The 144179-nt window shown below is 35.1% G+C and overlaps 1 protein-coding gene across 2 annotated transcripts; it reads right to left on the bottom strand.

The window, feature by feature from the left end:
• Window positions 1–34485: 34485 nt before the first annotated feature.
• On the bottom strand, window positions 34486–132837 carry LOC111154469 (progesterone receptor). 2 transcript variants are annotated; one of them, XM_022514080.1, is made up of 8 exons: window positions 131204–132837; window positions 129557–129708; window positions 89848–89964; window positions 62591–62896; window positions 47194–47338; window positions 45604–45734; window positions 37865–38022; window positions 34486–35031 (listed from the first exon to the last, which is right to left on the bottom strand). In XM_022514080.1, exons 1-8 carry the CDS (start codon window positions 132835–132837, stop codon window positions 34876–34878), a joined length of 2799 nt encoding a protein of 932 aa, XP_022369788.1. In that variant the 3' UTR covers window positions 34486–34875. The 2 variants fall into 2 exon arrangements, with proteins under 2 accessions (XP_022369788.1, XP_022369789.1); XM_022514081.1 differs by lacking the exon at window positions 62591–62896 and having other exon boundaries at window positions 34876–35031.
• Between the last annotated feature and the right edge of the window lie 11342 nt (window positions 132838–144179).

Raw genomic sequence — 144179 nt, 5'->3', positions numbered from 1 at the left:
ATGAATGGGAGGCTGGAAGTAGAACAATCATTTTGTGCCCATAAAAATAAAAGCAAGACAGAGCTTAGGACATCATGGAAGATGGATTAACTCCAAATTGCTATTTTATGAGATCCATTATTTGGCTAAGTGTTGTAGTAGAGTTTCTTCCACAGTCAGTCAAATGAAATATCCTGCCTCCTCATCATTTCATTAAATCAAACCATTTGCAGAACTAAACAATAGCAATCATGTAGAAAGGACACCCTTAACATACATAGTGGCTAAGTACTGCTAATTTCATATGTGTTTTTCAAGGAACCAGAAGCTCTAATGTTTGTGAGATATGACTTAACATTTATATGTATGCTATATAAATATACGCATTTAAACCTTTACTGAGTCTGTGTTTCTTCCCATTCATATGTTTAGTGGCTGACATCACCAATTCAATTATGTATTATAGAGTTGCAAACTTTAACCTTAAAAATGAATGTTTTGTTCATAATAAATTTTGTTTATAATTCCATGAGATACAATGAATTTGCTTAAAAAGTTAATCATTGCAGCAAATAGGTCATAGCAACACAGTTCAACTAGAAATAGTGCATTCTGTACAATATATGCTTCCTTTGCACTCTCCTCCTCTCACTTTTTTTTTTTTTTTTAAAGATTTTATTTATTTATTTGACAGAGAGATATCACAAGTAGGCAGGCAGAGAGAGAGAGAGAGAGGGAAGCAGGCTCCCCGCTGAGCAGAGAGCCCGATGTGGGACTCGATCCCAGGACCCTGAGATCATGACCTGAGCCGAAGGCAGCGGCTTAACCCACTGAGCCACCCAGGCGCCCCCTCCTCTCACTTTCTAGAGGGCTGCTCAACTTCAAATGGACAAGGCAGAATTGTAGACAGAGAGGCCAAGGAGAAAATAGAAGGAAAGTGGACTGACAGAGATGAGGGGCTCTGTAGAAGGCCTCTGACCATGGAATGTCATCACCTATGGCCAGATAGAAATGAGCCTTTTTTGAGACCTTTTTTTTTTTTTTTTAAATTTTATTTTTCATAAACATATAATATCTTTTTATCCCCAGGGGTACAGGTCTGTGAATCGCCAGGTTTACACACTTCACAGCACTCATCATAGCACATACCCTCCCCAATGTCCATAATCCCCCCCCCCCCCCCCCCCCCCCCCCCCCAACCCCCAGTTTGTTTTATGAGATTAAGAGTCACTTATGGTTTGTCTCCCTCCCAATCCCATCTTGTTTCATTTACTCTTTTGAGACCTTTTTTGGGTGACAACATGAATGAGTGTTATGGATGGGTCTGAAACCCTACATCCTAGGCTCCAATCCAATATTGCTGTCTGCAGTTGTGCAGAACATCAATATTGCTGTCTGCAGTTGTGCAGAACATCAATTCCCTCATTAACAAGGAAGAAATATCTCATTATCTTTACATAACATTTTTACTTGCTAATTGTAAGTGCAAATTGTATTTCAATATGTGTGCTTATACTTGTGGACATTTTGTTCTTACAGATTCACTGGCTCACAAAAATTGTAGTTTAATGGAAATAGGGCTGGGCTTGGAATCAGAAAACTTGGTTGGAATCCTGGTTAAGCCATAGACCTAGTTGTATAATTTTGTGCATTTTTTTAAAGATTTTATTTATTTATTTGAGAGAGAGAGAGACACAGCGAGAGAAGGAACAGAAGCAGTGGGGGTGGGAGATGGAGAAGCAGGCTTCCTGCCCAGCAGGGAGCCAATTGCAGGGCTGATCCCAGGACCCTGGGATCATAACCTGAGCTGAAGGCAGACCCTTAATGACTGAGCCACCCAGGTGCCCCAATTTTGTGCAATTCTTATCTGTAAACCTCAGTTTCCCCATCAGAAAAATCGAGATAATAGTCATCTTACAGTGTGTTATGAAGATTTTTAAAATAGTGTAGTTGTCCTATAGGACTCCCCAAGAAAATTGAAGAGATGAAGGATAGAAGCATCAGACAGTGGTGTGGCCAAAACAATATGGGTTAGCAGGGGTCTCAGGCTAGGATACCTACTAGTTCATCAATGTAATATAAAGATGTGAAGTAGGCAAGTAGAGCTGTGATGATTTACACAGTACTGGCCCTGAAGGGCACAGACTTTTGAAGCTCCAAATGATTGTTATTATGTAAAAAATGTAGGCTTAGGTTTTCTGGTTTTTAAAGAGATGCCAGGAATGTGAGTGTTCATGTGTATAACTTATTTTCAAAATGATGGCAAATATTTCAGAAAGTTAAAAGGTTGTTGGACCAAACAACATAACCATAGATGTAGCTCATGGGTACTGGTTTGTGATCTTGGAGTTTCAGTGAATTTTAGGGGAGGTCTTCAATTTTTCTTTTCTTCTAGATGAAGAATAGGTCCTGTTGGCTGAGGAAACTCTTAACAAATATCTGAGGTTCTTGTCTCCAGCACAACTTCCTCATTTACCTTACAAGTAAACAGGTTCCACTTTAAAAAAAAAAAATATGGCAGAGTTTTGAGTGTGGGCAGTTACTAACAAACAGGAGAGCTCAGCCAAATCTAAAGGTGTGGAAAGGAAGTTGCATTATTTCATCTGGAACAATGAGTGGGCAAAGGAAATATTGGCTCTGTGTGTGAAGTAAGGATGATTGAATATGACCAGGAAGTGTTCAAGAACATGAACATTTTTTTTAAAGATTTTATTTATTCATTTGACAGAGGGAGAGAGATCACAAGCAGGCAGAGAGAGAGAGGAGGAAGCAGGCTCCCTGCTGAGCAGAGAGCCCGATGTGGGGCTCTATCCCAGGACCCTGAGATCATGACCTGAGCCGAAGGCAGAGGCTTAACCCACTGAGCCACCATGGTGCCCCAAGAACAAGAACATTTAAAAGAAGTCATCTAAAATTGACTCACAGGGGCATCAGAAAAAAAAAAAATTTATTTATTTATTTATTTTTCCTCCCACTGTCCAGATTCTTTTAGTTTGAAGTCCTCTGGTATAGCACCAATTGTAGTCAGTATTGTCAGGTCTTTGTGAATACAAAACATTTCATTGAAATCCTGTTGTCTGAACATTTTGGTCCTGATCTCTATTTTTGTTTTCGTTTTTGGAGCATCATCTTGAGGGAGCAGTTTTCTCTGCTGCTTCATCCTAGCGAGAGAAGCCACTAGTTCTCAGCCTCAGTTCTATGCTGAGGTAGAATTTGACAAACACTTCTTGAAATATAGGTTAAATCTATTAGAATAAACTATTGGAAATTTCAAATTCCTCATAGTATGGTGTTCTTTATTACAGAGTAGATTGGAAAAATTATATGGTGGGGAGTAGCAATTGAAAGGAAAAAAAAAGGAGACATCAGACCTGTTGGGTTCTGACTCTGCTCTAAGCCTAATGCAAGTTGATCTCTTGGTAATTTCATTCAGATACATAGATTTCTGGGCCACTTCCAATTCAACAGAAGAAACTGTGTGTAAGCTGCTTATTTCTTTCCTTATAAATGATAGGTGAAGAGCTTAATAAAAAAAATAAAGATTAAAAAAAGAAACTTTCTGTTTCTGGATAAGTATTTTATACTATATATCACTATATTTTATATATCACATTGTATACCCACATATATTATGCATCTACATATCTGTCATATCTATATATTATCTACATATTACTATATGTTATCTATATATTACTATATATTATCTATCTATATATCTATTATAATTTATATTATACCTTTATATATTATGTATTAATGTATACCTATTATAATTTACATTATCACATATATTTATATATGTATTTTTACATTATATATTTATATATTATACTTATTATATATTATGTATCCATTATACATTTATATATTATATACTATGTGATATCTAATATCTAGATATTACATTTCTATCTATATCTTTATATTTTCATAGAATTCTCCTGCTTGGGTTTTTTTCCTCTTCTAAAGGCCCCTCTATATTGATGGTTTTGCTTTAAATTAGAGTTCAGATAGAATAATGGTTAAATTCTGAAGTTGCACTTTCTGGATTTAAATCCTGATTTTCTAAACCTCAATATCCTGACATGTAAAATGGGGATACTAATAAGTTTCCTCATATATTATTAGTGTTACATTAAATAGTATGTAATAGTATCATTATTATTATTAGTTCTTTATATCAACTGTGGAAAATAGGTATCACCTAAATTTTACAGATGTGAAAATAAGGTACTGCAATAACAAGAAAGTACAACACTCTTTGTTTTTTAAGATTTTATTTATTTATTTGACAGAGAGAGAGAGATCACAAGTAGGCAGAGCAGCAGGCAGAGAGAGAGGGAGAAGCAGGCTTCCTGCTAAGCAGAGAGCCCGATGCAATACCAGGCTCCATCCCAGGACCCTGAGAGCATGACCTGAGCCAAAAGCAAAAGCTTAACCACTGAGCCACCCAGGTTCCCTAAAAGTACAACACTCTTAAAAGACTTTTAATTTTTTCTTCAGAAGCAGTAACTCTCATGGAAAGTTATAGATTCTTATTGATTCTTTAAGTCCTAGTGAAGGAATAGAGTTTCCACCAAGACTGATAATTTTCCTGTTTATCATATGCCAGAAGTAGGCAAAAGGAGCACTGGGCTTCTTGGTTGTATCATGTGATTTGACTAAAAAATGCATTATAAAATATAAATATAATAGGTGTGCATTCTCAGGTGCAGAATCAAAATGACAAATGAGAATCTTCCATGTTGCTAGGACTGCTGGGAAATACAGCAAGGACGAAAAAACATAGTTTCAAATACCAGGCTTTCAAAACTTTTATTTAATGCTGGAGGAAAACAACACTACTACATATACCTGTCTTAAGCTTTTTGCATTTTTTTAAGAAAATTCTGGGTAACAGTTTCACAGGGGTTAAATCTTTGTAGTAGACAGCCTGACTGGCAGCAAGTGTCTCCCCAACACTTCAGAATAGAGAATTCTTATTTTCCAAATTGACCCACTTTAGAAAGGAAGAGGCCATAACTTTTAAGCAAACATGGAGCTAAAGGAGGAGGGGGAACTGGACCAGGAGAGAGGTCAAGATCACAATTCTTTCTTCAGCTCATCTAGTTTCCCTTTGATGAGGCATAATATCTCTCTGAGCTTCATTTTTCTGTGCTTCTTTTGAATGTGGTCATAATAAAATGCTTGCTTTCCATCTGAGCTGCTTTTCCAGATGAGATAATGCACAATGAGACAGTGATTGTAGAAGCTTTGCAAATTAGAATTAATAAAAATATAAGGAATTTTAAAAAGAGTTTATTTATTTATTTGACAGAGAGAGAGATAGCAAGAGAAGGAACACAAGCAGGGGGAGTGAGGGAGGAAGAAGGAGGCTTCCCAACTAGCAGGGAGCCTGATAAGGGACTTGATCCCAGAACCTTGGGATCACGACCTGAACCAAAGGCGGTTAATCACTGAGCCCCCAAAACATAAGGATTTTTAAAGAGTTCAGCTGCAGCTGAACTCTTTTTTAAAGAGTTTTAAAAACTTTTAAAAAGTTTTTAAAGAGTCTAGCTGCAGCATTGGAAAAAATGGAAAAAAAAAAGGTATGCTAAATTAAGTTGTTATTCTAATGTCATAAGATTCCATAGACATTATTTAGGGACATAGGTTGAATTACTATTTCTATTTCATTAAAAAGTTTAATACCTATTTTATTTTTATTTATGATGCCTTAAACATCAAAGGTATTTGAGCCTTGTTATGAGTGAAACAGTAATCCTATAGGAAATATAATGTTAATAGATAATTAGAGGAAATAGTATGAAATAGAAAGGAATATCTTCAAACATTTGGACTTTAAATTTCCTTAAATTTTAAAAATTCTTACGAAGCTAAGAATCTTATTTTCTAAAAATTCTCCATAGACCTTAAAAGATATTTCATATGATATTTTAATAAAGAATTGGTGTTGTTTAGGAGAGGTAGAACTAAGGATTGTTTTCACCTATTGTTTTCAACAAAGCTCTCCAGGATTCCCTAGTCTTTCGTGTAGACTTTCTGTGGCTGCCATATTTTAAAAGGTCTTCTTAAGAAGGTGAAATTATTTCTAACTAAGAAGATTAGGAAAATGATCATGAGAAAGGAGATTTGATTCAGTCCTTAAAAGATGAAAAAATTCCGAAAGATGAATAGCAAATCAAAGGAGGACACACTAAGTGCCAACCGGAAAGTATAGATAGCATAAGTATTCTGACACTCTTAGGAGATTTCTATAATTGATTAGGTTGTTGTTATCTCTCTTTATCTGTCTTGAATATAAGAATTATACCTAATTCGGTATGTCTCATTTGTACAATTTGCCTGGTCATATGGACAATTGGTATGTACTAAAATTTTCTTCTCTGTAACAGAATGCAAGTATTACCTGGATTAAGGTATTAAAAAAAAAAAAAACTTATTTCTAATTGAAACACCCCTTTTTTATCTTTAAGAAAAATGAAAAAAAAATCAGAGTTCACCAAAAGCTCTAGGGATAAGTAAAGAAAATGACAGAACCTAGGTGCTGTTTGCTGAATACTAATTCATGCTGAGCTATATTAGTCCTTCCAACACCCAACTCATTACACCCACCATCCTCTCAAGGGTAAAAGTCAAGGTTTGATTTTGGGTCCTTGGAAACTTCCTGAAGTTTTAAATTCTTTATTCAAAGTGCCAAGCAGAATGGTCCCAATCCTTTCCTGCCCTAAAGCCTGTTATTTGTAAGATGTTTGGACATTTCCAACAATAAACATGAATTGTAGAATCTCAAATATATTTACTGCCTCATTTGTCTTGCCAGAACTCAAACAGATCCTAAAAGAATAAATACAAATTTATGTAAAAGTGTCATCAGGGGCCACTTATGGATCCAGGTGCACTGATACATACAATACTTTGAGTTTCACTGGAAAACATTTGTATCTTCCTTCATAGCTATATCTTCTTTCATAGCTGTAATTGGAGAAGCATTAAACTTCATTTGTTCTCAAACTATTTCAGTCATAGATACCATCATATACAGAATAAATGACTCTTTCAAAAATACCTTTTTATCCACCTAAATTCTAAGATCTTACTCTCCAAAAATTTGTTCCCAAAAGGCCTGTAGCTGATAAGAGAAATCTCACCATTTCCTATGGATGAAGCATGCTTCCCTTTAACAAACAGATGCCATAGGAAGGTATATTCTGACTGATCAGCAACTTCCTAATGAGGCAATTCCCAGAGAAAGGATTCATGGGGAGAGAGCATAGACAGGTATACCTATGTATACCTATGTATGCAGCAAACGGCTGGAGTGGGGGAGGCCAGGGCAACCTGAGGCTAACTGACTTCAGAAATAGCTGCTAGACATGTGGAAGATGCCCTAAGAAAGAATGAGAGAAAACTAAGAGCAGTTTTCAGTGTGCAAAAGATAAATCTCTACTTTCAAAACTCTCCGGGGTCCCTTCTGAGTTTTCGATGCCATTTATAAATATGTTCTTTAATTCCTGAACAATAGTGTGGAATTAGCTAGCTTTTTGTTGTGTTTACAGTAACAATCTAAAAAGCCCAGCTAACACAGAGCCACCTCCTTTGCCAAAGTTCACCTTGTACTTTTGATATAAGTATGCAGATTCATGGGAATGCTTATTGACCTTCAGAGCTAGAACATAGAGCAGTTACAAAAGTACTGTACATAGGAAGCTGAAGCCTTTGTTATCTTAATTGAGAAGCTGATTTGTTACATTTTCTTTTAATTGCTGTTCCTGGCAGTGAATCCAGTATGACCTTACAAGGAACCACAGACTTCTATGGGACTACCTCCCCCACCAAATGCGTACTCTCTGAGGCTTTCAAGAATTCTGGTGTTCTGGTTCTCTCTTTCTCTCTGTCTCTGTCTCTCTGTCTCTTTCTCTCTCTCTGTAGGCTGCCCTCATAAAGTGGATTGTGCTATGTTGATGTACGTTGCTGCTATGTTTGAGTTCCTTGGATGTTGACATTTTTATTTGAAAAAGAAACACAAGTCATAATAGCAACAGAGTTTGGAGAAAAAGATACCTATTAATTCCTAAATGAAATGTCTTTTCAGATGACTGCAGGGACAAGATTTATTTACTGTGATATTTTTAATGTGATATTACACATTTAATTTTTTTCAAATTCTAGATTTTCTTTTCTCATTCAATAATCTTTCTTATTTTTCTTATTTAACATCTTTTAATGATGTGGTCAAATAATGGTAGTTTTCCTATTTAAGGGAAATGTCTTAAGCCTTTCCTTCTAGGTAAATTAACTTCATTGCAGTTTTTAAAATATGAAGTTCTCAAATAGGTATGTAAGTACTTTTTCTATTTTTATTGATGTTTACATTGTCTTTGCTCCCCCAAAGACTTTGAGGAAAGTTTGCAACTATGAGTCATGCAGTAACTTTGACTATTTTCTTTTCAGCCAACCTGTCCAACTACAACAGACTGCTCCAGACTATGTTCCTTTGGTCTACACTATCCTGTCTCCATTCTGAACTCTTAACACTGGAATTAAAACCTATGATTTAAGACTTATTTTCATTATGGCTTAAATTTCCTTGAATTTTTCTCATGTGTGCAATATCTTTCATCTCTAATAAAACCATAATGTAATTGTGAGTAGATATTACCTTCTATTTAGATAACATTTTAAATTCTTAAATGACACATAATAGGAGCTCAATACATATTTGTTAATGCCTTAGGAAACAGGGAGGGACATTCCTTCCTGTCATTTTTGGGTCCTTATGTTCTGAAGAAGTGTTTTTTATTTCATTCCCTCCCCAATTATTTTAAGTCAATTAGTTCTTCATTCATTAAAATAGAACTCTATTTTAATGATAACTGACTGAAGCAAGCATTTAGATGATAACCTAAATCTATTTTTTTCCCCATCATGGTGACTTTTGGAAGACAATATAGTTTCATTCTGCTTCCAGGCTTACTAAATCATGCTTTGAAATATTTCAAAACAAAATGTATATTATAAAGATCTTTCCTCTATTAATTTATATTGGAATCATCCCACTGAGCTTTGTACAAATCAGTGATGATAGATATAGAAAAGATGCAAGGTTCCAAAACTGATAAACCATTGATTAAACTTTGTTCTGACTTTTGTTTCTATTTCTCTCCCCTTTACCTCAAAGTATAAGAAAGTAAAAGATTTTACACCTTTACTGGTGAGTAAGTTAACTTTATCAATGGACCAGAAATGCCTACTTCTATCATTATTAATTAAGTTTTTCTTTTAGTCCCAGTATAGTTAACATACAATGCTACAAGTGTGCAATATAGTGTACACTTCCATACAGCATGCAGTCCTCATCACAACAAATGCCCTCCTTAATCCCCATCACCTATTTCACCCATCACTCTCTTCCCTTCTGGTAACTCTCAGTTTGTTCTGAATAGTTAAGAGTCTATTTCTTGTTTTGTCTCTCTCTTTTTTTCCCCTTTGCACATTTGTTTTTTTCTTAAATTCCACATATGAATGAAATCACATGGTGTTTGTCTTTCTATGACTGACTTATTTTGCTTAGCATTATACTCTCTAGCTCCACCCCTATTGTTGCAAATGGTAAGATTTCATTCTTTTTTTATGGCTGAATAATATTCTTTCATATATGTCTTCTTTCTCCATTCACTTATTGATGGATACTTATGCTCCTTTCATAATTTGGCTATTAATAGGGTGCATGTAGCCCTTTGAATTTGTATTTGGGGGGGGTGAAGTTATTTGCAAATGACATATCTGATAGAGGGTTAATATCCAAAGTATGTAAAGAACTTATACAACTTTACACCCAAAAAACAAATAATATAATTTAAAAATGTGCGGAAGACAAGAACAGATATTTCTCCAAAGAAGACATCCAGATGGCCAACAAACCCATTGAAAGTTCCTCAGTGTCACTTATCATCAGGCAAATGTAAATCAAAACTACAATGAGATATCACTTCACACCTGTAGAATGGAAAAACAACAACAGGAACAACAAACACACACAAGAAGCAGAAAATGTTGACAAGTATGTGGAGAAAAAGCAACCCTCATGCAGTGTTGGTGGGTATGCAAACTGGTTCAACCACTGTGAAAAATAGTATGGTGTTTCCTCAAAAAATTAAAAATAGAACTATCATTTATTTTGATTGAGAAAAAAGAAGGATCAGAAGTTAATTGTGTCCCTAAACAACTCTATTCATCTTCAGAAATATGAGAAATTCATTTCAATTTTTTTATAAATCCATATTTTAAGGCATAAAATGGCTAATAAATTATAATTACATTATAGTTGTAGCATAATAACATCAGAGTGCTAACTGCAATGGAAGGTTAAATTCGCTACTTCAATTCTATGTGAACAACTTATTATTTCATGGTAGTATTTTTTAAAATTTTATTTTTTCAGTGTTCCAAGATTCATTGTTTATGCACCACACCCAGTGCTCCATGTAATACATGCCGTCCTTAATACCCACCAATAGGCTTACCGAACCTTCCATCCCCCCCCTCCAAAACCTTCAGTTTGTTTCTCAGAGTCCACAGTCTCTTATGGTTTGTCTCCCTCTCCAATTTCACCTTATTCACTTTTCCTTTCCTTCTCCTAATGTCCTCCATGTTATTCCTTATGCTCCACAAGTAAGTGAAACAATATGACAATTGACTTTCTTTGCTTAACTTATTTCACTCAGCATAATCTCCTCCAGTCCTGTCCATGTTGGTACAAAAGTTGGGTATTCATCCTTTCTGATGGAGGCATAATATTCCACTATATATATGGACCATATCTCCTTTATCCATTTGTCTGATGAAGGGCATCTTGGCTCTTTCCACAGTTTGGTGATTGTGGTCATTGCTGCTTTGAGCATTGGGGTACATATGGCCCTTCTTTTCACTACATCTGTATCTTTGGGGTAAATACCCAGTAGTGCAATTGCAGGGTCATAGAGTAGCTCTATTTTTAATTTCTTAAGGAATCTCCACACTGTTTCTCAAAGTGGCTGCACCAACTTGCATTCCCACCAACAGTATAAGAGGGTTCCCCTTTCTCCACATACTCTCCAACACTTGTTGTTTACTGTCTTGTAAATTTTGGCCATTCTAACTGTCCATGTGAACAAAATTAAGAGGAACCCTCAATTTACCAACCTTTTTGTCAACTGAAAACCCACATCTGTTGGGGGCTCTACCAAATCAGTAACATTTTTTGGTTGACCTGCAAATCAGTGCCTGGCTCCAATTCCTACATGCAACTCCTTTATGACTTTTGATACGTCACAAACTCTCTTAAATCTCAGATTATCTATTTGCAAAATGAGATGGTAGAATTAATTTCTTTGTTAATATGGTTTTCATTGCTGACCCGAGAAGTTAATGAAAGCAATTAAAAAAACCATGTATGTGCAGACTCTAAAGCATACACAGACTGTTGAGACTTAAGCTCCCTCAAATCTTGTCTGTGGACAATTGTTAAAGAGGCCATGGACCAAATGATCCTTAGAGACCTATGTAACTCTAATGTCCTATAACTCTATGGCTTTATTTTTATTTTAAATGATCTTAAACAGTATAATGAGAGAGAGGAAAAAAGGAATACATGTATAACATAAGCAACACATATCTGGGTATTTACTAGGAACTTCAATACTAGATTCTGGTGCTTGGAAATGGTGATTTTAATTAATTTGAAATGCAGGAATAAATAAAAATAAATAAAATAAAATAAATAAATTAAAATAAATAAAAAATATAAAATAATATATCAGCACTGACACTGCATTTTAAGAGTAATGTTTTAAATGATAAATTACTATTTATTACAAGATGAACTGATTCATACATCTTCTAAAGGTGCATATTCTCATTTCATTAAAAAATTCCATATAGAAAAATATACTGATTCAAAGAACAGATTAAAACATGACTTCCAAATTAATAAAGAAGATGCTATTATTTTAACATACATATTCTGAAGATTTTTGATTTTTAAGTGGGTAATTTTTACATTTCACATGTGTTCTGTTAAAATATTCAGTTGAAATTATTTTGCAATTGTTTGATTTAATTGATAAAATAAGCTTCCATATTTTTGTTTGAACAGTAAATCCTTGAAATATGATTTGAAGTGGCTTACTTATTATTTTGAGCAGTTAAAACAAAGGAATTGTCTGAATATAGCTAAGAAGAATTAAAATGCACATTAACATTTTGAATTGTAATGTCAAAGTCAGTCTTAAGAAAGTATAATGGAAAAATGATTTGTTTTTCAGAAGCAAAGTTTTATTAAAAGGAATAGGTAGAGAGGAGATGGAAAGAAAAATGAAAAATTGGTTTTGCATATCAAACAAAAATGCTTTTTAAAATATAATTAAAACTTACTGAAAGTAGAGTACAGAAAAATATGATAAGGTTTTTTACAGGAAATATACATTAGATTTTTAAAGTATCACAAATCAAAGTATTACTATTATAAGATTCATTCATGTTAAATACTATAGCTATCCAATTTTAAATTTAAATGAGTAAAATTGGGGTTGTTATGTTGTGAAATTTTTGTAAGTACCATAAATTACTTTAGACTATTAACAAATGTGTAGAAAATAAAAAGAGACTAAATTTTTCAGAAATTGGGTGGAAATACTAAGTTAAACAGAGGTTAAACAGAGACAATAATTACTAAGAATTTATTGACTGAATTAAATAAAAATCTATTAAAACTTAGATTAAACCACTGTTGTCCAGATTTCCAAAATTTTTGAGATATGTATATATATATATATATACATATATATATATATATAATGTTCCTTCATCTTTCAGGTAGGAAAAATGAAGTTCAGAGAGGTTAGGTAACTCACTCTAGCTAAGCAAGCAGTATCAGGGTACAGTTTTAACTGAAATTTTTTCCTTCAGTCTTCCAGTCTCTTTCCTCTCTCTATATTTTAGGCTGAATTGATAATTTTTGTTGTCTTTTGTAAAAGGTATTTAGCTGCATTTTTCCTAGATAATTTACGCACATGGGTTTGCTGTTATGTATCCATGCATGCACAGAGTTAAGAGTAGACCTTTCCTAATCCCAGAAGAATTTCAGTGTAAACCCTTCTTATGTAGAGATAACTTAGGATAGCAATAAGTTAAAGAAAACTCCACATGATATATGTAATTTTACTCTATGCAAAAAGGCTTTAAAAAATATAAAAATGTTGTGAATAGTTTCTGAATATAAGTTCAGTATTTTCTTAGTTCTTGGAAGAAACACATTTTGAGGCTTCAAAGAAAAAATGAAATAAATCACCAGATAAGAATCCAATGATTTTAGCCCAGATTTGATAGCTAAATTCGATGATTTTTAACCTCTTCCTTCTTCCTGGATTACCTCTACTTGGGCCAGTTGCCTAATTGCAAATACAAATTTGTTGTTCAGAAAACACTCAATTAACTAAGCAACTTGTAGAGATTTTTGTAAATATACATGAATTTTATAAAATTTTAATTTTTAAATATAATTTTGTATTTGCTTTAAAAATGAAGGCCTCTTAAATAATATGGACATGATTCTCTATTTAAAAAGAGGAAACTAAAAATTATTGGGAATGTGCAAACAATCATTTGTTGAGTTAACTTTTTCCAAAAAGCATCTCTCCAATGACCATCTCCCATTGCAGAGTATGGGTCTACATGGACAGCAACCTCACAAGCTACACAATAAAGTGAGCAAGCTGAAGGTCCACAGAGGACTAGAGGCTCCCATTCTCCAGATGGGATTCCATATGAACTGCCTTAGTGTCTTTTGGTTACAAAAAATCATATTTTTTGGTGACCAAAATTAATTTATTAATGTTATTTACCTACCTTAGAATATATGTTCTAACTATTAATGATTTTTAGCGTGTACTTACCATTACATAGAAGAATTATAATTGTATAATGTTTTATAGTGTGCAAAAGAATATTTTAGGCACTATCTATATAAACATGACACCTTTTTTTGAAATATTCTCTGCTTAATAGGTGAAGACACAAGTTCAGGGAGTTGAAAATAGATTACTAAGATCACAAAGCATTATTTTAGAGATGTGACACACATATTCTTTAAAACTGTAGAATATCTATATGTAAAAACAGGTTTTTTTGTAAATCAATTAGATTCTACTATTAGTATTATTTTTGTCAAATAAATATTAGGATGCGATAAAAAAAACTGTGTGGAATAATGCTATGTTTTATTGCATGTATTTGGGTCTTATTAACAACCATTTCAAATTGATGCTTAAGCTATCTCTGTTTAAGTAATTCACAGGTATGCATGTTTTGGTTCACCACCTGTGTATTCCTACCTGTATACCTTAACCTTTTATCAAACAGGTTATAATTTTTTTTTAATTTTTTAGAAACTTAGTGATGGGAACCCGAGTGGCTCAGTCATTTAAGTGTTTGCCTTCAGCCCAGGTCGTGATCTCAGGGTCATGGCATCAGATCTGGCCCAGTGTTGTTTTGGTGTGTGGGAGGTGGAGGGGGGGGGGTCCCTGCTCAGTAGGGAGTCTGCTTCTCCCTCTCCATTTGCCCCTCCTCCCTGCTCATACTCACTATCTCAAATAAATAAATAAAATCTTAAAAAGAAAAAGAAATTCTTAGTGATAATTATCCTTTAGTAAATCAATACTACAAACACTTCCACCAAAATCAGAAGTTTGACCAAGTTAAATGTACTCTTTAGCTAAATTGATATGAATATGAATATTCATATATATATGAAAATATAGTAGTTTCTCCCCTTAGTTTGAATTTCATTGCATAATTTATACATTTTAACCTTAGATATTTTATATTTTCTCAAGTTTTATAGGAATTTAGTTGATATGTTTCTTAATATCCATGCCTTCAATAACTGAAATGTCATTTAGGAACTTAAATAACTTTATAATACTATTTGGTTTATAAGCCATAAAATTTTTACAAAAACTCTATATGTTGACATTGATCCAAGTTCTTAAAATTTTTTCTTTGATAAATTCTTTATGACTCTCTAATGCTTCAGTAAAAACACTGCATCTTTGAATCGTTGTCATCATCAGGAAACATGTAAGATTTGTGAAGATCTAAAAAAATCTGACAAGTAAAAACATCTCCTCTGTTCTGTATCATGCAGGCTGGTCTAATTTAATCTTATTCAGAAGAAACATTTCTATTGTGCAATAAGAATTAAAAAAAATAAGATGCCCTTCAATGGACGAATGGATAAGGAAGATGTGGTCCATATACACTATGGAGTATTATGCCTCTATCAGAAAGGATGAATACCCAACTTTTGTAGCAACATGGACGGGACTGGAAGAGATTATGCTGAGTGAAATAAGTCAAGCAGAGAGAGTCAATTATCATATGGTTTCACTTATTTGTGGAGCATAACAAATAACATGGAGGACATGGGGAGATGGAGAGGAGAAGGGAGCTGAGGGAAATTGGAAGGGGAGGTGAACCATGAGAGACTATGGACCCTGAAAAACAACCTGAGGATTTTTAAGGGGCGGGAGGTGGGAGGTTGGGGGAACCAGGTGGTGGGTATCGGGGAGGGCACGTATTGCATGGAGCACTGGGTGTGGTGCAAAAACAATGAATACTGTTATGCTGAAAAGAAATTTAAAAAAAATAAAAAGATAAAAAAATATGAAGATAAAGTATAGAAACTTTAAAGGCATTAAGATACCATTTTTATCAAGACTATTTAGTAAATATATAATGGAAATATTGAGAATATGAGTTTATCCTCAAAATCCCAACCATGAAAAAAACATGCCTTGCTAAGCCATTTAGAGCTACACTGAAGCCAGAGGTAAAATCAGAGAATCTTTGACTTTTAAGGATAATATAGTCATCATACTTTATAAAACTCCATATTTTCAATTGAGTATGACTTTAAGGTTATTTTCTTTAAGTAGTGTATATATTTCAAAAAGCGCTGTTATGGTAATTTTTATAAATGTAGGAGCTATCAGTCAACCTTTTATTCCAAACTGATATCTCTGTCAATTAAGAGATCATTTCTCCAACTGTATGCAACAGACAATGTCAATTAATTACTTGCATGAAAATATTCTCTCAAAATATGCATATATTTGCAGTAATTGTATGAGATTCAAATCTTTAATCAGAAATTTAGGAGGTGAGAAATTTTCTTTTGATCTTTGATTAATTCTTTAGCAGAGGCTCTGATGCTGGAAAATTAGTGATATTTATATTTTGGCTTTCCCATAAAATTGGCTTTCCTCCCCAAAGTTTTCTATGGTTTTATTAAGAATTCCAAAGATGAGGGACTTCCAAGGGACAGGGAGAATCCTAAACTCACCTCATCCAATTAGATAACAATCATATTAGTGCAAATAACCCAGAAAATGACCTGAAGACAGAGAATAAACTCCACAACTACATGTAGAGAAGAGGCCACATTGAGGAGGGTAGAAAGGGTAGAGAAGTAAAGTGGTGAGGACCACATGGATATTGCCACTGGAGGAAGAGAGCGTGGGTCTGGAGAGAGGTCAGAAACAGACCAGGAAGTCTGCACTGAGATGAATCCCCGTAGCATTTGGCTTTGAAAATCAGGGGGAGTTTTGTGAGTTCTTAAAATCAGCAGGACTTAAAGCCTGGAATTTAATAAATCAGCAGGTGAGGCACTGGGAGAACCCAGAAGTGTGAGAGAGCTGAGTCCCTGCTGTTAAAGACACAGCACAATGAACAGCCCTCAGAGATACAACTTAGAAGCAGCTATTTGAAAAATGTCTGGGCCAGATGGTGGGGAGAGTTACTTACTAATGTCAGAGTTCGTTGAAGGACTTCTCCAGGAATAAAGGAGCTGGAATGTGTCATTTCCTCCCGCTGTCCCCCAGCATAATCACAGCCATCTAGTGGAGCCTGCATGGGCCTAGCATTCACTACTAACTTGCTTACAGTGCACCCTGCTGCCTCTAGCTAGGCTGGCCTCAGTACTGGCACTGCAAGTCTCCTTCCCCTGAAGACAGGTGTAAACCTCCCCAACACTGCATCTCCAGATCTTCTGCACAGAAAATGTGCACTTCTGTTAGAATTGCACCCCAGCCACAAATATGCTTTGTGGACTGGCCTGGCATGCCTTGGTCTCTGCAGCAGCTGTGTGTCCACAATAGCAAAAGAATGTTGCATACACCTTGTGGCACTGTGCACATGCCTTCATGCATTTTGCAGAGTTGCCCAGGCCCACTAGTTCTGGGTGGCTGCTGTGCATCCCCTATGGAAGAGGACCAGCAAAACCTTGTTAAAATTGCATGCCCTACCCATGAGTTTCAAGAGCAAGAGACAGCTGACTTTCCTAACGTAGAGAAACAGACACAAAAGGCAAAGTAAGGAGACAGAAAAATATGTCCCAAATGAAAGAACAGGACAAAGTCCCAGTGCTCTAGAGAGCTAAGGGACACAGAGATAAGTAATATGTTTGAAAGAGAATTCAGAGTAATGATCCCAAAGATACTGACTGGACTTGAGAAAAGAGTGGAGGACATCACTAAGATCCTTAACAGAATGTAAAAGAACAAATCAGAGATTAAGAACATAATAATGGAATTTAAAAATACACTAGATGGAGTAAGTAGAAGGCTAGATGAAGCAGAGAAATGAATTAGTGATCTGGAAGACAGAGTAATGGAAAGTAATCAAGCTAAGCAAGTAAGAGAAGAAAAGAATTATGCAAAACAAGAATAGATTTAGGGAACTCAGTGATTCCATCACGTGTAATAACATTCACATTATAGGGGTACTAGAAGGAGAGAAGAGGGAAAAGGGGGACAAAAGTCTATGTAGCTGAAATAGTAGCTGAAAACTTCCCTAATCTGGGGAAGGAAACAGACATCAAGATCCAAGAGGCACAGAGATTCTCCAACAACATTAACCCAAAGAGGTCCACACCAAGACACATAGTAATTAAACCAAAAAAAGTAGTGATAAAGAAAAAAAAAATTAAAAGCAGCAAAACAAGACAGTTACATACAAGGGAAAGTCCCTAAGACTATCAGTGGATTTTTCAACTTTTTTTTTTTTTTTTTTTTTTTGCAGGCCAGAATGGACTGGCATAATATATTCAAAGTGCTAAAAGGGAAAACTCTGCAGCCAAGTATACTATATCCAGCTAAGCTCTCATTTGGAATAAAAGGAGAGATAAAGAGCTCCTCAGACAAAACAAAAGAAAACAAACAAACAACAACAACAACAAAAAAAACCCCCACTGAAACCCAAAAAACAAAATCCTAAAGAAGTTCATGAGCACTACACCCAGCCAACAAGAAATATTAAAGGGGATTCTTTGAGTGGAAAGGATAGACTGTAAGTAGGAGTATGGAAAGTAGGAAACACAAAAGCAGTGAAAATAAGTATATCTGTAAAAATTAGTCAAGGGATTCGTAAAATAAAAGGATGTAAAATATGATACCACATACCTAAAATGTAGAGGGTAGGGAGTAAAGAATGGGTTCAAACTTAAGTAACCATTGACTTCATTCATATATACTGCATTTGCAGAAGATGTTATATACAAACCTATTACAAACATATGGTAACCACAATTCAATAAAGAGTAATAGATATGCAAAGAATAAAGGGAAAAAAATCCAAGTATAACACTAAAGAAAGCCAACAAACCTTGAAAGAGAAGAGAAAGATCAAGAGAAAACTACAAAAACTACCACAAAACAAGTAACAATATGTCAATAAATAAATATCTATTAATAATTACTTGGAATGTGAATGAACTAAGTGCTACAATCAAAAGACATGGGGTGTGGGAATGAATTAAAAAACAAAAGTCAACTATATGCTCTCTGGAAGAGAGTCATTTCAGACCTAAATAAATCTGCAGACTGAAAGTGAGGGATAGAAAAACAACTATCACAAAAATGGATGTCAAAGAAAGCTAGGGTAGCAATAGTTAAAATGGACTTTAAACAATGTAACAAGAGATAAAGAAAGGGACAATCCATCAGAAAGGTATAACAATTGTAAATATTTATATGCCCAACATGGGAGGACTCAAATACGTAAAATATTTACTAGTGAACATAAAGGAACTAATTGATAATACAATTACAGTAGGGGGACATTAACACCCCACTTACATCAATGGACAGATCATCCAAATAGAAAATAAACAAGGAAACAGTGGCTTTGAATGACACACTGGACCAGATGGATTTAACAGATATATTCAGAACATTCCATCCTAAAAGAGCAGAATACACATCCTTTTCAAGTGCATATGAAACATTCTCCAGAATAGATCACATAATAGGCCACAAATAAGTCTCAACAAATTCAAAAATATCAAAGTCATACCATGCATTTTTTCTTTTTTCTTTTTTTTTGATTTATTTATTTATTTATTTATTTATTTTTAAATTTCTTTTCAGCGTGACAGAATTCATTGTTTTGCACCACACCCAGTGCTCCATGCAATACGTGCCCTCCTTAATAACCACCACCTGGCTCCCCCAACTTCCGCCCCCCGCCCCTTCAAAACCCTCAGGTAGTTTTTCAGAGTCCATAGTCTCTCATGGTTCACCTCCTCTTCCAATTTCCCTCAACTCCCTTCTCCTCTCCATCTCCCTATGTCCTCCATGTTATTTGTTATGCTCCACAAATAAGTGCATTTTTTCTGACCACAACACTATGAAACTAGAAACCTATCACAAGAAAAAATCTGGAAAGAGCACAAATACATGGAGGTTAAATAACGTGTCACTAAACAACAAATGGATCACCCAAGAAATCAAAAAAGAAATTAAAAATTACATAGAAACAAATGAAAACACTGTTGTCCCAAATCTTTGGGATGCAGCAAAAGTGATTCTAGAAGGGAAGTTTATGGCAACACAGGCCTATCTCAAGAAGCAAGAAACATTTAAAATAAACCAACAATCTTACAACTAAAGGATCTGCAAAAAGAACAAATAAAACCCCAAACCAGCAGAAGGAGGTAAATAATAAAGAAAAACAAAATGGATCAAGAAAATAATTCCATTTACAATTTCACCAAAAATAATGATACTTAGTAATAAACTTAACCAAAGAGGTGAAAAACCTCTAATCTGAACACTCTAAAACATTGGTGAAAGGAATTCAAGATACATAGAAATGGAAAGACATACCATGGCCTAGGATTGGAAGGACAAATTTTGTTAAGATGCCTCCATTACCCAAAGCAATCTATATATTTAAAGCATTCTCTATCAAACTACCAAAAATATTTTCACAGAAGTAGAACAATCATAAAATTTGTATGGAACCACAAAAGATTCCATATAGCCAAAACAGTGTTGAAAAGGGGAAAAAGGAAAAAGAAAAAAAAAAAAAAAGGAAAACAAGATTTCAGCTTATATTACAAAGCTATAGTAATCAAAAAAATATGGTCCTGGCACAACAATAGCCACATGGATCAATGGTACAGAATAGAAAATCCAGAAATAAATACACAATTATATAGTCAATTATAATCTTCAACAAAGCAGGAAAGAGTATTTAATGGGGAAAAAGAGACAAATGGTGTTGGGAAAACTGGACAGCATCATGCAAAAGAAAGAAACCGGACCACTTTCTTACACTGTCACAAAAATAAATTCAAAATGGATTAAAGACCTAAATGTGAGACCTGAAACCACAAAAATCCTAGGAGAGAGCATAGGCAGTAATTTCTCTGATACCAACTGTATGTAATATCTTTCTAGATATGTCTCCTGAGGTATGGAAACCAAAAGCAAATATAAACTATTGGGACTACCTCAAAATAAAAAGCTTCACTACAGCAAAGGAAACAACTAACAAAGCTAAAAGACAACCTATGGAATGGAAGAAGGTATTTGTAAATGCTCAATATCACTCATAAGGGAAATGCATATCAAAACTACAATTAATTTGTGTTTTTGTATTCTTTGGGTAAATACCTAGTAGTCTGATTACTAAATCATAGGGTAGTTCTATTTTTAACTATTTTGAGGAATGTCCATACTGTTTTCCAGAGTGGATGCACCAGTTTGCATTCTCAACAACAGTGCAGGAGGGTTCCCCTTTCTCCACATCCTCCCAAACACCTGTTGTTTCTTGTATTATTGATTTTAGCCATTCTGACAGGTGTGAGGTGTTTATAGCAGCATTATCTACAATATCCAAACTGTGGAAAAAGACCAAGTATCCATCGACTGATGCATGGATAAAGAAGAGATGGTATACAATGAAATATTATTCAGACATAAAAGAGAATGAATTCTTGCCATTTGCAGCAACGTGAGTTGAGCTAGAGAGTATCATGCTAAGAGAAATTGGTCAATCATAGAAAGAAAATACAATATGATTTCGCTCATATGTGGAATTTAAGAAATAAAACAAAGGAGCATAGGGGAAAAAAAGAAAGAGAGGCAAACCAAGAAACAGGCTTTTAACTACGGAGAACAAACTGACATTAGAAGGGAGGTTGTGGGGGAATGGGTTTAAATAAATGATGGGATTAAGGAGAACATTTATCATGATGATCAGAGAGTGATAGTGTTAAATCACTATATTGTGCACCTGAAACTAATATAACACTCTCTGTTAACTATACTGGCATTAAAACAAAATCTTTTAAAAAAATGTAAAATGATTCATCTTGAGGAGGTTTAAACAGGCAGCACATTTATTAAGTTTCCTCATTTTTCAAATAAAAACCATTACAGAAAATTTAATATGTATGCCAGGAAAAATAATATAATTTTTAAAATATGACAGAAACTTCTTTTTGCAAGGGCAATGGTGTAAGAAATAGTTTTTGAACCTCGATTTCCTCTTCTGTAAAATGGAACTCATAATATTTAGCTTACAAAGAGTATAGTAAGAGCTAGAGATAATATATGTAAGGATCCTTCCTATTACAAGGCCTGGTGTATTGTAGCTACTCAAATAAATGACAACTAGAATAAATGGTAGTATTTACTGAATGCATGTTAATCACTGGTCATCTGCTTACGTAAAATTAACATCCTGCCATTTAAATAAGTTATCATTTTTAAAAGTAGGTAGAGTGATATATGTACTCTTTAGTTTTTTTATAGTAACTCTGACACTGGGGAATAGAGTCTCCCATTGCATTGACACCCATGGCCATTTACTATGTTTTTTCTTCATTCATTAAATAGTTAAATGTAAAATTAGAAAACACCAGTTATCAAAATCAGATATTTACAAAAGCCAGCAAATTTTTATATACAAATATGAAGCTTCCCATTTAAGTTTATAAATCTGAATATGGAAACACATTTAATTTAAAAACTGAAAATAGCATGTAAACAAAAATAAAAATGATATATTTAGTGTTAAAGGAACATTTTCCTGGCCAAGTAATCTAATCAAACTTTCTAGTTTCAGCTACATTTCAAATGTAGCTAATTGAATCAAGAGAAGTATGTTTAGGTTTCAAATAATATCTGGCTTCTATAACCTGGAACTTAAAAGCAAGAAATCTTTTCAGCTTTTATCTTTGTGTCTCCAAAGGCCTATCACAATTCCTTATACCCACCAGGCACTTATTTTATTCACTAAATAAGTATATTTGCATATTTCCAATATATTAAATTATATTCCTAGTAGTGAAACCAGTGCACCATACTAATCTGAAATACTTTGTTACTAACAGTTAGGTTACATGCTTTTTCAGTTTAATGTTAAGTGCATCAAATTTCAAATGAACATTGTTAATGTTTGTATAAAAATAACAAACTTTTTACTTTATCAATGTGAATAACCAATATAGTGCGTTACCAGTCCTATTAGACAACAGCTGAGTGTATATTTTGTCTTAATGAACAACTGGCTGATTTATTTTAATTGCGTGACAATCACTCCTTGCTTCATTAAAATGTACACACAGTCATGGATCTATATATGCCAAACCATCCATATTAATATCTCCCCTTATGCCATATGCACTGTTGAACAAACTGAAATGATTATAAATTTAAGGTGATCCAGTAGAGAAGAATGTTCCCTGTGCAGAGCTTTATATAATTGATTGAGGTTTTGGGAGTTCTAATTCATTGGTAAAGAGATATATGGGAAAAAAGAGATATATGGACATGAGTTATTCGTTATCACAGAGCATAGAATAATAAAAATTAGTTGTAAGTTGGTTTTAAGAAAACATTTGAAGATGATTCATTTCAAACCACTAGCCAATTTAATGTAAACACTTGAGAAGTGTTCCTCATGTGAATCATAAAATATTTTCTTCAAAATCCACATTTATTTCAAAAACGGAAATTAGATTGAAAACAAATATATGATGATGATGTTAGGTGCCCACTATCACATAATTTTTATAGCCATGCATTTGTCACCTCTAGCACTGTGGAACCAGTGCTAGACACACATAGATGAGAGTCTCATTTTCTCAGCAAACACTTCAGATGAATTTCCAATGTACTTTGAAATAGTTGCTTCCCCGCTCAGAAATGAGGAGCTAAGTCTGTGAAACTGGACACAAGAAGTACACAGAAGCTAAATATCCTTAAAAGTATAAGTCTGGTGTATGTACATAGTACTCTACTATTTATTCAAAATAGGGGAGAACCAAAAGTTGTGTGAGCCATGAGAGAGGGAAATGATGATTTCCTGCACCTCTTGCCAAATATTACACTAGTTTTACTAACAAGGAACAGAGTGGATAACTGAATATTTCATCGATTTCAGCATAACAAAATATAAAAATCTATTTGCAAAGAAGTCTACTAAATTTTTCAGGTGGATTCTAAAGTATTAGATTGAAAATAAGTGTGTGATGATGTTTTTATAAGTCCAACATCATATAAATTTATAGTTATGCATTTGTCTCCAGCCAGTGCCAGAACTCTTAGACATACCTAGATGGAGGAAGAGTCTCACCCTCTTGACAGAAATCTCATATGAATTTCCAAAGCATATCCAAAGTTATATTTACTGAAGTATATTCATCTTTTTTTGTTTTGTTTTTCTTTTTGTCATCTGACCTGTTTCCTGGTCAGTTGGAAGCAGCCAATTTGCTCCAACAATTAGGATCATTACAGCAGATTACATCATGGCATTATGTGCTTTAAGAAAAAGCCAGTGTTGAGCTTCTGATTTCCACTATTGTTCTTTGAAATCAAGAGCAAGTCTGGAGAATTGGGTTTTCCTACCTGAGAGAAAGGGGTCTTCTAATCTCAAAAGTATCTTTAAGAGGTAGACTCAGGGAAATACTAGAAATAGATGAAGAGAACTCAATTGAAGACCCATGGGAAGCCTCTGGCAGATAGCAAGAGGAAGTGAGAAGCCTCTGTTATTCAGAAAAATGAAGAAATCAAAGAGGTCAGATGATAGTGTGTTAGTTTTGAAGGAGTTGGGATAAGCAACATCCATACAAGTAAGGGGAAAGTCCAAGAAAATCATGAGTTTTGTGCATGGATATAGTCTACAAGCATCTCAGAGAAGCCTGGAGTCAGCATAGTTCCAGTTGGGTGATAACTGAGCAGATAGCAGTGGGCCATGACTCTTCTGAAGGTGCAAGGTAATTGCATACAGAGGCCACTGGGAAAGCAGCTGAGCCTAAAAAGGATATGTGGAACCAGCAAGAAACGGAAGATAGCAAGTCAGATAAGTCCCAGTATCTGCAGTACTGGGAAGAGAGAACAGATGAATCTATGAGCCATAGACTTGAATATGAGGTAACAGCAATGGGATTTATGACCAGACATGGCAAGGGACTAGTGATGCCAGTTAAGACCAAGAGAAAAAAAAAATCTTTTCCCACCACCATTGTTTTAATATAAAAAGCTTCTTATTTCTTGCTGCTGTTGGTTAGTGACAGTCAAAAGAAAGAACAGCCCTTGATGGAAATTGAATGAGGTAATCCAAATCAAGCTCTTTGAAACTAAGAGATGGATATATTCTTCACCGCCCAATTTGCTACACATTGTATCACTCACCAGCCTCCCTTCTTTAATTCCCCACACTTGGTGAAGAAGTCAGGAAGAAGTCTTCATAAAGAAGACATCAAGACCCTTTACAGAGAATAAAGCACTTTTTTGTGGGTGCCATTTTGTAATTATACTAGATAATGGCATCTGAAGAAAGATCCATACAAATGATGTGTTTATTTTTTATTAGTTTAACATAGCTCAGTTTCCCTTTCCTATTTGCTGATTTTTGAGCTGTTTTAGTGTTACCTTTGTGCATAGACCAGGTGATCTTGAGGTTCAGTAGACATGCAAAGGTAGGGGTACTTGTAGAGTGACAGAGATGTTTGGATAGATAGGATTCTGGAACTTGGTATGCAACGTTTCTAATTTTTGTCTTTTGATAAAAAATTGGAAATTTCAACACAGCAGAATAAATAGACATTTGACTTTGTGTTTGACAATTTATATGGTATATTTCATTTACTTTCCCAAGTTCTGTCAATGATAATTGATAATTCTAAATTATGTTTCTATGAAACTGGAAAATTAAAGAGGTCATGATCATCTTCAACTCTTCATGTTTATGACCAAACATTTTTCACCAAAATATCATTAACTTCCTGAAAAATGTTCTCTCTGCCTCCAGGATTAGCCATCTCCAACTCTTCTCCATATTTCAGTAAGAGTGAGTTTTCTTACCAATCTGAATTATGCTGCTCTCCTGCTTACAACATCATGAAGACTACACAATTTAATACCATGTACAAGGCCACTGGTGTTCTGGACCTTGTTTTCTTCTTTAGCCTCATCATCAACCCAACCTCACACTCTCTGTCTCCATCAGGTCTATACATATGCTGTTATATCCTGTTTGAAATATTCTTCTCTTCCTGTCTGTGGCATCTTCTGACTACATGCTCTGCTACTTCTTGAACCACTTTTAGATCATGGCTCAGATCTTTTTTACAAGATAACTTCTCCCACTCTTAAATCAAACGAGGTGCCTCCCATAGATGCTCCAATATCTCCCTGTACCTCGTCCATCATTGCACTTATCATACAGTGTAACAACTATTTACCTTTTTCTAGTCTCCATCCAACAGTGAGCTCAGAGAAGGTATGAACTCTGTTTAATGTATTCACTGGTTATCTCCACCATCTGACAGAGTGACTAGCACACACACAGTGAATGCTTTATAACTAGTTGTTGAAGAATAAAATGATGCCTAAAGCAAGACTCTTCAACTTTGAAAAAAAAAAAAAAACAACAACTGGTTTTTGTTGCTGTTGTTGTTGTGTTTCAGGGTCTATTTTACTTCTATTAACATAAATAACTTAGAGTTGGATACTTTATGTTGATGTAAATTATTAAGAGGAAATCTGTAGTTTCAGAGTTGAAAGGGATAATTTCGTCCTAGCCTTTTCCCTTTCTTTCTCTCTTCCCTCCATTTCTCCCCTACCCCAACTCTCCACTGCTTTCTTTTAAGTGTCAAAACATCCAATTGAGAGCTAAACTGAGTTAGAGATCAGTATTTTTTTCCCTAAACCATGTAGCCTCATTAGAAAATGAAGAATTATAAAAGCAAAAAGCAAGCTTATGAGCATATTTCTGTTTTATATGCCTGAATAGTGAGTGATAATTTCTCTAACATTTAGCATTGTTATCTCTGTAACATAATCACCCATGTTTTGTACCATTAGCATGATTACTTGCTAAATAAAATATTTAAGATATGGTTTAGAGGAGCTCTCCATTTCTCTTTTATATGTCATATTTACTCCTTTCAAAGAAACCTTATATTTTTTCTTCTATTTTTTCCAAGTTACAATGAAAAGCTTCTTAAAAAACTCTTTGCTTTGATTTTTCTTGTGATTATGCACATACCAGAAAAGTTAAAATGCACAGAATACTCAGGTGATAAGATACTTCATTGGTTAAAGTGATGAGTTCTAAAGACTGCCATGTGAAAATCTCCTTCTACTCTTAGTTATATCAATACAGAGCTTACCACTTTAAATAAATCTGGTTAGTATTTTTACCCTATGGAGAAGATACTTCTGTTTTGTTTTCTTCATGTTGCAAAGCTGCATATCTCTGCTTTGATAAGAATATGGTATGCTTGTAATAATTTTCTATAAACTTTTTGGTCTTGCTCGTGAATTTTGAAGCCCTAAGAAGAAGACTTACTTTTGTATAATGTATTATGACTTCAAATCTCTAGGTTTTTTTTTTAGATTTTATTTATTTATTTGACAGAGATCACAAGTAGGCAGAGAGAGAGGGGGAAACAGGCTCCCTGCCGAGCAGAGAGCCCGATGCGGGGCTCGATCCCAGGACCCCGAGATCATGACCCGAGCTGAAGGCAGAGGCTTTAAACCACTGAGCCACCCAGGTGCCCCCAAATCTCTAGTTCTTAACCTGGTTTAGGAAAGCTATGATAGATATCCATTGATTATTTTACCATTACAATTATTTTGTATCTACCAAGTTAAAACTGTATCAGATCAATGTGGACATAATTGTTATACTGGTCAGCAGCTCAAACTGATATGTCTTTGAAAAATTAAACATGAAGAAATCGAAATAATTATTTCTTAATTGGAATGCAGTTTGGTAGAGAGGCCTTTAGTAGGTAAGGGGAATAAAAGGTATCTTCCGTGGCAATTTTAAAACTACTGCTTTCTGCAAATTATATAAAAAACCTTCATAAGTAAGTAAATATAATATAAAAATAGATGTTAAATTTTATATATAATTGACAAAAAAATTAAAGTGAGCTTCATTTAGAATAATTTCTGTTTGTTGAATTGGATACATCAGCATTTGATGTATTAAGAGAAATTTCAAAAGATTACAAAAATAGGTTTCAAGAACTATTTATAATACCAATTAAAGGTTTTGCTCATATGTATCTGAATATGCACTGTGATGCTGATGTCACATCTCAGATGTCATAGCATACATTTTCTTTAAAGCAATGCACAGGGTATGCTTTTTTAAAAGAGAATAATAAAATGGAATGGGTATGCTTTCTTAGCTTCTTAATTCAGAATTCTCTGAAAGTGCTTTGTCAGTTAAAGCTTTCAAGGAGCTTAAACTAAGTAATGGTTTCCCTATTTTTCCATGAGTGGAAAGAGAGCAAACAAACGCGTGTTTCACAGTAAGGTCAGCATGACATAAAGCAACAAAAGCCAGTAAATTGAACATGAGGTTGACATTCTGGGACTAATCCAGCAGTTCTGCAACAGACTTCCAAACTGCACAGCTGCATAAAGCTGTAGACAAGTCTGGGCGCAGCCTCCAGGCATGTGCTCAGAGCTCTGCCTTGAAATGTGATCAATTTCAAGGAGAACAGATTGCTTTGTGTTTTTCTTTGGCTACAGGATTTTTTAGATACTGTACATATTAAATCACTGCTATTATGAACTTCTTTTTTACTTATCACTAAAATCCCCCAATTCTTAAATCTTCTTTGATGAGGACAAATTATTAAAGGAAACTACTCTTGACTTCTTATTTTCAATTTTTTAAGTCCACATTGTTTCAGTCCCAACCCTGGAAGTACAGATTCTATTAGGCCCAAGTAAATGACAGTCTGTAGGGACTTTTACCTGAGTTTAAAAAGGGATGTGATCCAACTTGAATGTAATTATCTAGGCCCAGTTGCTATTATGGATTCATATTATGGATGTAGACCCATCCAGGCTGGATTAATTTCTCTAATACAGGGTAAGTAATTTATTTTACTGCTATTCAATTTTTTGATTTGATAAAGAGCAAGGAGTGTGGAATAATAGTACATTAAATAGATGGCAAATGCTAGGTAGAGATAGTGAATTCCCTTTTCACCAAAACTTGAGTATGGAAAATACAATATTACAGAGATACAGAAAATACAAACTGTGAAACTACGGAGGTGGAATGATATTCTTTTCACTAAAATCATTACATGACTTAGTCTAGTGAGAATAAGCAGCTTAGAAGTTGGCAAACTTTTGCTAGATTATCTGGCTATGTATTTCCTATAAAATTTAAGAGTTAAAGAAAGTCTCTACATCTAATGGTTATCTAAAAGGAATACTTAAGGAAAAAGAAAGTTATGCCCTTCCTTGGGTTGTATGCTTGTTCATTTTACTATAACAGTGGAGACCTGATTGTTGAATTCTTTAATACAAAAGTGAATTACCTTTAAACTTGAAATTTTTTTCAAGTTTTAAGTACTTATACATGATGCCCTCGAGATTATAAAGATATTGAAAAGAATTCATACTCTTCCTGAAATCTGCTTTGTAAAGGATAAGTATAGATTAGAGAAACTGCTTAGGTATTCAGATCAAAACCTCTAGAAATTTAATAGCAATCTCACCAAAGGAATGCAAGATAACAGATCAAGGCAGATGTGAAGATCTCTTCTGGGCATTTTGTATCTAACCTTCTTAAGGATAGGAATGTTATTTTTTGGGTTGATAATTTCATCATGATTTCTAGATCCATTCTTCCCTTTTGTTAAATTATTATAATAAAAATAGTCTGAAGATGTAGTGTATTGCATAGATTTTTGGAGTGTCTGTGTTCTAGTCAAGCTCTCTGTTTTAGAGATAACTTTAAAAATGTCAAAACTAGTACCATTATTCTTAATATTATAATGACATATAGGCTCTTTAGGTTTCTGATAAAATAGGCCTCAAACTCAAAAGAGTATATCTTTAATGATGAAGAAAGTGAATATTTCTAGTAATTTCAGATGAAATCCATCAAATGTTTGTGTGAGCACAGAGATATCAACAAAGCAACTATATTTTTTTGATTCCTTCTTTTCACTATAGAATATGCCAGATTAATTTGATAAAATCATAGCCAGAACTATTGCTTAATGAAAACATTATAATAGCTATTACTATTTCTGAACACTTGTATACTTTTTGTTTTCATTTCCATTAATTGCAAACAATTGGGTAAAGTCACACTTAATCAAAAAGGTTAAATGACTTCTTGAGCTTGTCAATGCTTGCTTGAGCATTCAATTAGTAAACGACAGAGAAGGGCCATAAGCCCGAGTGAGTTCTTCTACAGTACACATCAGGAAATATATCACCGTAATGGATAATTAAGTAGTTATACTTTGACATGCCATGGATATTTGAAAGGCACTGTTTTGGTAGAAAACATGTTACCTATCATATTTGCATATGATCTGTGTAATATTTTAATGTTAAATATGAAAAGTAATAGTACTGACTAATTAAGAAGTGCCATGTTTTTAATAAAAGCAAAAAAAATGCTACATAACAACTGATATTGGAGGTGTAATTGATTCAGATCCAAATGGCTATTCAAGCCTTGTTAAGGGAAATATTTTTAACTCAATAATCTAGTTCAGTAATCTTCAAGTATTTTCTGATGTATAACCTGTCTTCTTATGATTAATTTCATTTTAGAGCTACCAGAAAGAACATGACCTATAAAATGAAGATAAAGGTTATGATGACTGCATAGGAATGGAGACATTAGCATGCAGGAATTTGTAAAGGAAGATTCAGAAACAAGATATCTTCCATTTGATGAGGTTATGTTCTTTTTCAAAAGCTTGTTTTCTCTTTTTGTAAAGTTTAGCCTGAAATTTTAAATCCTTGTATTTAGATACTTAGACATCCACATTGTGAATCAAGGTCAACATCAAGAATATGAAATATTATTATTAGGAGATTGCAAAACAACAATAACCACAACAGCAAAACCCAAACCTTTTGGCCACCACATTCTGTTCCCCCACAGTTGAATGAAATAAAAAAAAAAAATGTTGGAAATTAAATATGTACAGGTAAAAAAGGATTTGTGTCACCAAAATATTGTTTTAAAGTAAGAAAAAACAGATAAAATGATCACATCATCAACTGTTCTCTATCACTCAAATGTGAAAGTTTTCCTTTTTTGGATACACCTACATTCATTTACTTATGTTACATAATCCCCACAGTGGTAGACTGCCTTTATTGTATACTGGAGAAATTTAAAATATATTTACTGGGATGACTTTTTTGGGAAAAAAGATTGTGAAATACATGCAGATTTAATGCAAGTGAGTTACTGACACAAATTAAGGGATTATTTGATATTTATTGTAAAGTTAGTATCTTTTTTTTTTTTAAAGATTTTATTTTTTATTTATTTATTTGACAGAGAGAGATCACAAGTAAGCAGAGAGGCAGGCAGAGAGAGAGAGGAGGAAGCAGGCTTCCCACTGAGCAGAGAACCCGATGCAGGGCTTGATCCCAGGAACCTGAGATCATGACCTGAGCTGAAGGCAGAGGCTTTAACCCACTGAGCCACCCAGGTGCCCCGTAAAGTTAGTATCTTACTTTTTGCTGCATTATTTGTCTCTGTGAAGTTATACATAAATAATGCTTTGCACCTGTGAAATCCAAACTCTATTTTCATTTGTAGGCTCAACAAGTATATGAGTGCCTACTCTTTACCAGGAATTTTGTCTTATACCTACTACTGGACTGTCACTTTCTTGAGTTACAATCTTCCTTCAGCTCTAAATTCTCCTAATGTCTATTAGCACATTCACTTGTGTTCATAACAGGTATTCAAGTTGTTGAATGAAATCAGAAAGGAGAAGAAAGTTGTATATTGAGGTTAGGGCTCCTTAACTATAAGAAACAATTGTATTTGTGGAATTTTTATTTTTTTTTAAGATTTTATTTATTTATTTGACAGGGAGAGACACAGCAAGAGAGGAAACAGAAGCAGGGGGAGTGGGAAAGGAAGCAGGCTCCCCACTAAGCAGGGAGAGACGAAGGAGGTGGGGCTCAGTCCCAGGGACCCTGGGATCATGACCTGAGCTGAAGGCAGACACTTAACAACTGAGCCACCCAAGCAACCCCTATGCAAGTTTTCTTAGGAAGGGAAATAATACTCCATTCAGTTTTGAAATTTAGAATAGAGAGTATAATGTGTTCTTAATAAATATAAAACATACTTATATTTTCCTATGGTATAGTCAGTATAAGAAGAGATCTCACAAAGTAATAAGAGATAGAAAATTTAAAAGAGATGAAGAGAATTTAAGAGATGAAGATAAGGAGCATGGGAAAAGAACATCATAAAGTCAGGCATACAGACATGAATGATGTAAAAAAAAAAGAATGATACAGATCATGGTGACAGCAAAAATGAGAACATGCCATGCAACTCCCAGTCAAGATAAACTTGTGTACTACTGTCCAATCTCAAACTGGCTCCCAGTCTCCTAGTACAATCAGAAATGTAGAACAAGACAGTATTATAATTCAGAGGTGCACAAAATAGCCGGTGAACCTTAGGAGGAAGTTAGTCACTATTTGGAAGGTGCAGGAAAGAGCACTACAAAAATAATGGCTTGGCTGGATTTTCAAGATTGAGATATGATGTGACTGGTATCAAAGAGGGAAAATTCAGGCAGAAATCTGATGGTAAAAAGACTTGTGTGGGCTGGAACATAAGATAAAGGTAAGATAGTGGAGGATAAAGAGAGTAAAGTTATAGAAATTGATGCTTTAACATCATTGCAGAGTTACTACTCTGTCCCTGCAAGAGTAAGAGTGACAATTAAAATAAAATCACTGAGGATGAAACAATATATTTAAAAAGCTCACTTGGAGATGCTAATGTGCAGATATAGCTGAGAACCACCATAATAGGTGTTTGGAAGTCAATGAATATTTTAAAGTGCGGAAATGGTAAGACTAGATCCTTTTTAGGAAGTTAACTTCGGACTGGAGAGTGGCAAGAGAATGAAATCTGTGTGTATAAAGACTTTGAAGAACTGAATAGCAGTAGTCTATGGTTTTGTATTCACAGAAAAAGACATGTAGTTAGACTTACCAAAGAAGAGACTATTTTTATATTAATGTTAAAACTATTTGGAATACTTGGTTTAAACTCTTACTGAATGTTATAACCAAAAGTTATAAAATTTGGATATTGTTTATTATATTTGCCACATAGATCTAATGGACCTAAGCCAAGAGCATTGGATGGAGTTTATTTTAATCCCTATTTCAAATGCCTTATATGAATTCACTATTTATAGATATACCATAGCTCATTCCTTTTGTAAATGGAGAATTTACTGGTAAGAAACAGTTATGGTTAACACTGTCATGCCAATTTTTTTATCAGATAAAATCACTCTATCTTGTTTTGGGGGTTACATTAGTATTCATTAAGTGATGTTATGTTATTGTTCTTTGGTAAACTGCAAAGATTTATCAGTTGAAGGGAATGGATACTCCAAAAAAGGTATTAAGAAATTGGAGAAGTCAGTAAATGTTTTCTATAATATTTTTGAAGTTATTTTGGTTTTCTTATTAATAACCACTAATTTGCATAAGGCAATATGTCTTATTTGTAAGATAATGTGCAATTTTTTTAAAAATTTGGGAAAAAAATTTGGTCTACTAGTTATTCTGAGCTATTAAAAATATTATATATATTTATTTATATATAACAGGTAAGGCATAAATATATGATATATGCCTAAAATGATATAAATTATATAGAAAAAAACAATGATTATTTTTATTGAAAATTTTCAGTGGTAAGAACTTAGTTTTTCTTGTTTTTTTAATATATCTATCTGTATTAATATATACAGATATATAGATAGATCTTTAAAAAAATAAATGGATTTCCAGTGACTCATCTCAGAAAAGAACTCTTGTCCATCTTCTAATGCAATATTTTCAGTTCATATAACAGTGTGAATTGTTTTCTAGTTATTGTAATTGGTTGTATTATTTTAAGACTGTACCTAGTATTTCTTGAAATATCTCTCTTAGAATTGGATCTAAGACACTCAAAAACTTTCAACCTGTGATTTGTCATTATCTCCCATTGAGTAAAGAAAGAGAATAATATTTCTTATTTTCTCTACCCTTCCTCTCTCCCCTAACTTCCTTCCCCGTCTTCCTCCCTCCTCTTCTTTCTTTTTTTTTTATTAAGAAGTGAATAAGAAGCTCTGACTAAAATGAACATTTTGCAGGAAATATAACAGTGGTAAAGGTGAGGAAATTGAAAATTAGTAAGGTTACATGATTTTCTACCTGCCCCCAATAGTAAGGAGTGGCATTAGACTACAGACTCCTGTGGATTCCTATTTTGATACACAATACCTTATTAAAGGACGAGTCCCAAAAAAGGTTAGTAAAAAACTATAAAATCCCTAATAATGTTATCATAATGATATGGCTCTCCTTAATAACTTCCTTAGAGATTTGTATTTCCAGTTTGGGAAATAGTCAATACATGAGCTGTTTTTTCCCCTAATATCACCCTCAATCCATTTCAGGGATTTTAAACTCTCATTCTCTATATTTTTTTGCATTAAAAACCCTTTGGAAAATCTAATGAAGGTTATGATTTTTTTTTACTCACAAAAATGTGTAAAAGCTCATTTAGACAAAATTTTGCATACCATTCCAAAGATTCATTTTTGTAAATATAATCAAGGAGACAAAAGGAGCTACCTAGAAGGAACATACATAATTACTTTTTATTTTTACATGTAAGATTTTTTTCCTCTAAAGTAGATTAATTAGATTCAAAAGTTAAAAATCTTCATCTAAATGGTAGGAAATAGTATGGACAAGATTAAGTTTACTTTGGCAATCAATTTTAGTACTTTTTCAATCCTGTAAACTGTTAATGAATATATAAGTACATAAAACATCTTAAAATTCTAATTATGCTTCATAAAGGAAAACAAAACTTCACAATTTTCTCTGAAATTTACACAATATATGTTATAAATGTAAGGCTTTAAGAAGACATTGTAAAAACGTAAGACCCCATAATCCTGACCAAAAGATAAACAGACATACCACAAAATTTAATTTTTAAAGATAAAAATGGCATTCACTTTTTATGAAAGAGCAGAGGCTTCACCATCCCTGCCAAGATCTTGGGTAACTGTGCAGCAATAACTTCAGACATCATTTCTGGAAATTCAACACTCAGTGCCCGGGACTGGATAAATGTATTCAAGCAGTACAGATGAAGCTGTTTGACAAGCTGTTGATTTCACAAATGGATAAGAAACATGAAAAAAATAATACATTCATATGATAAAATAAGACAGGTTATTTTTTCTTACCAAAATAACTCTCTTCACTCTCTAGAATAATATATAAAACATTACATACAATGAAACATTCTGATAGTACAGATTTAAAGAAATGAAAGTTACTCATAATCCCACAGGATCATCAATATGAACATTTTGGTGACTTTCTTTTAAGTTTTTTTTTTCTTTTAATAAATGTATACAAACATACCCAGGTATATATATAATATACACAAGGCATATATAATTCCAAAAATGCAATTATTTAATAAGCCTTATTTGTTAATAGACTGACTTTTTCACATAACAAAATACTGACTCTCCCTCTGTCAACACAAAGAACCCAACATAATTCATTTTAATCTAGTTTTAATCTTTGTCAAGTAATTAACATAAATAATTTTAAAAGTGTAATAGGACCCAGCAGCAATAACAAAATCCAGCAGTTTTCTAATAGAATTCTTCCCATCCTTATTCTAGTTCTCCAGATGCAAAGATTTTTCAACTTCTTTAGCCCATATCTTTATTTATCTCTGTATTTCTAATAAACTTTGTTTTTCATATTTGATATTATTGATTTAGTTTCTATTACAAAAATTGAGTTTTTAGCTCTCTTATACTAGACACCCCTCCCAACTATGCACACTTTCTCGTCTCATTCTCTATATAGCTATATCTCAATTTTTGACTAAATCAATACCCAGCAATTATATTTCAAAGATTTTTATTGTTTCCTGCTGGATTATATTTCCTTTCATATATGACTTAATTTTTACTTTGCTAGAGCTAATCACCTTGTTTTTCTTTCCTTTTTTTTTTAAGATTTATTTATTTATTTGACAGAGAGAGAGAGAGAGAGAGATCACAAGTAGGCATAGAGGCAGGCAGAGAGAGAGAGGGGGAAGCAGGCTCCCTGCTGAGCAGAGAGCCTGATGCGGGGCTCTATCCCAGGACCCCGATATCATTACCTGAGCCGAAGGCAGAGGCTTAACCCACTGAGCCACCCAGGCGCCCTCCCCTTGTTTTTCTGTTTTGCTTTCTTTCCTTTATCACAAAGCCATAGTCAAATTCTCTGACACAATTGTAAAAACGCACCTCAGTATGTTCATACATATTGGTAATCCCTCAGTTCCATCATTTTTTCCTGGTCCTGGTATTCTGAAAACCTGCGCATACTGCTCCAACTTAAACTAATGATTGTCCAGCACAGTTAATGTGCTAGAACATCCCTCTGCGTCTCTCCTGTGTTGGATCTTCTACTTCATTGGCTTAGTCCAGTGTTTTATGGTTAAAACATCCTGTAGATGTCCTTGAGAATGGTTGTACTTGAGATAAGCACTCTGACACCTTGCACATCGGAAAATACTTTTTAAATTGCCATCATATTCATTTGATGGCTTGGCTGGGTATAAAATTCTTTGAAGATGGGGCGCCTGGGTGGCTCAGTGGGTTAAAGCCTCTGCGTTCGGCTCAGGTCATGATCCCTGGGTCCTGGGATTGAGCCCCGCATTGGGCTCTCTGCTCAGTGGGGAGCCTGTTTCCCCCTCTTTCTGCCTGCCTCTCTGCCTATTTATGATGTCTGTCAAATAAATAAATAAAATCTAAAAATAAAATAAAATAAAATAAAATAAAATTCTTTGAAGATTTTCCTTTCCTCCCAAATTTTGAAGCCATTGTTCCATTGTTTTCTGCGTTCCAGTATTGTTGTTAAGAAGTCCAACATCATTTTGAATCCTGATCATTTTTACGTGACTTCTTTTCTCACTGCTATATTTTAGGATAGTCTCTTTATTTCCGGTATTCTAAAATTCTACAATAATGTGTCTTTGTTCAATTGTGCTGTGCTTGTATACTGGGCCATTATCATCAGAAAATTAAAATACTTCTGGTCAAAAACTTTTATTTTATTTTTTGTATATAATTTCCTCCTCTCTTTTGAAGAAAAAACCTTCAAAAATTTCTTTTAGAAATTCCTTTTAATTGGGAAATGAACCTCCTTGAATTAATACTCTAAATTTATTATCTCTTCTGATTTTTCATTTATCATTTTTGTTATTTCTTCTGAGTTTATCTGAGATTTATATTTCAGTCCTATTAAATTTTAAATTTCTGTTTTTCTATATTTAGTTATCCAAAAATACGTTCTTTCTAAATGTTCCCTTACAAATGTTTTCTATTTTTGTTTCACAGATGCAATATCATTCTTATTTCTCTGAATATCTTAATTTTCTTAAATCTTTTTTCTATTCTCTGTTCTGGTGCTTCTTCTTTCATTACTTTTTTTCTGTGTATTTGATTTCTTCCTTTCATTATAAAGGCTTTACCTATATGGCTAACAATCCTTGGCTATCTGTTCATATTCAGAAATAAGGTCTCAAATTTGACCTAGTGAGTAGATTGTCAAATTGTCCATTAGCACTGTTATTAACTTATAATGCCATCCAAAATGATATGAGAGTCTTATTTTCCACACCCATATCTTTGCTTTTCCTGTTTATATAAAATCTTCTCTAACTTAAGACAAAAATATTTTAGAACATACTCAGGAAAATGTTATCAAAATTCCTATAAACCATTAAATTAATCTATATTTATACAAATACTAGTAAAAGGATATTTGGGTGATCTACATTGAAAATGAAAAAAGTACAATGCAAGTTCTGAGGTGTGTGATGCAAATACTGTTTTAAAATAAAAGTATAAATATGAGTTTGAAGAAACCATACAAAGTAAAATGTAGATTTAATATTTAAAAGGTTACCTAGAAAACAAAATACTTACATCATGTAAATTATCAAGAAGTTTTGTAAGTTGGTAGAAACGCTGTGAGCTAGAGACAACGCCCTTTTGCCTCAACCCAATTGCCTTGATGAGCTCTCTAATGTAGCTTGATCTCATCTCTTCAAACTGATTTTGACTTCTTAGTCCTTCCAAAGGAACTGTAAGAATATAACTACAAGTGGCAGTTATGTTTAAAAAAGATGACAGTAGCAGTTTACAATAAAAAAATTTCTGAGCTGTGTAAAAGTTTCTTTTGAATGGAACTCTAGACATCTTAAATAGGGAAGAGTGTTATTGATAATTTTAGGACACACAAACTTACAGTTCTCTTGAAGCATATAAGAATAACTAGATAAACTAAAGATTATTTTAGCTTACCTATTTTAGAGCTGTATCAATAGATTACTCATTTAACTTAGCATTTGTTCAAAAGAGCATCTATCATTCTATATTCCTGTCTCAGGAATGGATTTAGTTTGAAATTATATGTATGCTGGATATTTTTAAAATGGGTATTAAGGAGGGCATGGAATGTATGGAGCACTGGGTGTTATATGCAAATCATGGAACCCTACATCAAAAACTAATGATGTACTGTATGGTGACTAACATAACATAATAAAATAAATAAATAAATAAATAAATGGTCAGTTTGTACTTAAAAACAAAAACAAAAACAAAATGCCTGGATTTCTCTGTCAAGTTTGTTTTCATATAAATCTGAAGTATTTGTCATTCAGATTATTCATGGATAATTTATCTTTTGCTGTAATTTTAACATTGCTTCATTAAATTCCTTAATTCTTTCCTGCTCATATGAGAGATAGCTATTGATATTTCAATACCTCTCATATCCAACCACTTCATTATACTCTATTTTTACTAATTTCTTTTAATTTCCATTTTCAATTCAAATAGTTTTGGTTGATTATCTTTTGTTTTTTTTGGTATACAATACTGTACTTGAAATATCCTCATTTCTCCCTTCCCAATAGGTGTAGCTCTTGTTTCTGCTTCATGATTCAGTGCACGGTTTAGGATTTCCAGAACAATATTAAATAATAACAATGGCAAATACTCCTTTTTTGTTGCTTATTTTAATGGAAATACATCTTATCCCCATTTGATGTTGACTGGTAATTCAGATATTTACCACTGTAATCTTTAATTCTTATAGCCAAAATGTAGGCACAACTTCTTATTCTTACTGCTAGTTCTCTTATTTCCACTATGTTGTCAATTTTACCTACAATTTTATCCTTAATATTTTAGGTCCTTCTGTTGTCACTTGTTTAAGATGTTCTGCTTGATTTCTTCAGCAAATTATCACCAGAACTCCCAATTTTCTTGTTTCCTTTTGCTTTGGTTGCATTTATCTTACAAACAAACCTTCAAACTTAAATGAAACAGCTCCCTTTTCCTGCAGCTATATCTAGATTGCTGAAAGAAAAAAAAATCACTTAATCTCTTAGATTTATATAACTCTACATTTATGATCTTGACCCTTAGTAATATTTCTAAAAGAGGTGCACTTAATTTAAGCAAAGTCAACTGTATATGCCTAGCAAAGGGAAAGAAAAAAATCTTTTTTTAAAAAACTCGTATTTATTCCTTATTCCCCAATCAGAACTTGGTTTCCACTCCCTTTGGAAAAAAATAAGTCTACAGATAATGAATCGAGGAAACCAAAAAGTAAATTCTTTGGTTCTGAGTTTTCAATGGCTCATATAATAAATACAAAAAAGACTTTCAAGGGCAATTATGGCAATATGAGATTTTTACTCATTTTAAACTTTACTGTTGTATATACGTTGTATGTATATGCTTTATGTATGTATGGTCTCTTCTCTCTAATTACTTCACATAGCAGCTATTTTAAACCTCTGTTATTCTTTTTCACAATTCCCAACCAATCCTCACATCTCTCCCACTCTTAAACATGAATATAAAATTATTTTGGGGGAGGGGGAAGAAACAGGCAAACCCAAGAAACAGACTCAACTATAGAGAACAAACTAATGGTTACCAGGGATGGGGGGATGTTTATGGGAAGATAGGTAAAATAGGTGATGGGGGTTAAGGAGTCTACTTGCGATGAACACTGGGTGCTATATGGAAGTGTTGAGTCACTATACTGTTCACCTGAAACTAATGTTATGCTGTATGTTAGCTGGAATTAGAAAAAACAAAACAAAACAAAAACCCTTAAAAAATAAAATTATTCTTCCTTCTGGTTACTGAAGTACCATTTCCCATTAGGCTTTCAAGAACTAGGTATTTAGAAGCAGTACTTGAACCAATTATCCTCTTTAAGAGAAAATCAGGCCTAATCCCAGACTGCCTCACATCCTTTTAGTATCAACCACTAACGGAGAAGTTCGGGGTGGGGGGGCGGATATTATAATCTAATCATTGGGCTCACACCCTATGCTCCTGGAACATTTTGAAGTTTTTCCTCCTCTCCTACTCTCTTTCCTATATTTCAGATCAATAATGAACTAACTCTCCTAAATATTTCTATTTGCTTTAAGCTCCTTACCCTAATTCATTTTTTCCTTGATTATTATATCCCGTATTATATGATTGGAGAATTTTCACTCAGATTTTTGTTGATTCCACAAGTGAGTTTTAGGATTTCTTGCAAATATCTTAGTAGCAAATTGGGAGATGGTGAGTCATGGGCAGTTAGCCAGGTGCTATTTTACATAAAAATACTTTTTTAAAAAAACACAAGGATTATTTTTTTGATTTAGCTAACTTTAAAATAATATATATTCATTGGAAAATTTTTAGAAAATATAGAAAGTACATAAAGTATTACAAGTCACCAGGTTCTACAATCTTATATCTTGGGACATTCTCTAACATTATATTGAGAACATTTACTTATATCTTTCCAAATTCTTTAAAAATAAATGTTTTAATTCTCACATTTAATTTCACTTAACAAAATTGTAGGAGTACAATTTATTTAATTGTCTTATCATTTGGTATTTGAAATATTTTTCTAGTCTAGTATTAGTTATTTTTAATTTTTTTTTTCTGTTTTGTACTCATTTATAGGGGCCTATGTTATATTTCAAATATTTTTCTAAGTTTATTGTTTAATTTTTAATATTGTCAGTTTTGCAACCTTATTAGGGCAAAAAGCAGTGCCCAGGAAACCCAAATTTTCTCATGCTTCAGAGGCAAACACTTTCAATTTTTTCATCTATTTTATTTTTTTCTTCCACAGAATTAAATAGCAACATTGTAGTGTTGATTCTTGATTTTTTTTTATTTTTCACTTTTGATTTTCCAGTGTGGAAATGGAGGCTGTAGCTCTATTTCCATCTTTCAGATCTACCATCACCTCCATACCATTAGCTCACACACACATACATGCATACACATACAACTTCCTATTTTTCATTTTCCTAATAAAATTTTCATAATATTGGCTAGATCAATATTCAGTATTTATTATTTAGTTATGTAAAATGTTACCACAGTAGAGTCACTTTTTGTTTTACTGAGAGTAAATTAATCATCTAAATGGGTGTATGAAGTGGTATCTCACTGTGATTTTGATTTGTATTTCCCCAATGATTAGTGATGTTGAGCATCTTTTTATGTACTTAATGGCTACTTGTATACGTTCTTTGGAGAAATGTTTATTCAGGCTCTTATCCATTTAAAAATGTTTTAATTGTCAAACTGTAGTTCTTTATATATTCTAGATATTAATACTTTTTTCCTTATCAGATACATGATTTTCAATTCTTTTCTCCCATACAGTGGGTTGACTTTTTATTCTTATTTATTATTATTTTTATTCATGACCTTTAATGCCCTAAAGTTTTAAATTTGATGAAATCCATTTATCTTTTTTACTTTTATTGCCTGCATTTTTTGTGTCAAATCCAAGAAATCATTGCCAAATTCAACATCATGAAGCCTTCCCTCTGTTTTAATAGTTTTGTAGTTTAAGCTCTTAAATTTAAGCCTTTGATCTATTTTAAGTTAGTAAGAGTCCAACTTCATTCTTTTAAATGAAATTTTCTAAACACCTTTAAGACTAATTATCTCCTTGATGATTTCTTCTCCTATGTATTTTCCTGTTATCTCTTTCTAGTGCTCCAACTGTTTGCATGTTGGGCTTCCTTGCTTCTGATTTTCTGTATTTTTTGGTTTTTGCTCTACTTTTGAGAGGTTTCCTAACTTTGTCTACCAGTGCCTGTACTGACATTTAAATTCTGCTTTCATTTTATATATATATATATATATATATATATATATATATATATATATATAGTCTGCTTTTCAATTTTCAATTTCCAAAAGTTCTTTGCTTTTTCTTTCAGTGTTCCAAAATTCATTGTGCACCACACCCAATGCTCCATGCAATACGTGCCCTCCTTAATACCCACCACCAGTCTCTCTCAATCCCCCCACCCCCCTCACCTCCAAAACTCTCAGTTTGTTTCTCAGAGTCCACAGTCTCTCATGGTTTGTCTCCCCCTCCAATTTGCCCCAACTCACTTCTCCTTGTTTTTAATGTGTTATTTCTTTCTCACAGTATCCAGTACTTGTTTCTTAGGTGCAATATGTTCTATTATCTTTCTAAAGAGGGATAGCTTTTTAATGTTTTCGAGGTTTTTATCTCCCTACACCATCTGTGTCTTCCTGGTTGTTTTTTGTTTTTTGTTTTTTTCTTTCTGATTTGTCTTTCATGTTAAAGGACTCTCTCAGGTGCCTTAGTTATTTATATTCAGGAGTGGAAAACTACAAGGCCAAATCACAGTTCTGTTACAATAGGTAGTGCTTATTGATTGTGAGCTTTACTACAGGGCAACCTGGCTGAGATGTTTCAAAGAGAAACACCTGCTATGAACATACTAGTTCTTTTTATTTCTGGCGAAAGAGATTCTGCACAGAACAATCTTTCATTCTCCTGTCTAGAGGATGTAAACCTGGATAACAATGTTCTCGGAGTGAAGGGAGTATTCTGGAAGATGGTGTCTCAACATTTGATATATAATTAATCTATTGTCATTATAGGACCGCTCGCCCTTAACAGTGCCTGCCTACAGTTCACCAATGCAGCCACCCTCTGCTGTATCCTCTTCAGAAACTAAATGTAAGTTCTCTGCCTGAGTTGGAGAGGGACAATTTCATGGTTGGTTGATTTCTGGTTATGGACCTTAATAAGAATTTTGTGTTTTTAACTCTACCTTCACTGCCATCTCAAAAAATCATTGCTGTTGCCAACTGAGAAACATGCCAGAGATTTGGTGTTGCAAATCAAAGTATTTATTGTTTGTTTGTTTCTTTCCTCTGCCTTAAAATCCAAACTTCTCAGATATGCTAACTTAGCTCTGCTTGCTGGCTTGCAGAATTTTGTTATTGATTCCTCTCATTCTCTTATTTCTTAAAAAAATCCCTTTAGTAATATTTTACTGTAGTTTTAGAGGGAACAATCTTGTGTTCAACTTGCTATATTTTCATGAAGACCTTTATTTTAATTTTTAATAGCAAATTAGAGGTTTAAATACTTATTTATCAAATCATTGAACTTTTCCTTTGTCAACTTTCCAACTGCATTTATTTCTAAACTCTTATTTGAAATCTCAAAATCAATTAGATTCCTTTTAGTGTGTTTTTAACAGTTTAAGTTTGTACACTTAAATGAATTATCTGATATGTAAGATATAATTTGAGTTAAATATCCAAACCAAATTTTCCCCAAATATAAAACATTTTTCCTAACAATATTAATTTGCTCCATACTCATTGATTCATGATGCTTCCACTACACCATATTAAGTTCTAATATATACTAGTCTGACTTGATTCACACTAGTGTATTTTTTCTTCTCTCACGCTGTATTAATTAGGTAGAATTCTAATTTCCATCTTCACCTCAAAATTTTTGTAATACTTATCTACTTATTTTTTAAGGTTAAAGATGAATTCCCAAAAGCTTTGCCAAGTCTCTCCTCAAAAGCTCATTAGGATTTTTATTAGAATGTAGAAATCATAAGTACTATTCACCAAATATTGCTGTTTTTCCCTTTTATTGAAGCTGCAAGTGGCCAAGAATCTTGTTTTCTATGGTATGTGACTGAAAGTTATACATATGTCACTTCCTTCCCTTACTATTTCCTTCCTTGCCAATGGCCTAGTGATTAGAGAAGGATATGCCAAGATATAGCCTCCTTGTGCCTGGAAACCTGAGTGATAGCAATGAGCAAAGCCTCCCTGTTGATCTGCATTGAACATATAGTGGGAAAGATACATACTTAATTTTTTGTTGTTGTTAAGCTACTGAGATTTTGGGGGAGGGGTTGGCCCTTCAGCATAATGTAGCCTATCTATAAATATAGAGTTATGTTAATAATAACAACTAATTTGGGAAATCTAAGATTATCTCTAACCCAACTGCTATAGGATTCATTACTACCAAGAAAAGGACAGGAGTTAACTGCTGTAATATTGAATTTATTCTAGTTGACTCTCTTGGCTAGTTCCATATCAGTACTTTAGCCCAATTTATGCTCTTTTATCAAATTAAGCCTGAAGGTCTCTGCTCCAAATAGTGTTCCCAAAGTATGGGGATAGGGCTATGGATACTTAGATCCTGTACTGGTCCCTGTCTTTACATAGATTTCATGAGGAAAACTTCCTTTTTAAGGATTTAGCTTTTTTGTCTTTTTTTTCCTGATGTGTATTCCCACCCTTCAACTATTTGAGATTTGTGCTACTGGAAAGAAGTCCCTGAAAAGATACTACTGAGAAAAACCCTTGGCTCACCTTAGCTCCCTTAGGTTCTCTTTCAAATCACTGAATGAAAGGATCAATTCAGATATTCAAAGGCTGAGCCTACCTATGCATGGAAAGGGCACAGAAAAAGGTGAAAAGCAAAAGCAGTTTTTAAAAATTTTCCCACTCAGACACTTGGGGATCCACTGAGGCAGAGATGTTTGTGTTCTTTGTATATGAGAAAAAGTGAAATGTATATTTGCCCATCCTTCTGGTGACCAATGCTATGTTTCATAATATTTCTTCTGTATATAGAACTACAGTAAATTTCCCAGCCCTCCTACTGTTAAATATAGGTCATGAAATGTGGGTAGAAGTGACATGATACTTCTAGGCCCCACTTCCAGGTCTTTTCTCACTCGCCGCTTGTCTTTCTAGTTAGATCCACTGGAGGACTTCAAGCTGCTATGAAAGGGTGGAGCCCCTATATGGAAGGAACATGAGTTTTCTTGCTATCCCACTGCATTGTGAATATGAGTGACAAATAAACTGCTATTGTGTTATACTACTGATCTTTGTAGGTTATGTGTTATAACTGCCTATTTTGACATAAAATAAAATAGTTCCAAACAAAATTGTGTATTTTATATAGTCAGTCTTTTGTGGAATGGGGGTGGAAGCAAGATAGTTTGTGTTTATGGAGTATTAATTAGTTCATAATACCTCATTAGGTGAATATGAAAAGTCATTTAAGCACATTTTATCTGAAAAAAAAAATGCCTAATTGGTGAGCTATTTTACAATTATGTAAAACCTAAGAAATATGAAGTAATTTTATTAATGTCTATGACAGTATATTAGGTATTTCTCCTTTGCAGCCACAATCTGAGAATCATACCTCATGTATAACCATATGATCATATTGTCATTTGCCACTTTCCCAATGAATTAAAAATTAAGAAAGTAAACATCTTGTAAAAATTGCTGTACTCACTCACTTGTATTAAGAAGTAGCAATACTTTCATACACAGGAACTCTTCTTGGCTAACTTGAAGTTTGACAAACTCCTGTGGGATTTGCCACATGGTGAGGCATAATGAATAAAATGATGATTCCTTCATCCTCTGTCTTGTATCACACACAACACAAAAGAAAAAGGAACAGGAAAAAAGAAACACATATACAGTGTCTTAGCCAGTCTGTGTAGTTTATCAGAGAAAATGAGATTTGGTAATTTACATGTTACATAAAATGTCTTTTTGTAAACAAACAATATTTTGAATTTTAAACAAAATACACTAATAAACTATTTACAATAGTAAAAAAAGGTTAAGAAAATTTAAAGTTAGGAAATCATATTTAATACATATTGACAAAGATTAATGTTGTTTCTCACTTTTATTATTACATTTAAAAACTTAAGGAATTGATATGTGGAGTTGAGGAACACTCAGGAAATCATATATTTACTGATTTTTCTTTTCTGTTAAAAAATAAAGTTTTGTGTGTAATCCAATCAGAGAATGGATTCAGTTCACAGAAACTGAAGAATGTAGAATAGTTCTGTGTATTCAGTACAGTGTAGAAGAGTTATATCATGAACTATTCTAGGGGAAATGTATGGTAACAAAGAGAACATTACAAAAAATTAAATAACTGACAAGGCCAAACACTAATTCTGAAGGTTGCAGAAAATTTTTAAAAGGTATTTTCTCTACCATGGGCTGTTCTGCAATAGCCGCATTAGTCACATGCTGCTAACACAAATGGTGAAAAGAAAACTAGATTTTGACTCAGAAGAGCTAAAATTAATCCTGTCACTCAGATTCTTTGGTAGGATATGCAATTCTTCTGAGCCTGTTTCCTGAACTGTAAAATGAAGGACACCGATTCCTTACCTATTTCAAGGGATTATAGGGCAAAATGGAATAAAATATATGAAACTTATCTGTTAACTATAAAACAAAAGTAACAATATGTCATATAATTCTGAGTCAGCATTCATCATTAGAATGGTATAAATATTTCCATGAAAAGATTCTTGTCAGTTTAAGGTTATACATAGAAAATTAATTATAGTAATTTAAATGTAGCTAAGAAAATTGAAATATTTATCTTTCAGTTTTTAAAATAACTTACCAGTCTGATTTTTCCTCCAGGAGGAGAGAGAATATCTTTACTTTTTGAAGGTAGGTCAATAATTTCAAGCAAAAATACTTCTAATTTATATCATTATCTTCATTAGTACCAAGGTATAAAATTTTAATTTAGTAAACTAAAAATTTCATTTTATCTTTAAGTATATTTCTTGATACACTTTTGAAGTTTAAAAAAATGGATTTCAGATGACTGCTATATATTGAAACAAAAGGGGAAATCTCCAAATATCAAATTATTGTTATAATAATATAATTTTATTAATTTTGTTATGTCAAGTTATATCCTGAGATAATTCTGATAAACATTTTAGGAAAATTCTATTATTTGGGATACTAAATGTGTAATCATCTACTGATATGTAATTTTCAAGATTATCCTACATATACACTTATGTGATAATACAAACAAAATTCAAGTTACTACTTACTCATTTAGTATTAAATCAGGTGCAAAATATAGCATCTGTCCACTGACATGTTTATAAGATCTCCATCCTAGTCCAAACACCATTAAGCTCATCCAAGAGTATTGGATGAGAGTTATCTGGTCATCAATATGTAAATTTCTAAATCCTACAAAACAAATTAAAAATAATAAAATGATCCCACAAATCACTTTTGTTGAAAAGTTGAAAATAGAAATTTGAAAACAGATGTAAGTAGGGTAATATATTGTTTTCAATTTCAATTTATCTTATACTATAAAGGAGTAAATATTAATACATAATAGAGTCTGAGAAATTAAAAAGGAACAACTCTGAACTCATTAAAATTGGTCACTGTGATTTAGTATTTCTGGTAATTCACTAATTGACAGTCGTCCATCAGTCACACACACAACATTCATTTACTGAGAATCCCTTGTGTGCTAAATCACTGTGTTAAAATGGTTAAGGGATGAAAGTCTCAACCCTTGCCCTTAAAAGAAACTTACAAGTCAACAGGAAAGACAACCACATAAGTATAGTGATACAGAAAGTTAACAGGGAATACACCAGGAATCGGGAGGTAGGTCAGGAAAAACTCCCAAGGACTAAACCATCCCCTTACTCCCTTCCCCTCTAAAACCCTCAGTTTGTTTCCCAGAGTCCCAGTCTCATGGTTCACCTCCCCCTCTGATTTCCCCCCCTTCATTTTTCCCTTCCTTCTCCTAATGTCCTCCATGCTATTCCTTATACTCCACATATAAATGAAACCTTATGATAATTGACTTTCTTTGCTTGTTTTGTTTCATTTAGCATAATCTCCTCCTGTTCATGTTGATACAAAAGTTGGATTCATCTTTTCTGGTGGTTGAGTAATATTCCGTTTTATATATGGACCACATCTTTATCCATTCGTCTGCTGAAGGGCATCTCAGCGCTTTCCACATTTTAGCTATTGTGGACATTGCTGCTATGAACATTGAGGTGCATGTGGCCCTTCTTTTCACTACATAAGTATCTTTGGGGTAAACATCCAGTAGTGCAATTGCTGGGTCATAGAGTAGCTCTATTTTTAACTTTTTGAGGAATCGCCACACTGTTTTCCAAAGTGGCTGTGCCAACTTGCATTCCTACCAACAGTGCAAGAGGGTCCCCCTTTCTCCACATCCTCTTCAACATTTTTTATTTCCTGTCCTGTTAATTTTGGTCATTCTAACTGGTGTAAGGTGGTATCTCAATGTGGTTTTGATTTGAATTTCCCTATGGCTAATGATGATGAACATTTTTTCATGTGTGTTAGCCATTTGTATGTCTTCTTTGGAGAAGCGTCTGTTCATGTCTTCTGCCCATTTTTTCACTTGATTGTTTTTTGGGTGTTGAGTTTGAGACGTTCTTTATAGATCTTGGATATCAGCCTTTTATATTTAGTGTCATTTGCAAATATCTTCTCCCATTCTGTGGGTTCCCTCTTTTGTTTACTGTTTCCTTTGCTGTGCAAAAGATTTTTATCTTGATTAAGTCCCAAAAGTTCTTTTTTTTGCTTTTGTTTCCCTTGCCTTTAGAAACTTTCCTTGAAGGAAGTTGCTGTGGCTAAAAAATGTACTGCCTATGCTCTCCTCTAGGATTTTGGTGGATTCCTGTCTTACAATGAGGTCTTTCACCCATTTAGAGTTTATCTTTATGTATGGTGTAAGAGAAAGATCTAGTTTCATTCTTCTGTATATAGCTGTCCAATTTTCCCAGCATCATTTATTGAAGAGAATTTTTTCCATTGGATATTTTTTCCTGCTTTCTCAAATATTAGTTTACCATAGAATTGAGGGTCCATATCTGGGTTCTCCATTCTGTGATAGGTCCTACTTAATCTCTGAGAGGTTTCTGTTTATTTTTAAACTCTGAGCAGATAACCACATAATGACATTTTTATAGAATAGATTATTAGAATGAACTCCTTTCCTGAAGAAAATAAAAACATGAATTGACCTTAATTAATTTTAATGTCAGACTGTCTGGCAGCAGTAAAAGAAAAAAAAAAAAGGTTTGAATTGTCCCATCTTCCCATTCTATTCCACTGCAGGGACCTGATAACTATAGAAATATCTATTTATAATCTAGAACTCCAAAATGAGTAACTGTGAACCTTTTATTTAATGTCTTGGATCCTCAACCTCTACACCTGTAAAATGATGATCTCTCCCTTTTATTTAGCACTGTCACTTTAAGAAATAGATAATATGACATAAGCTATGAATCACTTAAAAAAAAAAAAAAAACCTGCCTAGGAGATCATGCCCAACCAGAGAGTATAATCAGATTGTTGAGGAATCTTAAATTTTTGGGATGTAAAAATAATCTGATTTTATTTTATAAAACCACTGCTTTCAATTGTGCTTTATTTTTTTAAAAGACTTTATTTATTTATTTGATAGACGAGATCACAAGTAGTCAGGCAGAGAGACAGAGGAGGAAGCAGGTTCCCCGCTGAGCAGAGAGCCCAATGTGGAGCTCAATCCCAGGACCCTGGGATCATGACCTGAGCCGGAGGCAGAGGCTTTAACCCATTGAGCCACCCAGGTGCCCCTCAATTGTGCTTTATTTTTATTTAACATCTTTAATTATGTCTTAGGTAGATTCCATAGTTTAATGGTCACTTTCGTTTTTTGAAACTTAAGCCAGTCTCATTTTATTTTATCGACAGTCACTACTCTTTATTTCTTTTCATCCAATCTGCTTTCCAGGACTTCTTTTATTTAGTTAGTTAGTTAGCTATTTTTATTATGTTCAATTAGCCAACATATAGTACCTCACTAGTTTTTGATGTAGTGTTCAATGATACATTAGTTGCATAAACACCCATCTGGTTTAAGAAGTTTAGAGAAAGAGAGAGAGAGGGAGAGAGAGAGGGTGTGTGTGTGTGTGTGTGTGTGTGTGAATCCTCTGGCCTTTCACACCTTCACAACCTCTTTTCAGCCCTTCTTGGTGTTAGTGGCAGAGGAATAATGGTAGGGAAAGGGCAAATGCACTGACTCAAATGGTCAAAATCTTCTTTCCACCTCTTTTCAATTCTTATTTTGCCTCTTTTGCAGATCACAGCCCAGCACTGATGTACTTAAAGGAGAGAGAAGCAAAGAGATAAATCTGGATATGGAGGCTCTAGTCAGTTATGTCTATTAAGGAGCAATAATATGACATAACCTTATTTGTGTTTTGGAGGAATTCTTGGTAGCCAGGTAGAGGATGGATTCAAGGGAGTTAAGTCTGGAGTTACAGAAAAAGTTGGGAGCTACTGCCAAATACCAAGTGAGGGATGATAAAAGTCAGAAGAAAGTCAACAGGTAGGCATACAGAGGAGGGAGTACATTAGAAAAATATTTAAAGGGTAAAATCAAAGAGATTTGGCAACTGATTGCATGCAGGTAGGAGGAAGAAGGAGCCTAATAGATGTTTCAATATTTTTGCAGGAATGGTGGGTGATAACAGCAGAACTGAGACAAAATAGAGGAGGAGAAATAGGCTAGGAACAAAATTGTAAATTTTGATATGTTGTAGGGACTTTCGGAATGTATAGACAGCAGCTGGACAAATGAATTAAAAATATGGAGAGATATATGAACTACAAGTATAAATTTGGAAATTATTTGTATTTGAATATAGCTAAAACAATGATCAGAGATGAAATCTTTTATTAAAGGAACATAAAAATTAAGTGCTTTGGTGGAAACATCAACTATTTTCCACAAAGCTATTTTAATAACATCTGTTTCACCTAAGAATTCATATACATATTTTATTTTCCCAAATATATATTTGATATATACCCTGGTGTATATACCAAAAATATATATATGTATTTCCAAAAACAAATATGTATAAAATGACAGGCCCATAGAAAGTTAGGTTAAATTAGTCAGATATATTAAAACATTAATAAATTATCCACTACCATCTTCAGGAAAATATTTTCATTCTTTAATCTTTTCTTAGTCAATTAATAACTTTCTAAAGAAAGCATTTCACGGTACTTAAATATTTGACCTACTGTATTTTTTTTCACTTTAGGCCTTTGTTTCATGTTAATCTCTAATTTGAAAATTTTTACTTTTTTTAAAAACAGATTCCACTTACATTTACATGTTTACATCTATTTTATGCTACTCTTTATTGGGGGGCTTGCTTGTTACTCATTTTGCATTCTGGGATTACTAGAAATAAAAATGAACATTTTTAGTAGATTATAATATAAAAGGCAAATCTTTGCCAAAATAACTTAAAACTTCTGAAATTACCAATATTTATAGCAGAAAGCATATTTTCCATTTAACAGAATGAAAAGTAACTCAGAAAATAGCTTTTTAAAATAGCCACCTTTTAGAGGGCTTATCTGTGATAAATGTACACTGTTAAATTGACTTGAACATGCCTGGTACAAAAGTGTTATTTTTTTCCCCATTAACTGTAACATCATTCATTTCTTTATACTGAAACAAAGACAGGAACACTCAGATCAAATTCCCACTTATGATAACAATCAGTTAAAGTCAGTACATTTGCAATGATGATCAAAATGAAAAACTTCAACGAAGAAAGTGATGGATGATCCTTAATTATGTTTAACAAGTAGTAAAGAAAAATACCCTTTCCTTTTAAGTGATTTGACCTGATAATTTCTGACAAAAGCCCTGTTGCAAGCTGTTCAATCCTTAATGCTTAAAAAAAAGTGTATGGTAACATATGGCATATATAACCTAAGTTCCTCTGTGTTACTTCCAGAGTTTTGATCAAATATATAGGTTGTGCTGTTGTAAAAACTGTCATGTACTGAAATGTTTAATTTACAGCCAAATGTCAGCACCTTCTGACACAAAGTATGAATGAAGTTTGAGGAGCACAAAAAAGCTACAGCACAATCAGTGACATACAATCACCAACATATATATGATTTTTTTAAATGAATAAGGACTTGATGGCTAATGATTTAAGATAGCACAGTTCCTTTTTTATCAATTCTGTAATTTAAATTTCTATAAATACTCTTTAAGCAACCCTACCGGATGAAGCATTCTGGTTGCAATTAGGCATAAAGACTAGAAAGATGTTTCTGCCTTTAACACTTGCAGTCTGGTGAAACAGAAAATGAGAACATAATTTTAACTCACAGTGATAGTGTGGTTGACAAAGGCAAAAGTGATATGGTAGAGCAAGGGGCATTTAACTCAGTCTGGGAAGGCCAGGGAACTAGTCCTCAGGGCAAGTGACAGGTAATTAGAACTCTGAAGGCTAGTTAGGGACCAGCCAGGGGGAAAATGTGGAAGAAAGGAAGGATATTCAGGTAGGGAAACAATATGGGCAAAAGAAGGCAGATACTGAGCAAAGAGTATTGGGAGAATTGAAACTTAGAGTTGTTTGAAGAGGAAGAATAAGAGATAACATTGTAAATTCAGGAGTCAAATCATAAAAGAATCTTGGATGTTAAAGTTAAGAAGTTTGGACTTTGGGGGCGCCTGGGTAGCTCAGTGGGTTAAGCCTCTGCCTTCGGCTCGGGTCATGGTCCCAGGGTCCTGGGATCGAGCCCCACATCGGGCTCTCTGCTCGGCAGGGAGCCTGCTTCTTCCTCCCTCTCTGCCTGCCTCTCTGCCTAGTTGTAATCTCTCTCCCTCTGTCAAATAAATAAATAAAATCTTTAAAAAAAAAAAGAAGTTTGGACTTTGTTATGAAAAGGAAAGGAAATAATATACTTGGTTATAATTGTTTTTAGAAAGATGATACTGGTGGCAGAAGAGGATTGTTTGGTGGTAGGGTGAAAGTGGTAATAAGGTTAGTCCAAAAGCTAAAACTGAAATCTAGGCAAAGGGATAAGAACCTCAACTAAGGGCAATAGCAGTGGAAGTAGCATATACAATGAATCATATATTTAATAAGTAGAGTTGCCGGAATTTGATAACTAATTGGACAGGAGGTGAAGGAGAAAAGTGAGCCCAGTATGATACCCAAGATTCTATCTGAGGCACCAATTCAAGATAAAGAAAAAGGTTTTAGGTTTATGGAGTAGACGGTCATGTTGACCTGGAAATTCACCCAGTGGAAATACGTAATAAATAATTGAAATACATGGTTCAATAGTTCATTAGAGGGTCTGGGTTGATACTGTGTATTTAGGAGTCACCAGAATATACTGGTAGTTGAAGACAAGGCTATGAATGGGCTCATCTAGTCTGTGTAGAATTAGAAACTACTGGAGTAGAAGATGGAATGCAGGAAGTGCCAAAGTTCTTATGTGAATTGAAAAACAAATCCACAAAGGAAACAAAATGTGTAAATTGAGTGAAACATATCTATCTGAAGGGAAATGCCAAATGCCAAATAAAGAGTATCAGCCAGAAATGGTACTTTGTCAGTGGCCTCAAAGGCATGCAGAACATGTTAAGGGTTAAAAGTATTCATTAGATTTGATAAAAGAAAATATGTTGATATAAGCAATAGTAATTTCAGTGGACTAGGATGCTAGAACAATCATTTTAAAAAGGCTTCATAACAGTATTATCAAAACTTGACTTTACTCATAGGCTAGTTTCATTTCTTTCCCATGACTTTTCTGGGGGAAGCAATTTGATTTATTCATTTTATTTAATGAAAGAAGAAATCCTTTGTCACATATGCAATGGCTGTCCCTGACACAAAAGGTATTTTGGCATGCTTCAAAGGCAGAAAACAAGGCAACGGACTGTTCTAGTCTTCTGATACTGTTGACTGCAAGTAGTCTGGCTAACTGAGATGAAAAAGTAAGATATTTCAAAAATGTAATGTTTAAAAATGTTAAAGCATTGACCCTCATAGACTTTTTTTCACAAAATAAACAGAAGAGTTGGGAGAAATTTTAAATTATTTCCCTCAAACCTCTCAGTCATGTAAATTCTGCTGTAACATACTGGTATAAAGGATTAATAATATTTATTATTGAATTGGCTTGGAAATAAGTTCAATTATTGAATTGAATTGGAAATAAGTAACTTATTAATTTAATTTCCAAAGCCTACCCTGACTTTCAGGATCCTCCTTGATCAACCCATAACTTATGCCTCTAAGTTTCCTTCAATTACTCTCTCCAACATTAATTTATTATCAGTGACTTCTTAATACTTGGGTGATGAAAGCCCCAGGATGCCAATACTCACTGTAATAGTGTTTGAGAAACATTGTATGCACATGCACGCACGCATGCACGCACACACCATATATTCTTTATCCATTCATATATCAATGGACACTTGGACTGCTTCCATAATTTAGCTATTGTAAATAATGCTGCAATTAACACAGAAGTGTATATATCCTTTTGAAATTGTATTTTGTATTCTTTGGGTAAATATCCAGAAGTGTTATTACTGGATCATATGATAGTTATATTTTTTACTTTTTGAGGAGACTCAACATGATTTTCCAAAGTGATAGCACCAAAGTACATTCCCACCAATAATGTGTGAGGGTTCCTTTTTCTCCATATCTTTGCCAACACTTGGTATTTATTGTCTTTTTGATTCTAGCCATTATCACACATGTGAAGTGATATCTCTGTGGTTTTGGTTTGTATTTCCCTGGTGATGACTGATGTTGAGCATCTTTTCTTGGGTCTGTTAGCATCCGGATATATTCTTTGAAAAATGTCTGTTCACGTCTTCTGCCCATTTTTAAATTGGGCTATTTGGTTTTCTTGTTTGTATTTGGTGTTGAGTTGCATAAATTCTTTATATATTTTGGATACTTATACTTTATCAGATATGCCATTTGGAAATAGCTTCTGCCATTCAGTAGTTGTCTTTTAATTTTGTTGGTTGTTTCCTCTGTTGTGCAGAAACTTTTTATTTTGATGTACTCCCAATAGTTTATTTGTGCTTTTGTTTCCCATGCCTCAGGACACATATCAAGAAAGATGTCTTTATGGTTGATGTCAGAGAAATTACTAAGCTCTCTTCTAAGATTTTTATGGTTTCAGGTCTCACATTTAGGTCCTAATCCATTTTGAGTTTACTTTTGTGTATGATGTTAGAAAGTGGTCCAATTTCATTCTTTTGCATGTTGCTGTCCAGTTTTCTAACACTATTTGTTGAAGAGACCGTCTTTTTCCAATTACATATTCTTTTCTCCTTTGTTGAAGGTTAATTGACCATATAGTTGTGGGTTTACTTTTGCAGTTTCTATTCTGTTCCTTTGATTTATATGTATGATTCCATGGCAATACCATACTGCTTAGATTGTTTAGATTGTTCCAACTTTGTATTATTTCTTGAAGCATGGGACTGTGAAACCTTCAGCTTTGTTCTTCTTTCTCAAGATAGCTTTGGCTCTTTGGGTTTGTCTGTGGTTCCATACAAATTTTAGGACTGTTTGTTCTAGTTCTGTAGGAAATGCTGTTGGTATTTTAATAGGGATGGCATTAAATCTGTAGGTTGCTTTGGGTGATTTGGACATTTTAACAATATTAATTTATCCAATCCATGAGCATGGAATATCTTTTCATTTGTTTGTGTCACCTTCAATTTCCTTCACTGATTTTTTTTAAATTTGCAGAGTACAGATATTTCACCTTTCTTGGTTATGTTTCTTCACAGATATTTTATTCTTTTTGGCACCATTGTAAATGGGGATGTTTTCTTAATTTCTCTTTCTGCTAATTCATTATTGATGTATAGAAATGTAACACATTTCTCTATATCAAGGTTTTCAATTAGCAATAATCACGCCTCGGATAAACCTCATTGGCTACGAAACTGCCACTGTGCAAAGCTTCTCTATATCAAGGTAATGCCAGTCTTGTAGAATGAATTTGGAAATTTTTCTTTCCTTTTAAATTTTGGCACAATTTGAAAACAAAAATGTATTAACGCTTTTTAAAATGCTAGGTAGAATTTACCTGTGAAGCCAACTTGTCCTGAACTTTTGTTTGTTGAGAGTTTTTCTGATTACTGATTCAATTTCCTTACTAGTAATTGGTCTGTTCAAATTTCCTAGTTCTTTCTGATTCAGTTTTGTAGTTATATGTTTCTTGGAGTTTATTTATTTCTTCTAGGTTGTCCAATATGCTGATATGTAAGTTTTCATAATATTTTTTTACAGTCCTTTCATTTCTGTGGTGTTGTTATTTGTCCTCTTTCACTTCTGATTTTATTTATTTTAGTCCTCTTTTTTCTTGGTAAGTATGGCTTAAGATTATCAGCTTTGCTTATTTTCAAAAGAACAAGCTCCTGCTATCATTGATTTTTTTTGTATTACTTTTTAGTCTCTATTTCATTTATTTCTGCCATAATGTTTATTATTTTCTTCCTTTTAATAGCTTTTAGCTGTTCTTTTGTTATCTCTTTTAGGTGCAAGGTGTGAGAGTTTTCTTGTTTCTTTAGGCAGGTCTGTATTGCTATAAACTTCCCTCTTAGAAATGTTTTGGCTGTGTCCAAAAGAGTTTGCACAGTTGTTATCAATTTCTTTTATCCTGTGTTTAGAGAGATATATTGAGAGAGAGCACAAGCAGGGGGAATGGCAGGTAGAGGGAGTGGGAGAAGCAGGCTCCCCAATGAGTAGGGAGCCTGACACTGGACCCTGGGATCATGACCTGAGCTAAAGGCAGACACTCAATTGACTGAGCCACCAAGGCACTCCTTCTCCATGTGTTTTTTTTTTTTTTCCCTCTTTGATTTCTTGGTTGATCCATTTATTTTTTAGTATCATGTTGTTTAGCCTCCATGTATTTGTGTTCTTTCCAGATAATTTCTAGTAGTTGATTTCTAGTTTCATACTGTTCTGGTGGGAAGATGCATGATATTATATTTCAGCCTTCTTAAATACTGAGAATTGTATTGGGGCCTAATGTGATTTATCACAGAAAATGTCAAATGTGTGCTTGAAAGAATGAGTATTCTGCTGTTTTGGGATGAAATATTATGTATATATTTGTTAGGTCCATCTGGACTAATGGGTTACTCAAAGCCATTGCTTCTTGATCATCTGTCTGGATGACTGATCCATTGATGTAAATAGGGTGTTAAAGTCATTATTATTGTATTACTGTCAATCTTGCCCTTTATGTCCATTAAAATTTATTTACTACTTTAGTTTTTTGGTTGTTTCCATTTTCATGGTAAATGTTCTTTAATCCCTTAACTTTCAGTCTGCATGTATCTTTATGTCTGAAGTACCTCTTGTAGACAGCATACAGGTGAGTCTTTTTTTATCCATTCTATGTCTTTTGATTAAAGTATTTAGTCCATTTGCATTTAAAGTAATTATTGATAAGTTGCTTTTTTTCTCTGTTCCTTTCTTCTCCTCTTGCCCCCTTCCTTATGCTTTAATGACTTTCTTTAATATTATGCTTGAGCTCCTGTCTCTTTTTTTGTATGTGTGTCTATTACAGGTTTTTAATTTGTGGTTACCATTGGTTTCACATATAACATCTTATGTGTATTGCAGTGTCTGTTAACTTGATGGTGACTTAAGTTTGAACACATTCATGTCCTACATTTTTACTCCCTTCCTCATTTTCTGTATACCATGTCATATTTTACATCCTTTTATTCTGTGAATCCCCAGACTAATTCCTGTAGATATAATTGATTTCATTGCTTTTGTGCTTTAATCTACAAACTGGTCAATTTACTATTATTTCTTCAAATAAGTCTTCTTTCCCCTTCTTTCTGTTTTCTTCTTCTGGATTCCCCATAATAGGAATATCACTACAATTAATGATGTCACTGAATTCCCTTAACCAATTTTTATTATTTTTTTTCATTTTTTATTTTTTCATTAGTCATTTTCCTTTTTGTAGTTCAGCTTGTTTACCATCTATCTTCCAGATGCTGATTTGTTCTTCTACATTGCCTAATATGCTATTAACTCTCTCTAGTGTATTTTTTTTGTTGTTGTTTCATTTATTAAATTCTTCATCTCTGACTGGTTCTTTTTTTTTTTAAAAGATTTTTATTTATTTATTTGACAGAGAGAAATCACAAGTAGGCAGAGAGGCATGCAGAGAGAGAGGAGGAAGCAGGCTCCCCGCTGAGCAGAAAGCCCGATGTGGGGCTCGAACCCAGGACCTGGGATCATGACCTGAGCCGAAGGCAGCGGCTTAACCCACTGAGCCACCCAGGCACCCCCTCTGACTGGTTCTTTTTATATGTTCTATCTCTTTATTGTAGGCCTTACTGAGATCCTCCACTCTTATTTCAGGTCCACTGAAAACCTTTATGATATTACTGAATTCTTTATTAGGCATAATACTTATTTCCATTTCATTTAGTTCTTTTGTTGTTATTTTGTCTTCTTTCATTTGGGATATATTCCTCTGCCTCATTTTGTCTAACTCTGTTTATAGGTATTAGGATGGTCAGCTATATCTCTTAGTATGAAAAGTAGTGGTCTTGTGATGAAGAGGTCTTGTAGTACCTGTTTGTCAGTGTCCCCTGTTCACCAGAACAATGTAGTCCAGGGACATCTCCTGAATATGGGCTGTGTAAACACTACTGTTGTGGCTGAGCCACTAGCTGACTGGGCTTTCAGTCCAGCAAGCTGCATTGACTACCTTTACCTTCTGTGGTTTCATAGTACAGGGTTTGGTGCCTGTGCTTTTATGGGGTATGTCTGAGATAACCATGGGCTTGTTGGTGGGCAATGTCAGCAATCAGGCTAGCTGTCTGCACTCTGTGTGTTGCAATTATGTGCACACCAATTGTCAGAGTACTCTCTGGTTGGAGCTGTCAGTCAAACCACCTATTTCCATCCAGTGTGTTTGTCACAGTGGAAGGCTGTGTGGCTAGCTAAAATGTTCAGCTGCTGGAACTTCCCATGTGCTGGTGTGTGGGGTTATTTCCCACTGTCTGCAGGTGAGGAAACACTTTGGAGTGGCATCAGTCCCTACTGGAGATGCTTGCACACTGTGTCAGGGCAGGAGCTCCTTTTAACAAATGCTTGCTGAAGTGGGCAAGACGGATGGGGTGAGTCTGCAGTGGAACATGATTTAGGGCACATGATGCTAACAAGATAGATGGTGTTCCTGCTGATATCCACAGTGCCTAGTAAATTAGGCTGGAGGGAGGGAGGAGAGATGGTATCTGCCAGCTATTTTGTTCCTGAAGAAATCTCCTGTAGATCTATGTCCCTCTAGCCCATGCTCTAAGATTAGTAAATTACTCTTCACATATACCCCAGGCACTATTCAAACTGCTATTAAAGGCTGTGTTGGGTTGGTTGGGTTATTTATTGTGCTAGCTCTTTAAGGAGAGAAGTTCAGTTTCCTATGGCCTTTTGACCCTCTCAGAGCTAAGCCCACTAATTTTTAATGTACCCAGAGTTAGGCACAGCTGATTTTCAAAGCTTGCCAAATTAAGGCAGACTAGATGTTACTCATCTTCTCAATGCATGTCCCTTGTGCTGAGGTGCCTGGTGGGTCTGATCTTGTAGTTTCTCCATGCTTGTGATGTCTCTCCCTTTTGTGGTTAGTCTTGCTGGGGTTTTGGCTCCCAACCATATCTCTGCCCCTCTTCTCCTTTTCTATGTGGCCTCCTCTCTGTGATTAATTAAGGAAGCTATGTTCTTCCATACTTCACATCATTTTCAGAGTGAGTTACACAGACGTAGTTGTTACTTTGGTGTGCCCCTAGGATGAGGTGAGCTTAAGATCCTCCTCCTCCATTCTCCTAATCTTTGTCTTGTTCATTTTTTAAAAATTTTGCAAATACTGTGTCACTTCAAGCTCCAAATAAGAAAATATTACTCACTGAACTTATAGCTAAAAGTCAATGTAAAATCATTCACATAATAGATACAATATGTCAGACGCAGTGTATCTTAAGACAATATTTTAAATGTGCTGTCATGAGGCTAAAGCATCCTGCAAGTCTCCATTATACTGGAGCAACGATATCTCTAAAATATCATGAGAGAGATGTCAGATAAGCTGCAATTACCATAGTGGGTCCAAGATAATAGAAGAGCATAAACAAAGAAAAAAAGAGGAGGCCCTGATCAGGCAACAAGCATCCTTTCAGGGACCTGCAGATACATGCCTTGGAGCCCTCAGGCATACCATCACCTTTGTTATGATGATTATTTTGTATCTGATCTCAATCTGACTTCCAAAATACACTTTCTTATTATATTGACCCATCAACATGTTTTACTAGCAGCATCTTTTTTTGTACTACAAGTAAGTAAACTGACATCCTGATTTATTAATAGACCTCATATAATGAAAGTTTATCTTTTACAGACCAAGTTACATGTGAATGAATGGATAAAGTAAATTTGTCTCATGTGCAAAGCTGAAGATCAAAAGCTAGGATATGTTGTACCAAAATGTGTCCATACCATGAGCCTACATTTCTGGCTTTTTAACACTACTGTTTAGGTCATGCAAACAGAAGGTATGCAATAGCCACTTACTGAGTGAATCAGGTGAGTAAAAACTGTATTCTGGTTTAAAGTCAACTGGAAGGTTTGACTTTACATGCATGAGTCCTTTCAAAGAGTTCAATATAGTCACTCTGGTTCATTGACTATTCTCATCATTCATGCAGTATTTTTAAAAGATCATGGGTCACACAATTATTTGCTAATCTAAATTATCAAACTAAACTATCAAATAAGCTTCCCTTATTGTTACATTACAGTTAATGGAAATGGTACCTATAATACTGGTGGATGTCATCATTCTTTTTTCCTTACATACAGATAACATTTTGCAACACTAAAAGAGTTGCTGGTAAATTCAGTATAAAAATTTCCTCTCACTCTTTTTGAGAATGTGAAGATAAAAAAATCTTCACAGGTAAATCTTTCAACTTAAAGTGTTCACTTAGCTTTTACCCAAAGTGAATAAATTATCTTTTAAGCTATAATTGGGTATTTTCCAACTTTGCCAACTGATAGTAGAATTTTTTAAACAGTAAAGAAGCTCCAAAATGTTAAAAATATAAACTATAACAATTAAAATCAAAGAAACCACCTTTTCTAAATAATATAAAAACTGAGAAAAGTTAAACACATAAATACTCCTATTTTTAAACAAAGTTCATCCTTATTGTAATATCTCAATTTAATAAAGATCTATTAAAGGTGATAACAGTACATCAAAAACAATGAAGTACTGCATGGCAACAAACATAACATAATAAATAAATAAGGAACTAAGTAAGTAAGTAAATAAAGGTGATAACAACTTTACAGTTAAGTTTTAAAATCTCAGAAATTTTCTAATGGAAAAAAAATTACCTGCCCAAGGCTTTCAGCAACAATGAAGCTAATAAGAACCTGGGTATTTGGATTTTTCTATGAAATTACCTTATCTCCATTAGAATAGTGAGTTTTATTAATTTTTTCTCAACACATATTTTTTAGAAGATTCAACAGGAATCTATTTTCTTTCTGTTTCAAATAACCTTGATTTTTGAATAACAAGTCATCTGTTGAATTTCAAACCTTTGAGGTAAAATGATAACAGAAATATATTAAGTGAAATTGACAAAAAAATTCTTTTAAAAAGAATATTGAATTTACCTGGAGACTAAAATGGCATATGTTTAATTCTTGATCAGATACTGGAAAAATCAACTGATTTAAAAAAATGTAAGGGTATTTTTGGTGTGAGGAGAATATAATTTTTAAAAATGCTATATTTTTAATTATGGGATTAATGCTTCTACAAAAATGGATATCCATGTATTCTCCTGGCTCTGTAGACTCAGATTTAGCCAAGTAAAAACTTCATCATTGTATGGAGTTGTGCTGAGGAAGCAAAACTAGTTTTTAAATAAAGTGACTTAAATCCTTTCATGATGGTACAAGCCAGATTCTTACTCTTTTACACCTTGTCTGAGTATAGAGAAAATAGTGACTAGAAGGAAGTTCATTTCCCTATGTCCAATTTATTTATATATGTTTATAAATTATACTTCTTAACTAACTTTAAATATCCCACTGTACTCTGAATACTATTTTTGATATGTTATGTGAATAGATACATTCAGTTTTATTTTTAACTATTTGAGGTTGGTTAAAGTAGCACTTAAAATGAACTCGACATTTTTAAGAAGATGGAGAATTTCTTTTTCTCTGAACTACTATTACACCTGTGCTTGAACACATAAACTTATGCTGTTCCTTAACTGCTTCATGCATGTAATTTTGGAATCATCAAGACTCAAAGTATCATCTATGACTTCTGTATTTCCATAGTACACAGTAGGGTTCTAGATAAGAAACACATTATTTAAGATCCTAGGTAAGTATTTTGAACTGCTGAAATGCATTATATAACATGCTGTTTACACAATGTTTAATTTATTATACAGACTTTAACAATCGACTTGTATAAGAAATATAAAATTTTCATTCTATGCTACTATATACAAATTATTATTACCTGGCAATGATTTAGACCACTTGACTACTGAGAGAAGTTGCCGCTCGCCTAGTTGGTTAAGACTCGTCAGCAAAGAACTGGAGGTATCAGGTTTGGTGTTGTCATGTCCTGCATAGATCACCTCTGGTTCAATGCTCATTAGCAGGTTAATCAATGGAGGGATCAACTGTATATCTTGAGTTGGTGAAAAAGAGATTCTTTGGCTTAGGGCTTGGCTTTCATTTGGAATGCCCACAGACTGTGGGAGAGCAACAGCATCCAGTGCTCTCATAACTCTGACTTTATTGAACTTCTTAAATTTTCGACCTATAAAAAAAAAAGAAAAGAAAGAAAAGATCATGTAAATACATATCAACCAAATCTTTCAGCAGATTGTTATTTTTCTTAAGTCTTAGAATATAGCATTGTAGGTTTTAGCATCAATCTAATAAAATGAAATGGAATAAGTAAAATGTTAGGTCTCAGACTTGAATTAAAGAATTAATTACACCAGCATTCCCTGGGTTTGTGTGGTGTGAATATTTACACCAATATCTAATGGAGGAGTATGGAGCTTTGCAGCAATATATATGAGAAGACAAATGGCTTTCAGTAGAGACTAAGCTCAGAACTGGAAAATATTTTGATAGGACTGCCTCCCAAAAGCTAATGCTACAGACTACATTACTTAAAACATAGTTTTCAGTAAATATGGAATCTTCTTTTGGGTTTTAGTCTTTTAGGAATCTGTTGAGGGCTAGCCCAGAGTAGCATAAGATGATGGGGTATGAGGATCTTGAGCTCACTTTGTCCCATAGACGTACTGTGATAATAGCTACATCTATTCAACTAACTCTGAAAATGACCTGAAGACTGGCAGAACAGACCTTCCACAGTTATTCATGGAGAGGAGGGCATATTGAAAAGTGTAAAGTTCCCAGTTCAGCTGGGAACTGAACCTTTGGTGGGACTGACCACAAAAGGGAGGGACATCACAAGTATGAAAAGAAAGAGGATCAGACCCCACACTATACACTCCCAGCACTGGGCACCTGCACTGGGAAGATGAGTCCATATAACATTGGGCTTTCAGTACTAGTATGGTTTAACTTCAAGAGCTATAAATATCAGTGGGTTAATGCCCATTCTTGTGGGAACTAGTATAAACACTCTATTTACCTTGCTAAAATTGTATGCCTAACAATGACATTCTCCTGTGGACCTACCCCATTTAATCCCACCCACCTCAGCAGATATCCCTCCAAAGTATCTCTGGCCCTGGGAAGGGGTCGAGTGTTGAGGGGAAAGAACTTCATATATTAGCATGTTCACAGTTCTGGCAGCCAGTCTCTTAGCTGCCCTTGCAGGGAGTAAGACTTAACCTTCATGCACCTGAAATTATGGCAGAGTGGCTAATTGCAGACATTTGATTGACTGCTGGCGCCACCCAGCAGTGAGCCCACAGTGACCTCAGATAAGACCCTCAAAAGTGTTGGGACCAAACCCTGTCCAGTGCACCCAGCAGGCAAACTGGTTCATTGCAGTTGGCCCGGCTAGAAGAATTGCAGACCAGTCACAATAGTAGGTACACACAGCACACACAGGGACAGCCCTGGAGCACCTTGTTTTGGTGACCAGGGAAGATTGTGCTACAGAGTATCACAGGACATCTTCTTCATAAGGTCGCTACTTTCAATATCAGGAAATGTACTTGACCTACCAAATATATACAAACAAATACAGGGAGTTAGGCAAAATGAAGAGACAGAAAAATCTCTCCCAAATGAAGGAACAAGACAAAATTACAGGAGGAGGAAGCAAGATGGCGGAGGAATAGAAGACTGAAATATCATCAAGTCCCAGGAGTTCAGCTAGATAGTTATCAAACCATTCTGAACACTTACAAATTCAACAGGAGATAGAAGAGAAGAGCAGCAATTCTAGGAACAGAAAATCAACCACTTTCCAGAAGGTAGGACTTATGGAGAAGTGAATCTAAAGCCACAGGAAGAGAGACCATGGTAGGGAGGGGCCAGCTCCCAGCAAGTGAAGAGAACAGTGGAGCACAAAATTGAAACTTTTAGAAGTCTGCTCCACTGAGGGATGTTGCTTCATAGGCTAAGAGGGGGTGGAGCCCTCATGGGGACAGTGTGGTCTCAGGAACCATGTGGTCTCAGGACCCGTGGGCTCAGAGAAAGACTGGGGGTGTCTGAGTGTGGCAGAGCTCCCAGGTATTGAAGCAGGAAAGCCAGTTACAGAAACAGGCTGAGGAGTGTACTCTCAGCTCGGGATTACCTTAAACTGTGATCCAAGGCACAGTCCAACCACTGCCTTTCAAGCAGGGACCTCATAAGTAGCAGATCCAGAAAGATCTCCTACTTCCTCCTTCAGGAGGAGCTGCATGGGAGTACTCTGCAGGAATTTGCTGGGTTCTGAGACTCCAAACGGGGCCATGTGCCAGACATAGAAATGCTCAGTCACAGGCTGGGTGAGCTCAGAGTGCACTGGAGACCAGGGAGATGGGAGGGATTGACTTCTTTTCTCAGATGGCACACTTAGGAGTGGAGCTCCAAGCTCTAGGCTCCTTTGGGTCAGAGATTTGAAGGTTGCCAAAAAAAAGCATTCAGGGAACAAAAGGAAAAGGGAAAGCATTCAGGGAACAAAAGCTACCAAGAGTGAAGCCAAGCAGATTACATAGCCTGGCTAAGTGGCAGTGCAATTCCACCTCAGGCAAAGACATTTGAGAATCACTGCAAGAGGCCTCATCCTCAGAAGATCAGCAAGAACATCCAGTCAAGACTAAGTTCTCTAATCAATGAGAACTGTGAAACTCCAGAGCTAGGGGAAAGCAACACATAGAATTCATGGTTTTCTTTCCATGATCCTTTTAGTCTTTCAAAGTTAAATTTTTTAAATGTTATTTATTTCTTATTCTATTTTTTTAACTTATCCTCTTTTCTTTTTTAAGTTTTTTTTAATTATTTTATCTTATCAATGCCTTTTAAAAAATCCTTTAAAATTTTCATTGTTATAGTCATATTTTATCCCTTCATTTACTTGACCTTATTTTTTGTATACATATAGGTTTCTTTAAAATTTTGGGATACAATTTCTCCTAGTAAATCAAAATATACCTTAAATCTAGCACATGGCTTTATTCTAGTCTCCAGCCTGATTACATTCTCTCCTCCTTTTTTTCTTTCTTTTGCTTTCCAAAAAACTTATCAATTCCTTTTTTTGAATCTTTTAAAATTTTCATCTTTACAGTCATATTCCATCCCTTCCCCATGTTTACCCTTATTGTGTGTGTGTGTGTGTGTGTGTGTGTGTGTGTGTGTAGATAGATATCTATATATATTTTTTTCCCTATAAAATTTTGGCAGGTAGTTTCTCCAAAGAAACCAGAATATACCCAAAATCTAGTGGGTGGCTCTTTTCTATTCACCAGTGTAATGTAATATATATATATGTATATATATATATAATTTTTCCATCTTTTTAAAAGATTTTATTGATGTATCTGACAGACAGAGATCACAAGCAGGCAAAGAGGCAGGCAGAGAGAGAGGAGGAAGCAGGCTCCCTGCCGAGCAGAGAGCCCAACGCGGGACTCAATCCCAGGATGCTGGGATCATGACCTGAGCCGAAGGCAGAGGCTAAACCCACTGAGCCACCCAGGCGCCCCTAATTTTTCCATTTTTAAAATATTTTTTCCCCTTTCTTCTCCCCCATTTCATGTCTTTCCTGATTTTGCTAGCATATATTTTTCTGCGGTCTTTGCCACCCTTTTAGTATTTTGTTCTCTCATTCATCTATTGTTATCTAGATAAAATGACAAGGCAGAAAAACTTACCACAAGAAAAAGAACAAGAGGCAGTACCAATGGGAAGGGAACTAATCAATATGGACATAGTAATATGACAAACAAGAGTTCAGAATGATGATTATCAAGGTGCTAGCTGGGCTCAAAAAAAGCATGGGAGATATTGAGAATGCCCTTATGGATAAATAAAAGAAATAAAATATAACAAAGTTCAAATAAAAAAAGATATTAATGAGGAGCAATAAAAAATGGAGGCCCTTACTGCTAGGATCAATGAGGCAGAAGAGAAAATTAGTGATATAGAAAACCACATGATGGAGAATAAAGAAGCTGAGCAAAAGAGAGACAAGCAACTACTGGACCATGAGGGGAGAATTAGAGAGGTAAGTGATGCCAAAGATGAAACAATATTAGAATAATTGGGATTCCATAAGAAGAAGAGAGGGGGGCAGAAGGTATATTGGAGCAAATTGCAGTAAATAATATGGCAAAGGGAGCAAGCATCAAAATCCAGAATTACCTGGATCCCCAAACCAGACAAAGACCCTATCAAAAAGAAGATTTACAGACCAATATCCTTGATGAACATGGATGCAAAAATTCTCACCAAAATACTAACAAATAGGATCCAATGGTACATTACAAGGATTATTCACCATGACCAAGTGGGATTTATTCCTGGGCTGTAAGGTTGATTCAACATTCACAAATCAAGCAATGTGATACAATACTTTAATAAAAGAAAGAGAGCAAGAACCATATGACAGTCTCAATAGATGCTGAAAAAGCATTTGACAAAGTACAGCATCCTTTCCTGATCAAAACTCTTCATAGTATAGGGATAGAGGATACATACCTCAATATCTTCAAAGCCATTTATGAAATACCCACAGCGAATATCATTCTCAATGGGGTAAAACTTAGAGCTTCCCCCTAAGGTTAGGAACATGGCAAGGATGTCCATTATCACTGCTGCTATTCAACAAAGTACTAGAAGTCCTAGCCTCAGCAATTAGACAACAAAAAGAAATTAAAGGGGGGGCACCTGGGTGGCTCAGTGGGTTAAAGCCTCTGCCTTCGGCTCAGGTCATGATCCCAGGGTCCTGGGATCGAGCCCCACATCGGACTCTCTGCTCACTAGGGGGCCTGCTTCCTCCTCTCTCTCTGCCTGCCTCTCTGCCTACTTGTGATCTCTGTCTGTCAAATGAATAAATAAAATCTTAAAAAAAAATTAAAAAAAAAAAGAAATTAAAGGCATCCGAATCTGAAAAGATGAAGTCAAACTCTCACTCTTTTCAGATGATATGATACTTTATGTGGAAAGCCAGAAGACTCCACTCCAAATCTGCCAGAACTTGTACAGGAATTCAGAAAAGTGTCAGGACACAAAACCCATGAACAGAAATCAGTTGCATTTCTATATACCAGCAACAAGACAGGAGAAAGAGAAATTAAGGAGTCAATCCCATTTACAATTGCACCCAAAACCATAAGATACCTAGGAATAAACCTAACAAAAGAGGCAAATAATCTGTGCTCAGAAAACTATAAAGTATTCATGAAAGAAATTGAGGAAGACAGAAAGAAATGGAAAAATGTTCCATGCTCATGGATTGGAAGAACAAATATTGTGAAAATGTCTATGCTACCTAAAGCAATCTACATGTTTAATGCAATTCCTATCAAAATATCATCCATTTTTTTTCAAAGAAATGGAACTAATAATCCTAAAATTTATATGGAACCTGAGAAGACCCCGAATAGCCAGAGGAATATTGAAAAAGAAAACCAAAGTTGGTGGCATCACAATTCCAGACTTCAAACTCTATTACAAAGCTGTCATCGTCAAGACAGTATGGTACTGGCACAAAAACAAACACAGAGATCAATGGAACAAAATAGAGAGCCCAGAAATAGACACCAAACTCTATGGTCAATTAATCTTCGAAAAATCAGAAAAGAATGTCCAATGGAAAAAAGACAGTCTCTTCAACAAGTGGTGTTGGGAAAATCGTACAGCCACATACAGAAAAATGAAACTGGACCATTTCCTTACACTATACATGAAAATAGACTCCAAATGGATGAGGAACCTCAACCTGAGAAAGAAATCCATCAAAATCCTTGAGGAGAGCACAGGCAGCAACCTCTTTGACCTCAGCCACAGCAACTTCTTCCTAGAAACATCACCAAAGGCAAGGGAAGCAAGGGCAAAAATGAACCACTGGGACTTCATCAAGATCAAAAGCTTTTGCACAGCAAAGGAAACAGTTAACAAAACCAAAAGACAACTGACAGAATGGGAGAAGATATTTGCAAATGACATATCAACTGACAATGCAAAGGGCTAGTATCCAAAATCTAAAAGAATTTATAAAACTCAACACCCAAAGAACAAATAATCCAATCAAGAAATGGGCAGAGGACATGAACGGACATTTCTGCAAAAAGACATCCAAATGGCCAACAGACACATGAAAAAATGCACCACATCACTCGGCATCAGGGAAATACAAATACAAATGAGATACCACCTCACACCAGTCAGAATGGCTAAAATTAACAAGCCAGGAAATGACAGATGCTGGTGAGGATGTGGAGAAAGGGGAACCCTCCTACACTGTTGGTGGGAATGCAAGCTGGTGCAACCACTCTGGAAAACAGCATGGAGATTCCTCAAAAAGCTGAAAATAGAGCTACATTACGACCCAGCAGTGCACTACTGGGTATTTACCCTAAAGATATAAATGTAGTGATCCAAAGGGGCATGTGCACCTGAATGTTTATAGCAGCAATGTCCACAATAGCCAAACTATGGAAAGAACCTAGATGAATGGATAAAGAAGAGGTGATATATATACAATGGAATACTATGTAACCATCAAAAGAAATGAAATCTTGCCATTTGTGATGACGTGGATGGAACTAAAGGGTATTATGCTTAGCGAAATAAGTCAATTAGAGAAAGACAATTATCATATGATCTCCCTGATATGAGGAAGTTGAGATGCAATGTTGGGGATTTGGGGGGTAGGAAAAGAATAAATGAAACAAGATGGAATCGGGAGGGAGACAAACCATAAAAGATTCCTAATCTCACAAAACAAACTGAGGGTTGCCGGGTGGAGGGAGAGGGTGGTTGGGCTATGGACATTTGGGAAGGTATGTGCATGGTAAGTGCTGTGAAGTGTGTAAACCTGGTGATTCACAGACCTGTACCCCTGGAGCTAATAATACATTATATGTTAAAAAAATAATAATAATAAATAAATAATTAACTTACAAACTCAACACCAAAAAAAAAAAAAAAATAGACATTTTTTCCAAAGGAAGACATGTCAATGGCCAAAAGACATATGAAAAGATGATCAACATCACCAATCATCAGGGAAACACAAATCAAAATCACAATGGAGTTATCACTTCACACCAGTCAGAATGGCTCGAAACGATAGGACAGAAAAATAACAAATCATGGCAAGAACGTGGAGAAATGGGAACCTTCCTGCACTCTTGGGAATGTAAACTGGTGCAACCACTGTGGAAAACAACACATGGGTTCCTTCAAACATTAAAAATTCAGTACTTCAACTGCTGGGTTTTTACTCAAAGAAAACAAAAACACTAATTTTAAAATATATATGAACCCCTATGTTTATTGCAGCATTATTTAAGTAGCCAAAATATGGAAACAACACGTGTCCATTCATAGATGAATAGATAAAGATGATGTGATACACATAAACATAGACACATAGGAATTGACTTAGCCATAAAACAGCCTGAGATCTTGCCATTTGCAACAACATAGATGGACCTTTAGGGTATTATGCCAAGTAAAATAAATCAGACAGAGAAAGACAAACACAATATGATTTCATTTATATGGGAGGTTTTTTTTTTCCCCCAAAATATTTATTTGAGAGGGGGAGAGAGAGAGAGAGCACAGAGTACAGGAGAAGAGGGAGGGGCAGATCCTGCTGAGCAAGGAACCCAGTGGGGGATGCAGGGCTCTATTCCAGGACCTGGATATCATGATCTGAGCTGAAGGCAGATGCTTAACTGACTGAGAAACCCAGGCACCCCTCGCTTATATAGGAATCTAAAAACAGATTCCTTTTTTTTTTTTAATTTTATTTTTTCCAAGTTCCAAGATTCATCATTTATGAACCATACCCAGTGCTCTATGCAATACTTGCCATCCTTAGTACCCACTACCAGACTCACCTAACCCCCCATCCCAGTCCCCTCCAAAACCCTGTTTGTTTCTCAGAGTGCAAAGTCTCTCATGCTTCATCTCCCCTCTGATTTCCCGCAATTCATTTTTCCTTTCCTTCTCCTAATGTCCTCATGTTATTCCTTATGCTCCACAAGTAAGTGAAACAATATGATAATTGACTCTCTCTGCTTGACTTATTTCACTCAGCATAATCTCTTCCAGTCCCATCCATGTTGATTCAAAAGTTGGGTATTCATCCTGATGGAAGTGTACTATGCCACTGTATATAGGGACCATATTTTCTTTACCCATTTGTCTGTAAAAGGGCAACTTGGCTCTTTCCACAGTTTGGTGATTGTGGTCACTGCTGCTATGAACATTGGGGTACATATGGCCCTTCTTTTCACTACATCTGTATCTTTGGGGTAAATACCCAGTAGTGCAATTGCAGGGTCATAGGGTAGCTCTATTTTTAATTTCTTAAGGAATCTCCACACTGTTTTACAAATTGGCTGCACCAACTTGCTTTCCCACCAACAGTGTAAGAGGGTTCCCCTTTCTCCACATCCTCTCCAACACAAAGTCTTGTTAAGTTTGGCTCTTCTAACTAATTGATGTAAGGTGGTATCTCAATGTGGTTTTGATTTGAATCTCCCTGATGGCTAATGATGATGAACATTTTTTCATGTGTCTGTTAGCCATCTGTATGTCTTCTTTGGAGAAGTGTCTGTTCATGTCTTCTGCCCATTTTTGACATGATTATCTGTTTTTTGAGTGTTGAGTTTAAGGAATTCTTTATAGATCTTAGACATCAGCCCTTTGTCTGTAGTATCATTTGCAAATATCTTCTCCCATTCTGTGGGTTGCCTCTTCATTTTGTTGACTATTTCTTGCGCTGTGCAGAAGCTTTTTTATCTTGATGAAGTCCCAAAAGTTCATTTTCACTTTTGTTTCCTTTGCCCTTGGATACATGTCTTGAAAGAAGTTGCTGTGGCTGATGTTGAAGAGGTTACTGCCTATGTTCTCCTCTAGGATTTTGATAGATTCCTGCCTCAGGTTGAGGCAGTATCTTCGTGTATGGTGTAAGAGTTTATCTTTGTGTATGGTGTAAGAGAGTGGTCAAGTTTCATTCTTCTGTACATAGCTGTCTAATTTTCCAAGCACTATTTATTGAAGAGACTGTCTTTTTTCCACTGGATTTTTTTTTTCCTGCTTTATCAAAGATTGTCTGAACACAGAGTTGTGGGTCCATATCTGGGCTCTCTATTCTGTTACACTGGTCTATGTGTCTGTTTTTCTGCCAGTACCATGCTGTCTTGGTGATCACAGCTTTGTAGTAAAGCTTGAAATCAGGCAATGTGATGTCCCCAGTTTTGTTTTTCTTTTTCAACATTTCCTTAGCAATTTGGGGTCTCTTCTGGTTCCATACAAATTTTAGGATTAAAAACAGGCTCTTAAATATAGAGAACTGGTGGTTGCCAGAAAGAGGGTGGGTGAGGGGATGTGTGAAATAGATAAAGCTCATTAAGAGGTAAAAACTTCTAGTTATAAAATAAATAAGTCACAGAGATGAAAAGTAGAGCATAGTGATTATTGTCAATAATATTAGAATGATGTATGGTGACAGATGGTAACTACACTTATTGTTATGAGCTTTGATTAATGTATAGAATTGTGGAATCAATATGTTGCATGCCTGAAATTAATATAATATATGTTAATTATACTTCAATTAAAAATTAAGATATAATAACTAAATTTAGGAAATAAAAAATCACACTATATCAGTTCTAATAATTACCATTTCAAAAATAGAAAGTAATATTCTATCACAACAGAGGTGAACGTTATAAAATAAGAAGAAACTTAAGAAAAACATAGGACCTGTATTAAAACTATAAAATTCTGGGGGCAACTGGCTGACTCAGTTGGTTAAGCATCTTCTTTTTTGCTCAGGTCATGATCCCAGGGTCCTGGGATGGAGCCCTATGTTGGGCTCCCTCTTCACTGGGAACTTGCTTCTTCCCCACTCATACTCTCTCTCTTTCTCTCAAATATAAATAAAACCTTTAAAAAAGAAGCAAAATTTTTAAAAGGTATAAAATTCTGTCATAGGACACAAAACAAATATGTGAATTAATGAAGAGACATATTTCTGGATTGAGAACCTTAAACTATCACTCGTGCTCAAATTAATACATAAATATTATGCTGTTTCAATCAGAATCCAGTATTTTTGGAACTGGGATTGATGGTTTTACTGTTCATTGAGAAGAATAAATGGTTGTTAGAGTAGCCAAGAAAATTTTTTTGGAAGAGCAATTGTGATTTCAATATATGCCAATCTGTTCATTACAATTTATAATACTATTATTACAATCCAACATGGTGGAATTATATAAATATTTGTATGAATGGACATAGGGACAAATAAGATAGGATACAGAACCCAGGAACATATGCCAAATATGTCTAGTATCTTAATGTATGTTAAAAGTGGTGGGTGAGAGGAATTTTAATTGGGACATATGAAGGTTACAGGGAAAGCAGAAAACATAAGTCCTCAGCATCCATTTTCATAGTAAAATGGTAAAGGACACCGAAACGAGGATCATATGGTCACACTACTCCCCCCCACCACCACCACAATTTGGCCTTCTAAGTTTAAATAGAGACAACCCAGACAAGAGGTAGAATAGAGAAAAGTAATGGAAAACTCGGAATTATTTTTGGAGTTACTGTTCGTATTCAACTGAGCAGAAACAAATGTACACTAATCCCTAACACCTTCTATCCTGCATCTCTGTTTTATTTTTTCTTAGCATTTATCATGTTCTGGCAGGCTACAATATTTTATCCTATTTTTTTTAATTGTTTCTGTCCTCAACTAAAACATAAACTCTTTGATGATATCACAGTATCTTGTACATAGTAAGAATAATTTTTTTTGAATAAATCAATAATTGCACAGCAACAAAAACATCTTTGCCACAAAAGTGTCTATAATAATTAGGTCTTCTGACATATAACTTCTGTTCTCTGAAGAATGAGAAGAAATCTAAAGGGAATTTCCCTCCAGCAAAAGATACAATGTAGGGCAGAGGATCTAGGAATTTCATAAAATGTTTGGGGTTTGCATATGCTTGCACTTTGGCTGTTGATGTTATTCTACCATAGCTACATTTATGTCTCCAACTACTGTTTCCCTGTCTTCCATACCAAAAACATAGCAAAGATTTCGAGTCTTCTAGCTGAAATTATCAGGGGATAATCAAAGTAAAAAGAAAGCCAAAGGGAAATGTTTAACAATTACTAAGTCAAATAGCAGGCCAGGATAGAATTATATAGACTTAAATGTATAGTAAGTAGCAGACATATCATAGAGAATTTAAGCAAAACTAATTTTAGAAATGATAAAAGGAGAATGTAAAAATTAAAAATCAGATGAATACAAGTTGGAGGAAGAATTATGGTAGGAAATAGACCTAGGCAAAACTTTCCCTATATTTCAAAAATAAAGTGACATCTAAACTTCAAGAATTCAAAGGAGAGAAATATAACATCAAACTAAAGATGCAAGAAATTACAAAATAAAGTAAGCTGAAATGGGAGCTGAAAAAGAAAAAAAAATTAAAGAAATAAGCCATTATAGATTAAAAAGCCTTATTAGAAGAATTAAAAAGGAGAACTGCCAGTGTTAAAAAAAGTAACCAGAGACATGATGTTGAGATTTTTAAGAAAAATCACAAAATGAGGTATAAGAACTAAAAATTAAAGTCAGGAGAGAAAGGGTAGTTGGTGTGGAAGACTGAAACCAGAGAGCTAAGATACTGATTCTTATTGGGGGCCATGAAAAAGGGAAAGAAAACATAAAACAAAAAATTTCTGAAGGTAATAAAGAATACTTTGCTAATATATAAGAAGACTTGAAGTTTCAAATACAAAAAGGTGTATTCTGTTTCAGAAAAAAAATAAGGATTAAGAAAGAGCTAAGTATTGATGAAATTACTGAAATTCAATGATTAAGAAACACAGGCAAAAGACCCAGGTCATCAACAAAGGAAAGTCATTAGAATCTAATTTTGTCTTCATTTACATTAGATGCCTAAAAAAACCAAAGGCAACATATACAGATTTGAGAGGTGAGGGGCCCATACCACAAACTGGTGAATATCTTTTGTAAGTTCACCATACTCCTGTAGTCATGGGGTCTATCCCAAACAGTTACCAAAGTACTTCCAAAAATCAAAACAAGTAGGACATTCTTCTACAAAGGTTAAAAAAAATCAACTGAAATATTTTCAGTCATTTACCAAATTTTCCTGCCATGTAAAATATATACATTTCCTTTCAGATTATGTTTCCAGGGGAAACATATGGTTTGGGAACATAAATATATATAATAATAATATTCAGTAACCATTACATTAAGTACCTCTACTATTTATGAGTCTGTAAATTAATGTCAATTCCAAGATACCTGCTTTGATTTTTCAATGGTCCCTACAAAAAAAATTAAAAAACTTTTAGAAGATATAAGAATATAATTTGCCTTAAAGTTAAATATTTTGCCAATGATAATATCTGCATAAATGACTCTAAGACATAAAAGGTATTTGAAGGCACAATTTGCTAAACTTTTTTATAGGCCAGGCACCTGTGTGCCTGGATATCTAAAGGATATCCTTTAGAGCTATCATTTCATTTGCCCTCATAACTTTCATTATGTGGTCTTAATGGAAAAGAAAATAAAGATGTGTAAAAGTTTCAGTGTGTTCCTGAGGTCCTGCAGCTATTAGTGGGGAAATTTATGTATTATTTTTTAAGTTTAAATTCAAGTTAGTTAACATACAGTGTATTATTATTTTCAGAGGTAGAATTTAGTGATTCATCAGTTGCATATAACACCCAGTGCTCATTACATAAAGTGCTCTGCTTGATCCCCATCACCCAGTTACCCCATCCTTCCACCTATCTCCCCTCCAGCAACCCTCAAGTCATTCCCTTTAGTTGAGTTTCTTATGGTTTGCTTTTCTCTTTTTGTCTTATTTTATTTTTTCTTCCCTTCCCTATGTTCATCTGTTTTGTTTCTTAAATTCTACATATGAGTGAAATCATATGGTATTTGTCTTTCTCTGACTGACTTATTTTGCATAGCATAATAATCTCTAGTTCCAGTCACATTGTTGCAAATGGCAAGATTTCATTCTTTTTGATGGCTGAGTAATATTCCTTCATAGACATACACACATCTTTATTCATTCATCTGTTGATGGACAACATTTGGGCTTTTACCATGCTTTGGAGATTGTGGACACTGCTGCTATAAACATTGGGGTTCATGTGCCCCTTTGAATCACTACCTTTATATCTTTTGAATAAATAACTAGTAGTGTAATTGCTGGGCTTAGTGGCAAAATTTAAATCAAACCCTATTTGTTCTGACTCTACATCCTTATTCTTATTACAATGCTATACCATCTCCTACAGAAGTGTTTTAAAATTTTATTTTTAACCTACTGATAATATTTAAAACTTTAAAGTAGGTTTAATATATTGGATTGAAATTAGCATAAAATTTTATGTAAATTTCTCTTACTGGCAATGTAGAAAATTAGGTAGCTTATTAATCTCCAGAACACCTAATATGATGAATGAAGTGTAACTATGCAGAGATAAACTTCTTTTAATGCATAGATACTTTTAAATGCATAGATAAACTTCTCAAAAAGTCAGCAAAGTATCAAGGAGTCCAATATGAAGACTCTATATCCACTGACAAAGGGACACGAGAAGAAAGCATATCTGTTTCATCTCCTAGCTCAGTATGGAAAAAAAAAAAAACACCTCTCCTCTGAATTCTTAATAATAATAAAAAAAAAAACTCTCCTTTGAATTCTTAATCAAAGGCCTCCTTCACCCAGATTGGCAGTTTGAAATTATTCTATCTGCATTGTATGGGAATCCTGGAGGCAAAAAAGTAAATATGAAAAGTGTTCCTTCATTGATTAAATCCTTAAAGTGCCTGGAAGAATAAATAAAAATTCTCTGGAGAGAAACTCCCTCAATTAAGGCCACACAGGATTTAAAAAAAATATTAAGCTGTCCCAACATGAGTTTATAATCCAAAATTACAAAAGGCACAATGAGTGAGAAGTAGCAGAGATAATAAACAGGGAGCTGGAATTGGCTCACAACAGCCTATGAAAACTTACTAAGTATTCAGGAATATTGAGAGTTGGTTTTTAAAACATTAGTAGCCTGAAATTTGCTATAAAGGAGTATTTATACTACAATCATGGGGAAATTCTATAAAGAATAGTGGCATTTTTTTAAACGACTGTGATACAGTGGCATAATTAGATCTGGAGTTATGGGACTTTGGAATTACTGACTACAAATATTTGCAACAACTTTGTTTAAAATAATTGAAGTTATATGAAAAAAAAGAATGGAAACACAAAAAAGGGAAACACTAGTAAAAATAAGATAGATTTATAAAAAAACAAGTATAATGTCTAAAAAAAAGTACTAAAATGAAAAGATAGTAAACTTGAAGACAACTGACTAAATGACACAGAATATAGCATAGGTATATAACAATATGGGAAATGTTAAGTAAGATACAATATATAGAAGACAGAATGGATGAAAAAACAGAATGCGCTAACTAATATATGTCTAGTAAGTATTCTAGAGTTAGAAAAAGGCAATGTGGAGGGAGGTAATATTTGAAGAATACTGGGAAGAATACTCCTGGTGTTTATGAAAGACATAAATTCTCAGATTTAGAAATCATGATTTACAAGTAGAACAAATGAAACTAATTTAAAATTGAGTGAACTTGGAGAACCAAGTATAAAAATGTTTTATATAAATATAGAGAAAATATTGCCTCAAAGAAGCTGTTAGATCAATTGGAGAATTTGTAGAAAAAATGATACATGCCAAAAGATAATAGATGAACATCTTTAAGATGTAGATGAAAAAAAGTCAACCTAAAATTTTTAAATTACCAAAATCATCATCCAAAAATGAAGATTAAATAATGATATTTTAAATGGAAGCAAATGAGTTTATCATTAACAATTTCCCACAGAAAGAACTTATAAAAATTTTATTTCAAAAATAAAATAAAATTCAGTTATTAACTGAATGAAAGACTGAGTTGGGGGGAAAAAACAATAGATAAACATATAGGTAGACCTTTCGGAGTGAATAAAGTAATAATGATCACTAATTCTGGAACATGACTGAAATGAATGTTGTTTACTTTGTCATGGCCTCTCTGTTATTTGCTTTTATTTGGGGCAAAAAAATATTATATTGAGTGGATGACATAAGGCGTTCATGTGATAATGCTGGGCTTACTGCATGGAGGCAAGGGAAGAGTATTATACTGGATATTAAAATGTAAGTTTTATGACAGCCAGAAAGCTTTTTGGGAATTGGATGAGAAAATAGGTGGTAAAGATCAGCAGACAGGGAATGGTGCAAATCAAATCCTTTGATATTACGAGGATCATAATAAGCTTTGCTGTAGTTTTTGTGGATTTATAGGCAATTATCCTAATAGTAGCTATAAGAAATCATGTCTAGATATATGTTTTTACTTTGGGTTAGCAAAAAGATGATGTTGCTGGAATCAGTACGCTGAGGCTATGCTCTAACAACTCCTTTTAGCACTGACTTATCTCGCTTTTCCTTTTTCAGATTCCACCTCTACTTCCCAGATGAAAACAATATATCTGTGTTTTTGCTGAAAAAAAAAATACAAATACTAGATAATAGGAAATATGAAATTAAATTAGGTATATGAATTTGAATTAGGTAATTAGGGAAAAAAAAGCTCTACTAGAATTGTTTTAAATCATTCAACTAAAGTCAGACTACAAATGGGGAAGAACCTTTGTATTCCTCAATCCTGACTTTTTACTGAATGTGGAAATAGGAGACAGTATCAGATACTATTGAATAGTTCTAGCTGGCATCCATAAAAGCAGTCCCCCAAAACAAAAAACAAACAAACACCACAAAAAAACAACCCCAGGCAAACAAACAAAGCCAAAGAAATGAGAATGAATGCTCTAAGGAATATCCTTATCTACCATGTATGAAATGGCATTTAGGGTGAACAATCGGGGAGCAAACAGAAGACATTAATTGGCTAGAGGTTTCAACTCAGTGAACTGAGGAAAGAGTGTGAGGTACTGTCTTGGGATGGTGGTTGCTGATTCAAAGACCAGGGTTTGAGTAGAAAAGGAAATGCTCATAAGAGGAAGACCATGAGAGGTCTAAAGGCATAGGTGGCAGCTGTCACCCAAAGAAATTCCTGCATCAAAGGGAGAGCAGATGGTTTCAGTTTTTATAGTAATCAAAGGCATAGACTAAGTTTCTATACCTCCACAAAAGGTACTGCTCAGGAATTTTGGTATTCTTCAGAAAAAAAAAAAATTGAGGCTTATTGTCTTCAAGTGTAGGAGAAGAAAAAAAGAACACACCTTTACTACATAACCCATAGTTTGTAGCCCAGAAAATTACTCTCTTTGCCAAGAGACGTGGGGATAAATCTAAGGGTAGGAGGAGGTAGGGGATAGACTAGCTTTCTAACATAACCTTTTAAAATCTGAAGAAAAGGCTCTCTAACAAAATAAATAAAAAAATAAATAAATAACCCTGTTAAAAATCCCAGCTTGAAAAAATCAGCTAACATTAACTATGCATTTAATCATTCTTTTACACAGAAAGCTACTTATTTTATAAGAACTAATTACCTTTATAATAAGTTAGCATTTTTACCACAAATGCAAAATACAGAGCTCTATTCATTTTAGAATTTTTTGTGAATCATTACACAAACATGTTTTCCAAAGGAAAGAAGTTAGAAGCAGAATTTCTAAATTAGAAGATATATTACCATCCTTCAGTGTGTAACTATCTTTCCTACTTGGTGCCGTATGGCAATGAACAAAATGCAAGAGTTCACTGTGACCTGGTGAAGGCAAGGAAGTGATTCATTAAAAATAAGAATTATATGCAACTAAGAGACCCAATAACTCAATCACAATTCTTATAATCAGAACATGTGGAGGCCAAGAAAAACAAGGCTGTACCCACCTCGAGTCTAGCCCTGATACAAGTATACCCATCTTGGCAAAGCAAAAGCTGGCACCTTGCACCCCCTCTCCACCCGCTCCCCTCCCCTCGGTAAATATGTGTGACATTCCTCAGCCACCACTGGCTGCCCTAAGAAAAACAAATAGTTAACTTGCAGAGATCACAATCCTGCAAGACAGGAGTCTCCCTTGATTTACAAATGTCCTAGAGATTTAACAATAGCCCAATTTCCAGAGGCAAATAACTCAGTTCCCAAGCCCTAATGTCGCCCTCCCCACCATGAAACTGAAGGAGGCTGAGGCAGAAGGAAATGGAAATAAAGTTAAATTTCTTCTAAACCCAAATCTCACTAACAAGGACACTTGATAGGAGAAGTGTGAAACTTAATCTCTAAACCTCCAAGATAGTGTCAGCAATCATTCCCAAGATAAATCATTCCCATCTAAAGGGTCTCATGAAAAGATTTTTTATTACTAGTAATAAATAACCTTTCTCCCAACAATAGCTAGCCCTCAAGGTCCTGGAGACCTTGCTTCCAAAATTCCTTAGAGACTAACATCATCCCCTTTGTCCTCACCCACCACTGAGTCCACCCCTAATCTGCCTTTAAAAACTCTGACTGTAATCTGGTTCGGGGTCCAAGTCCCTACTCAGCTGCACCGGGTATACTTGGGCCCAAGCTTAAGCTTGTCGAATAAACCCTCATGTGATTGCATCGGTGCTTGGCTCCTTGGTGATCTCTCAGAGGCGAAAACTCGGGCATAACAGAACATAGTTGCTGAAGCTGGTAAGAACAACCTGCAATAACTACGTCATGACATCCCAAAACTTTAATATTTTTGACTTCTACCATATACTTTATTAAGTCTTTAAAAATGTTTCAATGTTCTCTCTTTGTTTCATCTTTTGTTATTTAAATGTCTCTATATCAGAAATGAGAAATCTCAAGGAGTGATAAACAAGGAAGGAAGGAAGGAAGGGAAATCTTGCATTTCCATTTCCAGTAGTGAATTATTACTTAAGTGAAACTCTTCTAATTAAGGAAGAATCCAACCAGGAGCAACCCTGATTATCATCCAAAAGGATGTTCTCACACTCTCGGTAGACCAGAAGTACATTTCCCCTTACTCCAGAAATTTAATACAGAATTAGTAATTAGAATCTAATTAAAAAAGAGTAACTTCATGATTTGTAAGAATTGGATTATTGACTCTATAGACTTTTGCTACCAATTCTCTCAGGCAGATCATTGCCAGTTTCATCCAACTAATAAACCTCTGTGAAAATCTGTTTATCAAATAAGTAATGCATTTTGTATTTCTAAATGTGTGATGTGACCACATATAATACTAGAATTCAATCACTCTTTCATATATGCCTGAAATACAGGAAGTACAGGAAGGCTATTTCCTTTTTTTTTTTTTTTAAATCTGAAAATTATCCCTCAGAAACAAAGTTACTGCGTTATATATTAGTCCTATGAGCAATGTAACATTATGAAACTCTAAATTATTTTGAATGGCAATATGCTGCCAAAGACAAATTAAACTGAAATAACTTCAAACAGTGGTAGTTTGGAAGGTTTGTAGAGAATACCTGAATTTTTTAAAAAGAGGCAAAGAAATTTGTTGAGGAATTAGTCTGAGTTTAGGGAAGAACATACCAAAAGCTTCAAAGTATCTGTTAATATCTTATTTCTTACAACAGAAATGAAGAAAATATAAAAAATGATCTGATATTAAAAACTGAGTGATAGATACATAGGTACTTATTTATTTTAATTAATTTGGCAGGCTTAATATATTTTATAATTAAATAATACAGCAAGTTGTTATGGGGAATCATTAAAAAAACTCTTATGGGACAAATATTAAAATAGTTATATTATGTAGATGACTATATTTGGCTTGGGATATATTTCCAGTTACAGTACTACCCATTGATTCAAAAAGTACTACATATCAAATATTTTAGATTAAATGATGATGAATTCTGGCAAATGATTAGCTGACTTACAGATTGGCTGTACTGAGAACCAAATATCCTGCTGGCAAAGTTTTGTGAAATTAGTTTGAATAAAATTATTCATGAAATGTGACACTAGACATACAATACTTCTAATTCAGTAGATTTTTGCATGTGACTTAAATTCTTGTGTTTAACTAAATTAATGCAATATATAAGTAAACATTTGACTATTTTATCTATATCCCCAGAAGTTTATGTATTAATTTTGACCAGAACACATTTGCATCTTTTAAGTGGGAAAAATGGGGGACTTTCCCTACCAGCTTAGTCAGTCTGGGACAGTTTCAGTTTATACCTGTTATTCCAGTTTAGTTATTTTTTTAAAAGATTTTATTTATTTATTTATTTGATAGAAAGAGCGAGAAAGCACAAGCAGGGTGAGGGGCAGAGGGAGAAGCAGGCTCCCTGTTGAGCAGGGAGCCTGATGCAGAACTCAATTCTAGGACCCTGGGATCATGATTTGAAACTAAAGGCAGACACCTAACTGACTGAGCCACCCAGGCACATCATCCTAGTTTAGTTATTGAGCGCTCCATTTCATCCTCCGAGGTATTCTAGTTTGGATGATGACTTTTATAGTCACTGGCCATATAAAGTAGTATACTGATTGAAGTAAATTACACAAAAGGAGAAAAATCCATAAAATTTGGGGGGAACTGGAGCACATAATATCAATAAGAAACCTTGGAAACACAACAAAATTGAGGATATTACAGCTGGACAATGATAACTATCTACTCACATTTCTGCCTCTTTCTTACTATAATCTCTGAGGTTAGGGATATTTACTTCTGAATTGAGTTCTGTCCGATAACAGAAGCAATTCTTCCCTTAAGCTGAAGAAATATAAAGAAAATGAAGTCAATTATAATAGCTTTGCACCAACATGGTCTTGTTGCCCACCCTTTTCTGATGCTAAATTAGTCTATGTCGCTGGAATGGTATCTTCCTCTTTCTTCCCAGTTCTGAGTCTTCTATAAAGCTCTCTTCTTTTATTCTATTTCTCACTGAGCATTTGTGTTGTTAACTAGAACCAAAGTCTCTCTTCCAAATGAACACCAGTTTCTCTGTCTACAGAGGGAGAGAAGTCTCCCCTTGAATAATCCCATTTCTTGATGGTTGTGTATTCAATCACTTCTGCTTTGGTCAATTTGCTCCATCTTCCATTATAAGAGTAGAAATGCTGAAGTAAGTAAAATGAGGACACACTACAATCCAAGCTCATTCAAAGGCTTTCAATATTTCCAGATATGAAAAACAATGATAATTGTATTCCTACAAAATCCCTTTCCTTGCAGTGACTGAAGAGATGGGAAAATTTCACAAGAAAGTCACACTTCATATGGAAGACAAGTAAGAGTTCATGAAGACTAAAGGGAGAATGATACAGACAAAAGTAAAATACATGCAAAAATAGGTGAGAGCCTGTGACTACAGTATAGCTTCCCAAAGGACTGATGGGAGAAGGACTTAGGAAAAGAGAGACTACCTATTAGGTAAGGAAAGGCTCCATGTGCTGCCTTTAGGAACCTGGGTCTTATTTCATGAATAGTTTGTTAGAAAAATCACTGATTCCACCGCCTACAAAATAGTCAAACTCCAGATACCAACTGGCACAAAGTAACTTTGAAGCTTCATTGCTGTTCCCAGTAAATAATTGGCTTTTCTGAAAATTGAGTGAAGTTTTAGGATACAAAATTAATATATAGAAATCTGTTGTGTTTCTATATACAAATAACAATGTATCAGAAGGAGAAATAAGAAAATAATACCATTTAAAATTGTACCAAAGAAGAATAAAATATCTAGAAACAAACTTAATCAAGGAGGTGAAAGACCTGTACTATGAAAACTATAAGACATTAATGAAAGAAATTGAAGAGGACACAAATGGAAACATATACTATGAACTTAAATTGGAAGAATTAGTACCATTGAAATGTCCATGCTATCTAGAGCGATCTACAGATTTAGTACAATTCGTATTTGCCAATAGCATTTGCCATAGAACTCGAACAGATATTTCTAAAATTTGTATGGAACTACAAAGGAACTTGAAGAGCAAAAACAGTCTTGAGAAAGAAGAACAAAGCTGGAGGTATCATAGTTGTGGATTTAAAGATATACTACATGAGACAGGAATCCATCAGAATCCTAGAGGAGAACATAGGTAGTAATCTCTTCGAAATAAGCCACAGCAACTTCTTTCAAGATATGTCTCCAAAGGCAAAGGAATCAAAAGCCAAAATAAACTTTTGGAACTTCATCAAAATCAAAAGCTTCTGCACAACAAAGGAAACAGTCAAGAAAACAAAGAGGCAACCCACGGAATGGGAGAAGATATTTGCAAATGACAGTACAGACAAAAGATTGATATCCAGGATCTATAAAGAACTCCTCAAACTCAACACACACAAAACAGACAATCATATCAAAAAATGGGCAGAAGATATGAACAGACACTTCTCCAATGAAGACATACAAATGGCTATCAGACACATGAAAAAATGTTCATCATCACTAGCCATCAGGGAGATTCAAATTAAAACCACATTGAGATATCACCTTACACCAGTTGGAATGGCCAAAATTAGCAAGGCAGGAAACAACATGTGTTGGAGAGGATGTGGAGAAAGGGGAACCCTCTTACACTGTTGGTGGGAATGCAAGTTGGTGCAGCCTCTTTGGAGAACAGCGTGGAGATTCCTCAAGAAATTAAAAATAGAACTTCCCTATGACCCTGCAATTGCACTACTGGGTATTGACCCCAAAGATACAGATGTAGTGAAAAGAAGGGCCATCTGTACCCCAATGTTTATAGCAGCAATGGCCACGGTTGCCAAACTGTGGAAAGAACCAAGATGTCCTTCAACAGACGAATGGATAAAGAGGATGTGGTCCATATACAGTATGGAGTATTATGTCTCCATCAGAAAGGATGAATACCCAACTTTTGTAGCAACATGGACAGGACTGTAAGAGATGATGCTGAGTGAAATAAGTCGAGCAGAGAGAGTCAATTATTATATGCTTTCACTTATTTGTGGAGCATACAAATAGCATGGAGGACATGGGGAGTTAGAAGAAGGGAGTCGGGGGAAATTGGAAGGGGAGGTGAACAATGAGAGACTGTGGACTCTGAAAAACAATCTGAAGGGTTTGAAGAGGTGGGTGGGTGGGAGGTTGGGGGAACCAGATGGTGGGTATTAGAGAGGGCACGGATTGCATGGAGCACTGGGTGTGGTACAAAAACAATGAATACTGTTATGCTGAAAATAAATTTAAAAAAATGATTAATTAAAAAAAAGAGATATACTACAAAGTTGTGGTAATCAAAACAATATGGTACCGGCACAAAAACAGATGCACAGATCAATGTAACACGACAGAAACCCAGAAGTAAACCAATCTTATAGGGTAAATTAATCTATGACAAAGTAGGTGACAATATGTAACAGGAAAAAGTCTCTTCAATAGTGCTGTGAAAACTGGATAGGTATGTACAAAAGAATGAAATTCAATCACTTTCTTACACCATCCACAAAAATAAACTCAAAATGGATTAAAAACCCAAATGTGAAACTGAAAACCATTAACCTCCCAGATGAAAACACAGATAGTAATCTCTTAAACATCAACCTTAGCAAAATTTTTCTAGTTAGGTCTCCTCAGGCAAGGGAAGTAAAAGCAAAATTAAACTACTGGACTATATCAAAATAAAAAGCTTTTGCAAAGTGAAGGAACCATCAACAAACCAAAAAGGCAGCCTACATAATGCAAGGAAATATTTTCAAATGATATATCTAATAAGGTCTTAATATCTAAAATGTATAAAGATCTTACATGATTCAACAACAATAACAAAAAAAAAACAGATTAAAAATGGGCAGAATAGACATTTTTCCAAAGAAAACATACAGATGGCCAACAAACACATGAAAGATATTCAACATCACTAATCATCAGGGGAATGCAAACCAAAACCACAATGAGATATCACCTTACACCTGTCTGAATAATAGAATCAAAAAAGACAATAAATAACAAGTGTTCACAAGGATTTGGAGAAAAAAGAAGACTTGGGCCCTGTTCATGGGAATGAAAATTGGTGCAGCCACTATGGAAAACAGTACAGACATTCCTCAAAAAATTAAAAATGGAAATACCATATGATTCGGTAATTCCTCTACTGGAACTCAAAGAAAACAAAAACACTAATTTGAAAAGATATATGCACCCCATGTCTATTTCAGCATTATAAATGATAACCAAAATATGAAGCAACCCAAGTGTCCACCAATAGATGAACAGATAAAGAAGATGTGGTATATATATGCACTGGACTCAGTCAAAAAAAGAATGTGATTTTGCCATTTGCAACAACATAGATGGACTTTGAGGGCATTATGTTAAGTGAAATATGTCAGAGCAAGTCAAATACCATATGATTTCTCTTATATTTAAAATCTAAACAAATAAAAAAGCATAAATAGACCCATAAATACAGAAACCAAACATGGTTGCCAGAGTGAAAGGTGCTGGGATGATCACCAAATAGGTGAAAGGGAGTGAGAAGCACACGTTATCTATCCATGAAATGAGTAAGTCACAGGGGTGAAAGCTACAGCATAGGGAATTAAATCAACGAATCTATAAATCAATAGAATTCTATGACAGATTGTTGTTACACTCGTGATGAGCCTAGCATAATATATGGAACAGTCAAAACACTAAGTTTTATACCTGAAACTAAGGTTCCTTGTATGTCAAGTATATTTCTATAGAAATTATACACACACACACACACACACACACACACACACTCATACACACACACACATACATACATGAGGGGTACCTATGTGATTCAGATGGTTAAGCATTTGCCTTCAGCTCAGGTCATGATCCCAGGGTCCTGATATTGAGCCACACATTGGGCTCCCTGCTCAGTGGGGAGCCTGCTTCTCCCTCTCCTTCTATGGTCCCCCACCTGCTTAGGCTCTCTAGTTCTTTCTGTCAAATAAAGAAATAAAATCTTAAAAAAAAAAGGAAATATACATATAAAAGAAAAAAAACTACAAAAAGCTTATGAGTTCATACTCATGTGTTTTTTTAAAAAAACTATTACATTGTATGCATGCTATCAGATATATTGCCTAAGAAATAGTTAAGTGATGGAAACATCACAATTCCAGACTTCAAGTTATATTACAAAGCTGTAGTGATTAAGACAGTATGGTACTGGCAAAAAAAGAGACGCATAGATCAATGGAACAGAAAAGGAAACCCAGAAATGAAACCACAACTATACGTTCAATTAATCTTTGATAAAATGGAAAGAATATCCAATGGGGGGGAAAAAAAAGGCTCTCTCTTCAACAAATGGTGTTGGGAAAACTGGACAGCAACATGCAGAAGAATGAAACTGTATCCTTTCTTACACCATACGCACACACACAGAAATTCAAAATGGATAAAAGACTTAAAAGTGAGACAGGAAACCATCAAAATCCTGGAAGAGAACTGGAAAACATCATGAAAAAGAACAAAACTGGACCACTTACACCATACACAAAAATAAATTCAAAATGGATGAAAGACCTAAATGTGAGACAGGAAACCATCATAATCCCGAGGAGAACTTGTAACCTCTTTGACATCAGCCATAGCAAATTCTTACTAGATATGTCTCCTGAGGCAAGGGAAACAAAAACAAAAATAAACTATTGGGACTACATTGAAATAAAAAGCTTCTGCATACTGAAGGAAACAATCAACAAAATTAAAAGGCAAACTATGGAATGGGAAAGATATTTGCAAATGACAGATAAAGGGTTAGTATCCAAAATCTGTAAAGAACTTATCGAACTCAATGCCTACAAACCAAATAATCCAGTTAAGAAATGGGCAGAAGATATCAATAGACAATTTTCTAAAGAAAACGTACAGATGGCTAACAGAAACATGAAAAAATGCTCAACACCACTCAAAATCAGGGAAATAAAAATCAAAACTATAAAAAAAATCAAAACAATAATGAGATACCATCTCATGCCTGTCAGAATGGCTGAAATGAACAACACAAGAAACAACAGGTGTTGGCGAGTGTGTAGAGAAAGGGAAACCTTACACTGTTGGTGGGCATGCAAACTGATGCTCAGTCTGAAAAACAGTATGCAGGTTCTTCAAAAACTTAAAAATAGAATGACCCTAGGATCCAGTAATTGCACCAGTAGGTATTTATGCAAAGGATAGAATCAAAGAAACAGAAACATCATATGATTACATTTTAATTTGAAGGGATACATGTACCCTGATATTTATTTTTCAATTTTTAAAAGATTTTTCATTTATTTATCTATTTGAAAGAGAGAGGGAGGGAGAGAATGAGAAGGGATTAGGGGCAGAGGGAGAGGGAGAAGCAGACTCTGTGCTGAACAGGGAGCCCAACAAGGGGCTTGGTGCCAGGATCCCGGGATCATGACCTCAGCCGAAGGCAGATGCTTAACTGACTGAGCCACCCTAGTGCCTGCACCAAAATGTTTATAGCAGCATTATGAACAATACCCAATGTATGGAAAAAGCCCAAATGTCCATCAACTGATGAGTGGATAAAGACATGATATGTATATATAATGGAATTTTACTCAGTCATAATAAAGAATGAACTCTTGCCATTTGCAACAATGTGGATGGAGGTAAAGTATATTATGCTAAGCAAAATAAGCCAATCAGAGAAAGAGAAACACCATATGATTTCAATCACATGTAGAATTTAAGATACAAAGCAAATGAACATGGGGTGAAAAAAGGAGAGATGCATGCAAACCAAGAAACAGACTGAAGCTTATTAAAGGGGTGTTGGTAAGGGGGATGGGTGAAATGGATGGGTGGTGGGATTAAGGAAGGCACTTGTGATCAACACTGGGTATTGAATGTAAGTGATGAATCACTAAATTCTACACCTGAAACTAATATTACACTGTATGTTAACTAACTGGGATTAAAATAAAAGTTTGAAGAAAGAAAAAAAAAGAATACTTGAAAATAAAAACTTAAAAGGGAGGATAGAACAAAAAGGAAATATATTTGTAAGGGGGAAAAGGGGCACTTGGATGGCTCAGATGGTTAAGTATCTGCCTTTGGCTCAGACCATGATCTCCAGGAACTGGGATGGAGCCCCACATTGGGCTCCCAGCTCAGTGGGGAGAGTGCTTCTCCCTCTTCCTCTCCCTTTGCTTGTGCTCTCTCTCTCTCAAATGAATACAGAAAATCTTAAAAAAAAAAAGAAGGGGAAAAAAGAAATAGCTAAATGAAATGAAAATAAAGGATTCAGGAGTGATTCCTTTCCCTGATACTTCCTATTAACTCACCCTGTATCATATTTTTGGTAGCCCTTATCATAATTTGACATAAGTATTTATTGCTTCTGTCCCCAGAATGTAAGCAGATGGTAGGTTTCTTCTTGGGCAGATGGTAGGTCTTATTTATGTATTTATATGTGTGTTTATGCATGTATATATGCATGTATATATGTATGTATGGATGCTACACTCCCAGAACTTAGAATAGTACCTGGTAAATAGTAAGGGCTCAATAAATAGTTACTTAAAGAGAATGAGGTAGGGATGTAGGATGGGAGAGATTAATGGGGAGAAGGAGAGATGGAGATCAATGTACTTAATCAATTCACAGGATCAGTTTTTGAGCTGGAAAGAACTTCAGTGCTCCCATTTTATGGATAAGGATACTGATGCCCAGAAAGGGTTGGTGACTTATCAGAGCCACACAGATAATCAATGTCAGAGCCTAGATCCAACTCATGTAACTTACTAAGAAATTGGTGAACTTCTCATAATATCTACTTATAAGCAATATGGGTAAATGGAGGCTTACTACTTCTCATAACAACCTCAAAATAATGAAAATCTATAGTTAATGGGATACTAATGGTTACTTAATCCAGACAACAATAATCATGACAGAAAAAGTAAACCAAGAACAAAGATGTATAAGAAAACTAGAATTTCCTGATCCATGGTTTTAGAGTGTAAATACTCAACATATTAATGATGAAAATATAAGCATTACCTCCAAGGACCATGCCAGCCTGACAGCATTTTCTAAGGCGACATGCTGGGCAGTTTTTTCTGCGGATTTTATCAACAATGCAGTCATTTCTTCCAGCACATAAATAGTTATGCTGCCCTAAAAAAACAAAAAACAAAAAACAAAACACACACACACACACACAAAAGTTATCTATGATATCTAAATACCATTGGAAATTTTATGCACTGACAACTTTAAAAAGTGCACATCAGTGAGTGGATTACTGTCTCAGCCAGGCTTTGGCTTGGCATACATGAATGTTGGCGATGCTCCAAGTCTATTTAATACTTTACCTGTGTCTTCAGAAGCCTTAATGAGATGAACGCACCTTATAAATCAATCTGAGGGTTTGCACAATATTTCTGTGCATCTTCTTAATGGTGTCAACATCAGATTGTCCTTAAACCTTTCCATCATTTCAAGATTAGTTACATGTTGTTGGTAAGTATTAGTTCTATAAGACAGTCAAACTGTAGTAAAACTTTTTCTTTCTGACATCTAAAGCATCAAGAACATAGATACAGACTAAAGAATTAAAGGCATTTCTAATATAGGCCATTATAAAATCTATACACTTAATGCTATTGGAATATCCTGGAGCTATCTTACTTTTAAAGGGTCTAATGATTGTGAGTAACACATGAAAAAAATATTACTGATTGTATTGACTTTACTGCAGTTTATTTTGGCTGCAAATTAGAAAATACAATAGATAAAAATAATGATAAAGAGAGAAAAATTTTAAAACAATGAGAAGTATTGAATGAAGGAGAGGACAAGAAGAAATGTGGACAAATGGGTGACCCTGGGATCATATGTGCAGGAGAAATAACATATTTTCAAAAGGTCTGCAAAATGAATTTAATATTTAACCATGATGATATTAAACCACAAATATGTTCCATTTAATAAAGATGGACAATCTAATTTATTTGGGTTGAACAAAAAAAAAAAATCTCAGCTTAAACACATAAACCTTAATTAACTGGAAAATTTACTTTTTTGCATGCTTTATTTTTGAATAAAGTCTTGTAACACAGACTGAGTTTTTAACATCTTTAGCTTATACTTCTTTTTTTTTAAGATTTTATTTATTTGACAGACAGAGATCACAAGTAGGCAGGCAGAGAGAGAGGAGGAAGCAGGCTCCCTGCTGAGCAGAGAGTCCGATATGGGGCTCCATCCCAGGATCCTGAAATCATGACCTGAGCTGAAGGCAGAGGCTTTATCCCACTGAGCCACCCAGGCGCCTCTAGCTTATACTTCTTAAGTGTGAAAAACGATTTTAGAAGATTGTTGAATTTCCTTTAATATTTTATATTAGTCAACATTAAAATCAGATTTACTCTTCTGGCCAAAGTTTATGGTAAAGGAACACAGACGTACCTTAAACATTTGATTAATCAAGCAGGGGAAAGGATATGTCATCTGCCCTTTTTGAAACCTGATGCAATATTGCCAAAGGTCTGCAATAGAGCACCACGTTTTCCTCTTTCCCCTTGGAAAATATTGTTTATAGATTAGGGTAGGAAAAGCAAGGGGTGATTACTATTACATCTTTTCTTTTAAATTATATATTCTCTTTCATTTTATGTTCTAGCTGTACCAACATCCTTATATTTCCCCCAAATTTCTCATGTCTTTATGGCTCTCCTCCTTTTTCTAAATTTATCTGCTTGGCAAACTCTTGGTTATCTTTCAAATCTGGTCTTAACTGACTCCAGAAAGACCTAGACATTTCCTCTGTGTAAACAACTAAATATCCAATATGTATGTATTGTAAATACTGCTTGACTTCCTTAGGTTTTGTGAAGTTAAAAACGAGGTCTTTTGAAACTCTTATGTAAATTAAGAGTCCAATAAATATTTGTTGAATATATGTGTACTTAATTATATTTATTTTTTCACTTAAAGCCATAACTATGGTTGTACTCAACAATATAAACTCTATAATAATATTTTACTTATTATCATATATACTAAATTTTAAAAAATCTGTTGCTCCAGATTTTTAGCACCTTTCAATGTTTTTATACAGAATGCCTGTTATTTCAAGAAAATTCTTGCATTTTTACATTAATAGATCATGAGTTAGTATCTTTAACAAGCTTATTTTTTATACTTTTATTGTTCATTATAATTTTTAAATTCCAGTATAATTCATATAGTGTTATATTAGTTTCAAGTGTACAATATAGTAGTTCAATGTTTCAATATATCACTCAGTGCTCATCATGGTAAGTGTACTCTTAATCCCCTTTATCCATTTTCACCCATACCCCCCAACCCACCTTCCCTCTGGTAACCACCAGTTTGTTCCTTATATTTAAGAGTCTGTCTTTTTTTTCCTTTGTTCATTTATAACAAGCTTATTTTTATTTATTTTTTAATTTATTTATTTGACAGAGAGAGAGAGAGACAGCAAGAGAGGGAACAAAAGAAGGGGGAATGGGAGAGGGAGAAACAGGACTCCCATTGAGCAAGGAGGCTGATGCGGGGTCAAACCCAGGGTCCTGGAATCATGACCCGAGTCAAAAGCAGATGCTTAATGACTGAGCCACCCAGGTGCCCCAGCAAGCTTATTCTTAACATCTACCTTTGCAAAGACAGAAGTCCTTATTATTTCTGAAATATTTATATTTTTAAAATTTTATTTTATTTTTTCAGTGTTCCAAGATTCATTGTTTATGCACCACACTCAGTGCTCCATGCAATGCATGTCCTCCTTAATACCCACCACCAGGCTCTCCCAACCTGCCCCCCGCCCAAAACCCTCAGTTTGTTTCTGAGTCTCTCATAGTTCTTCTCCCCCTCCAATTTTAATGATCTGAAAAAAGGGATTACTGAATGGCTGGCTATACTTATATATTATTTCCAACTGCTCTCTGCATTTAATATATTAATATAACTTCAAGTGTTACTATTATTAAGAGAATCATATTCTGTGAAAAAAAGCACTATTAAAATGTGAGTTGGTCATTTTATGTGCCTAATGACTTGTAAAATTTTAGATACATGACAAAAATTCCATTTTGTTTGAAATGAAGTCTTTATTAGCTACAAAGAGATTTACCTTTAAAATAAGAGTTCTATATTATTTATGTGGCCTCATAAGCATAAGTAGTCACAACATTTTTATGCCTTTCTTTGAAAAGGAGAGGGAAACATGTAGAAAAGAAGGGGGAACATGTAGTAAAACAGTGAGATAAATGAATATATATGTTTAACAGATAAAGAACAAAGACAAGAAAGTTGGTATGGTATGATTCATGAAGTATGGCCTTGAGGCAACTGAGCCCATACTTATGGAGGGACTGCTTCCACCACAAACAAATGTTGAAGAAAAACAAAAGCATGTTGTTTAATTACAATCTAGAACAGAAAAGGAGTGGGGGGGCAATCCTAATAAGCCAGAAATTAAAAAAAAAAAAAGAGAGGGTAAACTGGAATGGACTGTGGTCAAAAAAAGCTTCAGATCAGATATAGGACTTAGAAGCCAAGAACTCGGGTTTAACACCCACAAGGGCCTGGGATTTGTGGCCACAGTCCCACTGGGAGGAGAGTGTAGTAACTGAAACCTACATAAAATGGAGAATCTCAAAAGGCTGTCTTTCCATGAAAAATGGGTTAGAGAACACTACCCAAACTATGCTGATGAAGCCAGGAATCTGCCCTCAAATTTTGGGTGGGGAGAGGAGCCACCCATGACTAAAACCAAAATATACAAATATCTTGGCCTTTGAGAGAGTGATTTTCTCTACCACGTGATGTATGAACCTGTGCCAAGAAACAAATAGTTGTCTAGGACCAGTAAAACTCTTAGGGAGAGCCAAATGCAAAATTGAACTGTAAGGACAGGTACACATATGTGCAAAAAAAAAAAAAAAAAAAAAAAGAGAGAGAGAAAAAAGAATAAAAAAAAAAAAAAAAAAAAAAAAGAGAGAGAGAGAGAGATGTATCAGAGTATGTATAGAAGCACTGTTTATAATAATCCCAAACTGAAAACGCCAATGATCATCTGTAGAATAACACATAAACAATTTGTTTCATTTTTCAATGCATTATTATACAGCAATGAGAATAAATAGCCTATGCAAAAATATGGATGGGTCCATAAATATAATATGTAAAATAATAGACAAAGAAAAATACTGTATGATTCCATTCATATAAAATCCCCAGACAGTTAAAACCATCTACAATGTTAAAAGTTAGATGGTAGTTACCTATTGGGAGTGACTGGAAGGGGTGCAAGAAGACTTCTGGAAAGTTAATGATTTGCAAATCATTTGACCTGGATGATGAATGAAATTCTAGTTTCATTTATTCAATGATAATTCATTAAGCTCTATACCTCTCTTTGACTACTTTCCTAAAATTACTTATGCCAATAAAAAGCTTTTTAATTTCTTGTTAAAAATAGTTACACCTGAGAGGACAGATTAGAGGATACTCTGATCCAACAGAGGGAGAGGAGTTTATGTAGGACCAACCATTTGAAGTCCAGAAACAGAATAGAAGTAAGGAGAGGAGAGGTAACATGTTTCCAGAGAGAAGAGAGGTGTTACCTACATTATGGGATTACAGTTGGAGCTTTCCAGTGAAATATCCCAAGAATCCCACCAAGTATCTTGCTAGAGAAATGGCCAGCTATAATCATCTACCAAACACAGAAAACTCCAGTGACAGTCATATATGTGCCTGCCAAGTACAACTTTGCCTCTCCTTTTAACCCTTCTCTTTCCTATGCCTCTACATAGAAAAGGTCAAAATCAGCTGTTAAGGGGTCTTAGAAATGTGAGCATGGTAAACATAGAAGAAGGTGATCTTGTCGGTTCTCTGTAGCTTCAGGCCCGCAGCAGTACTGAGCTCTAGCAAAGGATAAATGCTAAATCAGGTAAGAGTTTGAAATTTTGACTATCATGCCGGCCTGTACATTTTGGTCACTGAAGTGAGACTTTTTTTTAAATTAATCATTATGGAAAGGGACCAAAATTTCATAGAGAAGATGGAACAAGAAGCCCATAGAACAACAAGCCCACAGAGCTGCTATTGTTAGAGGTCATGCTATGTTGGCACTGTGAAAATGTGTGTGTGAAAACACACATACAAATACATAAACATATAGATAAAAACCATAACAATTATTTTAATATTGTTATAAATAAAATTGTAAACCAGTGCTTCTCAATGAGACATTTTTGTCTTCCCCTAAACGAGCTCCAGAATTATCTGGGGACAATTTTGGTTCATACAACTGAGTAGTAGATGCTACTGAGGCCAGGGATGCTATTAAACTTCCTACAATGCACAGGAAAATCCCCAAAACAAAGAATTAATAGGCCCAAATGTCAACAGTGCCAATGTTGAGAAACTCTAGTATAAATCATGATTGTCCCATTTCTTAAAAAAGATGTGTTTTTCAGGTTGGTCCACTTAAAATGCCTAGAAGCAAATGCAACCACAGCAGCAATAAACACTGGGATCCAGATTGCTCTGTCTAATATCATTTTCATCTGAAAGGAACCAGAGCTCTTTGGAGGAATGGTTGATCTAGGACTGTGGCAGAAAATGTACAAGTTCAATCTGTGATACTTTGTTATGAATTATTTTGATGTTATTGAGGGTTAATGAAACAGTGTCAAAGCCACACTGACCAAAGACAATTTAAACATCAAAAAATTTATTTCAAGTGATTAAAACATACTGACTATATAAACAAAAATAATGATATTTAAAAAAGGAAAGAAGAAGAGAAAGAGAAAAAATCATACTCACTGGAAACAACAGGATGATGCTAAGGCACAAACTCATTACTTTGAAAATTGATAATCAAGGGGAAATAAACATCTACTAGGCCTTCCAGTGTTTTAAGATTACTAAATTACCTTTTGGAAGAGAGAAAGAACTATAAAAAAGACTTATAGCTGATAAAATCAGAAGAAATAAAAGAAATAGAAAATCATCCTTTTGCAATCCCTAAGGAAATGGTGACTACTTGTCAAGACTGAAAAGACAGTTAAAATACTCCTCTATTTTCCAACCACATATCTGTGTGATGCCACATTTTCTTCATATGCTTCAACCAAAACAACATATTGCAACAGGCTGACTGTAGGCACAGATATGAAACACAGCTGCATTCCATTAAAGCAGACATTAAAATGACTTGTAAAAATGTAAAACAATGTCACACTTTTCACTAAAATTTTTGGTCTGGAAAATTAACATCAAATGATTTTGCTATTTTTTAAATGACTTAATAAAAAGTTTCCAAAGCTTACCATTTTAAATTTACAATATGATAAATGCAGAGAGATATAATCCACATAAACAAAATTCTTTGGGCTCTCAATAATTTTTAAGCATGTATAGGAAAGGAGTCATAAGACCAGAGTGTTTGAGAACCACTGACCTGCACATGACTCCTTCCAAAATGTTTAACCTGAATTTAATTGTATGGGGAAAAACAAACAACGACAACTACAAAAGAGACAAATCTAGATTGTGGGAATTTCTACAAAACAGCTGTTCTGGACTCCTCAAAAGTGTCAATGTCCTAAAAGACAAAAAGAGGTGGGAAGATCTTTTTAGATTAAAAGAGAGGAAAAAGACTTAACCAAAGGTAATACATAGTTCTTGATAGAGCCTTCATGAAAAAACAACCTATATAGGACATTTTGGGAACAAATGGGGAAATCTGAATACTGAGTATATATTAGATAATATTACTGTATCAATATTAAATTTTCTGATGTGATACCGGGGTTATTTTGCAGAATGTTCTTGTCCTTAGGAGATATGCTCTGAAATTTTGAGAAGTAAAATAGGATGCCTACAATTTACTTTCATATGGTTGTGTATAGATATTCATTATACTACTCTTTGAAATTTTATAAATGTTTTCTAGAAGTTAAATTCTTCTGAAGACACAAGCAGAATGAGACGAAGGCTTGGACTACTTTTCCACATTAGCCAGTCTGGGGATTGCTATGTAAAACTGGAAAAAAGACAGGAACAAAGACTGACAGTGTGAAAGGTAGCTAGACAATAATGAAGCATTAAGTTTTAAAGTATCTTCATGTAAGATCCAAGGGTATTTTTTTGTGTTTTTTTGTTTGTTTGTTTTTGTCTTGTTACAGTGAAGGAAAAGGTGGGTGGGGAGGAGGTAAAGAAGAAAACAATTTTTTTTTGAAGTAGTTTCCACATCCACCATGGAGCCCAATGCAGGGGGCTTAAACTCACGATCACGGGATCAAGACCTGAGCGGAGATAAAGAGTTGGATGTTTAGCCCACTGAGCCACCAAGGTGCTGCAGGAGGAAAAAATACTAAGTACACTATGGGTCAATATATTAGGAATTTAACTGGCTTATTTCATGTAATCCTTATAACAAAATAGACACTACATAGGTATTTAATTTTTCCAAAGTACCTAAAGATTAAGTAGACATAAATAGTCTTCAGCTGAGAACAAAGAAGGCACAGAGTTTGTTCCTGAAGAACAGTTATGGGCATTGGGCATCAGACATGAGCTCCTGAAAGGGGCTGCTTGTGAGTTACATAACACTGGCAGGCAGCAAAGGCAGAGAATGGCATGGTACCTCACATCTCTTATATAAGAATGCTTCTAAGCTTCATCCTGAACCAGAGCCCTGCACCCCCTTCCCAAGAATCCAATTTCTCTCAAGTATTAGGCAAATATGTACTGTAGTGGAAGTTTGTCATATTCCTAAACCCTAAAACATAAGTGAGAATATAGTGATACTTTCATCCAAGAATTATAACCCATCCTGATAGAATGCTTGCCAATCCCAACATTTAGTCCTTCAAAGAAGAATTCTAATGTCAGTCCAGTTTTTATTTCTTGGTAATGAACCAGTTTTTTTTTCTTCCCTGTTTAAACTCAGGTACAATCTTTTCTATAAAATTAAAAATGTGTTCAATATACGAAAAGGTGAGCCCTTTCGATATACAAATAGAATTTTTATTTAACTTTTAAATTTATTTCTGTTATCAAAATTCTAACATTATAAGACTTTGAATAAATCATTTAACTTCTTGATGCTTCATTTTCTTACTCTATAAAATAATGGCTCGAAAGCTGTTTGAGAGTTAAATAAAATAATCTGTTAAAATATGTGGGGCTTCTGGGTAGCTCAGTCAGTTGAGCTCACACTCTTGTTGATTTTGGCTCAAGTCATGATCTTGGAGTCCTGAGATCAAGGCATCCTCCCCTTAGAGCTCAGCAGGGAGTCTGCTTCTCTCCCTCTCCCTCTTCTTCTGCTCCACCCCCACTCATGCACACACACTCTCTCTTACTATCTCTAAAATAAATAAACAAATATTTAAAAATACGTAGCACTAGACATAGAATAAATGCTTAATAGGTAGAAATTAGGACAGTTCAATAAGCAGATATTTACTGAATATCTTCCATGTATTCACATTGTTCTAGGTGCTGATGATAAGATCCCAGGAGCTTACTTTCCACAATCAGCTAATACTTTTGTTTGACTTCTTTTTTAGTTTATTCTTCAGAAATACTGATTATTTATGTGCTGAATATCTGCTTTCTATTCATCATACCTGTTATCCAACAGCACAATGATAAGACCACACACTTCATAATCAGACATACTGTTACTCAAATTCTCGTAATTCTACACCTTGAGAAAATTATCTAAGTCTTATTTTTAATACTTTCAAAATGGAAATGAAGGTAAATACGATATAAGGCTATAATATGGATTAAACAAAACAAGATAAAATACTTAGCACACTGGTACATAGTAAACACAACAAATCATAGATTAAAATTTTCATCGATTTGTTCTTTTTCCTTCATTGTGAAGTAATGCCCTAAATATGAACTCTACACAACTTATTTTATTCTATTTATGGTTCCCAATATAGAATTTAACTCTGCTATTACACTTTTGGATCTCACTGTCATATTTTCTTATCTCACCCAGCTATGTTTTCATCTTACTTAGTTAGATCTTTCCTATGACACGTGTTCTTTTTCACAGATGCCATCATCTTTTACCTTAATAATTCAAAGCAGATTCTTACAAAAACGTTTCTTCTGTTTCTTTTGGCAAATCAATTTTAAGTACACTTTTTCCTGAAATCAGATCTATCTATTAATGATGATGTGTTCAATCAAACAACTTGACAAGACTCTAGTGTGATAATGTGACTGTCAGTGGGAGACTGGCAGTCACCAAAGTTCAGTACAGTTAGGACATTTACCAAAGCTGGAAGTTAGAATGAGATGGATGAGTAAGGAATGTCAGGAAATGGAATTAGAGAGGAAAGAGCTAATTACAAAGATCCTGAGAGATGGCCTGGACTGTCAGAAAACTAGTAAAACTAGTAACCAGAGGGTTAATAGGACTAATAAGTACAACTGCAGTAGTTAGTTGATAGTTAGTTGATAGATAATTAGTTAGTTAGTTGATAGGTAGTTATTTTGCAGAGACTTAAGTTTTCACCAAGAAACTACCAGAGGCAATCAGGACCACTGACCTCTTTGAGCATTCACAAGTATATCATGAATTAACTTTTGACATAGGAGGACTTAAAACTCCACCCTTGGAAAATGCCAAGGATGTCATTTTCTGGTCATGGGTCATGTGAAGATGTATGTAGATCTATGCAGGCACAGACAATAATTTCAGTCCTTCCCTACTTACTAATGTCCTGTATGTGACTTTTTAAAACTCAATTTTATTTAAATTCAATTAATCAACATATTGTGTATTATTAGTTACAGAGGTAAAGTTCAGTGATTCAAGTTGTATATAACACCCAGTTATATACAATGAGTACCTAGTACTCATTATATCACATGCTCTCCTTAATGCCCATCACCCAGTTACCACATACCCCACAAACTGCCTCCCCTCCAGCAACCCTCAGTTTGTTTCCTATATTTAAGAGTCTCATAAATTGTCTTACTCTCTGATTTCATCTTGTTTTATTTTTCCCTCCCTACACCTATGATCCTCTGTTTTGTTTCTTAAATTACACATATGAGTGAAATCATATGATATTTTTCATTCTGACTGATTTATTTCCCTTAGAATAATCCATTAGTTCTGCCCATGTCATTGCAAATGCCAAGATTTTTTTAAGGGTTGAGTAATATTCCACTGTATGTTTATATACCACATCTTCTTTATCCATTCATCTGTTGGTGGACATCTGGACCCTTTTCATAGTTTAGCTATTATGGACATGGCCACTTAAACATTTGGGTGCAGTTGCCTCTTTGGATCACTACTTTTTTAATCTTTGAGGTAAATACCTAGTAGTGCAATTGCTAGGTTGTAGGGTAGCTTTATTTTTAACTTTTTGAGGAAACTTTATATTGTTTTCCAGAGTGGCTGTACCAGTTTGCATTCCACCAGCAGTGTAAGAGGGTTCCCCTTTCTCTGCATGCTGGCCAACATTTGTTGCTTCCTGAGTTGTTAATTTTAGTCATTCTGACTGGTGTGAGGTGGTATCTTATTGTGGTTTTGATTTATATTTCTCTGATGCTGAGTGATGTAGAGCACTTTGTCATGTATCTGTTGGTCATTTGTAAGTTTTCTTTGGAGAAATGTCTGTTCATGTCTTCTGCATATTTCTTGACTGGATTTTTTTTTGTTTGCTTGTTTGTTGGATGTTGAATTTGATGAGTTCTAGAAAGATTTTGGATAATAGCCTTATATCTGATAAGACATTTGCATCTTCTCCCATTCTATAGGTTCCTTTTTAATTTTGTTGACTGTTTCTTTTACTATGCAAAAGATTTATCTTGGTGAGGTCTCAATAGTTCATTTTTGTTTTTGTTTCTCTTGCTTTTGGAGATGTATTTAGGAAAAAGTTGCTGCAGGCAAGGTCAAAGGGGTTGTTGTCTTTGTTCTCCTCTAGGATTTTGGTGGATTTCTTTCTCACATTGAGGTCTTTCATCCATTTTGAGTTTGTCTTTGTGTATGGTGTAAGAGAATGGTCGAGTTCCATTCTTCTGCATGTAGTTGCCCAATTTTCCCAACACCATTTGTTGAAGAGACTTTTTCCATTGGATAATCTTTCCTGCTTTGCCAGAGAATAGTTGACCATAGAGTTGAGGGTCTGTTTCTGGGCTACCTATTCTGTTGCATTGATCTATGTGTCTATTTCTGTGCCAGTACCATACTGTCTTGATGATCACAGCTTTGTAATATAGCTTGAAGTCAGGAAAGGTGATACCACCACCTTTGGTTTTCATTTTCAACATTACTTTGGCTATTTGGGGTCTTTTCTGGTTCCATACAAATTTTAGGAGTATTTATTCCAGCTCTATAAAAAATGTCAGTGGTATTTTAATAGGGATTGCACTGAATGTGTAGATTGCTCTGGGTAGCATAGACATTTTCATGATTTTTTTTTCTTCTAATCCATGAGCATGGGATGTTTTTCCATCTCTTTGTGTCTTCCTTAATTTCTTCTATGAGTGTTCTATAGTTTTTTTTTTTTTAAGATTTTATTTATTTGACAGAGAGAGATCACAAGTAGAGAGAGAAGAGAGAGGAGGAAGCAGGCTCCCTGCATAGCAGAGAGCCTGATGTGGGACTCGATCCCAGGACTCTGAGATCATGACTTGAGCTGAAGGCAGAGGCTTAACCCACTGAGCCACCCAGGCAGCCCCAAGTGTTCTATAGTTTTCAGAGTACAGATACTTTACCTCTTTGGTTAGGTTTGTTCCTAGGTATCTTATGGTTTTGGTGCTATTATAAATGGGATGGACTCCTTAATTTCTCTTTCTTCTTCTGTCTCACTGTTAGTGTATATAAATGCAACATATTTCGGTGCATTGATTTTATATTCTGCCACATTGCTGTACTTCTACATGAGTTCCAGCAATTTTGGGATGGAGTCTCTTGGGTTTTCCACATCATTATCATTAATCTGTGAAGAGTGACAGTTTTTGCTGACACAGATGCTTTTTCATTCATTTTGTTGTCTAATTGCTGATGCTAGGACTTCTAGTACTATGTTGAACAACAGTGGTGATAATGGACAACCTTTCATGTTCCTGACCATAGGGGAAAAGCACTATTTTTCCCTGTTGTGAATGATATTCACTGTGGCCTTTTCATACATGGAGTCCACGATATTGAGGTATGTTTCCTCTATCCCTATACTGTGGAGAGTTTTAATCAAGAAAGGATGCTGTCTTTTGTCAAATGCTCTTTCTGCATTGATTGAGAGGATCATATGGTTCTTGTCCTTTCTTTTATTAATGTAATTTATCACTTTGATTGATTTGTGGATGTTGAAACTCCCTTGCAGCCCAAGAATAAATCCCACTTGATCATGGTGAATAATCCTTTTAATGTACTGTTGGTGTGTATTCTTCTGGTGAGAATTTTCCATGTTCATCAGGGATATTAGTCTAGAATTCTCCTTTTTAGTGGGGTGTTTGCTTTTGGGATCAAGGTAATGCTGCCCTCATAGAATTAGTTTGGAAATTTTCCTTCCATTTCTATTTTTTGAAAGAGCTTCAGAAGAATAGGTATTAATCTTCTTTAAATGTTTGGTAGAATTCCACTGTGAGACCATCTGGCCCATATTCCTTTTTTTGGTTGGGGGGTGGTTGATTACTGATGGAATTTCTTTGCTGTTTATGGGTCTGTTCAAGTTTTCTATTTCTTCCTTTTTCAGTTTTGGTAGTTTATATGTTTCTAGGAATACATCCATTTCTTCCAGATTGCCTAATTTATTGTCATATAGTTGCCCACAATATGTTCTTATAATTGTATTTTTTCAGTGTTGGTTGTGATCTCTCCTCTTCCATTCATGATTTTATTAATTTGGGTCCTTTCTCTTTTCTTTTTGACAAGTCCAGGTGGGGTTTATTAATCTTCCTAATTCTTTCAAAGAAGTGTCTTCTAGTTTCATTGATCTGATTCTATTGTTCTTTTGGTTTCTATTTCATTGATTTATGTTCTAATCTTTATTATTTCTCTTCTTCTGGCTTTGTCTTTATTTTCTTTTCTTTCTCCAGCTCCTTTAGACGTAAGGTTAGCTTGCATGTTCAAGATTTTCTAATTCTTTTTTCACAGCCTCCAGATTCTATATTTCAAACACAGGCAAACTTTGTAGTTATGGTGGTTAAATAAGTAACCTTTTTCTCTTTCACATTTTCCTCTTGTTGCTCTTCCATTTTTATCCTTAAGGAACTCAGACATAGACACATCACTTAGGCACAGGTTATCTGACCTTTTCAACTCTCTAAAATCTGACAAATCATGAGTAACCAAGCACAGTGGAAAACTCTCTGTGAATTCAAAATAGTTCATGCATAGACCTATACATACCCACAAATGAATGCATGTAAAATCTGGTGAAGCTGAATAAGGTCTGTGGTCTAGTTAGTAATTTTCTTCCATTGTCCATATGTTGGTTTTGAAGTTGTACTATAGTTGTATGGTCTTACCACTGGTGGAAACTGGGTAAAGGGTATATGGGACTCACTACACTATTTTTGCAACTTTCTTGATTTTTTTTTAGGATTTTATTTATTTATTTGACAGAGAGGATCACAGGTAGGCGGGGGGGGGGGGGGGGGGGGGGGAAGCAGGCTCCCCACTGAACAGAGAGCCTGATGCAGGGCTCAATCCCAGGACCCTGAGATCATGACCAGAGCCGAAGGCAGAGGCTTAACTCACTGAGCCACCCAGGCACCCCTCTTGATTTTTTTTTATCTTATGTTAGTCACCATACAGTCCATGATTCATTATTTGTGTGTAACATTCAGTGTTCATTGAAACACATGCCCTCTTTAATACCTGTCACTGGGCTATCCCATCTTCCCAACTCCCGCCCCTCTGAAATCCTTAGATTTTTTTCCGAAGTCCATCGTCTATCATGCTTTGTCTTCCCCTCTGATATTTCTCCCTTCACTTTTCCCTTCCTTCCCCTAATGTCCTCTGTGCTATTCCTTATGTTCCACATATGAGTGAAACCATGTGGGAATTGTCTTTGTCTGCTTGACTTATTTCACCTAGCATAATCCCTTCTAGTTCCATCCATGTTGATGCAAATGGTAGGTATTCATCCTTTCTGATGGCTGAGGAATATTTCATTGTATATATGAACCACATCTTCTTTATCCATTCATCTGTGGAAGGGTATCTTGGCTCCTTCCACAGTTTGGTAATTGTGGACAGTGTTGCTATGAACATTAGGGTACATGTGCCCCTTCTTTTCACCACATCTATATCTTTGGGGTAAATACCCATTACTGTAATTCCTGGGTCATAGGGTAGCTTTATTTTTAATATCTTGAGGAATCTCCATACTGTTTTCCAAAGTGGCTGTACCAACTTTCATTCCCACCAACAGTGTAAGAGGGTCCCCCTTCCACCACATCCTCTCCAACATTTGTTGTTTCCTGCCTTCTTATTTTTTGCCATTCTAACTGGTGTAAGGTGGTATTTCAGTGTGGTTTCTATTTGAATTTCCCTGATGACCAGTGATGATGAATATTTTTTCATGCGTCTGTTAGCTATTTGTATGTCTTCATTGGAGAAGTGTCTGTTCATGTCTTCTGACCATTTATTGACTTATTTGTTTCTTGAGTGTTGAGTTTGATAAGTTCTTTATAGATCTTGGATACCAGCCCTTTCTCTGAAATGTCATTTGCAAATATCTTCTCTCATTCCGTGGGTTGCCTCTTTGTTTTGTTGAATGTTTCCTTTGTTGTGTGGAAGCTTTTTTATCTTGATGAAGTCCCAAAAGTTAATTTTTGCTTTTGTTTCTCTTGCCTTTGGAGACATGTCTTGAAAGAAGTTGCCATGGCTGATGTCAAAAATGTTATTGTCAATGTTCTCTTCTAGGACTTTGATGGATTCCTGTCTCACATAGAGGTCTTTCATCCATTTTGAGTCTATCTTTGTGTATGGTGTTAAGAGAATGGTCTAGTTTCATTCTTCTGTATATAGCTGTCCAATTTTCCCAATTGAAGAGATTTCTTTCTTCCATTGGATATTCTTTCCTGATTTGTCAAAGATTAGTTAATCACAGAGTTGAAGGTTCATTTCTGGAGACTCTTTTCTATTCCATTGATTTTTATGTCTGTTTTTGTGCCAATACCGTGCTGTCTTGGTGATCACAGCTTTCTTTCTTTCAAGTGTCAGTTTTTTCAAATTGTTTTTTCTCAAACTCAACACGTACAGAATAGAACTCATTATTTGTCCCCAACCCAGCTCTTCTCCCTGTCTTTTCTACATCTCTTAATGGCATTATTATTCTTCTAGTTATCCCTTCTCAAAATATTGTAGTGATGGCTGGTTTTTTTTCTCCCATTACCCATAACCAACTGGATGCCAAGCAATTACTTTTTCTCCTTGGGGGGTGCCCTCCATGTCTGTCTCCTTCTTTTTCTTTCCACATCACCAATTTGTGTTGCTTCATGACTACTGGCCTCAATTATTGTTTGACTTCCTGAATTGTCTCTACAGCTCCAAGTATTTCTCAATTGTCTATAATCTGGTGAAAATCTTTCTAAAACATTTGGATGCCAAGATACTCAACAATGTCCTAGCTAATAGGATCTAACAGTACATTAAAAGGATTGTCCATCATGACCAGGTGGGATTTATTCCTGGGATGCAAGGGTGGTTCAACATTTGTGAATCAATCAATGTGATGGAACATATTAATAATAATAAAAAAGACCAGAACCATATGATCCTCTCAAATGATGTAGAATAAGCATTTGACAAAATACAGCATTCATTCCTGATGAAAACTCTTCAGACTGCAGGGAGAGAGGGAACATTCCTCAATTTCATAAAATCGATCCATGAAAATCCCACAGTGAATATCATTCTCAATGGGGAAAAGCCAGATTATCCCTTAAGATCAGAAACATGACAGGGATGCCCACTCTCACCACTACTTTTCAACATAGGCAATCAGACAACAAAAAGAAATAAAGTCATTCAAATTGGCAAAGAAGGAGTCAAACTCTCTCTTTGCAGATGACATGATATTTTATGTGGAAGATCCAAAAGACTGCACTCCCAAATTACTAGAACTCATATAGCAATTCAGTAATGTGCAAGATATAAAATCAATGCACAGAAATCAGTTGCTTTCTTATACACTAACAATGTAACTATAGAAAGAGAAATTAGGGAATCAATTCCATTTATAATAACACTAAAAACCACAAGATCCCTAGGAATAAACCTAACCAAAGAGGTAAAGTATCTATACCCTAGAAACTACAGAACACTTATGAAAGAAATTGAGGAAGACACAAAAGGAAAACACGGAAAAACATTCCATGCTCATGGATTGAAAGAATAAACATTGTGAAAATGTCAATGCTGTCCAGAGCAATCTACACGTTCAATGCCATCCCTATTAAAATACCATTGGCATTTTTTTCAAAGAGCTGGAACAAACAACCCTAAAATTTGTATGGAACCAGAAGAGACCCCAAATCAAGAAAATGTTGAAAAAGAAAATCAAAGTTGGGGGCATGACATTGCCTGATTTCATGCTTTATTACAAAGCTGTGATCACAAAGAGAGCATGGTATTGGCACAAAAACAGACACATAGACCAATCGTACAGAAAAGAGTCTCCAGAAATGGACCCTCAACTCTATGGTCAACTAATCTTTGACAAATCAGGAAAGAATATCCAATGGAAAAAAGTCTCTTCAATAAATGGTGCTGGGAAAATAGGACAGCTATATACAGAAGAATGAAACTTGACCATTCTCTTGCACCACACACAAAGATAAACTCAAAATGGATGAAAGACCTCAGTGTGAAACAGGAATCCATCAAAATCCTAGAGATTTTCTAGTTTTTTGAGTGAGGCTTGTATTGCTACGTATCTTCCTCTTAGGACTGCCTCTGTTGCATCCCAAAGGTTCTGAACAGTTGCGTATCCATTTGTTTGCATAATTTTTTAATTCTTTAGTTTCCAGGATGACCCATTAAATCTTTAGTATGATGCTCTTTAACCTACAAATATTTGAGTTCCTTCTGAATATCCTCTTGTGATTGAGTTCAAGTGTCAAAGCACTGTGGTCTGAAAACATGCAGGGTATAATTCCAATATTTTGGTACCAGTTGAGACCTATTTGTGGCCCAGTATGTGATCTATTCTGGAGGATGTTCTATGTGCACTGGAGAAGAATGTGTATTCTGTTGCTTTAGGATGGAATGCTCTAAATGTATCTATGAAGTCCATCTGGCCCAGTATCTCATTCAAAGTCCTTGTTTCCTGGTTGAACTTCTGCTTAGATGATCTGTCCACTGTTGTGAGTGGGTATTAAAGTCCCCTAGTATTATTTTATTACTATCAATTTTATTATTAATTGGTTTATATAATTGGCTTCTCCCAAGTTAGGGGCATAAATATTTACAATTTTCAGATCTTCTTTTGGATAGACCCTTTTATTATGATATAGTGTCCTTCCCCCTGTCTTTGATTTAAAATTGAATTTGATACAAGAATTGCTACCCCAGCTTTCTCTGGATGTCCATTAGCATTATAAATGGTTCTCCATCCTTGTTTTTCAATCTGGAGGGTTCTTTGGGTCTATCTTTGTAGATAGCATATGAATGGGTCTTGCTTTTTTATCCAGTCTGATATCCTGTGTCTTTTGATTGGAGAATTTAGCCTATTCACTTTTAGAGTAACTATTAAAAGATATGAATTTAGTGCCATTGTATTACCTGAAAAGTCACTGTTTCTGTATATTGTCTCTGTTCCTTTCTGGTCTTGATACTTTTGGGCTCTCTCTTCACTTATAAGAACCCCTTTAATATTTCCTGTAGGACTGGTTTAGTGACCACAAATTCTTTTATTTTCTGTTTGCGCTGAGTACTCTTTATCTCTCCTTCTATTCTAAAGGACAGCTTTGCTGGATAAATTATTCTTGGTTGCATATTTTTCTCATTTAGCACCCTAAATGTAACATGTCCATCTTTTCTGGTCTGCCAGGTCTCTGAGGATATGTTTGATGCCAGCCTTATGTTTCTACCCTTGTAGGTGCTTAGACCTGTTGTCCCAAGCTTCTTTCAGGATTTTCTCATTGTCTCTGAAATTTGCAAGCTTCACTATTACTTGTCAAGTTGTTGAGCTATATTTATTGATTTTGAGGGGGGGTTCTCTGTGCCTCCTGGACTTGAATGTCTGTTTCCTTCCTCAGCTTCTCAGCTGGGGACCTTCTCAGCTATCATTTTCTCAAATATACCTTGTGCCCCCCTTCTTCTTCCTCTGGGACCCCAATTTTTCTAATATTGTTTTGTGTTATGGTATCACTTAACTCTTTAATTCTCTCCTCATGATTGAGTAGTTGTTTATCTCTTTCTTTTCTGTTTCTTCATTCTCCAACATTTTGTCTTCTATATCACTGACTCTCTCTTCTTCCTCATTTATCCTAGCAATTAGAGCCTCCATTTTTTATTCCATCTCTGTAATAGCCTTTTTTATTTTGACCTGATTAGATTTTAGTTCTTTTACTTCTCCAGAAAAATTTTCTTTAGTGTCTTCTATGCTTTTTTTTAAGCCCAGCTAGTATCTTAACATCATTCTGAATTCTACTTCTGACATATTACTTATATTCATATTGTTAAGTCCCTAGCAGTTAATACTACCTCCTGTTCTCTTTTTTTTGGGGTGAGTTCTTCCATTTTATTCTGTCCAGAGAATAGAAGAATAAGAGAAAAAACAAAAACAGCAACAACAACCCCAGAAAAATATATACTAAGCATATTAGAAGAGATCAGAATCCAAAACAGAAAAAGAAAAAAAGAGAATAAAATCAAGCAGGTGAACAGAATAGAACATTAAACTAGATCCTGGGTGTACTTGGTTTGTTAGAAGAGACTAGATCCCAAAACTGTAAAGAAAGAAACACTTATATATAAATACAAAACCAAAATTGAATACAAAGAAAGGAGACCAAAAATGAAATATATATATAAAATGTAAGTGTAAAAATGAAAATGAAAAGACTTTTAAAAAAGAGTTAATAAAATAAGAAATTAGCTTGCAAAAAGTGGTTGCTTTTCTATTTGTAGAATTTCAGCTTTTCTTTTTTAAATCTCTGGTTGAGTTCTCAGGTATTCAAAATGATTTGCTAGCTATCTAGCTGAATTCCAGGGACCAGATAAAACTAGGGTCTCCTACAACTCCACCATCTTCCTTGCCTCTCCATCTTTATCTGACTTTGAAATCATACAGTTCCTCTCTTCTCTACCCAGATCCATTCCTTTGCCATTAAATATCTCTGATCCTCCCCATTCAGGGAGAAAGATTTGATCCAGATCTCTGTCTCCTTGTTTGGCTGCTTCTTGAATAAATCCTTTCCTTTTTCCGTACTCCAGAGAAGTGATTGGCTTTTTTGCACATCCGGCATATGAACTTGGGTTTGATTATAATGGTAAGATTAGAGGTGACTGAGCCAGAAGAAATGGTAGTTGAAAAGAAGGTCAGAATATAACAGGGAGAGGCTCAGGGAGGGCCTTGAAGACCACTGAAAGAACTTTGACTTTTCTCTGAAGGAAGTATAATGTCATTGCAGAGTTTTGGGCAGAGGACTGATATAATCTGGCTTATATTTTAACAGCATCATTTTGGGTTCTATTTTGAGTATAGATTCTAGGAGCACAAGCGTGGAAAGAACAGTTAAAACACTACCATAATAAATCCAAAGAAGAATAATCATGGTGATAAAAGGTCGGATTCTAGATATATTCTAAAGGAAGAAAGAAGTAGTTTACAGAATCTTACAGGTGACATTCTTATTTTAACATTCTAAGTCTTTGATGTTATCATTTACAATCTTTTCCTCTTCTTTCTTCTTTTCATTTCCTTTTCTTTTTTTTCAAGATTTTTTCCATTTATTTGACAGAGAGAGAGCACAAGCAGGGAGAGCAGCTGGCAGAGGGAGATGGAGAAGCAGGCTTCTTTTGAGTAAGGAACATGATGTGGGGCTTGATCTCAGGACTCTGGATCATGACCTGAGCTGAAGGCAGATGCTTAACCAACTGAGCCACCCAGGCACCCCACCTTCTAATTTCTTTCTGATTGTGGATCAGTTGCTCTATCCTGAGGCTAGTCTTACTGATCTCTTTATAAAGAAAACAATGCCTCTGGATCTCTTCTGACCTCTCTCCTAATTATCTACATATCTTTGTAGTTTTAAAACACCAAATTATATGCAGTATCTAACCCGATACTTGCAAACATGTATTCAGCTAATCAGTAGTCATTTAGAGAAGAAATTTTATACAAAATTTTAAAACCCACACAATTATGTTACTTAAAGAAAATTTCACATAATACTGAGAAATTTGTAATTTATCTACAAAAATATGAAAAAGATTACAAAGCTACATGTCAACAAGGTTGCTTAAATCATTGTGATACTCTGATGTAAGATTACGACTTTTTACACATATAAATGGTTCTTTCCCTCAGATCTAAGAGTTTATTATTTTCTTTCTTTTTTTTTAAGATTTTATTTATTTGACAGAGAGAGACAGCAAGAGAGCGAATAGTAGGGGGAGTGGGAGAGGGAGAAGCAGACTTCCCACAGAGCAGGGAGCCCGGTGCCGGGCTCGATTCCAGGACCCTGGGATCATGACCTGAGCCGAAGGCAGACACAATGACTGAGCCACCCAGGTACCCCCTAGTTTTATTTTTTCTTTTGAATATTGCACACCTGAATTTGTGAAGGTTCAACATCATTATTTTTTTCAAACTTCTGTTTTAGCATATCAGATGACTTAAGATTCTATTATAATTCTCTAGAGTCACTCTGACTTCACCCAAATTTGGCCTTGTAAAAAACTAGAATTATATAGGTAATTAATAAGCATTTTCTTACTTATTATTTAGGCCTAGGATCCCTTTTAAATATATGACTTACTATCATCAGATTTTTAAGCCTTTTATGATAAATCTCTTAATCGATTGCTATTACCAAGTTTTACTTCAAACACAGTGCTAAACGATGCAGTTTAATAAAAGCAGTTTAGTATTTGGAGCTTGGAAGAACTATGTTTGATTACCAACTCCACTATTAACTGGCTATGTGACCTTAAGCAAGTCATCTTCCCTAGATGTCTTAATTCTTACATTTGCAGAAAGAAATGGGAATAACTCCTCCAGCAACTCTTAACTGAGAATTAAATGAGATAATGAATATAGCACCATGTGTCTACTATGGTACCTGGTATATAATAAAACCACAAAAAGAGTTTCCATCCTCTCCCTGTCCTCCCGCATTTTTTAGGATTCTCCCTGGAGAAGGGAGCATTCTTGGTAGGGGCAACTACCTATATGCCTTCTACACTTATCTTCAGTTCATCTTCTTTATTGCTTTTAGAGCTAACTTTCTTAAAAACAAATCTGACCATATCACTTCCCAGGTTAAAGACTCTGGCTCCCCCTGAGTAAAGCAGTATTTTATTACTCATAAGAAACAGCTGAATAGGTCATTAAAATGCAGTAGAATAGGAGCTAAGTTTTGGACTTGTTAGTTGAGATGTTCAGTAGTCATTTATGAAGATATTAAGTTAGCATTTGGATATATGTCTGGAATTCAAGGAAGAAGTCTGGCCTGAAGATAGAAATTTGAGAGAGACCAGGATGATTTACCTAAAACCATGAGACTAAATTATACCTCCAAGGAAGTACATAGATAAACAGAAAGGAAAGGGTCCAAATACTGAGAACAAAGCCCTCTGATATTAAAAGCTAAAGGAGAAGAGGAGACTGAATAGGGGCCAGTAGGGAAAAATCAAGAAAGTGTGGTATCCTGAAAGCCAAGAGAAAAAAAATATTTCCAGGAAGCTGCAGCAATCAATTGACAAGTGCAAGTAAGATGGGACTGAGAATTGCCCATCAGATTTTTACCATGGGGTAACCTTGACAAGAGAAGTTTTGGTGGAATGAGGGGCAGAAGTTTTGGTGGAATGAGGGATAGATTTAAGGAAGAATGGAAGAAAACTCATCAGAGAAAGGTGGCTGCAAAAGAAGTAGAGAAAGAGTAGGCAGTTGAAGAATAAGTAAAACCAACAGGAGTATTTTGGCTTTTTTTTTAAGATGGGAGAAATAATGGCAAGTTTAAATGCTGATGGGAATGATTCACCAGAGAGGGGAAAAATTATGATTTAAGTAGAGAGGGGGAAAATTGCTGGGGCCTGCCCTTGAGTCAACAGAACACTGGACCTGAAATACAGGGGAGAAGGCTGGCCTTGAAGAGCAACGCAGATCTCTAGTAACAGGAGAAAAAATTGACTATGGGTTAGATGCTACATGAGTATATGTGGTGGTAGAATTTTCAGAAAGTTTTCTCAGAAAATTATGAATCAAGGTCATCAGTTGAAAGTGAGGGTGGGAGGGACGCCTGGGTGGCTCAGTTGGTTAAGCAGCTGCCTTCGGCTCAGGTCATGATCCCAGCGTCCTGGGATCGAGTCCCACATCGGGCTCCTTGCTCGTCGGGGAGCCTGCTTCTCCCTCTGCCTCTGCCTGCCATTCTGTCTTCCTGTGCTTGCTCTCTCTCCCTCTCTCTCTCTGACAAATAAATAAATAAAATCTTTAAAAAAAAAAAAAAAGAAAGTGAGGGTGGGAGAGTGTTGGACGTCTAAAAGGAAGGTGAAAGTTAGTCATCCAGAAACCATGGACAATGAATGGACTATTTGCAGGGCTTATTACTTAGTGAGTATTCATTTTTCAATCCCATCTACCTATTATGCAAAGTTTCTTTTCCTCTGAAATTCAATTAGCAAATTTCCTCCCTCTCTGATGTAAAGCAGTCTTCATGACAAATAATTAACACAAAGAGACAGTAGATAATGGATAAGATGTAACATAATGGGTAAGACAGAAATTTCTCTAGGCTCCAATCTCAGCTCTGCCATTTATTTTCTATTAGTCTATGCAAGTGATTTAACCTTTTTGTGCTTCATGTAATACATAAAGTCAAGGTCCTGGTATGTCATAAATGTCGCATAAATGTCACTATTATTAAATATATTCAGAACCTAAGCATTGAAACCCTTTGGAAGACTTTGTTAAGAACTTAGAAAATTTTATTTCCAGTGTTTATGTAGTTTTGAAACTTCTTTTTTTTCTATAATGTACCTATTATGTCTTCACAACAAAATCAAATAACAACAGAATCATCTGCAGGTATCTGTTTTTCAAAATGCTCTTTACATCACAAAGGGATGTCTTGCAAAACTGAATTACTTCATTTTTCTAACAAAAACTTTGCCTTTAGCTTGAGAAGGCAGATAAAGTGTCCCTTCTGCAAATTTGTAGCATACCACGGTGACCCTTATCATAGGAAATATCAACAGTTTGGAACACATCTTCTTTTATAAGAGAAAATATGTAGTTTAAATTTGAAACTAAATACTGTGCAGTGAGAAAAACACTGTATGGTAAAAAAAAGATTTGCTCTGTCATGCGTCATTATGTTGCAAAATATAATTAAGATTCTACTGTATTTTAAGGTCCCTGTGTTAAAAATCAACCATAGCAATGATATTTGCAGAGCTTTCTTCATTTTATATTTCAACTTAATTGCTGCAGTCATGCTGAATGTTTAATGTTCATTATCTGTTTTCATTCCAACCTTTTAGGTTCGTAAGCAAAGACTCACAACTTAACCAAAAATAATAAGTTGTGCTGGAAGAGTTTATTTATTTTGTCTTGTAATAGTAAAAAAAATGTTCTTTCTTGGAAATAGTAGGACTTATTTCCAATCTTAAAAAAAAAGAAATAAGAGTTAGGCATTAAGCTTTTAGTTTCAGATGGAGTACTCAATAAATGACCCTTGGACTACTGGGTTTTCATACAAAAAAAAAATTCAGGGACATCAAAATTTAAGTTTTTTAAGAAAAAAATATTGAAAGCATGGGAACTTGGAGGTATGAATTTTATAATCTTGGAGTGGTAAATTTTCTAATACTGAGATGAAATCTAGCATTCAAAACCAAATTTATGCAATTTTACTATATAAACAAATTTCTAAATTTATTTTTAAGACAAAAAAGTCAAAGGACAAATTGGAAAAGTATTTGTAACACGTGTATAAGTCAAAAGAATGTCATTACTAATATGTAAAATATTCTTACAAACCACTAAGAAAAAAAGACAAAGAAAAATGAACAAAAAATATGAAGACAATTCATAAAATTGTCTACAGAAGTATGAAAAATGTTCAATACACAATAATTATTACTGATTAAAACAATAATAGTCATTCTGGCAATCAGGTTGATAAAACATGAATAATGACCATTTGAGAACTGGAGGACAATTTGGTGTTATCTACTTAAAGCATTCATTACTTAGCCCAACAATTCCATTTCTAGAAACTACCTCTCAAAAACCCAAGAACAAAAAACAAAAACTAAACTCTAGGGACACTTGGGCAGCTCAGTTGGTTAAGTGTTTGCCTTCAGCTAGGGTCATGATCCCAGAGTCCTGGAATCAAGTGCCGCATGGGGCTCCTTGCTCAGCGTGGAGCCCGTTTCTCCCTCACCTTGATTATGCTCTTGCTCTCTGTCTCTCTCTGTCCCTCAGACAAATAAATAAAATCTTAAAAAAAAAAAAAACCCTAGGGACGCCTGGGTGGCTCAGTTGGTTGGGCAGCTGCCTTCGGCTCAGGTCATGATCCCAGCGTCCTGGGATCGAGTCCCACATCGGGTTCCTTGCTCATCAGGGAGCCTGCTTCTTCCTCTGCCTCTGCCTGCCATTCTGTCTGCCTGTGCTTGCTCTCTCTCCCTCTCTCTCTCTGACAAATAAATAAATAAAATCTTTAAAAAAAAAATAAAAAAACAAAAACAAAAAAAAAAAACCCTAAACTCTAGAAACATGTAGCAATACCTCTAGGTGGGTATTTATTACTACATTATTTGTGAAACTGAGAATAGCCTAAACAAGTGTCTGTGAATAAGATATTAATAAATTATGATATATCCTAACAATGAGATACTCTGTGACATTTGAAAAAAGCTGTTTATATTACAGATGTCAAAAGGTATCTAAAATATAGGATTTTGTGAAAAAAGCAAGCTATAATATCATTTGGATTAAAATAATTTCATCCATTTGATATTACTATGTAAAGAAAAGTAGCTGAAAAAATACACACCAAACTGCTCACTGACAGGATACAATATGATGATATGCTTTATTCTTCAAACAAGAATTTCCTGAGGAGGCTGCTATTACACATCAACCTAGTGCCTGATTTCCCACCCCACCAGCTCTGCACAGTCTGAGCTAGCCTCTGCTCCCTAGTGAGGTCTAGTGGCCAGTTTTGACCTTTAAGTATCCTAGGAAGTTAAAAGGGACCAGTTTTGACATTCAAGTACCCTAGGAAGTTAAAAGGGACCAACAAAGAATGACATTTTCAGAGGAATAATTAAGGATAAAGCTTGAGGTTACCCGGCATCATGAATTAAGGAATCCAGACTGATTAGATAAAGCCAGGAATGGACAGAGGTTAACAATTCCTCATTCACAATTTTAATATACAAAAAGACTTGCTAACAAAAGTTTTGTTGTAGTTATTTGTCAATGAGACTTCACTTGGCAGCAGAACCAGGCCCAAACTCACATTTTATAGGCTGTGTTCATACATTTTGCTGTATAAATATTAATGTTTCATTATAAAGTTTTATTCAAGATCATCTTTTTAAAAATGTCTATATAATTCTGAATTCTGAAACACATCTGGCCCAAAAGATTTTAGCTTAGAAATTTTGGACATATTTTAAGAAACAAATTTATAGACTGTATTGAACATGGTGCCCACTGTGGTTTTGCAATGTAGCAGCCCTGAAAATTATAATAAATATTTATGAAACAATTATTATTATTTATTCTTCCTGAACTTTTACTACCCTATTGGGTTCTGCAGAAAGTTACAAAAGATAAATAAGCTATAATGCCTAAATTCATAGAATTTTAGATTCCATTAGGGAGGTAAGAAAACCCCATAATTATAACACAGGTAATAAAATCTAAGTGCGGTTTGGATCTTGAGGGTTAAAAAAAAATCATATTAATTAGAGGGACAAAAACAATGAATGTTTTTATGGGGAAGATAACATGTTAGATGAACTACTGAGAATGCATGATTTTTAAAGCAAGAATTGTAATAACAGCTGTTATAAACAAAAAGGGTCCAAAAAAACCCTTGTAATTATATAGAACACTTTTGTGTTCTTTTCTGGAGTGATTGCTTTCATGGCATTTTCAAAGGAATTTACTCCAGTCCATACTCACCGCTTGTTTATTCAATCTCATAAATCACTTTGTCACAGAAGAGAAATAACATTGAAAGTATTTTTTTTCTGAAGAAATGATTACTATTGAGTACTATGCTACAAAAAATTAAGATTCCTTAAGATTTCATATAAAGTATATAACACCAAAGGCTGTAGCAGCGGTTGAGAACCAAAAGCCCAAGTTATTTACATTACAAAATCAGTATGAAAATTTACTTCTTTACCTTGTAGGAGTTAAAAAGGAAAACACAATAGGCTGACAAATTATGTGAAATATGCACTATGTCATTTATTATATGAATTATATGAGGGCCATCCAACAACAAGAAGGATATTGTGTTTACCCTTTCAAATTAGGTAGATATAGAAAATCAATAGGGTATCTTTCTAAAATTCTAAATGAGGATAAATTTTAAAATCCAGGGAAGTAAATAGTTAGAATCACTGTCTTAAGTATCAATTATTTCAATCAGTCCTTTAAAGAAGTGATTGTTAAAAGAGTCCACGGAGTTACTTTGTTTTGCTGACAAAGATAGAGTTATATAACTCAGATGTAATTTTGGAAAATAACATTCATATTCTGTTCAAATGTTAAACAACTGGATTTGAAATCTTGACCAAGTGTTCATCCTACCTTTGCACAGATATAAAAAAGGTATCAGCATTTAAAATCAAAGAACTGTTTAGGATTTACTCAAATACCTGAATAAATACTTGTTTGAGGCCTAACAGCTTCCTGTTATGATGAAATAATACTTAAAAGAAAATGTTGGCAGAGAATCCTTTGTTCAAATAAAATTTTAAGTGGAAGAAAAAAACAAATAAACATACAAAAGCAGAACTGTTCTGATTTGCAAAAGGAATGGGACTGAGTTGAGGAGTACAATTTGAAAACCAATCTCCTGGAAGATATCATGTTTTTGTCTGAAGAACTATAAAATAATTAACATCTATTCAAATATGAAACATTCTGGAGAGAGAGCACCAAGGAACACAAAACACAGAAGTTGCAGTCAGATTCCCTGGGTTTGAAACTTGACCCTTATAATTTGTAGTGACCTACTCATCTGTGAAATACAGATAATAAGAGTACGTCTATCTCATAAGACTCTTAGAAGGATTAAAGGACTTAATATAGTAAAGCACTTAGAACAGTGCCTGGGTCATGGTCAAGAGTAGTTAAGTGTTTTTAAATGAATAAGCCTCTTACACAACATCAGGATATGTTAGTGGAACAAACTGCAATTATTCCAGTTATTATGCCATAACTAGAGTTGAAGTATTCTCATGTTTACTAACTACACAACAGTGTTTCTGTTTTGTTTTCTCTTCTTCCTGATTTTGGATATGTCAAATATGGGGATTATGTACATATTCATCTTTCTAGTTCTAGCACAAGCAATTTTTAAATGTAGTAAGTATCAACACATTAATTAAATTAATGATTTAAATCATTTTAGCAGCATGAAGGAAGCTAATCATGTAGTTCACTTAGAGCTGGATAAAAATAATTATATTCTGGGAAAAGGAACAAGGCATGTATTCAAGGAGGCAAACACAAAAAAAGCTTACTCAAGTTATGGTATGACAGTGATGCATTAATAAAAGCATTTTCATATTGTAAGCTGGTACAGCCACTTTGGAAAACAGTATGGAGGTTCCTCAAGATGTTAAAATTAGAGCTACCCTATGACTCAGCAATTGCGCTACTAGGTATTTACCCCATATACAAATGTAGTGATCTGAAGGGGCACCTGCACCCCAATGTTTAGAGCAGCAATGTCCACAATAGCTAACCTGTGGAAAGAGCCCAGATATCTATCAACAGATGAATGGATAAAGAAAATACGGTGTGCGCGTGCGTGTGTGTGTGTATGTATGTATGTAGAGAGAGAGAGAGAGAGCATGCACGCACACACGCGTGAACAATGGAATATTAGTCAGCCATCAAAAAGGATGAAATTGTACCATTTACATCAATATGAGTGGCACTGGAAGGTATTATGCTGAGTGAAATAAGTCAGTGAGAGAAAGACAATTATCATATGATTTCACTCATATGTAGAATATAAGAAATAGGGCAGAGGATCATAGGGAAAGAGACGGAAAACTGAAAGAGAAGAAGTCAGTGAGGAAGACAAACCATGAGAGACTCTTAACTACAGAAAACAAACTGAGGGTTGCTAGAGGGAGGTCGGTGGGGAGGATGGGGTAATTGGGTGATGGGCATTAAGGAGGGCATGTGCTGTGATGAGCACTTGGTGTTATATGCAACTTAATGATTAACTGAATTCTACATCTGAAACTAATGATATACTATATGTTGGCTAATTGAATTAAATAAATAAGGGGATTTTCATACTATGAAATATTATTCAATAAAGAATAAGCCAGGACTATAAATAAACATACAGAGCTTCAAGTCATTGTTGCATGAAAAAAATGATGAAGGATTATTGCATATAGGATAAATTTTATATATGAACATATAAAAAACATTATATACACATACATACACATTAAAAACTAAGATAGAGGTAGAGAGGAATGCTAGGGAACAGATTAGAGTTATTGATCAAAGAGGACTTAAGCCTTAATTGGTAATGTTTTTCCTTTTTAAAGGAGAATGTATTATTGTGTTATTTGAGTAATTAAAGTATAATAACTCAAAGGCTGAAGCAGAAGCACTAGCTGTTAGTTTTAGCATGTATGTCTTGATTCCAATGTCTTCCCTTTCAGATTGTTGCAGTAATGTTAAGATGGAGGTTCTGAAGAGGCATTAATAATTTGACAACCCTAAGTAAGCAAATATTAAGCAGATGATCCCCAATGCAATCTTTCTACTACTTCTTTTTTGGTAAAATGGAGACTTTAGTGGGTTATAATGCAAAACTGTGCTTAAAACAAGTTTACCACTCATGCTAAATATTAAACTGAGAGAACTGTAGCATAAAGATAAATTATCTAAGTATTTATTAATAAGGACATTTATTATTATTTATAAAGTTTAGAAGTTCAGCCCAGTGAATTACTTCATGTTTATTTTTAGGATAACAGAAAAACTGCCACAAGGTAGACTCTACTGGAGAGAAATTAAATTAAATAAGATTATTGACAAATTATCTTCTCAAGACCCCAAATTTTAATCAAAGAAATTGTGGTGGGAGAGATTATTTGATAATTCTGTGGACTACAAAATACAGAGAAAACATTATAGAGCTCTAAAGACAGAGAAAACAATTCATGAATTGGTCCACGAAAATTTGAATGTATAATTAGAGCAGGCTTGAAAACAAGGAAAGTTCTTTGGTAAAAAGGAGCATTACATAATGGTAAAGGAGTTGATTCTCCAAGAAGTCATAACAGTCATTAAAGTGTAAGATCTAAAAACAGAGCATTAAAATATTGTGAAGCAAAAGCTGATAGAACTGCAAGGAAAAACAGATGAATCCACTATTATAGTTGGACACTTCAACATCTCTCTATCAGAAATGGATAGGCACAGAAAATCCACCAGGATTTTAAAATCCACCAGGCACAGAAAAATCAATGAGGACACAGCTGAACTCAACAACATCATTCAACTGGATATCTATAAACTACATTCAATAGCAGCAGATTACACATTTGCAAACCCACATGGAACATTCACCAAGATAAACCACATTCTGGATCAGAAAACACACTTTAACAAATTTGAAGAATAGAAATTATACAATGTCTGCTCTTAGACCACAATGAAATTGAACTTTAAACAGAAAGACAACTGGAGGGCACCTGGCTGGCTCAGTGGGTTAAGCCTCTGCCTTCGGCTCAGGTCATGATCTCAGGGTCCTGGGATCAAGGCCCGTATCAGGCTCTCTGCTCAGCAGGGAGCCTGCCTCCCTCTCTCTCTCTGCCTGCCTCTCTGCCTACTTGTGATCTCTCTCTCTGTGCCAAATAATTAAAATCTTAAAAAAAAAAAGGAAGACAATTGGGAAATAAAACATGTGGAGATGGAGATTTTACAACATAATTTTAATTGACACATGAATCAAAGAAAAAAATCTTGAAAAATTAAAAAAAATTGAACTAAATAAAATGAGAATACAAATTAGCAAAGTCTGTGGTATATAGTTATGTGTAAGCAGTGCTTACAGGGAAATTTATGGCACTTATAAATATAGTATTCCCAGCTCCATGAGGAGTCTGCTTCTCCCTCTGACCTTCTCCCCTCTCATGCTCTTTCTATCTCTCTCAAATAAATAAATAAAATCTTAAAAAAATAAATATAGCATTAACTGTATATTTTAAAAATTAAAAATTTATAATCATCAAAGCTTTCACCTTAGCAAATGAGAAAAAGAAGAGCAAATTAAGGCACTGAAAGTAGAGAAAAATAACAAAAATTAGGTCAGAAATCAATGGCATTGAAAGCAAGAAGTCAATAAAGAAAATAAAAGCTGGTTCTTTGAAATGATCAATAAAATCAATATAAGCCTCCAGCCAGGCTAATTAAGAAGAGAGAGAATTCAAATTACTAATATCAAAAATGAAAAAGGGATATCACTGCAGACCCTATAGACATTAAAAAGATAATAAAAGAATACTATGAACAACTCTATGCCCACAAATCTGATTACTGAAATGAAATGGACCCATGCCTTGAGATAAACAATCTGCCAAAACTCACACAAGAAGACAAAAACACTCTGAATAGGTCTATATCTGTTAATGAAATTGAATCAACAATTAATAACTTTCCAACACAGAAAGCACCATGGCCAGATGAGTTCACTGGTGAATTCTGCCAACCATTTATGGAAGAAATTATACCAGTTCACCACAATCTTTTAAATAGAAACAGATGGAATGCTTCCTAATTCATTCTATGAGGCCAGCATTATCCTGATATAAAACCAAAGACAGTACCAGAAAACTACATACTGACATTTCTCATGAACATAGATGCAAAAATTCTCAACAAAATCTTGCAAATCAAATCCAAAAAAGTTGAAAAGAAGTGTACAACATGGTCAATTGAGATTTATCTTAGGCTCATAAGATTGGTTCAATGTTTGAAAATTAATGTGTTGTATCACATCAACAAGCTAAAAAAGCAACATCACATGGTCATATCAATAGTTGCAGAAAAAACATTTGACAAAATCCAGTACTCACTCATGAACTAGAAATAGAAGTGAACTTACTTGACTTGACAAAAATAATCTACAAAAAACCTACAACTGATGTCATACCCAATGGTGAGAAACTAGAAGCTTTTCCATTAGACCAGGAACAAGACAAGAGTATCTCCCTTTACCACTCATTTTCAACACTGTTGTGGAAGTCCTACTAATGCAATAGAACAAAAAGAAGAAGTAAAAGGTATTCTCACTGGGAAGAAAGAAATAAAACTATCTTTGTAGGTAACGTGATCTTCTATGTAGAAAACCCAAAGGTACTGACAAAACAACTCCTGGAGCTGATAAGCAACTATAGCAAAGCTGCAGGATATGAGGCCAATATATAAATGTCAGTAATTTTCTTATATACTAACAATGAACAAATGGCATTTGAAATTTAAAACACTATCATTTATATTAGCACTCCAAAAATGAAGTACTTAAGTATAAATATAACCAGATATGTACTAGACCTATAGGAGGAAAATCACAAAATTGTAATTAACAAGGGGTGCCTGGGTGGCTCAGTTGCTTAAGCAACCACCTTTGGCTCAGGTTATGATCTCAGAGTCCTGGGAATGAGTCCCGCTTCAGATTCCCTGCTCTGCGGAGAAACTGCTTCTCCCTCTCCTCCTGCCTGCCACTCCCCCTGCTTGTGCTCTCTGTCTCTCTGTCAAATAAATAAATAAAATCTTTTAAAAAGTCTAAGTAATGAAATAAAATAACTAAATAAATGGAGCAATATTTCATGCTTGTGGATGGGAAGATTCAATATTGCCAAGACATGAGTTCTTCCCAATATGATCTACAGATTCAATACAATCCCAATTAAAACCCCAGAAAATTATTTCCTGGTTATTGACAAACAATTTAAAGTTCATATGTAGACATAAAAGACCCAGAATATTCAACACATTATTGAAGTTGGAGGACTGACATACCTGACTTCAAGACTTACTATAAATCTATAGCAATCAAAACAGTGCAATCTTGGTGAAAGAACAAATAGATCAATGTAACAGAATAGAAAGCCCTAGAAATAGACTCATGTAAATTTAGTCAAAGCAGCAAAGCGAATACAATGGAGCAAAAATTATCTCTTCAACAAATAGTCTTGAAACAACTGGACATCCACATGCAACAAAGTGAATCTAAACCCAGCCAGGGGTGCCTGGGTGGCTCAGTGGGTTAAAGCCTCTGCCTTTGGCTCAGGTCATGATCTCAGGGTCCTGGGATCAAGTCCCATATCGGGCTCTCTGCTTAGCAGGGAGTCTGCTTCCTCCTCTCTCTCTGCCTGCCTCTCTGCTTACTTGTGATCTCTGTCAAATAAATAAATAAAATCTTTAAAAAAAAAGATAAACCCAGATATTACACTCTTCATAAACATTATCTCAAAATGAATCACAGACCTAAATATAAGATGCAAAATTATAAAGGTCCTAAAAGATAACATAGGAGCAAATCTAGATTACTTTGAGTTTCGTTAATGATTCTTTAGATACAACATCAAAGTCATGATTCATGAAAGAACTGAGAAACTGCATTTCATTAAAAGTAAAATTTTTTGCTATGCAAAAGACATTGTCTAAAAAGACACAGAGTGGGAGGAAATATTTGCAAAAGACATATCTAATAAATAAATATATAAAGAATATATAAGAACACAAGAATAAGAAAACAACCAGATTAAAAAACAGGTAAAGGACCTTAATGGGCTTCTCACCAAAGATACATGGATGGCAAATAAGTACATGGAAATATGCTCCACATCATATGTCATCAGGGAAATGCAAATTAAAACAATGAGATGTTACTATACACCTATTAGAATGGTCAAAATCCAGAACACAGACAATACCAAATGATAGCAAAGACACAGAGTGTCAAGAATTTTCATTCATTGCTGGTGGGAATGCAACATAGCATAGTCACTTTGGAAGACACTTTGGAGATCTCTTACAAAATTAAACATCTATAAAATGTAGCAATCAAACTCCTTGATATTTACCCAAAGGAAAAAAAAAAGTATGTCTCCGTAAAAACCTGCTCGTGGATTATTATAGCAGCTTTCTTCATAATTGTAAAAACTTGGAAGCAACTAAAATATATTTCAGCAGGTGAATGGATAAACTGTGCTACATACAGACAGTGGTATATTATTCAGAACTCAAAGGAAATGAGATATCAAGCCATGAAAAGACATGGAAGAAAATTAAATGCATATAACTAAGTGAAACTGTATGGCATTCTGGAAAAGGCAAAACTACAGAAAGAGTAAATAGATTACTGATTGCCAGGGATTTGGGGGCAGAGAAGAATGAATAAATGAAACAGGATTTTTAGTGTAGTGAAACTACTCTGTATGATACCATAACTATGGATACATTTTATTGTATATTTATTCAAACCCATAGAATGTATAATACCAAGAGCAAACCTTAATGAAAACTATGGATTTGGGGTGATTATTTAGTGTTCATTATTGAAGTACATTCATCAATTGTAACAAAAAATGTACCACCCTAATGGAGGATGTTAATAATAGGGAAGGCTACATCTGGGCAAGAAGTATATGGGAAAACTCTATACATCCCTCTTGGTTTTGCTGTAAACCTAAAATTGCTCTTAAAATAATATAATATTTAAATGAATTTGAATGTTCATTATTTCTCTTCTGGAAGGCATAGCAGGGAGAATATGCTACCAAATCAGTTTCATTTTTAGTCTCTGACACCAACTCTATTCAACTTTTGAAAGAAATATTTTATGCATAAAATATTTCATTTCTGTCCAGTTTCTTCTGTGGTCTACTTATAATGGTGTCTTTCTAAATCCAAAAGGTATTTCCTATCATCCCCAGCTTCTGATAAAGGGGTCAATTCTCTAGTTTTCCAGGCATTGCTTAAACTATTCACTTAGCACATCTATAATTCATTGTTTAAATGCAATTGATAAAGTGTTTCTTGCCTACACTACATTATAAACTCCACTAGGGCTGCAGTTCCATTTTACTGCTTTTTCAACTAGTACCAAGCATAATGCTTAGCATACAGAAAGTTTTCAATAAATACTTAGGTGTAGAAAATGGTCACCAGGGACTGGGAAATAGGGGAAATAGTGAGAGGTTGCTAGAAGGGTACAAACTTTTAAGATGAATAGGTCTGAGGATATAATATATAACATGGTGACTAGTTGAAAACATTGCATTATATGACTAAAATTTGGTAAGAGAGTAAAATTTAAATATTCTTGCCAAAAAGAAAAAAAAAAGATAAGTGAGGCGATGAATGTGTTAATTAACTTGATAGGGGAATCCTTTTACCACATATACCAAATCCTCATGTTAAATATCTCACAGTTTTATTTGTCAATTATACCTCCACATACCTAGAATAAAAATGAAACTAATAATGTAGTATAATCACAAATCCATTAATACTTACTTAGACAAGTGTCTTCTAAATAATGTTCCACTATATTTTAATATTTCCCCACCCATATTCCATCAGATTTATTCACTACAAATGGTGTTACAGTAAAAGCATCCAAAGAATAAGAGCTTGGCATCATCAGTTATGATGATTTAGAAAAAAATTGCTGGATATCTAGTATATATTCATAGCACCCAGCCAGTCACAGTACATACACAGAAAAGCCAATGAGAAATAATTTTTGCTTCTTACTACAAAGTCATGGCCTGCATTTATAGAACTGGATGTGTCATTATGACTTCATCTCCTTGAAAGGTATTATGGCAATTCCTGACCACTTCCTGGTTCATTCCAAGTCTTAGTAAAGTAATACAAAGGGCTAGTCAACCAATTGCTTTTGGCTAATTCATTTTCTTAGGTTAAGAGAGGCCATCTCTTCCTACCCCAAACACTCACTTTTTGAGTGGTTTCTGACCCCTCCCCTCCTCTCTCCTCCCCTCTCCTCACCTATCCTTTTCTTTCCTGCCTCTTCTCTCTTCTCTCATACCAAGAGAAACCCAGTTTTCCTGGGTGACTCATTTACAGGCTTTATGGTCTCTCACTCTCAACTTGGAGGAGAAGTAAAGAAACTGGATCTTGGTCCTTGACTGTTTTTTCTCATAGCTGTCCTAGAGGTGAAGTTAGTATCATCCATTAATTTATATCACACACTTTTATTCAATCTTCATCTTGCAATTTCCTTTAGGATTCACTTTTACCTCCTAGATGTTTTATCACTTGGCTCACATTTTTTCTTTCAACCCACTATTGTTTTTCTTTGAAATTTAAACAGAATTTCCTCTTAAGAGAAATGTAGTATAATTGAGAGAAATGTTGCACAGGTTCTGGAATCACACTACTTGGGTTTGAATCCTCACTCTACCACTTCCTAACTGTGATTAAGGCTATTTAACATCTCTGGCTCTTAGTTTCCTTATTGGTAAATTGAAAATACAATGATTATAAAGATTATAAGGATTAAAGAAATTAAAACACCCATAAAACATTTAGTCACTGGTATGTAGAAAGTACTCTAAAATGTGATTATCATTTTTTAAAAGATTATATTTATTTATTAGAGAGAGAGAGAGAGAGAGGCCAAGCACAAGCAGAAGGAGTGGTAGAGAAAGAGGGAGAAACAGGTTTCCCACTGTGCAGGGACCCAGGCATGGGACTTGATCCCAGGATCCTGAAGGCAGGTGACTGAGTCACCCAGACACCCTGCTATTATCATTATCATCCCTGGTAAAAATATTTATATATAAATATATTTTTTTATTTTTAAAGATTTTTATTTATTTATTTGACAGAGATCACAAGTAGGCAGAGAGACAGGCAGAGAGAGAGGAGGAAGCAGGCTCCCTGCTGAGCAAAGAGCCTGATGGGGGCTCCATCACAGGACCCTGGGATCATGACCTGAGTCGAAGGCAGAGGCTTTAACCAACTGAGCCACCCAGGTGCCCCCAAAATATCTATATTTTTGACCACTGACTTTCAACTTCTGAACATATTGGCATCCATACATAGTTCTACCTTAAACTGCCCCTACTTTAGATTTCACACCTATTTCTCTCCAACTGTTAAAGTCCTTCTACTCATCTTTCTTAGTCGTGAAAATTGCCAGAAACTTCTATTATCTTAAATCACTAATTTTATCCCAACTCATTCAAACACTGGCAATTAAACTTCCTAACCTTTAATTTTAATGATTTCCAAATATAATTCTTCAAGTCCTAGTCAAATCTTAATCTTTTCACTCCTCCTTGGACATATACACTTAAAGGCCCTCCTCAATACCCAGAGATCAATAATCTTACTTCTCCTTTAGGAACAAAATGAAATTCATATTTTCCATGAAGTCTTCTCCTGTCATTATAGAATATACACATTCCATTAACTTCCCCCTGCCTAAACACACTAATTCACAAACCACACAAATCCTAACTACTTTACAGATTTGCTTACCTATCTGAGCATTTACTGAGAATCTTTATTTTATATGCAAAAAGGCCTTACATATATATTACCTGCTTAGCACTATCATAAGTTCCTTGACTGAAGTGACACCATTGAAACTGACAATATGCTAGGCATTTGTTTCAAAACTTTGCATGTATTAACTCACTTAATCTTTATAACAACCCTGAGGGGTAGCTGTTGTTATCCTCATCTTATTTCTAAGGCAAAGAGAAGTGAAATCAAGGGAAGAATATCTTTGTCACAGATCTAAATATAAGAGGTATAAAATAAGTGCTAAATAGGGACACTGGGTGGCACAGTTGGTTAAATGGCTGCCTTTGGCTCAGGTCATGATCTCAGGGTCCTGGGATCAAGCTCTTCATTGGAGCCCCTCATCAGTCTCCTTGCTCAGTGAGGAGCCTGCTTCTCCCCTGCCTGCTGCTCCTCCTGTGTGCTTGCTCTCTCTCTCTCTTTCTGTGTCAAATAAAATCTTAAAAAAATTTTAAATTAAAAAAAATGCTGAATGAATGAAATTCCTCATACAGTTTTTGTAATCTTGCTTTAATTTCATGAATGACTTATAAACCTATACCTTGAGTTCCTTTATAAATATTGCCAAGTAAAGGTACTTCATATCTACTACTCAAGACTAAAACAGAATCATGCCAACAGTAGTGGTCCTACAAATGCTTTCCAAGAGTACATTTGGGAAGACATTTTATGTGGTTCTGGATACTATTTTAATACTATAAAAACATTTGTATTTTAGTTAGGGTGTTCTTGGTTCTATATGCACAGTTTGAAGTAACTTCTGAAAATTAAGTAGCATTCATCAAATATCTACATGTGCCCACCCTCTCTGATTTATGAACATTGCAATGAAAGAGTATCTAACCTATGGTGATTAAGAATTAGTTACTAACTAGTTGGGTGCTCTTTGGAAATTCAAATTTATGTCTTTGGGACATGCTTACCTATAAAGAGATGGAGCTGGGCTAGAAAAAAACTGGCTTTCAAGCAGGGGATTCTACAGGAATCATCCACTTATAAAAATTAGACTACCCTAAGGAGGCTGTAAAAATGAAGGGAATCCTATTAATGTCAAAAGGAATGTTCAAAAAACCAGACATAAAGTTACATGGAAATAGTAACTCCAATTATGTGCTGGAGAATCTACTCTTCCATACAAAGAATGCCTACTTGTAACTACGACTAAATAATGTCTATAGGAAAGTTAGGGCCATTAGCAGTTGTGTCCCATTTTCTCATGTAGCCTCTTTTATATATACAAATATATATTTGTAATATAATACAAAAATACAAATATGTATTTGTAATATATTATATTTGTAATATATTATATTATATTACATACATATATTATAACATATAATATATAATATATAATTTATATATTATATATCATATATATTAGTTATAACATATATGATATATAATATATTTGTATGCATATTTTAATGTATATGTGCATATTTAATATATATTCCTTTGTGGAAAAATCATATTCTAGATAAATACAAAACAGATATTCTTTAAGAAGAATTAGTTTAAGTAGAATTATTACAAATATTACTAATAACTGTTGGGAATCATTTTTACCAAAAAGGTATAATAGTTGTAAAGAATCACCTGTTAGGCAGCTACAAGAATAGTGAATTTAGAATGTCTTTTAGGTCATATTCTTTTGGTGTATATTAAATATGCACATCAAACTCCTTTGAAAGTTCCCTTAAGGTAAAAATTGCTCATTCCTTCCTTTCCTACTTTTAAATAGAAGGCTCTTGAAATTAAAAAACAAAAACAAAAACAAAACTCACAAACAGGAAACAAAAAAGCAGGTAATCAGATTTTTGGTTCCTTGTCTAGGTGTGATCTCTGCACCCCAGAGGGAACCCTAAGCTCATTTCAGCTCAGTTCAAGTCCAAAATACATTATGTAAGTCAATTCAAAATCATTAGATAATTATCATTAGATAAAGAGGTCATTTAGATCATTTTAAAAATATAAAGGTTTTATAGTAAAATACTTCTTCAGAAATTGTTATTGTACTCAAATTTTTCATTTGCTTTGAACTGTTTATTCCTATCTCCTTATAAAAATATACCAAACAAAAAGAGAATTTTAAAAATTTGTTTAGAATTACCATTATTTAAATATTACATACATATGAATGTAGAGAAAAGACAAAATTGTGTAGAAAATTTGTAACTGCAACACATATATATATATATGCACACACAAATAAGTACATATACATAATTTCAATGACTTTTACAATTTTTCTTTTGATCAAAATTTTAAATTTAGTAGATATTACATATAATAGAAATATAAAAATACAATTACAGTGAAGTTGTTTCTTTAAAGCTAAATAGGTAATGAAAAATAGCAGCATTGCCCCAAGATTAGTACAACTTGAGTCTAATATTAAAAGTGCTAGCCAGGGGCACCTGGGTGGCTCAGTGGGTTAAAGCCTCTGCCTTCATCTCAGGTCATGATCCCAGGGTCCTGGGATCGAGCCCCGAATTGGTCTCTCTGCTCAGCAGGGAGCCTGCTTCCCCCTCTCTCTGCCTGCCTCTCTGCCTACTTGCTATCTTTGTCTGTCAAATAAATAAATAAAATCTTAAAAAAAATAGTCATATATTTTAAGTTATATAGAAATATCACCATTTCTTAGAAGCAAGGGGTAATTAAAATCTAAAAAATAATCTCAGCTTACAGTTAAACCAATAATAAAGGATCAGGAGAAAGGAGCCTACCTTCCATTGCCCTTTTAAAGAAGACCTTACAGCTCCCACAGGTGAGGACACCATAATGACAGCCGGATGCTTCATCGCCACAGATTAAACAAATCTTCTGAGGTAATGACTCGAAGCTGTACTGTGGGCTCTGGCTGGCATCTGAATCCGGCCTTGAAATGCAAAACAAAGTACTCCATTTATTTTTAGGTGCACCACTAGCTACTGAAGTTTTCTTAACAGAATTGACAGAGTAAAAGGGAATTTTCAAATAGAACTGTGTACACGCACCCTTGAAAGACATGCAAATTAAACTTCCTGTACTGTTCCTGGATTCACCACATCTGCAAATTATTAATCAGTCATCAGCAGCACCAACATAAAAGAATAATATATAATTTTATGTTTAGGAAAGCAAAGGTCCATTGGTTTTATTTAAAAAAAATCTTTCTACAAAACTTCTTATATAGAATAATAAATTTACTTTGACAAATGAAATGTTATTTCCTTCCTGTAGCCTGGGTAACTATAAACATGGTTTTAAGGTTGAATGGTACTTAGCAATGCTTTTGTTTTGAGTTTTTAACACAACTCTTAAAGATTGTTTACTCACACAAGTTTATGTGTTTGCGGCGTTAAAGAATTGTTCAGTATATTGACACTATTTTGCTCATTCACAGCGATAAGATTCTAAAGTGAACATTCTTAGAAATTCCACTACTACAGTATGTAAATCAAAATGTTTTTGAAAACCTATGTGAAAAAAGTTGTAGCTTCCATAAGTGTACCAGTGTTTGAAATTCATTATTCAGGAAGAAAAAAAAAATTCTGAATAAAGGTACAGGAGACGGGAGAGGATCCAAAAGCTGAAGGATGGCAGCAAAGTGATAAAGGTGGACATGTCAAGGGACAGAATGAGAATTCTGATTTCTTGCCACTTTTCTTTAATTGTATTTGCTCACATTCATTTTGCCCCTCCTGTTTATGCAGAGCATCAGCATGTGGATGAATGAAAGAATAAAATATTGTCTAAAAGCAAAAAAAAAAAAAAAAAAAAGTAGCGAATCCGAAACAATATTGGTGTTTAAATTCATAACGTAAACATATTACACATAACTTTAGCCTTGAGATACGTATGAAAATTGAGCCATTAAATGTCCCAACCCGTGAAGTTATGCTTTCAGTTCTGGCTAAGCGACCATGTAACAAGTACCACCCCTCCCGGAGGATCCATGCCTTAAAGTCTCTTCTCCAAGAAAGACATTCCCAGTAAATGTCCTAAGAAAATAACCATTTTATAAAGCTCCCAACTCGCCGCGCTTTTTCCGCTCCACTGGGCTACCGCTCACCTAGAGTGACGCTGCACGTTTTAAATCAGGGCTAGTTTTGTCTCGAAATCTCGCAGACTTGAAAAGTTTAGAAAATATTTTTGAGGAGGCACGCTCCAAAAACGGCATATTATGCGCCCGCTTTGTGTCCCTAAAATAGTAAGGAGCTGAGAGAAGATAAAGGAAACCAAACTACCCTGTGCCCTGCCCCGACCACGCATCCTCTTGAGGCCATTCGAGTGAGCAGGACCCTGAGGGCCAGGAGCTGACGGCGATGAACTGGCTGGACCGCTATTCGCGAGACGCATAGGGCTCCCCGCGCCCCGCCCCGGGCCCTCACCTCAGGTAGTTGAGATAAGGCTGGTAGACCTGCGGCAAGCCCTCTTTGAGCACGGCGGCCTGGTAACCGAGCTGCGGGAGCCCGTTGAGGCTGAGCTGCGGGTAGAGCGCAGGGGCCACCCCCGCAGCGATAGCGGAAGCCGAGGTGGAGGCACTGTCCCGGGGCAGCAGGCACGCGCCTGCGCTTGGCGCCTTGCAGGGCGGCTGAGCAAACGGGTCCTGCTGCGGCGGCGTGCCCTCGGCTTTATACAAGATGCACTCCAGGGTCGACCCCGACGAGGACACCGAGGAGACAGAGACACTGGCGGGCGCGGCCGCCGTTACCGCCGCTTCCCCGGGTCTGGAGGATGGAGCTCGGGGAGGTAGCTGCTGCAGAGCCAGCGGCAAATCCGGGAAGACGGCGGGATTAGGACCGGTCACCAGGTACTGCCGCTGAGAGTGCGCAGCTGCCTCGGTGCCTTCCTCTTCCTCCTTGATCTTCAGGGCAGGCGGCTGGAAGTCGCCGTAAAGCGGGAACCCATCCACCTTGGGCTCCGCGTCGGGTGGGTATGCACAGTCGGAGAAGTCGCCGGCAGCTACCTGTGTGGACAAACCCGAGGGCGAGCCCCGCGGCGGGGCAAAGGTGCTGACAGCCGCAGCCCCGCCGTCATAGTTCTCCCCTTCCAGCAGTTGCCGGGTGCGGGCGGCCAGGAAGGCCGAGTTGAGGGGCAGAATGGGCACGTGTATAAAATCCATCATCGTGGTGGCCAGCGGGGAGCCCCCGGGCGCCGCTAGCGCCTCCTGCTCGGTCAGGGAGACCTTAGGAGCCAAGAAGCGGGAATCTTCCTTAGGGATCAGGGTGACTCCTCCTGAGGCCACCCCAGGAGAGGTGGCAGCAGCTCCTCCTGCAGCTGTCGTGCCTCCCAGAACCCGGGATTTGCCTTTCAGAGGTGGACCCACGGAGCCCTCGGACTCAAAGCCATCCTCCTCCTCTACGTCCACCACAGCCGGCTGCGGGGCTGGTTTCACTGCGGCCCCCAGCCAAGGATGACTCCCAGAGGTCAGAGTCAACAGCTGCCGGGACGGTGACAGGCCCCTGGGCAGCACTTTATGGGCAGTTGCCGTCCCAGAGCTGTCGCCAGCCTTGCTCTCTGGCCGGCTCATGAGCGGGGATAACACCCCCTGGGTGGTGGGGGCAACCCGGGGGTCTTCGGGAAGCTCGGAGCTAAACAGGCACCAAGGGCTAGTGGACTCACAGGCAGGAGGGCTGGCGTGGCTCTGCCCCGGGCCTGAGGGCTCCAGTAGTGTGTCCAAGACACTGTCCAGCAGACGTCTGTCTTTTTCTGGGGTTCTAGAGTTGCCAGCTCCTGCACCGCTTGCGGCTTCAACTCTGGTAGGCGCCGCCTTCACGTCTGACAGCGGCTGCTGATCCTGCGTCTTCCGGTCCGGGTCCTGTCCCTGGCTGGGCTGAGGGAAGAACAGCCCGTCCAAGGAGATAGGTATGGCCGAAACTACAGGCGAAGCGTCCGAGGTCTGACTCGCCTTGAAGGAGCCAGCGTCCCGGAGTCCCGACAGAGCCAATCCGACCCGTGTTGGGGAAGGCGCGCCGCCAGCCAAGTGAGGAGCCTGGGAATCCTTTGCCTTAGGCTCTGTCATGACGACCTGAACTCCCCTTTTCTCCTCCCCTGTCTCGAAGGAGGAGGGTTAGGGGAAGGAGGAGGGGGTATGGGAAATGTAAGAGAAGCGGGAGGAGAAAATTATAATTGAATTTGGCTGTTCTCGGTGGGGCGGGGTGGGGGATCTCCACCTCCCGGGTCGGAATGGGGCGGCGCTGGTCAGCTACTGCCTTTGCCCTCCATCTGGTGGTCAGGGGAAGGGCGGCAGTTTAGTCCCCGAGTCAGGTGGGGAGAGCAGGAGAAGGTTGTCTCGTCTAGCTGGGAGAGTTCTCCGACTTCAAGTCCCAGGACCCGAGGCGCAGAATACTCACAATTCCAGCACTCGAGTGGCAGAGGCTTCGAAAGCAATTATACACGCGGCTCTCTCTCCGGATTTTTTCCTCCGGCTTCCAAGCGGAGCTTGTCTTGTAGCTCCCAATCCCTGACTGCGTTCCACTTCCCTTCTCATTAAAACCCTGGAACTACTTGGACTTCTCGCTACACCCCATTCTCAATAACAGTCGGGTTTCTGCCTGCGCCCAATAAATAGCGGGCGACAATCATCCCTGGAGCTCTCACGTTTCTCGGTAGCTCAGAAGGAAACTGTACTTACATATTTCACTTAAGTGCCGAGTGAAACTAGTGGCATTGAGAATGTCGCTTACACACCATATCATCGAATACAAATAATACAAAGCTTAACTCGAGTAATGACAGCTGTAGACTGGCCCCACAACTTTCTAGTGACGCCTCCTCCCTTTCGGGATGCCCCGCCCAAAGCCCCTCCCTACACGGATGACGCACCTGATCTGAAATTGTGGAGTTGGTATCCCCACCCGCTAGTCTGAATTCCACCCTGAATGGCAGGTGCTGAGGGATGGAACTTCGTAAACATATTAAGATATTGTACTACGAATTAAGAATCATGCTCAATCTAACTGGAAAAGCGAAGGGATTCTTTCAGGATTTCAGTTTTGTAAAGATTTAACATCGAGAAAGATACTTGACTATGTTATTCAATGAATATCTGAAGGATGATCCTAAATAATACAAAAAAGACTCTGTTATAACTTCCATGAAAATGAGCGCTTTCAGATTTCTTTAATCCAACCAAGATGCCCTACTCCTCTGCAACAGTCTTCAGTGTGGCAGAGACATTTGGGAGTGGAAGTTTAGATATTGTGTGTCCTCCTTTGATTTGTCTAAGGAATTTATTCCAACTTTTATTAAATAGAACTTTAAGGAACGTTTCCCTTAGCTCCAGCTTATATTCTGTGCTACATCATAAGTCCTTCAATAGAGACGATGAATAGTATTTTCTCCCTTCAACATATTTATTCTTAAACATAATTACCTTTGAGGTTTATTTTTTAAGTAGATGACCTCTTATTTTATAATATATTGTAGAGAGGGGGAGAGTATTGAAATATATTTGAGGTACAGAATCATAAACTAACAATCTCTGCTGACCCCAAGACCCAGGTCCAAAATAAACCTCATACCCATTAACAGTCACTCCTCAATCCTCCCACCCTAAATCTACCAGCAGCTAGCCACAGTCACTTTCCTTCTCTGTGAATTTACCTATTCTGGGAATTTCATGACATATAAATGGACTCATACTGTATTTGGTCTTTTTTTTGATGGCTTCTTTCATTTAGCATAGGGTTTTCAAGGTTCAACCATGTTGTAGCATGTATCAGTACTTCATTCCTTTCTAAATAATATTTCATTGTATGGCCATATTGCATTTTATTTATCCATTTACTGGTTGTTGGACATTTGGGCTGTTTCTACTTTAGGTTATTATGAATAATGCTGTTATGAACATTCATGTATAAGTTTTTGTACAAACATATATTTTCATTTCTCTTGGACATACCTAGGAGTAGAATTGCTGAGTTATATGGTAACTCTAGGTTTCACCCTCTGAAGAACTGCCAGGCTGTTTTCCAAAGAGACTGCACATTTTATATGCCCACCAGGAGTGTATGACGGTTCCAGGTTCTCCACATTCTTGGCAACACTTTTTTGTCTTTTTTATTATAGCCTTCATGCTGTGTGTGTAGTGGTATCTCATTGTGGTTTTAATATATATTTCCCTGATGGTTAGTGCCATAGAATCTGTAGAATTTGCGTAATCTGGAGAGAACTACGAGGTAGTCTTCTGAGACCTTTACATGTGTTAATTTATTTAATCCTTCAACAGTCCTATAAAGTAGATATATTATCTCCATTTCATAGTTGAGAAAATTGAGGCATAGAGTAGCCAAAAATTATAGACAGTAGCATAGTCAGATTTGAACCCAAGTGACCAAATATCAGTCTCCTTAAGGGTATGATTTTTAAATTGCTGATGGCTTGGAATTTGGTCTTCAGATTGCTATAGCCATAAAATTGGCACTAGGCTTCATTTTAAATGGCAAACTGTATTTGGCTCAGTTTTGATTGATTATAAAAATTCCCTCAAGCTAACAGACTGACTAGGTTGTTTCCATAAGATTTAAAAACTTGAGGTAGGAAAATAATGATAAAGATGCCAGTGCTTCCTAAATCATCATTATATCATGAAATTTAGTGCTGGGTGATTAGCATTGTTGGTACAGGAATTCTCAAATATATGAATTTTTGAGTTAAACAAGATTTACTGGTTAAATTCAGATGTAAGAGGGCTATTTCCAAATATTCTTGAAGACTATTTTTGGAGAAGAGAATTCAAATTTGGAAGTTTGTTTGTTTATACTTTGGGGGAAAAAGCTTTATTAAAGTATAGTTGTCATGCAATAAGCTGCATGTACTTAAAATGTACATTTTGTGAAGTTTTGACATATTTATGTACTTTTGAAACATTTTCACCACAAACAAAATGACAGATATACCCTTTTACACCAGAAGTTTCTTCACACCACTTTTTAATCCCTTCCTGCTGCTCTTTCCTATCTTCTCCCATCTCTGTCATTCACCATCTATCCCCAGGCAACCATTAATCTGCTTACTGTCACCATACATTAGGTTTTTTAAAAAAATCATATCTGATTTATTAAACAAGTTAAATTATACTACATATATTATTTAGGACTGTCTCCTCTAATTTTTTTTTTAACTGATAGCCTTTTCTTTTTAGAACAGTGTAAGATTTATAGCAAAATTAAGCAGATAGTTCGGAAAGTTCCTCTGTATCTTCTGTGTAGTTTCTCCTATTAACATCTTATATTAATATGGTATATTTATTACAATTAATGAACTAATATTGACACATTAATATTAACATACATACATACATAGTTTATTCTGATTTCCTTAGTTTCTAATGTTCTTTTCTTTCCAGTGTTTTATCCAGGATACCACATTACACTGTTGCCATGTCTTCTTAGGCGCCTCTTGGCTGTTGCAGTTTCTTCAGACTATCCTTTTTTTTTTTTTTTTTTTTTTTTTTAATGATGTGAACAGTCCTAAGGAGTCTGGTAAGCATTATTGCAGGATGTCCTTTTATTAGAATTTTATGTTTTCCTCATGATTAGACTAGGCTTATGGGTTTGAGGAGGAAAATCACAATAGTAAATACCACATTGGTTAAATGGTACATATTGTCAACCAGACTTAATATTATTGATGTTAACCCTAATCACCTGGCTGAAGCAGTACTTTTCAGGTTTCTCCACTGAACACTCTTTTTTTTTTTTCTTCTCTTTCCATACTGAGCTCTTCAAAGGGAAATCAGGGAGTAGGGTATTATGCTTTTCCTCCTTTAGGGTGGAATATATACATTATTTATTTGGAATTTTTCTGCATAGAAAAATTTCTTGACATTTTACTTATATCAGTATGGGCTTATGGGCATTTATTTTATACTTTGGATTATAATTCAATATTGCTTTATTTTGTTGCATAAGTTGCAGCTTTCGGCATTGGGAGTTTGTGTGTGTGTGTGTGTGTGTGTGTGTGTGTGTGTTTGTTAGTGTATTCTTATTTTCTACCATTTCAAGATGTTCCAGACTCATCTTGTCTATTTCTTGCCCTAGTCCTAGGATCAGTAATTTATTGGAAAATGATATTATAATTGAAGATCTGGGTGCTAAATGTGTTCTTCATTTATTATTTATTTCTTAGAACTTTCTATAATGCAGTGTATACTTTTATTCATCTAGCTTCTTTCATCCAGCATAATTATTTTAAGATTCATCTATATTGCAGTATGTTTCATTAGTTTATTATTTTTACTGATGACTAGTAGTCCATTGTGTAGATATATTATAGTTTGTTTATCCATTTACCTGTTGCTGAACACTTGGAGTGTTTTGATATTATAAAACATAATTATGAAAATATTATGAATATGTACAATGAATATGTACAAAATATTATGAAATATGTACAAATGTTGTGTGGACATATGTTTACTTTCTCTTGAGCAAATACATAGGAATTAAATGGCATCAAGATCAAAAGCTTCTGCACAGCAAAGAAAACAGTCAACAAAACAAAGAAATGGGAGAAGATATTTGCAAATGACAGTAAAGACAAAGGGCTGATATCCAAGATCTAGAAAGAACTCCTCAAACTAAACATACACAAAACAGATAATCATGTCAAAAAATGGGCAGAAGACATGAACAGACACTTTTCCAAAGAGGACATATAAATGGCTAACAGACACATGAAAAAATGTTCATCATCATTAGTCATCAGGGAGATTCAAATCAAAACCACATTGAGTTGGGGGAAATTGGAGAGGGAGACAAACTGTAAGAGACTATGGACTCTGAAAAACAATCTGAGGGTTTTGAAGGAGCTGGGGGTGGGAGGTTGGGTGAGCCTGGTGGTGGGTATTATGGAGGGCACGTATTGCATGGAGCACTGGGTGTGGTGCATAAACAATGAATTCTGGTACACTAAAAATAAATTTAAAAAATTAAAAATTAAAAAAAACAACACATTGAGATACCACCTTACACCAGTTAGAATGGCCAAAATTAACAAGATAGGAAACAACATGTGTTGGAGAAGATGCAGAAAAAGGGGAACCCTCTTACACTGTTGGTAGGAATGCAAGTTGGGGCAGCCGCTATGGAAAACAGTGTCGTGATCCCTTAAGAAATTAAAAATAGAGCTTACCTATGACCCTGAAATTGCACTACTGGGTATTTACCCCAAAGATACAGATGCAGTGAAAATAAGGGCCATCTGTACCCCAATGTTCATAGCAGCAATGGACACAGTCGTGAAACTGTGGAAAGAGCCAAGATGCCCTTCAATGGATGAATGATAAAGAAGATATGGTCCATATACTCTATGGAGTATTATGCCTCTATCAGAAAGGATGATACTCAACTTTTGTATCAACATGGATGGGACTGGAAGAGATTATGTTGAGTGAAATAAGTCAAACAGAGAGAATCAATTATCATATGGTTTCACTTAGTTGTGGAGCATAAGGAGTATAACATGGAGGACATTGGGAGATGGAGAGGAGAAATGAGTTGGGGGAAATTGGAGGGGGAGATGAACCGTGAGAGACTGTGGACTCTGAGAAACAAACTGAGGGTTTTGGAGGGGAGGGGGATGGGAGGTTGGGTGAGCCTGATGGTGGTTATTATGGAGGGTATGTATTGCATGGAGCACTGGGTGTGGTGCATAAACTGAAAAGAAATTTTAAAAAATTTTAAAAAGAAATTAAGTAGCTAGTTAAATGGGTACTTATACATTTAAATACTAAATAATTTTCCAAAGTGGTTGTATCATTTCTTATTCCACCAGCAATATATTACAGTCCTAATTCTTCCATAACCTAGAAAAAAATTGGCATAGTCAATATGTTTAATTTTAGCAATTTAATAATTTTAATAGATATGTAATGGTATCTCATTGTGGCTTTATTGCATTTCCCTAATGACTAATGATATTGATGATCTTTTCATGTGCTTATTTGCCATTTCTGTATCTTCTTTGGTGTGTCTGTTTGAATACTTTGATTTTTAAGAATTGCATTATTTCCTTATTGTTGAATTTTGAGAGTTTTTTTTAATTCTGATGCAAGTTCATTGTCATATATATTATTTAAAAAACTTCCTCCTAGTCTGTGCCTTATCTTTAAGTTCTCTTCATTGTCCCTTGAAGAGCAGATGTTTTTAAAATTGGTAAAGTCTAATTAATCAATTTATACTTTTATGAATTGTATTTTCAGTGCCATAATTAAAAAAATCTTGCTTGTTGCTGGAGGGGGGTGGGGCTATGGAATAATTGGTTGATGGGCATTAAGGAAGGCCTTTGATGTGATGGGCTCTGGGTGCTATATGTAACTAATGAATCACTAAATTCTACACTGAAATTAATAATACACTATATGTGAATTAACTTGAATTTAAGCAAAACAAAACAACAAAAAAAATTGAAAAAATCTTGCCAAACCCAAGGTCACAAAAGTTCACTATTGTGTTTTCTTCTGTTTTTATAGCTTTTGGTTTCACGTTTATGTCTGTGAATCATTTTAAGTTACTTTTTAATATGGTATGAAGTGTAGATCAAAGTTTTTCTTTTTGTTTGTTTTGCCTATGGATATCCAGTTGTTCCAGCACAAATTGCAGAAAGGAATATTCTTTCTAAACTTCCATTGCACCATTGTTGAAAATGTTATACATATATATGGGAGTCTATTTCTGGACTCTCTGTTTTGTTTTACTGAGCTATTTGACAATCTTTAAGTCAACATTACAATATCTTGATTGTTGTAGCTGTATAGTAGGTCTTGTATACTTGAAGTGTTACTGCTTCAACTTTATTATTATTTTTCAAAATTGTTTTGGTTATTCTAGGTCTTTTGCATTTCCATATGAAGATTACAGAAGGGATGGGGTAGGAGACAGGGTAATCAGGTGATGATAGGTATTATGGAGGGCACATATGGTGATGAACACTGGGTGTTATATGCAACTAATGAATCATTGAATGCTACATCAAAAACTAATGATGTACTATATGTTTGCTAACTGAAACACAATTTTAAAAAAAGGAATAAAATTTAGAATCAGTTTATTTCTTCAAACAGGGTTGTTATGATAATAATTGAGATTGAATTGAAATAGATCAACTTGGAGAGGGATTGAGGTCTCAACAACATTAAGTCTTCCATCTTTCTCTCTTTAGGCCTAATTTCTCTCAGTGATGTTTTGAAACTTTCATTGTATAGATCTTTCACATCTTTTGTCAGATTTATCTGCAATTATTTCATATTTTGATGCTATTATGAATAGTATCTGTATTTTTATTGCTTACAAATAAATCAGCCAAACTTAGTGTCTTAAACAATATCCAGTTATTATCTCAGTCTCCATGGGTCTGGAGAATAGGCATGACTTGATTTTATCCACGGCTTAGGGCTCTTATAACTACAATGTGTAGATCAGCCAGGACTGCATTCCCATCTGAAGCTCTGGTGCTTTTCCAGGTTCATGCAGGTTGGGGCAGACTTCAGTCCCTTGAAACTTTTGAGCTCATGGAAATTTTCATCTTTCAGGTGAGCAGGAGAAATTTACTCTGACAACATTTTTAAGACCTTCTGCCCAGTTAAGTCACATCCACCCAGATAATCCCCATTTTGATTAATTCAAGATAATCTGATTTGGTATCTTAATTACATCTGTAAATTTCCTTTTGCCATAAATGTAACTAATCATGAGAGGTGAAATCCATCACTATCATTTTGACAATCACCCCCACATTCAAGGAGAGGAAATTATACAAATCATGTACACCATGGGAAAGCAATTTTGAAGAACATATTATAATTAAGCCTAATATTTCTTTTGTGTTGTACATTTCTAGTGTTTATAAATACAATTGATTTTTTAATAGAAGTGATAAGAGTGGGGGTCCTTGGTGGTTTCCTGATTTTAAGAGGGAAAACATTCAGTTTTTTATCATTAAGTATGATGTTAGCTGCAATAGATTCTCCTTATCAGGTTGAGGAAGTACCCTTCCATTCTAGTTTGCTGAGAGGTTTATTGGAAGTAGATTTGGGCTTTTGTCAAATAATCTTTGTGCGCCTTTTGAAATTATCATATGGTTTTTCTTCTTTAGTGTGTTAACACAGTGAATTACATTAATTGAGTGTTTAATATTAAACCAATCTTGTATTTCTGGGATAAACCTACTTAGTCATGATGTAACTATTTTTTTCCATGATATTTTGTTTAAATTCAAGTTAGTTAACATATACAGTAATGTTGCTTTCTGGAGTAGAATTTAGTGATTCATCACTTATATATAAAACCCAATGCTCCTCCAAAGTGCTCTCCTTAATGCCCATCATTCATTTCACACATTGCCCCATCTACCTCTTCTCCAGCAATCCTCAGTTTGTTTTCTATAGTTAAGACTTTCTTATGGTTTGCCTCTTTCTCTGTTTTTAGTCTTATTTTTCCTTCCTTCCTCTATGTTCATCTGTTTTGTTTCTTTAATTCCACATATGAATTAACTCATATGGCACTTGTCTTTCTCTGACTGACTTATTCTGCTTAGCATAATAGCCTTTAGTTCCATCCATGTCATTGCAAATTACAAGATTCTGTTCTTTTTGATGGCTGAATGTGTGTGTATGTGTGTGTGTGTATAAGTGTGTATGCATACAGTATGTGTACATAATTGCATATATATCTGTATATGTATATCTGTATATATCACATCTTCTTTATCCATTCACCAGTTGATGGATATTTGGGCTCTTTCCATATTTTGGCTATTGTTGATATTACTGATAAACATGAATACTGCTGATAAACATTGGGGTGCATATGACCCTTTGAATCAGTATTTTTGTATCCTTTGGATAAATATCTAATAGTGCAATTGCAGGTTGTAGAGTAATTTTATTTTTAACTTTCTGAGGAAATAGATGGAACTTTTTATATATTACATTTGCTTGTTAAATACTTGTTTAGAATTTTTCAATCTCCATTCATGAGGAATGTTGATCTGTTCTCAACAAAGTAAGATGGAGGAAACAAACCTCAACATAATAAAGACCATATACGAAAACCCCACAGCTAATATCGTCCTCCGTGGGCAAAAACTAAGCTTTTCCTCTGTGGTCTGGAATGAAATAAGGAAGTCCACTCTCAGCACTGTTATTTAACACAGTACTGGAAGTCCTATCCCTAGCAGAAAACACAAAGAAATAAAAGGCATCCAAATCAGCAAAGAAGAAGGCAAGGTTTCACTATTACAGAAGACATGATACTCTATATAGAAAATCCAAAAAAACTCCACCAAAAAAAAAATTGCTAGAGCTGATAAACAAACTCAGTAAAGTCGCAAGACATAAAATCAACACACAGAAATCAGTTGCATTTCTACACACCAACAGCGAAGCAGCAGAAAGAGAGATCAAGGAATCAAGATCTCAAGATTGATCAAGATCAACCCCCTTTTCAATGGCACCAAAGGTGATAAGATACCTGAGAATAAGCCTTACCAAGGAGGTAAAGAGGTGTACTCTGAAAACTATAGAACACTTGTGAAAGACACTAAGGAAGGCACAAAGAAACATTCCATGCTCATGGATTAGAAGAGCAAATATTGTTAAAATGTCTATGTTACTCAAAGCAATCTACACATTCAATGCAATCCCTATCAAAATACCATTAGCATTTTTCATAGAGCTGTATCAAATGGTACTAAAAATTGTTTGGAGCCATAGAAGACCCTGAACATCCAAGCTGTATTACAAAGCTGTAGTCGTCGAGACAGTATGGTACTGTCACAAAAACAGACACATAGATCAGTGGAACAGAATAGAAAACCCCAAAGTGGACCCAGAACTATGTAGTCAAATAATCTTCAAAAAACAAGGAAAGAATATCCAATGTGGGGGTTGGGGGGAGGCAGAGACAGTCTTTTCAATAAATGGTGTTGGGAAACCTGAACAGCTTCATGCAAAAGAACGAAACTTCACCCCTTTCTTATACCATACACAAAAATAAATCCAAAATGGTTGAGAGACCTATATGTGAGACAGGAAACCATCCAAATCCTAGAGGAAAACACAAACAGCAATCTCCTTGACATTGGCTACAGCAACTTCTTGCTAGACACATCTCCAAAGGCAAGGGAAACAAAAGCAAAAAGCAAGATAAAAAGCTTTTGCACAGCAGAAGAAATAGCCAACAAAACTAAAAGACAACCTACAGAATGGGAGAAGAACTTGCAAATGTCTTATCACATAAAAGCTAGTTTCCAAAATCTAGAAAGAATTAAACAAACTTAACTCCCTGAAACAAAAAATGCAGTCAAGAAATGGACAGAAGACATGAAAAGAAATTTCTCCAAACAAGACACATAAATTGCTAACAGACAGATGAAAAAAATTATCAAAATCACTGGGCATCAAGGAAATAGAAATCAAAATCACAGTGAGATAGCTCCCACACTGGTCAGAATGCCTAAAATTTACAACTCAGAAAGCAACAGATATTGGTGAGGATAAAGAGGAGGGGAAACCCTCTTATAATGTTGGTGGAAATGCAAATTGGTACAGCCACTCTGGAAAACAGTATGGAGGATCCTCAAAAGATAAAAAAATAGGGCTAACCCGAACCAGCAATGGCACTACTAGGTATTTACCCAAAGGATACAAACATAGTTATTTGAAGGGGCATATGCATCCTAATGTATATAACAACCATGTCTGCAAAAGCCAAACTATGGAAAGAGCGTTGATGTTCTTTGATAGAAGGATGGATAAAGACATGTAGTTTTATATAAATATAAATAAATAATGAATAAATTATATATATACATATATATATTTCTGAGCATCAAAAAAATAAAATCTTGCCATTTGCAGCAACGTGGGTGGATCTAGAGGGTATTATGCTAAGTGAAATAAGTTAGTCAGAGAAAGACAAATACCGTGAGTTCACTCATGTGTGGAATTTAAGAAACAAAAGAGATGAACATAGGAAAAGGGAAGGAAAATAAAATAAGATGAACATTGAGAGGGAGTCAAACCCTAATAGATGCTGAACTTTAGGAAACAAACTGATGGTTGCTGGAGGGGACATCATTAGGGGAAGGGATAATTGGGTGATAGGCATTAAGTATGGAACTTGATGTAATGCGCACCGGGTGTTCTATGCAACTGATGAGTCACTAAATTCTACCAATGAAACTAATTTTTTAAAAGCATGTGGCTGACGTGAGTTGATTACCTACCAAAGAGCTCTGATCACCCATGAAATTAGCCTGAGATTAAAATTACACACTTCTGGATCTCTATAGGGGCAGAAGACACCAGTCGGCAGGTAAAGCGGAGTGGGAACATCGGACTGATATTGGAAGATACACAAA

The sequence above is a fragment of the Enhydra lutris genome, unplaced genomic scaffold, assembly GCF_002288905.1.
Source record: "Enhydra lutris kenyoni isolate GAN:26980312 unplaced genomic scaffold, ASM228890v2 scaffoldscaffold37, whole genome shotgun sequence".
Lineage (NCBI taxonomy): Eukaryota > Metazoa > Chordata > Mammalia > Carnivora > Mustelidae > Enhydra > Enhydra lutris.
Note: the sequence above shows the minus strand (reverse complement) of the source record. Positions and strands in the feature narration are given on the sequence as shown.

Excerpts from the sequence above, each read along its gene's own strand:
- LOC111154469 (XM_022514080.1), bottom strand. The coding sequence starts at position 132,837 with ATGACAGAGCCTAAGGCAAAGGATTCCCAGGCTCCTCACTTGGCTGGC. Across the intron at positions 47,339-62,590 it reads GTGGTCTAAATCATTGCCAG|GATTTAGAAATTTACATATT; the intron begins GTAATAATAATT and ends TTTGTTTTGTAG. Across the intron at positions 38,023-45,603 it reads ATTGCTACTTCTTAATACAA|TTCCTTTGGAAGGACTAAGA; the intron begins GTGAGTGAGTAC and ends ATATTCTTACAG.